General features: G+C 39.1%; 2 protein-coding genes across 9 annotated transcripts; one reads left to right on the top strand and one right to left on the bottom strand.

Moving 5' to 3' along the window:
* Nucleotides 1–25,743: 25,743 nt before the first annotated feature.
* On the top strand, nucleotides 25,744–30,835 carry LOC132357854 (small integral membrane protein 20-like). The gene is made up of 2 exons (XM_059911694.1): nucleotides 25,744–25,852; nucleotides 30,720–30,835. Exons 1-2 carry the CDS (start codon nucleotides 25,744–25,746, stop codon nucleotides 30,833–30,835), a joined length of 225 nt encoding a protein of 74 aa, XP_059767677.1.
* A 19,585-nt stretch (nucleotides 30,836–50,420) lies between these two features.
* Nucleotides 50,421–118,597, bottom strand: GK (glycerol kinase). Of its 8 annotated transcripts, XM_059910756.1 has the most exons (23): nucleotides 118,341–118,597; nucleotides 110,296–110,369; nucleotides 108,032–108,138; nucleotides 100,840–100,917; nucleotides 93,655–93,738; nucleotides 90,229–90,305; nucleotides 87,989–88,126; nucleotides 85,790–85,899; nucleotides 85,260–85,326; nucleotides 84,107–84,124; nucleotides 82,374–82,409; nucleotides 81,934–82,001; nucleotides 77,497–77,539; nucleotides 76,939–77,019; nucleotides 64,349–64,427; nucleotides 63,462–63,558; nucleotides 62,700–62,784; nucleotides 62,041–62,161; nucleotides 61,787–61,930; nucleotides 60,360–60,440; nucleotides 57,442–57,528; nucleotides 55,580–55,618; nucleotides 50,421–53,149 (listed from the first exon to the last, which is right to left on the bottom strand). In XM_059910756.1, exons 1-22 carry the CDS (start codon nucleotides 118,416–118,418, stop codon nucleotides 55,608–55,610), a joined length of 1,764 nt encoding a protein of 587 aa, XP_059766739.1. In that variant the 5' UTR covers nucleotides 118,419–118,597; the 3' UTR covers nucleotides 50,421–53,149; nucleotides 55,580–55,607. The 8 variants fall into 8 exon arrangements, with proteins under 8 accessions (XP_059766739.1, XP_059766740.1, XP_059766745.1 ...); XM_059910757.1 differs by lacking the exon at nucleotides 55,580–55,618; XM_059910762.1 differs by lacking the exon at nucleotides 57,442–57,528.
* Between the last annotated feature and the right edge of the window lie 25,582 nt (nucleotides 118,598–144,179).

The following is a 144,179-nucleotide window of genomic DNA, read 5'->3' as shown; positions in this document are numbered from 1 at the left end:
TAGTGATGTTTTATGTATACATATGAAGTGTGTACATTGCCTGGTAAGTAATAAACGCTTAATAAAGACTTAGTTGAAGGAATGTTTGGGATACTTGGGTCAATGAGCAGGGGGCGCTGCCGGGAGTGGGGATGAGCAACTGACAAGAGTCATATTTTATGAACGAACAATGGGACCACTGAGAGAGATTTTGTCATAAGGGAAAGAGAAGCTTGGTACAGCAAGCCAATCTCAGCTGAGGGTTGAAAGGAAGTGATAATTTTGACCTCCAAGGAGGTGTGCTATGCCCTGAGAACAAAGCCTGCAGGCATGAGCTGAACTAACCGCAATGTTCCCAGGCCCCGGCACCCTTCTCTTACTGAGAAAAACACAGAGGGAACGAGGGTCCTGTGCCGTTTCTTTTTAGGAGCATAACTGGTGGAAAAATTTTTACATTATCAGGAATGAACAAGAAGGCACAGCTGAGAACTTCAGCTCCAGTGGCGTGGAGGTTCAGCACTGAAGCCCCAGCTGCTCTAGCCAAAACGGCCTTCTCCACCAGAACTGTGGACACATGTAAAGGGTTTGGGATCCCCAGAAACACTTGGTCTCTACAGCCTCCTAATTGTCCTGCAGGATTCATTTTCCACATCTTCCTCTTAGTTCTAGAACCCCCTGAGTTCTAGTTTATGGCATATAAGTATATGGCTTCTGTTTGTGGTATATATGAGGGTTTCTGTTATTTAATGAAAAATTTTAATTCTCCACATTATTCCAGTCTACTCCAGAATCCCTACCACACTACCATACCAGGGATTTTACTAATGTTCTATGATGCAAAGCTAAAGAAAGAGCTGAATATACAGGAGATTTGAAAATACACATACATGTGTAAATAAACATGAGGAGATTAAGTGGAAAAGAGAGACACCAATGTCTTTTTTTTCATACCACCATTCCATTTTCAGTGGACAATGACCAGGTGTCCTACAATTCAACTCAATTCTGACACTATCTACCCGAAGACAGCATCAGATGCCACAGGTTAAGGGCTCCGTCCCACAAGACTGTCCCCCCCCCCCGCCAACATACACACACACACACACACACACACACATTTTAGATGCCAATCACCAGTCCGGGTTGTCACTTGTTCTTCTGACCCACCAGTCACAGATCAGAGGTTCCCACAACCCCCTCTCCTCAGGTTCGATTAATTTGCTAGAGCAGCCCAGAGAACTCAGAGAAACATTTTACTTACTAGATCATGGGTATATGATAGAAGGATATAATCAGCAACAGCCAGAGGGATGAGATGCGTAGGGCAAGGCATGGGGAAAGGGTGCAGAGCTTCCATGCCCTCTCCAGGCACACCATTCTCCCAAATCTCCATGTGTTCACCAACCCGGAAGCTCTATGAACTCTGTCCTTTTGAGTGCTTATGGAGACTTCATTACATAGGCAAGACTGATTAAATCATTGGCCATTGGCGATTGAACTAAATCTCCAGCCCCTCTCCCCTCCTGGAGATCTGGGGGTGGGACTGAAAGTTCCAACCCTCTCAGCACTGGGTTGGTTCCCCTGGCAACCAGCTCCCATTTTCGGAGAAAAAGGGGCTTTCCAAAAGTTACCATTAACATAACAAAGACACCTTTATCACTCTCATTACTTAGGAAGTTCCAAGGGTTTTAGGAGCTCTGTGCCAGCAAAGGGACAAAGACTAAATATATATTTCTCATTGTAAATCATAATATCACAGATAGCAAGAAAAGAATTATTGGGACTTCCCTGGTGGGTCCAGTGGGTAAGACGTCGCACTCCCAACGCAGGGGGCCCGGGTTCAATCCCTGGTCAGGGAACTCGATCCCGCATGCATGCCACAACTAAGAGTCCTCATGCCACAACTAAAAGGGCCCGCATGCTACAACTAAAGACCCCACATGCTGCAACTAAGACCTGGAGCAGCCAAAATAAATAATACATATTTTTTTTAAAAAAGAAAAGAATTATTTTAATGAGAGAGAATAAGGGACTGTTTCCTTAACTTATTAATGGTACATAAAAGTACATAAGTTTTAAGTGTACAGCCTGAAAAACTTTATATATGTAGACTCTCTTGTAACCATCAACCACATCATGGTATGGAATATTAGAAGACTTCTTTGTGTCCTCTGCATGTTGGTTGTCCCCAAAGGTAACCATTATTTTAATTTATCATCACAGACTAGTTTTGCCAATTTTAAACTTTATATAAAGGAATCATACAATCTGTGGAATGGTTGTTTGTTTTCTGTGGAGAGGACAGTTTTTTTTTTTTTTTTTTTTTTGATAGGGAAGGCAGGGAGGAGGAGAGGACAGTTTTTAACAAAGGTTGCTATAGCCCAGATGACATTTAATGGTGGGATTCAGAAGCAAACAAATGTAGAAAACAAAACAAACAAATGTAGAGTATAAGGAGTCCCTTTCCAAGTCTAACTCACTCTGGGAGTGTTCTCCTCCTACCAAAAAAGCCAGGGTGAGCTATAAAACCCTTCTCATAGCAGTTGCAAAGGGAAACACTGTTTCTATGACAAGAGGGATTTAGTCATGAGTATAGTCCCATTGGAGGAGACTGACTATTTAATATTTCAGTCCAACATAGATCTATCTGCAGAGGCAAGTGGGATCAATAAAAGCTAGAAAGATTAAGACAGTTGCTGTGATGTGTGAGTGGAGACCGAGAACCCTTTATAATCAGGATGTCCACTCTGTACCGATGAGTCCCAAGGGTTTAAAATGGTACTGGGCATACTGCAGGTAAAAAATGGAATATTTCCTGCCATTATCAGTAAACAAAGGACTTCACACTCATCAGCGATTGCAGCCCTCCAACGTGAGCTGGTGAGCCCTGAGGAAACTCAGGCTGTGAAAACACAGGATACTGGCTGCAGATAGCTGAGGTGCAGATCAAAGGAATGATTTCAGTGAGCCCAGATTCTTGCATCTTCCCATACATAGAAAAGCACTAAATTCCTTAACTTGGGATATCTGCTTTTCTTTAATTAACAATATTTTAACGTTCCCAACTACCTGCCCCTTTGTTGCAAAACGTCTGTATAACCTTCCCGCCCCCGCCTCGGAGTAGTTCTCCCAGGGTTACTTGAGATGCTGCCTCCCGGGCTTGAAGTGCTAAAAATTCCCACCGAATAAAACATAACTTTCAACTTTTAGGTTGTGAATATTTTCTAAGTTGACATGGGCATTCAACAAATATCTGATGGGGGCTTCCCTGGTGGCACAGTGGTTGAGAATCTGCCTGCCAATGCAGGGGACACGGGTTTGAGCCCTGGTCTGGGAAGATCCCACATGCCGCAGAGCAACTGGGCCCGTGAGCCACAACTACTGAGCCTGCGCGCCTGGAGCCTGTGCTCCGCAACAAGAGAGGCCGCGACAGTGAGAGGCCCGCGCACCGCGATGAAGAGTGGCCCCCGCTCGCCGCAACTAGAGAAAGCCCTCGCAGAGAAACGAAGACCCAACACAGCCAAAAATAAAAATAAAGTAATTAATTTTAAAAAAACCCACAAGTATCTGATGAAAGAGTGTTGAACTAAATGAATAATGAATAAGGTTGAAGGAAGACTTCTAAAATAATTATATTATATACCCATCACCCAGAAAGTGGGAATAAGCCTACAGACAATGGTACTTGTTTCTGTGAACCTTCAAACTTTCTTTTTAAAAATATTCCAAAAAATATATATATATATTCCAGTTCTAATTCTCTCTCAAGCAAATAACTACGAAATATTATGAACACAATTCCTTAAGTACTTCGAAATACCTAAGAGCCCATCAGTTTACTCGCTCAATTTTTTTCTCTGGGTACTAGGGCAGATCTTCCTAGAAAATTGTTAAACCAGTATTATTTATTAAATGTATGGATTTGGATATCATCTTAACATGCAAGTATTTTAACATCAAAAAGAGAATTGTTCTACAATTTTTTAATCGTCTAACATGATGAATTCCTGTAATTTAAATAATGTCATAAATAAATACACTATGGTATCATGGATTGGATTCTGGAACAGAAAAAGGACATTAGTGAAAAAATGGGTGGAATCCAAGTAAATTCTACAGTTTTAGTAAGTAGTAATGTACCAGTATTCATTCACCTCTTAGGTTTGACAAAGGTATCATGGTTATGTAAGATGTTAACATTAAGAGAAACCAGGTGAAGGGTATATGAGAACTCTGTACTATATCTACAACTTTTCTATAAATCTAAATTATTCCAAAATTAAAAGTTTATTAAAAAAATAAAGCAGTAAGTCCCACTAGCCTGTGCTGTAGAAGATCATGAATGTTTGCTATTTACTTGACTTTGTTAGGCAGAATTAGACTTACCAGCCAATTTACTAATATTAAGGGAGGGGGAAGAAAAGGATCCCTTATGCTTCTTTTCTTATACCAAAGGAGCACACGCGGTGGCACAGTAGTTAAGAATCCGCCTGCCGATGCAGGGGACACGGGTTCGAGCCCTGGTCCGGGAAGATCCCACATGCCGCGGAGCAGCTAAGCCCGTGCGCCACAACTACTGAGCCTGCACTCTAGAGCCTGCGAGCCACAACTACTGAGCCCACGCACCTAGAGCCCGTGCTCCACAACAAGAGAAGCCACTGCAATGAGAAGTCCGCGCACTGCAATGAAGAGTAGTCCCCGCTCACCGCAACTAGAGAAAGCCTGCGTGCAGCAATGAGGACCCAACACAGCCAAAAATAAATAAATAAATAAATTTATTTAAAAAAAAAAAAGTTTACTAAAAAAATAAAGCAGTAAGTCCCACTAGCCTGTGCTGTAGAAGATCATGAATGTTTGCTATTTACTTGACTTTGTTAGGCAGAATTAGACTTACCAGCCAATTTACTAATATTAAGGGAGGGGGAAGAAAAGGATCCCTTATGCTTCTTTTCTTATACCAAAGGAGCACACGCGGTGGCACAGTAGTTAAGAATCCGCCTGCCGATGCAGGGGACACGGGTTCGAGCCCTGGTCCGGGAAGATCCCACATGCCGCGGAGCAGCTAAGCCCGTGCGCCACAACTACTGAGCCTGCGCTCTAGAGCCAGTGAGCCACAGCTACTGAAGCCCGCGCACCTCAACGAAGAGTAGCTCCTGCTCGCCACAACTAGAGAAAGCCCGTGCGCAGCAACACAGCCAAAAATAAATTAATTTTTTTAAAAAGTGTTAAAAAAAAAAAAGAAACTACTATGAACAATTATATGCCAACAAATTACATAACCTAGAAGAAATGGATAAATTCCTAAAAACATATAACCTAGCAAGATTAAATAATGAAGAAATAGACAATGTGAATAGACCAATTACTAGTAAGGAGATTGACTCAATAATCAAAAACCTCCTAACAAACAATCGACCAGGACTAGACAACTTCACTGGTGAATTCTACCAAACATTCAAAGAATACCAATCCTTTTCAAACTTCCAAAAATAGAAAAGGAAAGAACACTTTCATATTCATTTTATGAAGCCAGCATTACCCTGATACCAAAGCCAGACAAGGACACAAGAAAATAAAATTATAGGCCAATTTCCCTGATGAACATAGATGCAAAAATTCTCAACAGAATAGCAAACTGAATTGAACAGTACATTAAAAGGATCACACACCATGATCAAGAGGAATTTATCCTTGTGACGCAAGGATGGTTCAACATATGCAAAACAATACATGTGATACACCGCATTAACAAAATGAAGGATAAAATCATATGATCATCTCAAGAGATTTAGAAAAAGCATTTGGCAAAATTCAACATCCTTTCATGATAAAAACTCACAACAAATTGAGTATAGAGGGAATGTATCTCAACATAATAAAGGGCATATATGACAAGTCCACAGCTAACACCATACTCAAGGATGAAAAGCTGAAAACTTTTCCTCTAAGATCAGGAATAAGACAATGATACCCACTTTCACCACTTTATTCAACATAGTACTGAAGATCTTAGAGCAATTAGGCAAGAAAGGGAAATAAAAGACATCCAACTCAGAAAGAAAGCAGTAAAAATCTCTACTTGCAGATGACATAATCTTATATATGGAAAACCCTAAAGACTCCACCAAAAACTGTTTGAACTATCAATGAATTCAGTAAGTTTCAAGACACAAAAATCAATATACAAAAATCAGTTGTGTTTCTATACACTAACAATGAACTACTGGAAAGAGAAATTTTGAAAACAATCCCATTTACATAGCATCACAAAGAATAAAATATTTAGGAATAAATTTAACCAAGGTGGTAAAAGATCTATACACAGAAAACCATAAAACATTAATGTAATTAAAACAAACACAAATAAATGGAAGGATGTCTGTGTTCATTCTTTGGAAGAATATGGTTAAAACGTCCACACTATACAAAGCAATCTACAGATTCAGTGCAATCCCTATTATAATTCCAATGGCATTTTTCACAGAAATAGAAAAAACAATCCTAAAGTTTGTATGGAACCACAAAAGATAAAGAAAATTTGAAGCAATCTTGAGAACAAAGCAGAAGGCATGACACTTCTTGATTTTAGACTATTTTATAAAGCTATAGTAATCAAACGAACAACCCAATCCAAAAATGGGCAGAAGACCTAAATAGACATTTCTCCAAAGAATATATACAGATTGCCAACAGACACAAGAAAGAATGCTCAACATCATTAATCATTAGAGAAATGCAAATCAAAACTACAATGAGATATCATCTCACACAGGTCAGAATGGCCATCATCAAAAAATCTAGAAACAATAAATGCTGGAGAGGGTGTGGAGGAAAGGGAACACTCTTGCACTGTTGGTGGGAATGTAAATTGATACAGCCACTATGGAGAACAGTATGGAGGTTCCTTAAAAAACTACAAATAGAACTACCATACGACCCAGCAATCCCACTACTGGGCATATACCCAGAGAAAACCATAATTCAAAAAGAGTCATGTACCAAAATGTTCATTGCAGCTCTATTTACAATAGCCAGGACATGGAAGCAACCTAAGTGTCCATCATCGGATGAATGGATAAAGAAGATGTGGCACATATATACAATGGAATATTACTCAGCCATAAAAAGAAACGAAATTGAGTTATTTGTAGTGAGGTGGATGGAGTTAGAGTCTGTCATACAGAGTGAAGTAAGTCAGAAAGAGAAAAACAAATACAGTATGCTAACACATATATATGGAATCTAAGGAAAAAAAAAAAAGGTCATGAAGAACCTAGTGGCAAGACGGGAATAAAGACACAGACCTACTAGAGAATGGACTTGAGCATATGGGGAGGGGGAAGGGTAAGCTGTGACAAAGTGAGAGAGTGGCATGGACATATACACACTACCAAACATAAAATAGATAGCTAGTGGGAAGCAGCTGCATAGCACAGGGAGATCAACTCGGTGCTTTGTGACCACCTCGAGGGGTGGGATGGGGAGGATGGGGAGGATGGGGAGGATGGGGAGGATGGGGAGGGTGGGGAGGGTGGGAGGGACGGAGATGCAAGAGGGAAGAGATATGGGAACATATATATATGTATAACTGATTCACTTTGTTATAAAGCAGAAACTAACACACCATTGTAAAGCAATTATACTTCAATAAAGATGTTTAAAAAAAAAGCTATAGTAATCAAAACAGTATGGTATTGGCACAAGAAACAGACACACAGATCAATGGAACATAAGAGAAAGCCCAGAAATAAATCCATGCATATATGGTCAGTTAATTTATGACAAAGGAGCCAAGAATATACAATGGGGAAAGGATAGTCTCTTCAATAAATGGTGTTAGCAAAATTGGATATCCACATGCAAAAGAATAAAACTGCATCCCTGTCTTACACCATACACAATATCAACTCAAAGTGGATTAAAGACTTGAACATAAGACCTTTAACCATAAAACTCATAAAAGAAAACACAGGAGTAAACTCCTTGACATTGGTCTTGGTGCTGATTTTTTGGATTTGACACCAAAAGCAAAGGCAACAAAAGAAACATTAATAAGCAGGACTACATCAAACTACATACATCAAAGACATACAAATGGCCAACAAGTACATGAAAAGGTTCTCATTAATTATCAGGGAAATGCAAATCAAAACCACAATGAGGGACTTCCCTGGTGGTCCAGTGGGTAAGACTGTGCTCCCAATGCAGGGGGCCCAGGTTCAATCCCTAGTCGGGGAACTAGATCCCACATGCGTGCCACAACTAAGAAGTCTGCATGCTGCAACTAAGAGTCCACATGCCGCAACTAAGACCCAGTGTGGCCAGAATAAATAAATAAATAAATATTAAAACAAAAACAAAACAAAACCACAATGACATATCACCTCATACCTGTTAGGATGTCTGTTATCAAAAAAACAAGACATAACAAATATTGGTAAGGATGTAGAGAAAAGGGAACCCTTGTACACTGTTGATAGGAATGTAAGTTGGTATAGCCACTATGGAAAATCGTATGGAGGTTCCTCAAAAAAATTAAAAATAGTACTGCCATGTGATCCAGCAATCCCACTTCCAAGTATACATCCGAAATAAATAAAATCACAACATTTTATATTCCCATCAGAAACATATGAGGCTTCCAATTTCTCCTCTTCCTTGCCAACATTTGTTATCTGTCTTTCAAAATATACTTCTTACTCTTGGATGGAAACAGTCCAAAAGAGATTCCAACCCTATTCCATCTTGTCTATTGTGGGGCCATTTTTAGGCTATCTGTGCCTCATTATACCCATCTGTAAAAAGGGGATAACAAGAATACCTATATCATAGGGTTATATGAGAATGAAATACTTTCATGAGAACACTTCTGGCTATAGCAAATGCTCAAAAACCATTTGCTGTTATCATTACTATTATTATTATCATCATCTATGACAAAATGGTTTTTTGCCTTTTCTCAATATACTTATTTTATTTATTTTTAAAATAAATTTATTTATTTATTTTTGGCTGCATTGGGTCTTCATTGCTGTGTGCAGGCCTTTCTCTAGTTGTGGCGAGCGGGGGCTACTCTTCATTGCGGTGTGCGGACTTCTCAATGCAGTGGCTTCTCTTGTTGTGGAGCACGGGCTCTAGGTGCACAGGCTTCAGTAGTTGTGGCACACGGGCTCAGCAGTTGTGGTTTGTGGGCTCTAGAGCACAGGCTCAGTAGTTGTGGTGTACGGGCCTAGCTGCTCCGCAGCATGTGGGATCTTCATGGGCCAGGGCTCGAACCCGCATCCCCTGCATTGGCAGGCGTATTCTTAACCACTGAGCCACGATGGAAGTCCCTACTTCTTATTTTAAATCTTGTAAGTAATGTTCAGGTTACCCATATCATTTTCAGTTTGTGACAGTGTTAGCACCTATTTTTTACTCCTGATATAGCTGTACATTGGGAGAAACAGTTCATTAAAGTGGTATCCCTGGCCTTTCTGTGCTCCTTTGCTGAGGATGGTGACTTATCTCTTGGTGAATCTGGGAAAAGAAACTTGCCCATCTTGACACAATTTTTCCTCCATGTCCTCAGGCACTTCCTGCCTACAGAGGACATATAATCTAATTTGTTCCCCCCTGCTTTAAGTTTCACAAGGGCTGGCTCCCCACCAGAGAGTGGCTGGAAACTCATTCAAGCAGGGGCTGTGAGTGGGTTATGTAATTCTCAGTCTGTAAACTCAGTAGCATCAAGCTCATAATCTAGGCCACCTCCTCCAGGCCAGGACTAACCAGTGATTTCAGTGACAGTTTATTCTCCTTCTGCCTTACTCCTGGGCCTGTCACTTAATTGGTTCTAAACTTGAGGGGGAGTTTGAGGGGAAGGTGTTTATTATTGATCCCCCTCAAAGTCCAGCACACATCTATTTTTGTCATACCCAAGACTATAATTTAAATGACTTAAAAAAATCACCAAATTACAAAAGAATAAACTTGTGGAAATGGAAATATGAAAGTGGAAAAATGCACTAATGTCCCTTAGAGGCAGGTTACACCAGTTAGCTATTTCTGTGTAACAAACTACCCCAAAATTGATTATCTTTAAAGAACAATCATTCATTTAGCTTAGTATTCTATGGATCAGCAATTTAGGCTGGGCTCAACAGGGAATTTCTCCTGCTGGTCTTGGCTGGGTTCACTCTTGTTTCTGTGGTTGGCTGGGGGCTACTTGGTTTTGGGGGCCCTCAGCTAGGATAACTTATCTCTACTCCATTTTGTCTCTTATTCTTTAGCAAGCTAGCTCTGGCTAGCTTACATGGTGGTGAAAAGGTCCCAAGAGCCACAAGAAAGCAAAAACTGGAAGGACTCTTTAGTCCTAGGCTCAGAATTTTGGACATTTCTTACACTGCATTCTATTCATCAAAGCAGGCCACTTGGCCAGCCCAGATTCAAGGGAGGAGAAAATAGATTTCACTTCTCGGTGGGAAGAACTGAAAAATATTGTAGCCATATTTGTAATCTACCACATATGCACAATAGAATTAAAGGAAATTTGCAGAAATATCGAACTTTACTTGTGTAATATAAAATTATCTGGACTAAAATTTAGCTAGACTAAACAGTATTTGCTTAGTACTGTTAAAGTTTATAAGCCAAGAATGAAAAGTTACTCTTACACTGTGGTAAACAATGTGAAGTGAAAAATTTTAAATTATAGAAGTCATTTTGAAATAGAAACCTCCTATGTAAATCCAGGGACCAAGAAGTATAAGACAATATCAGAGTCAATGAAAATGTTAGTCCATCATATAACTTTTGGTTAGTTACATGGTTTGAAAGTGAGATGTTCTATAATACAAATGACATGGGAGATGAATGTCCAAACTAATATTTTGGTATATAATATAAAATTAAGACATTAAAAACAGGTAACAATTTATTATTGTAATCATAAAATTGAGTCACCATTGAAAGAGACTGGGTAGGATATTTTCTCCACCAAAAAAATCATTCTCTACTCAAAAAGTCTAAATAATTTATTCTTTACAAAGAACATACATTATTTAACTTGTTACTCCTACTTATATCATGAATTTGTTACTTTCCTTTTTCCTCATTTTTTTGGGTCTCTATTTTGTAAACTTTTTATAATTAAATATTATAAAAATTATTCCAAGATGCCATATTGTCATTAATTCAATAGTAAGCAGTAGCTTAGTACTATTTTTATATTCTGATTTCCTGCCATTCCCCATCTGCCCCATTAACGACCTAGATTATCAGATTTTGATTAATTTTCCCCCGCGCTCTTATGTTTATCTCTAGTTTTCTAAAATCCTCTCTGGTCCATTGGCTGCATAAAATGAATCTTCCCTAAATATTTGGTCTCAAATACTTCACTATTACAAGGGTAGTCTTGACTTCATCATGAAAAGAAAATAAATAAAACACCCAATGAAAAATAGTTATTCTGAATTGGGGGCGATTGAATAAACTGATTAACATATAGCTTCTAAATGTTTCTAGTGTGATCTGAGAGTATTTTTTTGTTTTGAAATTGTCACAGCAACTTTTTTTTTCTTCCCCCAGCCCAACTAGAATTGTTCTACGTGGCCTAATTAGAACTGAACTGCTTGGTTTTCATCAAAAATCAAACGACACTGCTCAGTATTTTCTGGCTTTAAGTTTTTAAAAATCATTTATGATTTTGTATTATTGGATCACGTATCTGGGGAAAAAAAGAAACCAAACCCTCAGCTTTAATCAAAGCATATCTCAGTTGATTGCACGTCGTTTTTGAGTTCATTCATGCAAAATACCATCTATGAACTATGGGTATCAATGTCTACTTAAGGGAATGACTACATTGCAGAAGTAGTCCCAATAAATTTAGTTAAATAAATGAATGGATGAAATATAAAATGGAACATTAAATAAAGAAGGAGATTCATATACGAGTAAAAGCACATGAATTAGGTGACTGACTTCAAGGCTTTGTTCCTTGATTAACTGACTATGTGACTTTAGTCACAGATCGAAAACATACCGTAAAGTTCACCACATTGGTTGAAATGAATCTGGCTGCAAAATAACAGCACCAAACTAGAGGTGTCTATGGCTTCATAAAGGCTTATGGCCTTATGGTTGTGATATGGATGCCACAGCTCATGCATGACAGGGTGTACAAGTGGGAAAGGAAAAGTTCTCCTTACATGCCCTGCACCTTTCATGGTGGGGGTGGGTGGGAGGGAATCTTTCCCAGAAGTCTCCTATAATTTCCCTTCTATCTCACTGGCCACAACTGAGTCATATGGCCAATTCTGACTGCAAAATTGGCTGGATAGTGAAGATTTGGCATTTTCAACCTCTGTACAGAGATTGGCAAGGAAGAAGACTGGGAATGGCAGTCAACTAGGCAGTCAAAGAGTCTGCCACAAGCCAGCTCCCTGGTTTAAATGATGATGAAGATTAGTCCAGAGAAAAGAAGTGACTTGTAGCAACTTACTGCTATGGCCAGAATCAGAACTAGAACTTACACCTTCTCATTGTGCAGTTCTGAGCATCCCCTAGTAGCCACAGTGCTTCTTCAAATGTACCATATCCTCACCTCTGAGACAAGGGGGTTGACTAGATGCAATTAATTCATCAATGTATAAATGGGCATTAACTGAGCACTTAATATATTCCATATCCTGAGTGAAGTGCAGGAGATCAAAAGAAATAGTTTCTTCCCTCAAAATCTGAATGATCTTAGTATTCTAGTTTCATAGATAACATAATTATAATTTTTAAAACAATAAAATGAATCAAGTATCCATTCCAAGAAAAGGTTTAGAAGGTACATGTAAATCAGAAAATAACACTACTAGCTTACATAATTATCTAAGGCAAGGGTTAGCAAACTGTACCCTGTGGACCAAATCTAGCCCAGTGTTTGGATATAAATAAAGTTTTATTGGAACCAAATCTAGCCCACTGTTTGGATATAAATAAAGTTTTATTGGAACACAGCCATACTCATTTGTATACATATATTCTAAGACTGCTTTCCTACTACAATGGCAGAGCTGAGTAGTCGCAACAGAATTGAATAGTTGTGATGGAATCTGTAGCTTGCAAAGTCTAAAATATTTACTATCTGGCCCTTTACAGAAAAAGTTTGCCAACCTCGTATTTAAGGGGGAAAGGAAGAATGTTTATATAAAATATAGATGGTTGCCATGTATCTCATCATATCCTCCAAATGTTTTACTGACAATCTGGTTTTTGGCTTCCTGCAAATTCAGCAGACAGTACATCAACATCAGTAATATAAGACCTTGATTACTTGTGCCACTGTTGACTTGAAAACATTAAAAGAATGCTTCAATTACCAGATGAGTTATTTTTGTTTCAGAGATCATTTATTCACTCTGTTCAAGATGACAAAGATTTGACTTGGTTGGCTTAGATGACATTTTTGGATAACTTGAATTTATCAGTGTATACATAAAGTATATTGTGTGAGGGAAGTCAAATTCAGCTGACCCCCATTTGCTTCCTGGCGTCTCCCAAGACCCTTGGGAGTTTCCCTTCCTCTGGTGGCTGAATATCCACACCTAAATGCTCGTCAGTGTCTCAGATGCAGGTTTCAAGTTCAACTCAACTCTTCCCTCCACATTGTCCCATGTTTGTTTATGATATGTTACACAGGCTTGGTTTCAAATTCTGACTTCACCACCCTTGAATTTGGGCACATTTTTCAAACTGTCTAAAGCTTCAGTTTTCTCTTTCGTACAATGGGAAGAATAATATTCACCTTATTTAGGATTGGTATAAAAATTAAAGGAGACATTGAGTGTAAACTGCTTGGCACAGAGCAGATATAAAAAATTACTTCTCCTTCCATGCACTTCTCAAAATGTTAGGCATTAAGTCGCGAGAATTCAGCTTCTGTAGCAGGCTTTGAGTCTGGTGCATCGTTTCCAAAAATGTGGCCATCACCTTGCTTCTTCCCTAAATGGCTGCGATTATCGCCCATCTCTTCTTCCTTGTTCTGACTGCATGTTTTTTTGAGCCATCTTACTACAATTTTGCTTAGCAATCTACACTTAAAATAAAATTCCATTCTTAGTTTGTTACACTTGTTGATCAAGGCTATTATTCAGTCATGATCTGCAAGGCTCTGCCTTCCTCTCCAAGCCCATCTCTGCTCCACATGGTGTCTCATCTTCCAATAGGCTAGCCCAAGCTTCTTCGTATGGTAGACTCAGGGTCCCAAAGAACAGTAGGAGAAGACAAGCCCCAGTGAGCAAGTATTTTTCAAGGCTCTGTTTGTGTCTTTTTCTTACTGAGGTATAATTAACATATAACATTGTATCTACTTGTATCTTCTTTGTTAATGTCTGATAGGACATAACAAGTCACATGGCCTAGAGTCAGTGTGGATAAAAGGGTATGTATATAAGGAGATGTCCTTCTTTGGGGGTCATTACTGCCACAGTCTAGCCCAGCCACTTCCTGCTTATGTGACACTGGGCAAGTCACTTACCTCACTGACACTTTCTTTAATCTGTAAAATGCAGATACCATTTATATTGTATGGTCCCTGTAAAGATGAATAATTTTTAATTCTTTACATGTAAATTCTGTATATCTCTTGCAATGCTCAGTATTGTGCCTTACACATAGACCTATTGTTATATTACTTTGCTACGAACTAAGAAGGACCATAAAGATAAACAAACGGTGTCAGTAAATATCTGCTGTTTATAGAAATAAAATGACTGCCCTGAGAAATGGACTGGTTGTAATATGGCCTTTGTCAGAGATGTTTTCCATTTTAATGACTTTTTTCTCCTGATTTAGAAATATATCTTCAGGGTAGAAAGATATAGGAAAGTACAAAGGAAAGTAAAATTAACTAAAATCCCATTCTTAAGAGAGAACCACTCTTAACATCCCATCAGATTCCTCTTCAACCTTGTTCTCTATGGATTTTTTTTCCTAGAGATTTCACTCTTGTTAATAGCTTACAAGCAAAGTTAAAACATCTTCTGAAAAGAGAAAATGGATTATTCCCACTTTGAAAACTTACTAAAAGCATTTGTGTGTTGAAATAAAACCCAACTTACTGACATACCATATAATTTTTGTTAATAGGGCATCAGGCATTGTGACTGAGAGATTGCCAGGAGACAGAAAAACATTCAATTTGCTTGTTTGGCAGCTAACAAGAAGTCACAGCCATAAAACTCAAAATAACTGACAAGTTATAAATATACCCTATTTTCTTTCTTAAAAGAATTCCTCATATAATCAAAAACATTTCCTTTACTTGACTCATTACAGGTGCCTTTTGCTAAGAGTATCTCCTCCATGCAAGAGTGGAAAAAGCAGCTCCACCTTTTTAAAGAGGTTTTTTTCCTGTGTGTTTTTGTTTGTTTGTCTTTTATGTAGACTATATTCTAATCTTTCAGCAGTTTCTGCTTTTTCTTTTTCTTTTTTTTTTTTTAACATCTTTATTGGCGTATAATTGCTTCACAATGGTGTGTTAGTTTCTGCTTTGCTTTTTCATGTGCTCCTTATTCAGCTCTTGGTTGCCATGATCAATTTCCAGTTAACTTTCTCATTGAACTTTTAGCAAGTGTATTGGTGTATCCTTGGGGTCTTTACCATTCAAAATTGTTGCAAATACACATGAGCCACATGAATGTAGCTTAGATTGTCTCTATTTACCAGATTTCTCCTTCATTAGTGAGACTTTACACATGGTTAAAAAAGTAATATGGGCAACTAGAAAGAACTTTACTCTAATTACAAACCCTTTTTTTTTAAAAAAATTAATCTATTTTTGGCTACGTTGGGTCTTCGTTGCTGCACAGGGGCTTTCTCTAGTTGCGGCGAGCAGGGGCTACTCTTCGTTGCGGTGCATGGGCTTCTCATTGTGGTGGCTTCTCTTGCTGCAGAGCACGGGCTCTAGGTGCACGGGCTTCAGTAGTTGTGGCACACTGGCTCAGTAGTTGTGGCACACCAGCTCAGTAGTTGTGGCACAACGGCTCAGTAGTTGTGGAGCACGGGCTTAGTTGCTACGTGGCATGTGGGATCTTCCTGGACCAGGGATCAAACCCGTGTCCCCTGCATTGGCAGGCGGATTCTTAACCACTGCACCACCAGGGAAGTCCCACAAACCCATCATTGAATTAGTGACATGCTACTAATCTAACAAAGATGATTTCAGAGGCATTACATTTATTTCTAACTTACTGGAAGGAAAGAAGGGAGGAAGGGAGGAGAAAAGGAAGGACTAGTGAGTGATTTCTAATTTCCCTATCATGAAGGATTAAGTCATCTTTCTATGTCTGTGTAAATACACATCCTTTTGGAATGAATTTTCAAAGGTAACCAAGTGAGCTAGGACTACTCAGTTTCAGAATCAGTCATGATGGAATGGGCTGAGGGAGTCCACATAGCCTAAAGGGTAAAGTCAAAGAATTGATTTTAGGGGGAAATGGAAAAAATTTTTTTTGGCCAACCATTAGATTATTTGGCTGGGATGAGGTTAGGCATATACATTCACAATCAAAAGACATCTGTTTAGTAGTTACCAAATCTCTACTTCAAGTTAATCAATCTCCCCCATCAAGCAATCTGTGAATAAGTGGGGAGCACTGCCAAAAGTTGTTGTGCATTGTTTACCTTTTTTTTAAAAAGTAGTTTCATAAAAATGGTGAAATCACTCTAGGCTAATCCTTTTCTCCAAATTTTACTCCCATCCAAAATGTGCCTGCTTTGGTTCACTCTCTGGAGCCTTTAGACAGTTTTTTATATTTTGTTCAGAGTTTTCAGTTCTCTGTTGCAGAGTCACTTTATTAGGAGCCTACTTGGCCACACAGGAAGTGGAACTCCTGCTGAATCACATTTAGCTCAGAGAACATGACCTTTATGGTACTGATTCTTTGAGCTATGTTGATACTTGTTTTATGGACCAATTTTTATAAATTGTGTGTTTGAAAAGAGTACGTGATTTTGCCTCTACTGGGTGCAGTATTTCTCTCAGGTCAAATGTGATTGTGTAGTTCAAATTGTCTATAGCCTTAATGATTTTTATCTTTTTGATATATTAAACCAGAAGAGTGTTAATATTTCCCACTATGATTGTGGATTTGTCTATTTATCCTTGCATTTCTATCAATTTTGACTCTATATATTTGCAGTCTTGTACTAAGCATATAAAATTTTTAGTTGTTCTGACTTCTTGGCATACTGAAACTTTTATCATAATAATCATTAAAAAAAATCTTTGGAGAGGCTTTTTGCATGGTATTCTGTTCTCTGTTGAGATCTCTTGGCTCACAACTGGATTATAGACTTGTTTTGGAGAACTTCTATCAATTATCTCATCAGAACAATAATCTTCTTTAAGGAGATGCTCCTCTCTCACTTCATCCAGGCGTTTCTGGAATTGTCAACCACAGTCTCTATCCCCTTGTCCACAGTAAGTAGTCTGAGAAGAAGTCCAATGGCCCCAGCTGGGCCAAAGTTCTTCCCCAGACTTTTCTGGATTGTAGCTAGAGAAGAAGTTTCCCTTCCTCATTGGTCAGAAAACTGTCGAGATGGGTACCCAGGGTTCCCATGTGAGGTACTCTCTCTGTGGAAAATTCTCTCTGCTGTGGAAGAGAATGAGACCAGTAGGGAGAGAGCAGCAGAGATAATGTAGTGTGCTTGTGTGTGTGTGCGTATGTGTGTGTGCCTGTGTGTGCTGGCAAGAGTGGGAGTGGGAGCAGACATCACTGATGCCTATCTAGCTCCACTGCTGGTGGGTTACATGAGACGATAAATTTCTGCTCCACCCTTTTCCCATAAGGTAGTTTGATCTGTCTGTTGCAATCAGTTAACACATCATGAAGTACTTTAAAGGGTGTTATGGAATTCTGGCCAAAGAAGACAGTGTACCAACCAATAGCCATCCCCACCATTATTTTGTTCTAAAGCTTTATTGGAAAGAAAGGAGTGCTTTTCTGTTTAATAATGAAAGTGTTCATGCTTACAGGAATGCAGTGATAAAAATCTTTAAAATATTTAATATACCTGAATGTGTGAGTACACATAATTTGTACTTTTGGGATATACCAGGCAATGACTTGAAGAAAAACACTGATTTAATCAAGAAGACATAAGCTAATTTTAAAAATAATAATTACGACTTTATGTAGGTGGTAAAACAATGATGTCATTTGTAAACACAAAAGCCACACAAAAAATAGAAAACCGCAGTCTGGAAGCAATGACGTCTAGATGATATGAAACAGGTTTCTGCATAAGTAAACGCTAATCAACAAAAAGGCCAAAGTTTAATTTACTGGTAGCATAAATTATTTTTAGCATATGCAAAAAATAATCATGAAAATGCTCTTTGAAGCCAAATTGCCTGTTTCAAAAAGGTCAAATCTACTGAGTGAAATCAGAATCATTAATTTTAAACTATATTCAATAGTAGCAGATACAGATACTTTTCACATGATCAATAATGAATAATCAAATACTACTTTATGCAAAACCTATTCAGCACATTAAACTTCGTAGTATGTTATGCTTTTTAGTAATTATATTTATGTCTTTAGTACACAATATTTAATTCAAGAATAATTTACTAAAGGAAATAAACAAAGAAGAATTCTAGGTAAATATGTGATAAAAAAGACATCATTCTATTCTCTCGTTCTTGTCTGTGGTCATGATGCATGACCAAATATTTATGAACTCAGTTTTGATAACTTAATGATTCTTGCTTATAATCACATTTTCCCTGCCCTTTATTTTTGGCCTTCTATTTTATCTCAAAGAAAGAGAAATGAGATAAAGAGAAGCAAGTTGCTAGACTAGAGCTATATTGCAGTATTGCTTTGAACTTAGTCAAATGCATGACCTGGAGTGCTTCAAAATGTGGTCACTTTCATCCATTCAGTTTTTTCTGCACGAGTAATGTTAGGTAAACAGAAACAGCTGATATATATCTATAATTTGCTATTTATGATCTATTTAAAGCAATACCCGAAATATATTATTCAAACCTTGGTTGTGTGAAATGAATCAAACTTTTGACAGTGATTTTTGTGTGTGTGTGTACAGCTTTCAAATACTGTATTTTATACTAGTGGGTAAGAATATGCCCTAAAAGGAATATTCTGTAACTAACAAGCAAGCTAATTTCCTAGGAGAGATGAGTTAGCAGTTTCTAGCTAACGCTACTTGTGGTTTGCTATTCATAACATTGAGATCACTATGAAAGCAAGCTTTCGTATAGAGGACACCAATTATTTTTCGGCCTAAGCTGCATGGGGCTGAACTATCAGGGGTTGTCAACCTCTCCCAACCTCTCTAGTAGTGAAGAACAAGAGCAGGAAATGAGTGCTGACTACCCTAGTTGTATAGGATGCAGGTGAAGAAACCCATTTTCCTCCACCAGCACCCAGAGTACAGAGACAGGACCTCCATGACTGTGAGGAGGGCAGAGAACAAGAAAAAGGCAGAAAAGAATATCCTATCAAAGGGCATTAAAGGGACATGGTTCCTGCTGAATACACTCAGCAGGAAGTCAAGCCTCTGGGTGGGTACCACACCTGGGGACCTACCTACCAGGTCCGTGGGCACCTTCAATTCCCTGAATGCTAAATACACACCTCCCGCCACACTGCAGCTGGTTGCTTGTGCACACTCCCAAGTACAGCAGTGAGAGCTAGCTCTGTAGATAGTGAGTGAGCTCAGAAAACAGGCCAGGGTTTACGGGCAAGGGAAAAATCATAACGTGAGCTATAGTGCCACCTTCTGGAACGTGAGCTATAGTGCCACCTTCTGGAAAGCAAGAAAGGTTTCCAGTAGCCACCCTGACGAGTTGTAAGAAGAGAAGACATAAAAGCTCAAGAATCCTGCCACAAGAGGGAGCAGGAAGAGCGGAGCAGGTGTACCCATACAGAAATGGAGAAAACCCTAGATAGTAACAGCAGTGACAAACTGAATACTCTACCTGAAAGCAACTAGCAAAGATTTAAAGAAGTATCTGCTTGCCTTCACATGTGAAGTAGTAATGCAAAACTACAAGTAATATGAAAAAAAAATCAAGGAATCATGTCATCAACAAAAGATACTTCTTCAATAACCAAGATGTAAGGCACAAAGTTTTGTGATCTAGTGGTAAGGAATTCAAAAGAGCTGTTTTGAAGAAACTCAACAAGGTACAAAAAAACCAGAAAGACAATTCAATGAAATCACACACACATACAAACACAAAAAAAATCGTGATTATCATAGCAAAGGAAACCATCAACAAAACGAAAAGGCAATCTATTGAATGGGAGAGAACATTTACAAATTATATATCCAAAAACGGGTTAATAACCAAAATATATAAAGAACTCAAAGAACTCAAGAGCAAAAAAGCAAACAACCGGATTTAAAAAATGGGCAGAGGATCTAAACGCAGTTGACCCTTGAATAACACAAGTTTGAACTGTGCAGGTCCACTAGTATGTGAGCTGCTTTCAGTAAATATGTACTATAGTATCATTACACAATCCACGATTGGTTGAATCCACAGATGCAGAACCAGGGACACAGAGGGCTGACTATACGGCTACTTGCAAATTTGACTGTGTTAGAGGGTTGGTACCCCAAACTCCTGCTTTGTTCAAGAGTCAACTGTAGGTATTTTTCAGAAGAAGACATACATATATCTACAGAAAGATGTTCAACATCACTAATTATCAGGTAAATGCAAATCAAAACCACAATGAGATATCACCTCACAACTTGTTAGAATAGCTATTATCTAAAAAACAAGAAATAAGTGTTGGCAAGAATGTGGAGAAAAGGGAAACCTTGTCCACTGTTGGTGGGAATGTAAATTGGTGCAGCCACTATGGAGAACAGTATGGAGGTTCCTCAACAAATTAAAAATAGAACTACCATACAACCCAGCTCTTCCATTTCTGGATATTTATCTGAAGAATATGAAAACACTTATTCAAAAAGATATATGTACCCCTATATTCATTGCAGTATTATTTACAATAGCCAGGATATGGAAAAACCTAAGTGTTCATCATTGGATGAATGGATAAAGAAGATGTGGTGTGCGCGTGTGTGTGTATAGTGGAATACTACTCATTCATAAAAAGATGAAATTGTGCCTGTTGTGACAGTATAGATGGACCTTGATGGTATTATACTAAGTGAAATAAGTCAGACAGAGAAAAACAAATACTGTATGATTTCATTTTATGTGGAATCTAAAAATCAAAAGAAAAAACAAAAACTCACAGATACTGAGAACAGATTGGTAGTTACCAGAGTAGAAGAGGGTTGGGGTTGGGCAAAATGGGTGAAGGGGGTCAACTGTATGGTGACGGATGGTAACTAGACTTTTGGTGGTGATCCCTTTGCAGTGTATACAAATATTGAATTATGTTATAGACCTGAAACTAATGTTATGTACTAACTTTAGGTCAATTAAAAAATAAACGTTCGGGACTTCCCTGGTGGCACAGTGGGTGAGAATCTGCCTGCCAATGCAGGGGACACGGGTTCGATCTCTGGTCTGGGAAGATCCCACATGCTGCAGAGCAACTAAGCCCGTGCACCACAACTACTGAGCCTGCGCTCTAGAGCCCGCGAGCTACAACCACTGAAGCCTGCATGCCTAGAGCCCGTGCTCTGCAACAAGAGAAGCCACCACAACGGGAAGCCCCTGCACCACAACGAAGAGTAGCCACTACTCGCTGCAACTAGAGAAAGCCCGCGCACAGCAACGAAGACCCAATGCAGCCAAAAAATAAATTAAAAAAATAAATGTTCAAAATGAGGTATTTGCCAAAGAGAAAAATCATTTAAAAGAACCAAGCAAAAATTCTGCAGCTAAAGAACTCAATGAATGGAGTGAAAAATGGAATAGAGAGCATCTGCAATAAAGTAGAACAAATGGAAGACAGAATAAACAAGTGAGAGGATAGGAATTTTGAAATAATCCAGTTAGAAAAGAACAAAGAATGAAAAACAGATAAGAAAGCCTATGTGACTTGTAGGATTCCACCAAAGGAGTAAATATTAGAATATTCAGGGTTCTAGAAAGAGAAGAGAGGGAGAAGGGGTCAGATAGCTTATTTAAAAAAATAATAGCTGAGAACTTCTCAAACCTGGGAAGAGAACTGGACATCCAAATTCATGAAGCTAACAGATCAACTTGTTATCTCAATGCAAAAAGATCTTCTCCAAGACATTATAATAAAACTGTCAAAACTCAAAAATAAAGAGAATCCTAAAAGCAGCCATAGAAAAGAAATGATAACCTACAAAAGGAATCCCCATTAGGCTATCAATGGGTTTCTCAGCAGATACTCTACAGGCCAGGACTGAGTGAAATGACACATCCCAAGAGTTGAAAGAAAAAAATCACCAGCCAAGAATACTCCATCCTGCACATATGAAGGAGAAATAAAGACTTTCCAAGACAAACAAAAGCCGAGGGAGTTCATCACCACTAGCTCTATCTTGTAAGAAATACTGAAAGTAGTTCTTTAAGTGGAAACAAAAAGACACTAATCAGTAACATGAAAACATATGAAAGTATACAGCACACTGGTGAAGAAAAATAAGCAGTCAGATTTAAAAACTCTAATTATGTAATGCAGTGGTGTGTTAACCACTTAACTACAGTATAAAGATCAAAGGAAAACTTAAAAATAATTATAGCTACTATCATTTGTTAATGAATATACAATATAAAAAGCAGTAAATAAAGGCATCAAAAATAGAAAAGGGGGGAGTAAAAGGATGAAGTTTTTGTGGACAATTGAAGTTAAGTTGCTATCAGCTTAAAATGGACTGTTTTATTTATGAGATGCCTTACATAAGCCTCATGGTAACCACAAAGCAAAAAACCTAGAACAGATGCACAAAAGATAATAAGAAATAGAGCTTACACTACAGAAAAATCACCTATTTACAAAGATAGGAAAAAGAATCAATGGAAACACAAAACAACCAGAAAACAGTAAGATGGCATTAGTAAATTCTTACCTACAAACAATGACTCTAAATGTAAGTGGACTGAATTCACCAATCAAAAGGCATAGAGTGACTGGATGGAATTTTTTTAAAAAAATCAAGACCCAACCAAATGCTGCCTACAAGAAACTCACTTCAACTTTAAGGACACACATAGACTCAAAGTGAAGGGATAGAAAAATATATTTCATAAGTGGAAAACAAAAGAAAGCAGAGGTAGTTACACTCCTATCAAACAATGTACACTTGAAGCCAAAAATGGTAACAAGAGACAAAGAAAGTCATTATATAATGATAAAGGGGTCAATCATCAAGAAAATATAAGTCATAAATATCTATGTACACAACATCACAGCACATAAATGTATTAAGCAAATACTAACAGATCTGAATAGAGAAATAGACAATACAATAATAGTAAGGGACTTCAATATCCCACTTTCAGCAATGGATAGGTCATCCAGAAAGGAACCCAAGAAGGACACATTGGACTTGAAACACACATTAGACCAAATGGACTTAACAGACATTTGTAAAATATTCCATCCAACAGCAGCAAAATACACATTTTTTTTTTCAAGTGCACATGAAACATTTTCCAGAAGAGATCAACTGATAGTACTCAAAACAAGTCTAGCAAATTTAAGAAGATCGAAATCATATCTGCAATGGTCCAGCCACCGCAGGGGGTCTTCCAGGTCCCAACAGAGAGGGGTAAGGGACTGAATAGCACCGTGAGTATGGGGTCAGAAGGACCAAGACAACTGATGGTTGCAAGGTACTTTATTTAGAATTTACTGAATCTTATATAGACAGAAGAGGAACTCATTATTAGACAATAATCCCATGGAATTGCTTATCGTCTCAGTTCAGTCACTACCACGGATGTCAACAAGTTTACAACAACTATCCTTGAACATTATCTTCCCTTAACCAGGCTCACACACAGCCCCCAGCCATAAGGAACAACCAGGACTCTCAGCTCCCTGAGGTCTCCTGGCTTGAGATAGTTTTGCTAATCTCTTTTACATTCCTCAGGCCTGGGAAAAAGAGTGCATTCCAAGTCAAGGGTAAGGGCTTTGCTTTCTGTGAGAAACATACTGTCTCCTCCAGGAGTTGCCTCTGGCTAAGACTGTATGCCTCCCACAATACCAAGTATCTTTTCCAACCACACTTGTATGAAACTAGACATCACAAGAAGAAAGCTGGAAAATCTATGAATATGTGGAAATTAAACAATGACTCCTGAACAACCTTGGGTCAAAAAAGCAATTTAAAAAAATCTCTCAAAATAAATGAAAATAGAAATACAACATACCAAAACCTATGGGATGCTAAAAAGGCAGTTCTGAGAGGAAAGTTTAAAGTGATAAATGCATATATTAAGAAAACAGATCTCAAATAAACAACTTTACACTTCAAGGAACTAGAAAAAGAACAAACTAAGCCCAAAATTAGCAGAAGGAAAAAAATAACAAAGATCAGAATGGAAATAAATAGAGACCAGAAAAACAATAGAAAAAAAATGAAACTAAGAACTGACTGTTTGAAAAGATAAACAAAACTGACAAACCTTTAAGTAGACTAAGAAAAGAAGACTCAACATCAGAAATCAAAGAGAAGACATCCCAACTGATACTATAGAAATACAAAGAATTATAAGAGACTACTATGAATAATTATATGCTGGAAAATTAGCTAACCTAGAAGAAGAAATGGATGAATTCCTGCAAATATACAACCTTGTACCAAGACTGAATCATGAAGAAATAGGTAATTTGAACAGACCAAGTAAGGAGATTGAATGACTAATGAAAAATTTCCCAACACAGGGACTTCCCTGGTGGCACAGTGGTTAAGAACCCGCCTGCCAGTGCAGGGGACACGGGTTCAAGCCCTGATCCAGGAAGATCCCACATGCTGCAGAGCAACTAAGCCCGTGCGCCACAACTACTGAGCCTGCACTCTAAAGCCCGTGAGCCACAACTACTGAGCCCGTGTGCTGCAACTACTGAAGCCCACGCGCCTAGAGCCCATGGTCCACAACAGGAGAAGCCACCAAATGAGAAGCCCATGCACCACAACAAAGAGTAGCCCCCGCTTGCCGCAACTAGAGAAAGCCCACACACAGCAACAAAAACCCAATGCAGCCAAACATAATAAATAAATTTATAAAAAAAAAATTTTTCCCAACACAGAAAACCTCAGGATCAAATGGCTTTACTGGCGAATTCTATCAAAATTTTAAAGAAGAATTAATACCAATCTTTCTCAAACTCTTCCAAAAACAAAAACAAAAATCCCCCCAAAATAAAAAAATAAATAAGAGGGAATACTTCCAAAATTATTTTATCAGACCAGCATTATCCTGATATCAAAGTCAAGTAAAGACACTACAATAAAACTATAGATCAATATTCCGATATAGATGCAAAAATTCTGACAAAATAATAGCAAACCAAATTTATAACACTTAAATAGGATTATATACCACAACCAAGTGGAATTTACCCCTGGGATGCAAGGCTAGTTCAACATATGTAAATCAATAAATATCATATACCACTTTAATAGAATGAAAGGTAAAAATCATATGATCATTTCATTAGATGCAGAAAAAGTATTTGACAAGATATAACATCCTTTCATGATTAAAAAAAAAAAAAAAAAACCTCAAGAAATTGGGTATATAAAGAACATATCTCGGAGGGCTGCTCCGCAGGGTCAGGGAGGCCACCGGCTGGAGCCATGACCCTGAACCTGCGCACCACGCTCATTTTCGGCGGCTTCATCTCCCTGATCGGCGCCGCCTTCTACCCCATCTACTTCCGGCCCCTAATGCGGCTGGAGGAATACCATGGGGAAACTGAGGCTCAGCGAGGTTGTTCAACATGCCCAAGGACACACAGCTAAGAAGGAACAAGCCATAAATCGAGCTGGTATTGTCCAAGAAGAAGATGTGCAGTAATTTAAACAGTATGGTAAACAGTATGGTCCTGGCATAAAAATAAACACTTTGAGCAATGGAACAAAATAAACCCCAGAAATAAAGTCCCGCATTTATAGTCAACTAATATTTGACAAAGGAGCCAAAAACACTCCATGGGGAAAGGATAGTTTATTTAACAATGGGTTTGGGAAAACTGGATAACCATGTGCAGAAAAATCAAATAAAAATACTGTATATCATTTATGTTGAAAATCTAAAAAAGCCAAACTTGTAAAATCAGAGAGTAAAACGGTGGTTACCAGGGGCTGGGGAGCAGGAGAATTAGGGAGATGTTAAGGGTACAAACTTCTGAAGAGTAGATAAATAAGTCTTGGAGATCCAATGCACAGCATAGTGATTACAGTCAACAGTATTGTATTATAAACTTCAAAGTTGCTAAGAGGTAAGTTCTTAACTGTTCCCACCACAAAAAAGAATCATCATGTGATGTAATAGAGGTGTTCGCTAACACTATGGTGTTAATCATAATACTATATGTAAATGTATTAAATCAACACATACATCTTAAACTTATATAATGTTATGCCAATTATATCTCAATAATAAATTTTTAAAAATTAAGAAATTATAGAAGCCTACACTCTTTGAAATATTCACATTTATTCATTAGTATACATTACTAATGCAAATTTTATTTTTGCATTCTGAGGCAGTCCTTGAAAGCATAATACATTTTTTAAAAAGTCCATGTGGGGCTTCCCTGGTGGCGCAGTGGTTGAGAATCTGCCTGCCAATGCAGGGGACACGGGTTCGAGCCCTGGTCTGGGAAGATCCCACATGCCGCGGAGCAACTGGGCCCGTGAGCCACAACTACTGAGCCTGTGCATCTGGAGCCTGTGCTCCGCAACAAGAGAGGCCACGATAGTGAGAGGCCCGCGCACCACGATGAAGAGTGGCCCCCGCTTGCCGCAACTAGAGGAAGCCCTCGCACAGAAACGAAGACCCAACACAGCCCAAAAAAAAAAAAAAAAAAAAAAAAAAAGTCTATGTGGCCCAGGGACTTCCCTGGTGGTCCAGTGGTTAAGACTCTGAGCTCCCAATGCAGGGGGCCCAGGTTTGATCCACTGGTCAGGGAACTAGATCCCACATGCATGCCGCAAGGAAGATTCTGCACGCAGCAAGGAAAATCCCACGTGCCGCAACTAAGACCCGGTGCAGCCAAATAAATAAATAAATATTAAAAAAAAAAAAAAGTCTATGTGGCCCATGCAGTGACTTGTGTTACTAACGGAGAAGATCCAAAGGAAACATTCTGATGGGCAATAGCTTCTGCAGCTAGTATGTATTTGCCTTTCATGAAAAACCAAACCAGTGTCAGGACCCCAGATGAAGGTTGGAATTTCTTGCTTAGTATTCTCAGGCAGTACTTGCATCGGTGAATATGGGCAGGGAAAATTTGAAGGGCCCATCAAAGCAGATTGTTTCTTTTGCTCTAGTCATGCAGGGAATATTTTCAAAGTGGATATGGAGTTCTATTGGGGTCAACGTTGGAGTTTTTATTGTTTACCAGCTATATGTGCCTTTAAAAATATCTTCACCCCAGATAATGGTGAGTCTTACTTTGTGCTGATATTCAAGTACCTGGTACTGGTTGTTCTGAGGCTCAAGTTTATCCCATCCTTTACTCCACTTGGTTCAGCCTCAAAACACACAGGGGTCTTCCAATGACTCTTTTTTGGCTGAAGCTATATAGTAGTTAGCTTTTACTATGTAACATACTATTGCAAAACTCTGGCTTAGAGCCAACATTTATTGAGCTCATGATACGGTGACTCGGCTGAATGATTCTGGGCTGGGCTGCCTTGGTCCATCCTGCCTGAGTTCACCCATGCACCACTCATGCTGGCAGATGGATGATCTAGAAGATGACCTTACTTTTACATCTGGCAGGTGGATGGGGGTTGGCTGGGGTGCTATGGAAGTGACTGGGCTCTAATGTGATTTATTGATTTAACAATCAATTTATTTATTTGACAGTAAATCACAATGTGATTTATTGTCCTCAGCAGGCCAGCTCGGGCTTCTCCACAGGGCAATCACAGGGTTCTATGAGGTACAAGAGGGGGCAATCCCCAATGTGCAAGCACTCTTCAAACCTTTGATTGCCTCAGATGTTTTCAGGTCCCCTTGGCCAAAGCAAGTCACATGGTCAACCCAGATTCAAGGGGCAGATAAGACTACCCCTTGTGAAGGGAGGAAAATAATTATGGCCATGTTTGCAATCCACCACAGCTAGTTTAAACTGGTTTCCTATAGTTTGTGATCAACTACTGATAAAAACTGTTTTTAATTTTAACTTTAATTAATTAATTTTTTTGGCCACGCCACACGGCTCATGGGATCTTAGTTCCCCGACCAGGGATTGAACCCGGGCCCTCGGCAGTGAGAGTACGGAGTCCTAACCACTGGACCGCCAGGGAAGTCCTTATTTTTAATTTTTAAAGTGTTAATGTGGAATGTTTTTATAATCATGTCTGGGCACAACGATCACATAACTAATCAGGCAAACTTTACAAGAAACACATTTGAAATTGATAAACCAACAGTGGCTTCAAACCAATCTCCTACCAGCATTTTAACAGGGTAATCCCATTTTCCAGAACTTTACATAGGATATTTAATGATCTTGGAAACTCATATTGTGTGTGTGTGTGTGTGTGTGTGTGTGTGTGTGTGTGTGTATACACACACACACACACACACATTTTGTGTGCTGAAACTACTTCCTTTGTAAATTTAGTCAGTAATGCTCCCAAGTGCTTTTCTGCTAGTAGGCAAAGAGGGACAGTTCTAGAAACTGCTGTTTGTGAAGACAATAACAAGTCACACATCCTGCTGCAAAAGAGAGCAGTTTTGATTACTTTGTCACACTTGGTGTATGTTTTACCAGAAATGCTGGAGGCTTAAATTTGAAACCCCTCCCAAAGTGGTAGCAGTGGCTCAGCACATATTATTTAATCTTCCAGCTCAATAAAACATTCCTATTTCCTCAAGCAGTGATGAGGCCATCTGGAGCCCAGAATGACCAGACAAATGGGCAGTATCGGTTACTATTGCTTCTCAAGGAACATTAACCAAAATGTCCTTTTAAAGTAAAGCATCTGGACCTATTTATCACTGTTTAACAACTTGAAGGGGGTTGCATCTTAACCAGAGGACTGCATTAAGATGCTGAGGATGCATGGAAAAGAAATTCAACAAGGAGAGAAATGACTGTCAGCATCTCTCCTTCTCCAAGACTTAGAACTCTCAGTCAGTGTCATGGGTGGCAAAAAATCCCCAATCCATGTTTCTGTGTTTTAGAGTCTTTTTGAATTTTCAAAATAAGGTGAAAAGTTGCCCCTAGATTAGATTCTTCAGAAACTCATGTAATTTCATGGACACTGAGCCTTTCCCTGACCCACTCAAACACACACACTCACACAGATCTGACCCAACTCCTGAATGAACCCTGACTTCTAACAGGCCTCCTCATCCAGCCCCTGACCCCCCAGAATTGACGGTTCCTTCCTGAGGACCACTACTGAATCCTGAAGGCTCTTAAGCAGTGGCGTGACATCTCAGGTTCACGTTTAGAAAACCATTAGAGCAGCAGGATTGGGACAGTTTTTGCTGTGTAAAACCATGAACCCCACAGAGGCTTAAAGAAACAATCATTTCATTGCTCATGATTCTGTGGGCAAAGCAAAGCACATGGCCAAACCCTGAGCCCGTGCACATAGGGACCAGTTAAAGGTGTGGATACAAACCAGGGACCATCGCTGCAGCCATCTACTGCAGAGGGGTTCATTATTTCATCTGTGAGTTCCTTCAAAACTTGTGGATGGATTTTCTATGGCCCTGGTGATTTTTTTTTTAATGTGAGAGATGATGAGGCTTTAAACAAGGTTCATGAGAAGGGTAATCAGGGGACAGGAAAGTATGTATGTTCTGTTTTGATTTCTATTTAAGTCTAAATTGACTTCAATGTATGCTCATTTTTCCACTGGGAAGAGTTTCGTGTTTTACAAACCAAGAGAATTCATCCTGTAGACTTAATATTTCTATAAAGTAATCATGATCACAATGTATGATCCCCTAGAACCTCACGCTGTTTATAGATCTACAACCAGAGAAGTACCCATTTAAATTTATTTTTTAGTTTACAAGTTAGTTCTCTATTTACATTAAGGAGGCCACTTAATCAATTATTTCAAGTATAAAAGAAACAAATTCTTGTTCTTTTGGTCAATATTTTTATCTCTTCAAAGTGCTCTAATTAGATTACTCGTTCATTCCAAAAATAGTTACTTAGCTTATTATGTGCAAGGAACACAGTGCCATGTAAGATATGGTTTTCCCATTTGCTATCCCCTCCCTATCCCAGGCTTATTCATTCATTCCTTATTCATTCAGCAAATATCTGAGTATATTTTATATGCCAAACGCAATTATAACTCTACATATCAAACTCATACATTCAATCAACAAATATGTACTGAGCGTCAGTTTTGTGCCAGGCACTATGCTAGACAGAGCTCCAAGGGTGAGCAAAGCTCAGCACTCTTTACTTTCTGTAGTTTACAGTGGACTTGGGAATACAGACATTAATCTGAAAAATCACACAAACATGAGTATATTCAATCACAAAATGACATAAGAAAAGCACAATAAAGGAAAAGAATAGCCTGCACTAGGGAGCCACAAAAGCTTTCCTAAGTGATGCCTGAGCTGGGATTAGAGGTCTGGGAAGAGCCAGTGGGGGAACAAGAGAAGAAGAATCCATGGCAAAAGCCACAGCACACAAAAACGCTCAGCGGCTGGAGAAGCACAGCCCGTGACCAGTACTGAAGGAAGGGAGGGGTAGAGAGACGGAGGTGAGAAGTTGTGGAGATGAGACTGGAGGTGGGAGATGGGAGATGGCTCATGCTGTTGAAACTGAGAAGGATCCTGTGGGACCCTCTTGGGTACAAAAAGCTTTTCTGTGTCCCCCATTTCTTATTTGCAGGAAAAGGGCTTCAGCCCCCTAGACCTTCCCTGCGTTTCAAAGGGCAGGTGCAAACAGTTGCTAATCAGGGAAGGGAGGGAACGCAGAAACAAAGGAGGAGCAGCTAAGAAACAATAATGACAAATGCAAGACATGCAGCCACCATTATGGTGTCATACAGAATAGTTTCATCACCCCCACGATTTCCTGTGCTTCATCTTTTCATCCTCCTCTACCCTCCCCCCAAACCTCACTCACCCCATATAAGGAACCAACTTACCACCCCCCAACCCGGGAGCAAGCAAGGGCACCTGTTACTTGTTTTCCCTCCCTCCTTGAGTCCCAATTAAGCCTTGCCTGAAAAAAAGAAAGAAACAATAGTGCAGAGATGGGGCAGTGTCCTTGGTTCCTCCTCAAGGAATACACTTAACAGTATATCTTTCAGTTCTTCTACCGTAACTAAGGCCCCCCTTCCACGTGGAGGATGGTAACCTCAGGCTGAGCACAAGAGTCCTGAAACACCACACTGTTACCTCACCACCAACCAATCAGAAGAAAGTCACACACTCTGCAGCTCTCACCCCAAATACTGCCTATAAAAACTTCTCCCCCAAAACCATCGGCTAGTTCGTGCATTTTTGAGGATGAGCCCCCCGTTCTCCTTGCAGAGCCCTGCAGTAAACCTTTCTCTGCTCCCAACTTCGACAGTTTGGTTTGTTTGGCCTCACTGTGCGTTGGGCACACAAACTTGCGTTCGGTAACACCGTGAAGGGATGTGGGTCACGGTAACTACATGGGCTTTTATCTTAAGATAAATGAGAGAAGCTGAAGGACTTTAAGTGGGAGGGGGACACTGTCAGATTTGTTTTTAAAGTGACTGCTCTGAGTGTCATGTTGGAGCAGAGATTGGTGTGGGGCTGGGTGGGAGCAGGAAAATGAGGAGAAGGAATCCCTGTTTCGTAGTCCAGGTGGGAGCCTTGACGAGGGTGGTGCCAGTGTAAATGGAGAAAAGGAGATGGATTTCTGAATTATAGTTGGTAAAAACAACAGACTCTGGTGATGGGTGTGGTCGGGCTGAAGGAGAGGGAGGTATCAAAGCTGACTCCAAGGTCCCCAAACGGTTCAATAATACCTTTAGTAAGGTTTCTGCCTATATCTATACCCAATTCCAATCTGTGTCTTTTGCCCGCACCAGAAATCATTCTCTGACACCAGCTGGGTACCCTATAAGTCAACTCAATTCTGACACTATCTACCCGGAGACAGCGTTAAGATGCCACAGGTTAAGGGCTCAGTCCCACAAAACTGCTCCCCTTCAGACACCAATCACAAGTCCAGGTTGTTACCTGTGCTTCTGACCCCACTGGCTATAGATCAGATCATGACCCCCTCCTCAGGTTTGATTAACTTGCTAGAGCAGCTCACAGCACTCAGAGAAACATTTTACTTACTTGGTCACGGGTATACGACAGAAGAACATAACTCAGGAAGAGCCGGAGAGAAGAGGGTTGTAGGGCATGTGGAAAGGGGTGCAGAGCGTCCATGCCTTCTCCAGGTGCGCCACTCTACTCAATCTTCACCAACCTGAAGCCTGTCCGAACCCAGTCCCTTTGGATTTTTCTGCAGGCTTCATTACATTGGCCACTAGTGATAGAACTCAACCTCCAGCGCCCCTCTCCCCCAGCAATCTGGGGATGGGACTGAAAGTTCCAACCCTCTAATCACGTGGTTGGTTCCCCTGGCAACCAGCCCCCCTGCTTAGGTGCTTTCCAAATGAATTCATTAACATAACAAAAGACACCTTGATTACTCTCCTCACAGGAAATTCCAAGGGCTTTAGGAGCTCTGTGCCAGAAATAGGGACAAAGACCAAACATATATATACTGTATTTCTTATTATAAATCACAGTATCACATTACCAACTTGTTAGAGATGGAAACAACACACTTTCTTTTGCGTAAGAATTGCAGAGGCAATCCATGAGGTCGTCCACAAGATATATCAGTTTCTACTGTGTCATAAACCACTCCCAAAATGTAATGGCTTAAAACAACAATCATTTACTTACAATTTTGAGGTTTGGCAATTCGAGCTGTGCTCATGAGTGGTTCCTTTACTGCTGGCCTCTGGGCTCAGGCTGGTGAATGCAGTCAGCTGGAAGTTTAGCTGACTAAGAGCTCTCAGCTGAGATGACCTATTGGCTGTTCCACCTGATCTCATCTTCCAGAAGGCAAGCCTGGCTTCTTTACATGGTGGTCTCTGGGCTCCAAAGAATAACAAGAGAAGCTATTCCCAAAGGGCTATCACTTTTCAAGCTTTTGCTTGCACTTCATTTACTTTTGACCCACTGGATAATACAAGTCACATAGTGAAGCCCAGAGTCATTGTACAAGAGGATCACTAAGGGGCATGGATATAGGGAGATGTGACCAAATGGGGGAAAATTACTGAAACAATCTGCCACACATGGTTTCATTGTTTTAACGATGAATGACTTGAAAACTGGGAGGATTTTCTATGATCTCAGGGATTTATTTACATTTATGTAGAACCAATACAATGTTACTGCCAACTGAAGAATGTCACTCGTGTGGTGCTCCAAGGACAATGGTGCTTCAAGGACAAAGGACGACCCTGCCTCAAAAAGTTTCAGCGTTACACCCCCTACAGGACTCTTAATCGCCCTCCCTGCCATGTTGCGATGGTTAAGAAATTCCTAAGCCCACCTGGGCTATGGGACCTGTCCCAAATGAGGAAAGGCATCTGGCCTGTCGCACTCCCACCCTACAGAAGGAAGGTGTATGTGCCTCGACCAATCAGTAAACGAAATTTTCACCTCAGACCATTCCTTTGTTTTCTGGCTATAAAAACTGATCAATAGCATATGTTCGGGGTCGACTCTCCCAGACTACTAGGAAGTCGGCCCGCTGTTCTGGCAGCGACCCTTCCCTCTAATAAATTCTATCTTCTTTACATTCTGCCTTGTGTCTGGAAATTCTTTTCCAACCCGCGCTCGGACCACGACAACTCGCCATCTGGCTCTGCAAGGATTCAGTCATTCGCCACTACAGTCGCTGACCTTCAACACACCCTGAAAGGAGTTCAGGGCGGAGATCAGGAATGAGGCACTCTGTGCTCTGGGAAAACTGGCAGAAAAGGACTTCAAACAGATATTTTCAGGAGAAATTTTTATGAAACCAATTTCTTGCATCTTCCCATACTTAGAAAAGCACTAAAATCATTAACTCAGGTGCCTGTTCTTCAGGACTAGCAGTTACTTTCTACCAAGATGTGTGCGTGATTGCACGTAGCCCTTCTCCAAAATCAACATAATCACAAAATCCTGCTCCTTGGAGCAATTCCCCAGAGCTATCTGAACGGCTGTCTCCTGGGCTACAGTCCTCAGTAAGTCCCCAAATAAAACTGAAGCTCACAGCTCCCATGTTGTATGTTTTTATTTCATTCAACATTATCTAGGTACAACTACTACTTGACCCGGTGTTCTTGATCTAGCATCACATACACAGGTGTATCAAGTAAATAGTTTGCTTAGTCAAACACCCCTTATCCCCTGCTAAATCTCATACTTTGCATGTCTATTATTGCCCTGCTATACCCTCAAAGCAAGGCAAAATATATAAAATATACAAGATTCAACTAAATCACCTAACAAACATTACCCTTATTTCACCAGACCAAAGTTGGTATTATCAAAAACTAGCCTCCTAACTGTATCAATGCATTACTTAGATATGTAAAGCTCATATAGACAGACATCCCCCTAGATCTGCCATTTACCTCCAACAAAATCAAGATTAAAGTACATTTTAATAATCTCCAAAAGAAAAAAAAATTTCCATACTAATTTTAACACACAATCCAAACTACCATACCGAATACCAATATATCATTTAAATACTTAATTCTTATATATATAAAATCCAACTCAACCTGTTAATGTAGCTTAATAATTAAAGCAAGGCACTGAAAAATGCCTAGATGAGTTTACTAACTCCGAAAACACATAGGTATGGTCCCAGCCTTTCTATTAATTTCTAATAAAATTACACATCCAAGTAGCTGCATCCCAGTGAGAATGCCCTCTAAATCATAAAAGATTAAAAGGATCAGGTATCAAGCACACTAAAAAGTAGCTCACAACATCTTGCTTAATCATACCCCCATGCGAAACAGCAGTGATAAAAAGTAAGCTGTAAGCGAAAGTTTGACTAAGTTACATTAACTAAACAGGGTTGGTAAATTCACGCCAGCCACGGCAGTCATACAAGTAAACCAAATTAATAGAAATCCAGTGTAAAGCGTGTCAAAGAGTACCCCAAAATAAAGTCCTAGCTAAGCTGCCATAAGCCATAGCTAAAATAAAAATAAACTACAAAAGTGACTTTAACATTTTTGATTACACAACAGCTAAGATCCAAACTGGGGTTAGATATCCCACTATGTTTAGCCCTAAACCCAAATAATTCTAAAAACAAAATTATTCACCAGAGTACTACTGGCAATGGGCTAAAACTCAAAGGACTTAGCAGTGTTTCACACCCCTCTAGACGATCCTGTTCTATAATCAATAAACCCTGATAAACCTCACCAACCTTTGTTAATGCAGTCTATATGCTGCCGTCTTCAACAAACCCTAAAAAGGAATAATAGTAAGCATAATGATCAGTCATAAAAATATTAGGTCAAGCTGTAACCTATAGGGTGGGAAGAAATGGGCCACACCTTCTACCTCAAGAACATAAAATATTTTATAAGAAAGTTTTTATGAAATTAAAAGCCAAAGGAGGATTTAGTAGTAAATTAAGAATCAAATGCTTAATTGAATCAGGCCTGGAAGCACACAGGCACCGCCCTTCACCCTCCCCAAATATCGAAAACTTCTTATAACCTATTAACAAGTACCAAACATGTGTTTGGATGAATCAAAAAGTGTGGCTTAAACAAAAGCACCTAGTTTACACCCAGGAGATCTCAGACTGTATGAACATTTGGAACTAAAACTAGCCCAAACTTCCCACCAAGCTCAACTATTAAAAGTAAATTAAATGAAGCATTGAAAGCAGCAAAAAGCAAAGCTTACCCCTTTTACCTTTTGTATAATGATTTAACTAGAAAACTTTAACAAAGAGAACTTAAGTTAAACACCCCGAAACCAGACGAGCTACTTATGAACAGTTTATAAGAACAAATTCACCTAATGGGCAAAATAGTGAGACGATACATAAGTACAGGTGGCAAGCCTAAAAACCTGGTGCTAGCTGTGGTGACATAATGTGTGTTCTCAGTAGTCAAGATCAGAGCATAGAATTAATTGACGCTCATCCCAGGGATGTTCTCCTCCTGGATCACCACAGCTCTAATGCACTGATTCCCAGCAAGCTCTCCAGCCCCTGCAGTATCAGCCCCTGTTGGTTTTGTGCTTCTAATGAGGAAACTTGGAATTATTTTTTGGTCTCCATTCTCTTGTATTTGACTTAAAGTGTTTCTGGGATCGCTATACATTTGCTTATGTTAGCTTTCCATTTCCTAACAGACATAATGATTGTATCAGTCAGCTATTAGGATGTAATTGACAAAACAAAATCTGTTGCATACAATAAACACTGATTTTGCTCACATGTCTGTGGACCAGCTGCGGAGTCTGCTGATCTCAGCTCATCTGAGTCAGCTCCACGTATATCTTATTGTCCTTAATCCGCAGGGTTAGCTAATAAGGATTTTTCAGTAATGACTTATCTTTTAAATCTACTGGCCACACTGAGTTCCCCAGTTGGTTGGTTTGCTTATTTTCTAATTTGCCTCTCTCTCCCCTTCTGTCTCCCTCTCCCTCTCCCCTCACCCCACTCATCCGTGTTTAAAATGTGGTTTTTAAAAGGTTTTAAGACACAGTAGCTTGTTTCTTTGACTTTTTATTTCCAATTTTTTTTCCAGTTTTTAAAGTGATTTTTTAAAAGATGCCTTTTCTTTGATCCACTTTATTTATGAAATTTATAGAGACATTTTAGTTTGTCTATTGTTTCTACACCTGTCAATTGCCAGAACAGGAGGGTAAGAAATTTGTTCACTAAACTAAGATATCAAATGTATCACTCACTGTGCCCTTTTTATTCCAACTATATCAAGACATTCTTTCCTTTTCTGGTATTATTCACAGAGGAAGGATCATTTTCTGTCCTTAACTTTAAATGAAAGTTCTAGCTAGACATTTATCAAACACCTAGCACTTTCAGAGGCTTCTCAGGCTATTTTGCCAGTTATCGGAGAAGCAATGGCCATGAAAAGAAGCTCTGAAATCTCCCTCAGAGAATCAGTGATGAAAAAATAAATTACTCCTAGAATGGATAAATCTTCTGTGGTTGATGGGATAGGAATTTGCTAATTTAGGGTCACCTACTTAGGTACGATTACGTATGCTTTATGGATTAATCATAAATATTAATGGCAGAAGTTACGGAAGTAGAAAATAAAGGCTTGCAAGTAAATACAGCTGCAAATATTCATCATGGTAACTTTACTGAATGACAGTGAGCCACATTTCTAGGAAGCAAGCCCGTGTCAGACTAGAATATGGAATCAAAGCTCACCTAGTAGGATTTCAGGGCATGTGGCTGAATTGCACATGACCATCTACTCTCCCACCATCATTTCTTGGTAACACTTCTGAATGTGTACATCACCCAGATTTTGGCCCCAGAAATGCATATGGCAGGACAACAGTCAATCATGATCAGAAGAGAGTCAGTAGTGCTAAGAAATCTGGTAGTGTGGTTAAGAGCATTGGCTCTGGAGTCTGACATACTTGGGCCTGAATCTCAGTTCTGTTACTCACTTGCTCTTTGACCTTGGGCAAATCACTCAACATCCCTGAGCCACCGCTAGGGATTCAGGGAGCTTGTCTGTCCTGGGGAAGATTCTAGTCCTAAGATCAGCCTCCTTGAGCACCACTCCACCATCTGCCCCTCCCCACCCCTGCCCACCCACGAGGCCTCTAAATTTCCCTCCTGGGGTTTCTGTAGGAAGAAGAACCTGAGTCTCCCCTCTGGTGGAGACATGGGGCTCTGTGTCCTTTCTTTCCTCACTCACTGCCCTTAGAAGCATTTATCTTTGTACCGCCCTACGCCCAGCCAAGCATAAAACCCTCCAATCGCTAAAAGGGAAAAAAAAAGTACAGCAGAAACAAAACACATTCTAATAGCTCAATAAATTATCTAGTCAGAGTGAAATAGTACTAAGTAATTTTAAGGGTATTGATGAGAATTCAATGTGATAATATATGATAAAGTATATAAAGCACTTAATGTGGATATATAATAACATCTCAATAAATATTATTACTATTGTCTACCTCACAGGAGCAACATTTCATAAACCAGAGGGTCAACGCTTGATATTGAACTTCTTGGGCATTTCGCCTTGAAGACAGACAGGTCTAAACTCAAATTCTGGCTCCCCCTTTTTAAGGACATGCAATATTTTTCAGGCTTTGGTAACCTCTTCTATCTTCCAAAAGCTTCCGAATTTGAGGTTGTCTACTCTTACTTCCCAAATGTCTACTTTATATGAGTAGCATTATGCTAACTAAGATATGCAACAGGGGCCTGAATTCCCCGATAGCAACAACACAGGGTGTGTGGCCTCTGTTTCTAGAGCTCTGTCTCTCCCTGTTTTCTTTACTTCCTCTCTTCCCTTTTTAAGTTTCCTGTCTGGCCTCTGGGGGCACTTGACATTTTAACATGGGCACAAGGCATAAAGGCACCAGAAGGAAGCAAAAGGAAGGAGAAAAAACCCAGCAGACCCTCTTCCTTTTGTAACACCTTATCATTACCATTTTTCCTATTAAAAGATAATAATAGTTAACATTTATTGAGCAGTTGCTCTGTGACACCCCTGTTCTAAGCAATTTGTATGTATTATTTCTTTTAACCCTGACAACTCTGAGAGTTGGGGATTGTTACTGTCCTTATTTTCTAGACAAGCGAATGATGCAAACAAACTGAACAACGAGACAAAGGCCACACAACTAATTATTGTGTGTCAAACCCAGGCAGAGAGCCCAAGATCTTAACCACTACATTCTTTTTCCCCTTAGTTTTCCTCTGTTTTAAAAACATATTTTCTTTTCCTTCAGGATTCTTACAAGTTGTGATTTGCTTTCAGTTTGTTATCTATACAATTGCAATTCTTATTAAACCTTTTAAAAAGTCAAACAATACAGATGTCCATACAGTAAAAGGGAAAGTCCCCTTCCCCATACCCCACTAGGAAAGCACCATTAATTGTTCAGTGTAGACCTTTCTTATGAATCTCAATAGCATTCTCTACTGACTTCACAATGGCCATAGTAGGAGAAAACCAGTACCATGGCGTTTCTAATAGCATGACGATAATATGCAGGAACTATGTCCAGAACTGCTTTCTGAGTTCTGATCATTTCTGTTAAACTTTCTTCACTTTACCTCAACCTTTAAGGAGAATTTAGAAGTAGAAAAGTGACTCCAGAGGCAGCTCCTAGGAGATAAAATGGCCCATGAGCCCTCCTTCAGACCAAACTCTGTGGGAAGCTGAACACTCCAGTGACCAATCACCATATACATGATGAAAATCATTATCCAAGCCACCAGGAGTTCCATCATTCATAAAGTGGCATCCTAAAACGGCCATTCCCAAACCACCAGAACAATCTCTTTTGCAGCTAAAGGTAAATTCTTAGAATGCAATTCATTCATTCATTCATTCTACACATATATATTCAGCACCTACCACGTGCTACACACTCCCAGGTACTTAGGATTAAGAAATAGACAAATCAGAAAAAAACTCCCTGTCTTCATGGAGCATACATTCCAGAGGAGGGTAAGACAAAAAGACAACAGAGCAAAGTCATTTAATAAAATACATAATGTGTCAGAAGGTGGTAAGTATTATGGAGGAAAAATATCAGAGTAAAGAGTGTTGGATAGGCCTGAGATTTTACTCATGTTGCTTATTTCTCATTTAAGATATTTTCTTCTATGGTCTCAGCTGTTTTAAATATTTTGTGAGATGGAATTTACATAGAGAAAAGTACATAAGATGTAAACATGCAATTAAATAAATTATGTATTATTATAAGGTGAACACCCATGTACCCACCACTCCACTCATGAGCTACAATGGCTGTCATCCTACATGTTTCCCACATGTTACTGTCTGCTATACACTGAAGGTTGTGTCCCCCCAAAATTCATATTGTTGAAGCCTAATCCCCAAGGTGACGGTGTTTGGAGTTGAGTCTTTGGATATGATTAGGTCATGAGGGTGAAGCCCTCATGAATGCCATTACTGGCCTTATAAGAGAGACCCCAAAGAGCTCCCTTGTCCCTTCTACTTTGTGAGGACGGAGTGAGAAGATGGCTGTCTATGTACCAGGAAGCAGGCCCTCTCCTGACACTGAATCTGCTGGTGCCTTGCTCTTGGACTTCCCAGTCTCCAGAACTGTGAAAAATAAATATTTGTTGTTTAAGCCACTAGTCGATGGTATTTTTGTTATCGCAACCTGAATGGACTAAGACATGGCCCAACCCCAATACCCTCCACAGACTTCCAGAGGTAACCACGATTCTGACTTGCACATTAATCACTCCCTTGCACTTTAAATAGTTTTACTACCTACATATGCCTCTCTAAAAAAGATAGTATAGCCTTTGGGATTTCCTCTTTGGTGAGGTGCTTGCTCCATTCCTCTAGCCATTTTTCTAAATTGGGCTGTCTCCCATTTTCTTATTGATTTAGAGAAGTTCTTTTCGATTCTGGATACAAGTTCTTGGTCATATATGATGCAAATATTTGTCCCCTGACTAGCGTTTTCACTTCTTACGATGTCTGTGACAGGCATGGAAGGGGCTCTGCTCACCTGCGAGGAGTGCGGTTAGCAGCTGTTGGCTCCTTTGGGTTCCTTCTCAGTTTCTGAACTGGGCTCATGCTTTTTGGGGTGGCTGCTGGCCAACGACTGAGCAGGTGGTGGTACTCAGGTCTGGCCATTTCTGCCCAATGCGGGGCTCCTTTAACAGTCAATCTTCCCTCCAGAACTCCCTGTTGGGCTGGCAGAGGTTTTCCACTTTTTCTTTCTGTGCTCGTTGCTGGATACTTTGTCCTGAACTATCTTCCAGTTTACTCATTCTCTCTTCCGAGGTGTCCAATCCTCAATACATTCATGGCATTCTTAATTTTGGTTATTGAATTTTTCTTTCCTAGAAGTTCAGACGGATTCTTTTTCAAACCTGCTTTGCGGATGTTTTCGAGTTTGTCATTGATTTCTTTAAACCTGTTTGATAATATCTGAAATTATAAAAATCTCTTTCTGCTGTTATTTCAGCAGGTTCTTTTTCATGATGTCTTCTAGTGGCACCGTGGACTCCATGCTGCTTGATGCCTTAGGAAAATTATTTCTGGTGGCCTCCAAAGGCCTAGGATGGAGAGGCTTTGTGGTTCGATTAGGTCAGACACCTTGCAGCACTTCCTGTTCAGATTGCATCAGCTAAGTTCAGGGCTTGAGGGACCCAGCTCATTGAAGCTATGAGTTCTGTGGGTACAAATCTGCATGAGACAGGCATGTGCCAACTTCTCAGGGACTCTTTTCCTTCTCTTTCTTCTTCTCTAGTTGTGCTCAGAGCCAAGGCAGCCTTCTCTGTAGTCTCCTGGGATAGGGAGTAAGGGTTAGGGTGAGGGTTAGTCCTTATCCTGGAGGTGCAATCTTCCCGGGTCCTTCCATAATGCTGCAGAATCACCTGTAAGACTCCCTTTATTTTGAAGTGTCCTGGTCCTGGACATCTGGATCCCAAGTGTAAAGCCAATTCATCTTTGGTGTTCTGATAGCTTATACCTCGGATTACAGGCTATCATCCCAAAATTAAACATTAACCTGGGAGTTCACTATTGTTTTCTTAGCTCTTTAATACATTTAAGGTATTATTTCAACATTTTCAATGAGGAGGTTGATCCAAATAACCTAGTGTGATAGATAAATATGGCCACAAACTATCTGCAGCTCTTTCTATCAAGAGATGGAAACTATTTTCCCTTCCCTTGAATTCAGGCTGGCCTTATGATTTGCTTTGACCAACAGAAAGCAGTGGAAGTGACATTGTAGGACTTCCAAGCCAAGGCCTCAAGAAGCCCTACAACTTCCACTCCTGTCCTCTTGGAACCCAGCCACCACGAGAAGAATTAAGAGCAACTTAGGTGCTCTGGCTGACAGTCTTAGCTAACTGTCAGATGTGTGACTAGGGTCAACTGGGGCCAGCCAGCTCCCAGCCACCTTGTCACCTGACTGCAGGCCCATGAATGATCCAAGCAAGATCAACAGAACTGCCCCTAATGAGCCCAGGCCAAACTGATGGTCCACAGAATTGTGATCAATAAAATTGCCGTTGTTTCAAACCACAAAGTTTTGGGGCAGTCTCTTATGCAGCAATAGATAACTGACACACCCAGCTCACAAGTTATTAAAAACTACAACTACCCTAAACTGAAATTTTGATGCTAACAACGTCACTAACTTAATTTTATTTATTATTTTGAGATGATATTTATGCAAGATTTGTTAATAATCTAAGTATATTCTACTTTAGTAACCAAATATTTGATGGCAGAATTGGATTTTAATCTTTTTCCTTTTGATTCCAGAAAATCTTTAAGCATACATGATTAGAATGGCCAAGTCCATTTGGATATACTAAAGCCAGTTGATCAATAAAACATGATAAGAAGAACTCTACCTTCCTTTCTCCAATCCCTTCCCCAAGTGGACTAAAATTAGCTCCACTAAAAGCAATTTTATAAACAAAACTCACTGGACCTAGAGATTATCATACTAAGCAAAGTCAGTCAGAAAGAGACAGATAAATACCATATGGTATCACTTATATGTGGAATCTAAAATACGACACAAACGAACCTATCTATGAAACAGAAACAGAATCACAGACATAGAGAACAGACTGGTGGTTGCCAAGGGGGAGGTGGGGGAGGGAAGGATTGGGAGTTTGGGATTAGCAGATGCAAACTAATATATATATAGGATGGATAAACAACAAGGTCCTACTGTATAGCACAGGGAACTATATTCAATATCCTGTAACAGACCATAATGGAAAAGAATATGAAAAAGAATATATATATATATACATATATATATATATATATATATATATATATATATATAACTGAATCACTTTGCTGTACAGCAGAAATTAACACATTGTAAATCAACTATACTTCAATAAAATAAAATAAAGAAACAAAACTCATTCTTTAACCTAGAAACCTGAGTGTAGAGAAGGGAATAATATAACTCTAAGGCCATTCACTTTGTTTCAAGTTAACATCCTACTCACGTGTTTTGGATAAAAGCCTTTTTAATGTCTTTCTACAGCAAAGCTCCGAAAAGAATTTTCGGAGCAAAAGAATCTTTCACTACATCTTCCTGCTTATGTATTTTTAGCATCTATACATCTACAACTAAATTTCTTACTCATAGTACAATGCAAAGCAGAATAGCATTACCTCTCTTAGATAAAAATTAATTTGGATTACTCAGTTCCAAAGTTGTTTATGATTCTTTTCAGAGTGGTGTATTCAACAAAATTTCTTTGAAAAAATGTTTTATTTTATAGAAAAAGAATTCCATTTAAAATACAGTTTACCCAAAAGATACCTAAGGAATAAATTGTTCAAATTGTTGGTTCAACAACTGTTTTATGATGAAAGGAACTTAATCCTATTTGTAGCTTACTAACATTGATGTGAGTGATCGTTTTTTTCAAAGTATACCTTTTATCTCATACAATTGTATGTGGAAAATGTTTACAAATTATTATGTAAATTAGATTCACCATTTTCCAGATTAGTTGCGTTTTGTTATATATATATATATTTTTTTAAATTAGTTAATTTTTGTCTGCGTTGGGTCTTTGTTGCTGCACGTGAGCTTTCTCTAGGTGCGGTGAGCCGGGGTTACTCTTCATTGCGGTGCACGGGCTTCTCATTGCAGTGGCTTCTCTTGTTGCGGAGCACGGGCTCTAGAGCGCAGGCTCAGTAGTTGTGGCACACGGGCTTAGTTGCTCTGCGGCATGTGGGATCTTCCCGGACCAGGGCTCGAACCCATGTCTCCTGCATTGGCAGGCGGCTTCTTACCCACTGGGCCACCAGGGAAGTCCCGTGTTTTGTTATATTTGGATGCTAAAGTGCTTACAGTGGATATATGATCAACATGCTGAAGGACTGTAGCAATAAAGAATATTTTCTTAATAACTGTAAAACTCAATATGTAAGAAGCTAATGACAATGATAATAGAGTTTTAAGAAACTTGCTTGGTATTGAGACAATAATGATGGTATCAACATAAGGTACAATTAACACGATTTTGCCTTGATTTGGTCATATTTGTGGATTGTTATAAAGAGATTATTTCTTTATAATTTTCTAGAACTGCATAGGTGAAGCAGAAACAATAAAATAAGGAAGAACGAAAAATAATTTGGTTGGTATCAGGGAAAATAATGGATGCACAATATTGCCTTGGAATTGGTTGATTCTACTATGTCATCCCAAGAGTCAACTATGAAGAGAGGTATTTTAAAAAGGCTTTTTTAAGAAAATAGGCTAACTATGAAGATCTTTATGACTGAATAAATTTAGGAGAGTATATAATGTGTAATTAGCAGAGATATTTCAGTTTTTAAATTGTTAAATGTTAAATTATAGACGATGAAAAAAATTATCTATAAATCTGAGTTTTTTCATGAGCTGAAAAGTCTAAGAAAAATCAGAGCTGCAGGAAAGTGTAAATGGATTGGTGGCTTCACTTAAGCCTTTGGTTTTTATGATCCTAGCATGAAGGCATCCTGGACATCTCCTATTATCACTACAATGCTTTCATGTAATTATGATTACGCAAAACAAGTACCCCAGCCACTTCTGCAGTACACGCTGATGGAAAGGAAGGCTACTTGAGAAGACAGAAAAGCCTGAGTGTTGAAAACAGCACCACCTAGGAGGTGAATTTGTTTATAACAAGCCAGCTTTTCAAAAGGTAATCAGTCCCTAGATTCTATTCCACATGACCTCTAGGAAGCCGATAAAAGATTTTAGACTACAAGTGATGGACTTTGGAAACATAGGGGAATCTTGTATGGTACGCATTGTGATTGGATATCTGAGACTTTTCAGCAGAAATGGCTCAGCATCCATCCATGTTATAATCACTTAATATTGGCATTACAGTGTCCAAAGTATAACTCAATGAAAAAAAAAACCATTACATTTGAAATCCTGTCTACTATGACCAGATTAAAGAAACCCACGTTAACACTTGTACCTTCACCAGTTCTTCTACCAGTTGTGGGACACAAATCCTTGGCTTGAACTACACAGTTGTTTGGCGCAAGCCAAGAACCTGGGAATGGGGATTTTCTTGCCTTAGTCTTGAAAGGCAACCTTCTTTCTGGGAGGCCCATGCAATTACCAGTGAGTGCAGTTCAATTAGCCAAACACAGTGATCAAAGTTAATTAGGAAACAGTAATAAGCAGCAACAGGCTTCAGAGCATACTAAGCCCTGTGTGTTAGAGGCATGGTCCCAGGCAGGCCTGGCATACATGGGCGCCTCTTTCTGAGAAGGAGGGAAGGGGCACCTGGTGGCTCTCGTGAACACATATACACACTAGACACATGGCAAAAATTCCCCTCCAATAATTCTTATTATCTATAACCCATAGAAGTCTATAACCCATAGGATGGCTCTGGTTTTGTGGATTATACCTACTTAACAGAAAATCTTAAGAAATTCTCTTATATTCACATGTGATGATGATACTGAAAATATGTACTCTGTGCGTGTGTGTGTGTGTGTGTGTGTTTGTGTGTTTGTGTTGGGAGAGATGAATGTGTATCCCTGCAGGATACACATATACACACATATTTAACAAAGAGAATGAGAGAATTACCCCAACCTGCAGGATGGATATGTAAACATAACACTGAAAAGTCAAGGAAAAATCTAAACAATTTAGTTTTATTCATTAGTCATGGCTCTTCCTTTACAAGTCTATTAGACAAAGCAACTAACTAGCAGTCACATCTCCCCGACTGTGAGTAAAGAGAAGTGAAATATCCAGCCATAATGGGGAAAAAGAAATGCAGCACAGGTGAACAGCTCCCACCAACCCACCCTCTCTGCTTTTCTGGGCACCCCATCCCTCAGTGTGCCACCTCCCTGGTTCCTACTGTGTATGGTTTACTTCTCCAGACAGACACCAGGGTCCTTGAAGGCAGGTTAAGCCCTCTTCTCTTGGGTGCCCTTGAGCTGCTGGCATAGGGCTGGGCACCTGGTAGTAGCTTATCGGTTGACTGATGTCATGGGGCAGGAGGGATGGGCCTGAAGGGAGGGCGACTGATTCCAGCTGAGGAACAAGGGAGGCAGGCGCAGGCCGAGGGCAATGAATGCCGGGAGGGTGGGGGCAGGAGGGTCAGTAGCTCCAAAGGAGTCTGCCCCCCGCCCCGCCCTAGTGGCTCTGACCTAGGAGCTTGGGCTAAAAAGAATAGTTTACAGAAGTAATTCCTTAGAGGGATAAACTCTTAGAGGAAAACATAGGAAGAACACTCTTTGACATAAATCACAGCAAGATCTTTTTTGGCCCACCTCCTAGAGAAATGGAAATAAAAACAAAAATAAACAAATGGGACCTAATGAAACTTAAAAGCTTTTGCACAGCAAAGGAAACCATAAACAAGACCAAAAGACAACCCTCAGAATGGGAGAAAATATTTGCAAATGAAGCAACTGACAAAGGATTAATCTCCAAAATATATAAACAGCTCATGCAGCTCAATATTAAAGAAACAAACAACCCAATCCAAAAATGGGCAGAAGACCTAAAGAGACATTTCTCCAAAGAAGATATACAGATTGCCAACAAACACATGAAAGGATGCTCAACATCCCTAATCATTAGACAAATGCAAATGAAAACTACAATGAGGTATCACCTCACACTGGTCAGAATGGGCATCATCAGAAAATCTACAAACAACATATGCCGGAGAGGGTGTGGAGAAAAGGGAACCCTCTTGCACTGTTGGTGGGAACGTAAATTGATACAGCCACTATGGAGAACAGTATGGAGGTTCCTTAAAAAACGAAATATATAACTACCATATGACCCAGCGATCCCACTACTGGGCATATACCCAGGGAAAACTATGATTCAAAAAGACACATGCACCCCAATGTTCAATGCAGCACTATTTACAATAGCCGGGTCACGGAAGCAACCTAAATGCCCATCGACAGACAAATGGATAAAGAAGATGTGGTACATATATACAATGGAATATTACTCAGCCATAAAAAGGAATGAAATTGGGTCATTTGTTGAGACGTGGATGGATCTAGAGACTGTCATACAGAGTGAAGTACGTCAGAAAGAGAAAAACAAATATCGTATATTAACCCATATATGTGGAACCTAGAAAAATGGTACAGATGAACCGGTTTGCAGGGCAGAGAGAGAGACACAGATGTAGAGAACAAACGTATGGACACCAAGGGGGGAAAGTGGCGGGGGGGTGGTGGTGGTGGTGTGATGAATTGGGCGATTGGGATTGACATGTATACACTGATGTGTATAAAATGGATGACTAATAAGAACCTGTATAAAAAAAATAAATAAAATTAAATTAAAAAATAAAAAAAAAAGTTTACGGAAGTAATCCCTCTGAGAGTGATTAAATAAATTACCATAACTCCTGAGACGAAATATGACAGCCATTAAGAGTTCTTTGAAAATTATGGGGATAATTTTTCAGTTTCAGAGCCCAATTTTCCCTTCCACAGAAGGTGCTAAACATTTTGATTGCCACCCTACCATTTTATTTTACCCATGTCTTTGTGGTCTTTTAAACACGTTTGGAAGGAAACAAATTTCATCCAATTTTATTATTTAGTGCTTTCTTTCAACCGTAATGAACTAGAACCTGGAATAGAATAAAACAGGTCTTGTGCCTGATTTGAAATCCAATATAATGGCAATGATCTTTTCCCCTTGATATTAAACTTAAATCTAGAATTGAGACTTTTCGGCCCAGAAATTTTCTAGCCTTAATATGTAATTATAAATGTGGTGGGCTGTCAGCAGTGCAATTATCTGTTAAAATTTGTGGAAGGTTCTATATTGGAAATAAGACAAGTATTGAGTCATGGAATTCATAACAGATGTATGGCTAAACAAGGATATAATTTCTAATACACCTTATTTATTCTGAATATTGATGCTTTATATGAGGTGCTTGAAATAATTGTGCCAGAAGATCAATAAGATTTCAGCCCTTTTAATTGGGAAGGGTGTCAGGATAAACAAAATTACAATAATGGACAGTGAGTGGTGGACTTAGATACATACAATTAGGAGGACGATACACCTTATATTTTTACTATGAAATATTTCAAGCATACAGAAAAGTAGAGAATATAGTAAATACATCCGTACCCCACCGCTCAGTCAAATCTTAAGATTTTGCTATATTTGCTTTAGCTTTTAATTTTTTAAGGAACACAACTTTTCAGGTTCCAGTGAAGTCTCTTGCCCTGATTCCATGCTCTGCCTTCCAGAAGTAACCACCATCCTAAACTTGGTATCTATCATCCCTATGCAAGTTTCATACTTCTAGTTCAACTGTATGTGTCCATACACATGATACGTTGTATTGTTGTGCAGGTTAAAATTTTTATATAAAGTTTATGAACATTCAAGATCTATGAAAATACCACCTTAAAGTTTGGGGAAAAAATAAATGATTTTCTACTCTTCTTTGTAACCTCTTATCTTCTAATTTTTCTAAGAGCAGTATTACTCTGATTTCCAAACAAACAATTTGATCAAAAGAATTAAATGGACAGGAATGCTCATTTTACAAAGCGCTCCCTCGGCTGTTGAGAAACCAGTGATGTAGAGTGTGAACTTGCAAACATTCACTGCCATTTGAAGTAGATTTACAATTATTTGAAGAGGTAGATGACAAACAGACCTATTGTTTCCTCCTATAAACAGTAGTAAAGAAAAGGAGGTGGTGGTAAATTAATGAAAGGTTAAAGGTTTAAAATGAGTTTGAGGAGAAAGAAGATGATAAACAGATGAGGCTAAACCTTCAAGAAAATTAGGAAACAGCATAGTTTCGTAACTAGAAGTCAAGTTACTGGTAATTATAGTGATATGATTTGCTTAATACGTTCAGAAGACTGCCTCCTCATTTATCAAGTCTTTGGGGAAAACGAGTTAGCTGCATCCTTTTTATCACTATATTCTCTTGGACAGACCATGAAAACGCCTGGGAAACTGAATGGGAGCCCAGATCTTCTACTTCATCATAATCTTTTATGTATCCGTGACTAAAGCATTTTTCTTATTTCCAGTATTAGATACTTAAAAAATAGTTAATGAAAGTGAAATAAAAAGGAGATAAATTTATTAACCTCCATTTTTCAAGGAGCAAATAAAATTTATTTCCTTCAGAGGGCTCATTTCAGGGACTACAAGTTCACATGCCATCAGGGACTTGTCATGTATATTTATTTTACATAAATGCAAATTAAAGTTACATTTTTATTGAAATATAATTCTTATACCATAAATGCACTCCTTTAAAGTGTATAATTCAGTTTTTAGTATAGTCACAAAGTTGTGCAATCATCACCCCAAAAGAAACCCTTGTCCATTAGCAGTCATGTCCCCTTTCCCCTCCCCCCAGACTCTGGCAGCCACTAATCCACTTTCTGTCTCTATGGATTTGTCTATTTTGGACATTTCATACAACTGGAATCATACAATATGTGGCTTTTTGTATATGACTTCTTTCACTTTGTGCAGTTTTCAAGGTTCATTTATGTTGTAGCATGTATCCGGTACTTTATTCATTTTTATAACTGAATAATATTCCATTGTATGGATATACCAACTTCCACTTATCCATTCATCAGCTGATAGACATGTGCGTTATTTCCTTTTTGGTTGTTATGGATAATGATGTCATGAACATTCATGTACAATGGCCTCTGAATTTAAGTTCAAAAATTTAAAATTAGTTTTGCAAATAGTTAATATATTAACATGGTTCAATATTACACATACTAGCAATTAACACGGTTCAAATATATAACTTTTATGTTTTTCCCTATTCCTGTCTCCCACATGCCTGATCACTGCGTTCTGTTCCAGTACTATTTAACAGCTTCTTTTTTTTTCCCCCCCCACATCTTTAATGGAGTATAACTGCTTTACAATGGTGTGTTAGTTTCTGCTGCATAGCAAAGTGAATCTGCTATACGTATACATATATCCCGATATCCCCTTCCTCTTGCGTCTCCCTCCCACCCTCCCTATCCCACCCCTCTAGGTGGGCACAAAGCACCGAGCTGATCTCCCTGTGCTATGCAGCAGCTTCCCAGTTTCTTTATGTGTCCGTCCGGCATAGGCAAACAGCCTAGTTTTTTCTTTTTTTCTTTTTTTTTTTTTTAAATGGAAAGGTAGCACACTTATGCACTCCTCTGCACCTTGCTTTTTCACTGATCTTGGATGTTTCCATGTTTCTAGACAGCGTCCCCATGCTTTTCTAAAGCTACATGTTCTATATTGTGTGGCTGTAGCACAGTTAATTTAACCAGCCTCCTTTTGATGAATGTTTTGGAGATGATTTAAATGATCTGATATTTATGAAATCCACTTGTAAACTAGTCATATCATAATAAGCAACCAATGACATAAATAATATCAGGTTTAATAATGGGGAATAAAAGAAGCTACTTAATTTTAATACTACACAGGAAAACTGAAAAAGGCCTGAGGCTGCTTTTTAAAATAAAATATTGTTATCCTCAACTATTATGCTGTCAGGTAGAACTAGTTACCTGAAATAGGATGAAAACTGGTAAATAGAGATATTGGTCTAGTTGAGCAACTTGTTTTTAAACTATCTTATGCTTCTCAGAATATTTATCTTTATAGTCCCCAAATGTAATTTAATAGGTCATTTCCACTAAATCTGATGACAGGGAAACCTTTGGAAACACTTGCGAGAGTTTTCTGTCTATGATACTTAACACAATTTATACTTTATCATAAGACCAGAACTAAGATATGTACCTATAAAGTATAGACCAAGTAGCAACCAAGTTGGTTTTAAAAAAGCCACTCAGTTTTCCACTAATTGCCTGTTATGTGACCTTACAAATTGTTAGGTTGCTAGAACGGATCAAGTAAACGTCATTATTTAAATATTATTAGTTAAAACAAGTTATTACAAAGTTCTAGTTAAAAAATAATTTTTGGAACACTTGTAACATTGTTGGTGGGAGTGTAAAATGGTACAGCCACTGTGGAAAACAGTATGAGGACTCCTCAAAAAAATTAAAAATAGAACTACCATATGATCCAGCAGTCCCACTTTTGAGTATATATCCAAAAGCATTGGAATCAGGATCTTGAAGAAATATCTACACTCCCATGTTCATTGCAGCATTATTCACAATAGCCAAGATATAGAAATGACCCAAATGTCCATTGACAGATGAATGGTTAAAGAAAATGTGGTATATGCATGCAGTGGAATCTTGATCAGCCTTAAAAAAAGAAGGAAATTCTACTATTGTTAACAACATCGATGGACCTGGAAGATATTATGCTAAGTGAAATAAACCAGACACAGAAAGAAATACTGCATGATCTTACTTCATGTGTGGAATCTTAAAAAGTCAAACTCATAGAAACAGAAAAGAGATTGGTGCCTAGCAGGGGCTGGGGTGAGGGGGAAATGGGGAGTTGTTCAATGGATATGAAGTTAATTACACAAGATGAATAAGTTCTAGAGATCTGTTGTACAACATAGTGCCTAGAGTTAACAATACGGTATTGTGCACTTAAAAATTTAAGAGGGTAGGGCTTCCCTGGTGGCACAGTGGTTAAGAATCCACCTGCCAATGCAGGAGACACAGGTTCGAGCCCTGGTCCAGGAAGATCCCACATGCTGTGGAGCAACTAAGCCCGTGCGCCACAACTACTGAGTCTGCGCTCTAGAGCCCGAGAGACACAACTACTGAGCCTGTGCGCCGCAAGTACTGAAGCCTGCGTGCCTAGAGCCCATGCTCCGCAACAAGATAAGCCACCGCAATGAGAGGCCCGCGCACCGCAATGAAGAGTAGCCCCCGCTCACCACAACTAGAGAAAGCTCGCACGCAGCAACAAAGACCCAATGCAGCCAAAAATAAATAAATAAATATTTTAAAAAATTTAAGAGGGTAGATCTCATGTTAAGCATTCTTAACACACAAACACAACAAGCAAAGGGACATAAGAAAAATTTTGGAGGTGATGGATATGTTTATAACCTTGATTGTGGTAATGGGATAATGGGTGTATGCATATGTCTGAACTCATCAAAGTATATACATTAAATATGTACAGTTTTCTGTATATCAATTATACCTCATTAAAGCTATAAAAATAGTAATTTTTGAACTTCTATTTGCGATTAGGTAGACACTGTGAGGTAAATACTACCTACTAGACTTGCCAATACTGTTACAGTTTCTGTGCTATGACATATTTTGATTGGTGGTTCCTCCTAAATAGCTATCATTCTTCATTCCCACATGATACAAAATACCCATAAGCCAAAGAACTGACCTTTAGGCATTTCAAAAGAAACACACTAAAAAATTCTAAGATATTATTACAGAAGCAAAAATGCATTACTTATATTACTGATTACCTGGAGAACAAAAGGTTGAGGTGTTGGCTATTGAGTTCAGAGAACAATGGCGTACTTCACTCCACCAAATCACCCAGGTAGAGAGACACTGAAGCAGAGAGTGGAACCAGTAGGTCATGGTTAGGCATGACCACAAGACCCTATTGATAATGGCTGCTGACCTCAGCAGGGTATTTTCTGGATGCTGAGATGGGACACTGTAGTCTTTTCTAACAGAACGAGTAAGGTGCTCATCATTCCAGAAACTACTTCTTCGGCTGTAGGTTAATTCTTCAGAGTGTGCCTGATCAAGTGCTAACAGCTGAGCTTCACGTTTCCTGCAATTTCTTTCTCAATTTAACTTTGATCTAAGTTCTAGTCTGTAAATGAGAAATGCAAGTAAGAATGAGGGTTGATTTATTTTAAGTAAATTTATCATTAAATATCAACGTATATAATTTCAAACATTTATAAATATTGCAATTTATAGAAAATTAATGTAATCTTAAAATTATTTGAACAATGATTTTCACAACTATTTACATTAACTCAACCTACCTTTGTAGAAACATAATTATGTTTAAAAGTATCCTTGCTACAAAGTAATAATTTCATAGTACCTTTCTATAATATTTATGTCACTAAAGTGGCAGCTGTATCAATAAAACCCAGCAGATTCAATAATTTAGAAACAGCATAATCAGAACTGCAAATGAAAGCTACCATTAATTCCAAACAAAACAAAACCTTTTATATTAATATATAAATACTTTCCCATTTTCATCGCTGATTGAAGAAAATAATTAGAAGGCAGTATCTTCTTGTTTGTAGTAAACAGAAATTAATTTTAAGATATTTTAAAATTGACATTAAGAAGCTAGATTAGGTAAGTTTTTACAACACATAACATTAAATTTTTTGAGAAATTCTTGGTTTTGGGTGGGGGGAGAAAGAAATTCTTGGTTTTACTGGAAGCCATTTCTATCAATAAAACCTTTTTCTTTTTTCAGTTGTAATATGACAATAAGCAGAGATAACTATCTGTCATCTCAAATAGAAATTTTAATTGCTTCAGCAATTGATAACATACTTGGGTGGAAAGAGATTCTTGGCTTTTTTTTCCCACTTAAGTATTTTAACCTTTTTTGACATCCCCTCAAAAGGATCCTAAATATGTGTAAAATTACGTCAAAGGAAAAATAACTTTACATGAACTAGTGCTTGTATTTGAAAACAATATTTGCTGTAGTATTCCAGTTTTTTCTTTTTTAGCATATAAAAGTATGGTATAAGAAATTATAGTCACAATAAAGTACATTTTCTTTTATTGACATAGAACATATACTTAAATTTTAAATGTTGGCTCCTTAAGAAAAAGTTTCTCCTGGTAAATAATATGCATAACCATTGCCCAAAAATGTATACAGCTGTTTTCTCCAAAATATTTATACACATAGAGGTCCACTTAAGACCAGCCCCATTATAACCTACCGAATACAATGTGCTCTTAATTTATAAATGGGCTACCCTCAGTATATAAAATATAAAGGCATGTATGTTACACATACAAAGTAAGAAATATACAAAGGAGAGACAAAAAGAAAAAAAAGAAAGTGTTCTTCCCTACAAGATTCAGACAGAAATTCAGTGTAATTAGTGAGAACACGTACTCTTTTTATAAATGGGCTACCCTCGGTATATAAAATATATAGGCATGTATGTTAGACATACAAAGTAAAAAAATATATAAAAAGGAGAGATGAAAGAAAGAAAAAGGAAAGTGTCCTTCCCTATAAGATCCAGATAGCAATTCAGTGTAATTAGTGAGACCACGTTAAATACAATATATGAAGAATTTTCAGTTTTGGCAAATACTTTTCAGAGAAATACCTAAGCAATGAGGGTACTAAATTTCCATTTTAAGAATTTAGTAGAGGGCTTCCCTGGTGGCGCAGTGGTTGAGAATCTGCCTGCCAATGCAGGGGACACGGGTTCGAGCCCTGGTCTGGGAAGATCCCACATGCCGCGGAGCAACTAGGCCCGTGAGTCACAACTACTGAGCCTGCGCGTCTGGAGCTTGTGCTCCGCAACAAGAGAGGCCGCGATAGTGAGAGGCCCGCGCACCGCGATGAAGAGTGGCAAGTGAGGCCGCGATAGTGAGAGGCCCGCGCACCGCGATGAAGAGTGGCCCCCACTTGCCGCAACTAGAGAAAGCCCTCGCACAGAAACGAAGACCCAACACAGCCATAAATAAAATAAATAAATAAATAAATAAACCCAAAGTTTTAAAAAAAAAAAAAAAAAAAAAAAAAAAAAGAATTTAGTAGAGGCTTCCATTTAAACATTCAGTGAAGATGCTGTGGTCTCCCTAATATGCAGAAAAGAGGACTTTGGGTAGGGGGGTCTGTTAAAAAGAAGCAAACAAAAGGTCACAAATTTTTAGCCCGTTAGTAACAGCCCCTTAATCAAGCATGTGTAGTGCAGGAATCAAATCCTGGCCCATCAGAGTTTGAATATATGTGATAAAGATTCCAATGGACAGGATCTGAATTCTTCCTAGATCTTAGAGGGAATGAGGCAGGAAATGATGGCAAAGGAGCGGGTCAGCCCCAAAGGTGGCTGGTCCAATCTTAACTACCGATGTTAAAAAACACACCATATGTTTCTATAGCATTCTTTCTGCTGCATTTTCTTTATTTCAAGCCACAGGTCTACTTGGAGGGTCATGCAGCTAGTGGCTTATAAATAAAATCAGAGTCTATGAGTAGTGTCATCACATTAAGAGACAGAATCACTGGTAAAGAGCTCACATCTTTGGAATCCATGAGTTGGTAGTATTTACGGCATACCTAAAATGGGGGACAAAAATCATATATGTCAATAATAATATACATGCAATTCAGGAGTTAAAACAATGAAGATAATTAAATAATTTATTGAGCTAGAAATTCCATATGATTCCTAAATATTGCTTCACAGGTAAAAATGCAACAAATATAACTGAGTCAATTCCAAAATTAGCAAATAAACACTATTGCTAACTGTTTACCAAGGCAAGCCATCCCCATTCTTCTCAAATCTCAGCATATGTTACCAAGAGAGATCCTAAAGATGGCAATCATATCTATTTTGGAAGCCTAGGAATTTGGACACTTACTGTATCCTTTAGCTTAGAGATATGCTACATATCCTAATTTTCATAGACCAAGCCTTTTCATTCTGTACTGGTATCAAAGGGGAAACAGAAGGGGAAAAAAAAAAATCAATGAAAACATTCAGCTGCAATGTTATTTTCTTTCCTTTTCCAGACCATCATTATGCAGCCAAAAAAACTCATGGTAAAGAAAAAAGATAGAACTTTTCCTCAAACAGCATTTAAAAAACAATAAATTTAAACTACAGTTCTTCTGGGGAATATTTGGACTGTTCCACCAAACATTCCCAAGAAGCAGAAAGAAAATAAGCATCTGCTAATTCTGTATAGATTTATGTATACAGAAGCCCTTTGTAAGGTGTAAAGCACTAATACCAACATAAGGTATGATTATTATGGAAGCAGAAGATGTGAACAAATTTATCGTGAACATGAAGAATATAGAAAAAGGCAATCTAATTTTAAATTCTCATGCAAGTAACCCAAATTGTATCATTAATTAAAAGATAATTTAATGTTCTGCTAATGTAAATAATTTTCATCCCATTTCTGCTGATGTAAATAACTTTTCATTCCATATTTGTATATAGCACTTTGGTGATGATGTCAAGCTGATTAATGCTTGTCAGATTTCTATAAACAGATATTCTCCCATATTAATAAAAAATTTTATATTTTACACCCAGGTCATCTTCTAATTAATTAAGAAAAATAATTTAACCCTTTCCTTAATTAGGAAGATTGTTAAAACGTTTCACTTTCTTGGCAACATATGAAATACGTCATTTCCATTTAGGCCATTAATTTGAAGAAAAACTGAGAGCTATCATCAGCAACATCTTCCAAAAATGATTATTATATTTAAATTAATACAGGTTATGCAATGTGTTTTATAAAATACTGAGCAATTTTACTCTTATAAGAATATTCAGAAGTTAATATGCAAAATAATAATTCAGTTTGAATTTCGACCCCAATTTATTTCAATAATTTTTTAAAAAGCTTCATTTCACCAAATGTATTCTCTTAACTAAAAATAAAAGTGATGGTAAATTTTCCCTAGCTGTAGAGTTTTACAGAAACTCTGCTAACATACTCTGGCTGAAATTCTTACCAGAATTGAAATATTAAGACTTGTGTAGCAGATTTTCATTAAGTATGAAAAACAACTTATGTACATTTGCAAGCCAATTTAATTGATTTCAAATACTATAAATTTCATCTATCACTCTGAACGTCCTTTCATTTAAGCATTGACAGTAGTACTTTCACTTGTGCTTATTGTTGCAGCTGACAGCAGAATGTAGCCCCTCAAAGAAAATCATCATCTACTAAAAAGAGAATAAAAGCAGAGTCACTGCCCCCAAAGATCAATTGGTCTAACTAATTAGACCTTTAATAGATTTTCCAGGTTCCTAAGAATAGGAAGAAGGAAAAACACCGAAAGCTTTCTGCTGAGTCATACACAAATACATTAATGCTAACTAATACAATTGTCTAATGTAAAGAGGAACTGACCTGAGCGGTACCTTGCTCCGATTAACATTACCATGCTACTCACTATAAAAAAGCCCAAGGGTAGACTACAGAAGATACTAGGGTCACCTGTGGTCATCCAAGTAGGAGGGAATTCCAGTCAAGCAAACCAAAAGAGAGACACATAATTACAATATTTGCGTTAAGAATCACATGATAGCAAAAAAAAGTTATAAAAATAGTATATTCATAAAAGCTAGCAAAGAGTTATTACTTCAAATCAAAAACAGAATCAATACTGGAGGCTTATGACAGTCAACAAACAATACAGATAGCATGCCACAAGTAGCCAAGAACATAGAACATACAGACCAACATAAACCTTCCACTGGCAAAGCCAAAGCTGATGGAGAACTTTTTGGGAGGCTGTTGATTTTAGCTTTCTTGATTCTTCCCCAAAAGATACTAAATGAGCAATCCAATTCCCCTCAAATTCAAATTATAGATCCTTTGGCTATCAGAGAAGAGTTATATTCGTCTACTGAAAATGAATTTCAAACCCTACTGGTTTCATTTTCTTTTTTAAATAGACTTGGTGTATAAGGAAATGCACCCTGAATATTAATGTTAGTATAATTTAAAAACCAAACTGTATTAATCTACATTTTAAAATATTGCCTGAGAATACGATTGTTTTGATATTTTCCAACCTGAATTCTCTTGGAAGCCCTTCCAAGAATAGATAGATAGATAGATGCTTTTCTTGAATATAAAAATTATATATCTAGAATATTTAACACTCTTTGAAAAAATATTTTGCTGGGTTTGGAGTACAAAGCCAAGAAGTCATCATTTATGATAAGCTCTCTCCAAAAAATATCAAACCCCCAATCACTTCTACAACATTTTAAACATATTGAATGTATGTTAAAAATTCTTTACAATCCATTCAAATATAGTTATAAACAAGAAAATAAATATGAATGCTTCAAAACTGGCAAAATGCTTTGGAAATTAAGCTAACATAATATTCTTCCCATAAATTAAACCTACTTAAAGAGGATAAGAGACCAGGTAGCCAATTCCAATATCCTTTCAAGATCATCAAAATAGGATTCTGTCTGTACTGCTATTATCAGATAGCTTATTGATAAATCATACAGTTATATAGCTTATATTGCTTAAGGAATACAATCAGCATTTCACTAATTGAATATTATTAGCCTGTTTATTATACAGTTTAGAGACTCTCAAAATATTATACATGAGTGCTTTTCATAAATCTACTCAAAAGTTTTTTCAAACTTTGCCTTAAATCCACTACAGCCTAACTGAAACAAAAACAAAGTTTGAAAAATCGAAAGCTCTCAAAAAATCAAATTACTTTATCATCAATGCTGATGGCAGAAACAATAGAATCATGTAATTTTCTTTTATCAACTTTTTCTTGGCATTTTAAATTCACTGACAGGTAAGGTAAGCAAACAGAGAGAAAACGATCAATTGGTTTTGTGGGAACTTTGCAATTAAAATTATATCTTCAACTGCAAGGAAGGAGAAGGATGTGTGGCATTGACGTGGAGGCAGCTGGGGCAGTGGAGTGCGGGAACAGGTAGGATTGTGCCATCTTATTTTATTTGGCCATGCCACGTGGCATATGGGATCTTAGCTCCCTGACCAGGGATCGAACCCCAGGCCCCTTGCATTGGAAGTACGTAGTCTTAACCACTGGACCATCAGGGAAGTCCCTGTGCCGCTTAAAAAAAATCTAACTTGTCAAAGAAATCATATAACTCATTTTCATTAGCCATTAATTAAGGGCAACCAGAAAATAAATCGAGTGCATGTCTATCTTTCAAAGCAACTAGCACTGTGCTACAAAAATACCTATGATTGAGAAGTTTAGCTATAAAGGGTCTCAAAACTGCAAACAGTCTTAGCAAGAAAGGCTTTGCCACTATCTTAGAAAGAAAGGTGAGTCTCAGGACAAAAGAGTTAAAGAAAATGGATGTTAAGCTTAAAGCTTATTTAGGAGAATAAACAAAAGCTTCAAGTAGGAACATCCAGGACTGAAAATACAGATCACAGTGATCTGCGGTACTAGATGATCCCAGAAGCTTCTCCTAAAAGCCAGATACATTACAAGTGGTTCTATACTCGCTTTGGGGTTGGAAGGCAGGCTATATTTCATTTATATTCTCTTCTCCATTAAACTATACGCTTCAATATATTATTGACCATTGTTTCATTCATTACGTTCGAAATCTTGCATTTAGCAAAGAATTAAAATATTATGCCATATTAAAGGCATGTTTAAGGCTGTTTCTATATTAAAGGCAGCTCAGGGCTGTTTACAATTAAATGGTTTACTTAAGGCAAATACTTTCCCACCTAAGAGACTGAAAAAAAACAGTCCTCTATGTTCTGCCAAGAGCATTTGCCAATTATGACATTTCTAATTTACTATGTTTGGTACTTTTCTTCCTCTGATTCCAATGAGTTCTCATAACATACACTCACTAAGGGCTTGGAAGCAGTCTAGGAAGTAGTGAAATATATTCTGAAATTAATACAGCTTTCGGTTGGTTCAGGTCATGAAGACAGCCCCCCAGAAAGGCAAAGTCAGACACTAAGAAGAAGAAAAAAAAAGTCTAGTTGATTTTTTTGCATTAAGAAGAGACTAGAAATAATTTTACTTTTAGAAAACTAAGTTATCAATTGAAGTACCAGGAATAAACTAATAAGGAAAGATATGGCAGGACAGAGTTAAGTATGTATATCAACATGATAATTTACATTTTATGTTTAGAACTTTAAAGTGTTTTCAAAACATTAGAAACTATAAGCTTATAATAATGCTTTTCTTCAGAGCAGCCTTGCTAAGTATAAATGGCCAGATACTTAAAGAAGCGATTTAACATACTAGGGCAAAGTGGCAATAATAATAAAAACATTTTTACCACTTTCTGAAGACTGAGTTGTAACCCAACCCATTGACTTCATCACAGCTTTCTTCCACGTAGAATAACGAATTTCACTTTCTAGACATAGAAGGTAGGAAAACCACACATAAGAAAGGCAGTTTACTGAGATGTTCTAAGTACCACACTTATGTTCACTCAGCGTTCTTTTTTTTTTTTTTTTTTTTTTTGCTGCACCGTTCAGCATGTGGGATCCGACCAGGGATCGAACCTGCGCCCCCTGCATTGGAAGCATGGAGTCTTAACCACTGGACCGCCAGGGAAGTCCCTCACTCAGCATTCTTGACAAATTGTTACACATATTAAACTGATGTTTGTTACATTGTATTAAGCTGACATGGAGTTTTACCAGGACTCAGATTCCGGAGACTATGGTTGCTAGTGACTACCAGTGACTGGGAGAGAAGCTTGCTTGGAAGTTGAAGGGAAATTCAGCCTGGTCTGCACGATGAAGGGAGATGGCGAAACAGGCTACCTGCTAACACCAGGCCATTCACAAGCAAGTGGTGATGAATCAGAAAGGGGAATCCTACTTGACCTATTTTCTCTTTTTTGGGAGGGTGGAGGAGCTTGGGATATCATACAAAATCCACGTTGACGTTATTTTATACATAGGTTTTTAAAAAGGTTTAAAACCAAATTCAATATATAAAACCTTATTTTCATACACAAATTTAATACAGGTATTGGTCAGAGCTTGTGGCTTAGCTTTGTTTATTACGACAGTAAGACAAATATTTAATGCTCATTTATTTAAATTGTTGCTGCTTTTGTTAGGCTAGCCCTGCTGTGTTTAAAAGTTATCAGAATATCCCTTACCCCACATAATCCTGTCCTAAAACTGGCCACTGGCACCAAAGATGATCCGATGCAGACATGAGGGGTCGGTGGCCGATATATCTCCCCTGTCACTGTCAGGAAAGGCTACACTAACAAGCTAGAACTGATAGTGTGGCAGTGTTATCCCCCTACATGAAAGGACTGTAAACGCTAGAAGTGAATGGTAGAAAGGTGATTATAGAAGTTTTTTTTTTTAAATAGGGAACTATTCCTCTCATTCACATTCATTCAGTGTATCCAAATATGCTTAGTAGCCAAACCTGAAACAGTAGCATTTGCTATCTTATTTACTTTCTCAACTTATGAATAAACAGAAAAGCAAACTCTCTCTCACTTTCCACAGTATACCAATCTTCAATCTTTACAAGTACCCTCACCAAAAGGGAACTACTGTATAGCACAGGGAACTATGCTCAATATTTTATAATAACCTGTAAGGGAAAAGAATCTGAAAAAAAAAAGATATATATGTATGTATAACTGAATCACTTTGCTGAACATCTGAAACTAACACAACATTGTAAATCAACTATACTTCAATTAAAAAAATGTAAAAAAACAAGTACCCTCAGCGTTGATCTGAGGTTCAAACCGCTCCATTGTGACAGCTGACAAGTCCTCAGGTTCCAGACTCCAAACGCCAACCCCTTCTGCAGCCCCTGCTGCCATGGCAGCTCCCAGGGCAGTTGTTTCGGGCATCGAGGGCTTCACTGAGGGGAGAGAGCTACATCAGAATCTTTGCAGTTACATATGCCTAAAAAAACCAGTTCTTCCAAAGAAACATTAGTCTTGGAGTTTAAAGGAATGAAGGCTTACTAACCTACTGGGATATACAGAATGTCTGCTTGTAGCTGCATCAGAATTTTGTTGTTGGTCATTCCTCCGTCTACCTGCAAATGGCTGAGCGGAATTCCACAGTCGCGGTTCATGGCGTCCAAAATCTTAAATAAACCAATGCAATGAACATAACTAAAGTACTCCATAGTAACATCTCTGAAAATAGTCATCTTCTACTCAAAAACACTCAAAAGCTCCCCAAAGCCTGCAGAATAAAAATTTAGATTTCTTAGGCTGGTCTTCTAGGCCCTCCTTGATCTGGTTACAACCAACCTTTTCTCTCACCACACCTCTGCACTCACCCCTATATCCAGTCAAGCCAAACAGTTCTATTTTGCACCCTGATTTCCTGCCATGGTGCCTATGTTTGTGCTACTATCCCCTTTGCCTAATATGCACCACTCAGCATCCCCTCAACTGTAAAATGCCCAGCGCCTGGCAGCTAACAGGAACTTAGAAAGTAATGACAGATGGGAAAAGAACAAAAACTTGCAGTTATTACATTAATGTTTAGGCAGGCTTAATTTTTGATTAAATATTTAGTAAGCTTATAAATTTTAATAAATTTCTGGCATGAATATATAATTTGTTTAGGAATAATAAAGGTGGATTAAGTACAAGAAAAGGGCCCATATTTCTTACCTCTCGAGTTTGGAAACAAACAGCTTCTAATGCAGCAAAAGCAATATGGCATTTATTGGTGAACTGAGTGAGCCCACAGATGATCCTAAAAATACAAAGCTTTTTAAGATTAGAGTGGAATAAATGAGTCATCAACTACAAATGTCCTAAATATGGAAAGACTGAATTTGGTAGGTAGAAATGTACGGGGGGGGGGGGGGGGAAATAGGACATTAGAAAAAACAAAACTGGACATAAACATTAAGTAGCTTGGAAAGTCCTTATAGTCTACAATGCTGCATCCACATACGAAAAAGTTCAAGATCTATCCGAATAGATGACAGTAATATAAAACCAAATCAATATTCATCTAGATGATGTCCCTTTGAGACATAACTTGCAGGTGCCTTGAAGATAAAAGATAATAACACTAACATGAATATGGATATGGTGGGGGCTTATTTGTCAGGTGATTTATAACTTCTTGGAGGTTTTGTTTTTTTTTTTTGGCCATGCCGCATGGCATGCAGGATCTTAGTTCCGCAACCAGGGATCGAACCCGTGCTCCCTGCAGTGGAAGCTCGGAGTCATAACCACCAGACCACCAGGGAATTCCCAACTTCTTGGAGTTTAAAGGTTCTGAAATTATACTTGCCAAGTGTAAAAGGTTTCCTCAATACTTTAAAATCGTTTGAAAATAGAAAACTATTAACTAATAAGTTATTAGCTAATATAGTAAATAAATCAAGACTGACAAAAGCATACCTTATTTTCAATTCTTACCCTCTTGCACTGGGCTCCCAATAAGGTGCATATAGCCCTGAAAATGCTGGGACGAAATAGCAGCCATAAGAAGTACCTACTTCTTTAGCAAGTTTTTCTAACGTTAAAAACAAACAAACAAACAATCAAACAAAAATCACTCTACTATATGCTACTTATTTTCGTCAATAAACACACGTGTTTAAAAAATTAGGACAGAGCTTTTGGTTTCCTGTTATTTAGTACAGCAAAATGTTCCTAATTACAGCAGAATGTGAGGAACAACAAAAGCAAATTTCTCCACACTGAATACCCCCCAGTAAAATGTAACCCAGCCCAAGAAATAAAGGAACTGGATTAGTTTCGTTAAGGTATTTTAGCTTATTTCCACTATTTTTAAGGTTGCTGACTAGCAGACGAAGAAGTGGCCTTCAGTGTGTCCCTAATCAGAAATGTGTTCCTGATTGTCTCACCTTCAGGCAAAATTAAACAAGTAGATGGAGAGTGGGTGGGGGGTTCAAAATAATTATCCATTGTCTGAAAATAGCCATATTAATACGTAAATTACAGGTACTGGAGAGTTTTAGTTCTCACTCTAATAAGACTTAAAGCTTTTTCTCATCAGATAAATTTAGCTGCAGATTCTGGCAATCTTTGGTGTTCAGTTTTACACTTGGGTGATTTTTATGCCCTACCGTGCCAGTATATTAATAGCCACCACTAAGGATGTCAATTTGTTTTCTAAATCTTCCCAAAATAGTCTTTTATATGTAAATCAAACTCATAATAGGGGTTCATATAATTTAATGTCACATACGGGGCAAAGCACATGTATTAACAGATTGCAAGGGGAAAATATTGAAAATTCTTATTATTTAGATTCTAGCCCTTCGTTAGAGCATACTCACCAATTTCCTCAGAGGTCTTTATAATTCCAAGATTGTCCCTGAGCCAGCGAATAACAGCACCGGCTATAGCTACGGAACCCTACGGGAAAAAAGGAATCCGAGACAGAATATACGTTATCACAATAAAAAGTTTTGATTGAGCATATTCTCTGTGTATGACACTACCAGATGGATAAAATTCAAAAATTTCAACATTGGGACTTCTACAAATATCATAAACTAGGTCTTTTACTACACACATTGTTTATCTAGGGCATTAACAGAAGTTTTTCACGGGACAGAGAAGAGAGCCCTCCAGTACACCCTTGCGCCTGTGCCCGTAGGTGGACACCAGTGTGTTGAGCAGTTTGCTTCTTGTACAGTTGTTCTATCTGTTGCTAAACTACTGAGGTATATTATCACCCAGAGTACATTCCCATCTTATCCACAAAGTTACTGGGAAAGGCCACCCTGAGAGTTTTTTCAAGCCCATTTCCCATAGCTAACATTATATTAAATCTAGCAACCACAATAAAAAAGTTAGCAAAGAAGCTAACTACAAAGTAATTGTTCTTTCCAACAAAATCACCAAGGGATGGGGTGGAGGAGGTTGTATGGCTACGACAATAAGGAAGAAAACACACAGTTTGGAGTCAGATGAACTAGTTTGAGTCCGAGTTCTAGTTCTTAACTGCTATGTGATCTTAGGCAAATTAGTTAGGCTTTCTGAGACTCCATTTATTCACCTATATAATGGTGGTGACTATAACAACAGTTACCTAAAGAAATTACGACGAGGCTCAATACAGGAAGTATACAGGAGTACACAGGAAGGTTCTTACTGAATGTAAATATTAGCTTCTTTAATTCTTTAAGTGTTAAAAAAGTATCAGCCAAATTCCATTGACTGATGTATGGGTAAATAAAATGTAGTATATCCACACAATGGAAAATTATTTGGCCATGAAAAGACATGAAATTCTGCTACAACATGGATGAATCTTGAAAACGTTATGCTAAGTGAAAGACCATATATTGTATGACTCCATTTATATGAAATGTCCAGAATAAGCAAATCCAGAGAGACAAAGAGTTGGTTAGTGCTTGCCTAGGGTTGAGGTGATGGAGTTATTCTTTGGGGTGATAAAAATGTTCTAAAGTTAGACTGTGGTGATGGCTGCACAACTTCGTGAATATACTAAAGAACGCTGAATTACACACCTTAAAAGAGTGAATCATGTGATATGGGAATTACATCTCAATAAAGATGTTTATAAAAAGATTCTGGGGGCAAAAGAAGTATCAGCACAAACCATTAGGAATTCCAAAAAAAAAAAGTTTTTTGGTTCTGATGCTTCATTCATATAGATTATTTTTTTCCTTCTGTTTTTCTTCATATAGATTATTAATGTAAATTACTTCCACAGAGTCACCCCAAACCAAAACATCAGGTAATATTAAGTGTAGGAAGCAGAATGTTTTTTATATGTCGCCTGCCTCCCTGTCCCCAATTAAATTAATTGAATTACAAATGGTTACCCTTTCTTGCCATCAGTTTTCAGGATGTAAACAAACTAGATGCTGAACATGTTGATACACCCTATCATTCATAGCTGCTGTGAGAACAGGTCACTATATGCTACTGCAAAGCTGCCAAAACATCACAGCTGCTCTTTTTATACAGTGAATTTTCAGCTATAAAAAATTATTTGAGGAATAGATTTGACATCCCTGTGCAAATATAACCAGACTTTAAAAATAGGACAAAGACAATTCAGCAAACACCTGACAAGGGACTCTAACCCAATGTCTCTCCCGCCCCAAAAAAGAAAGTTCTTAATACACTTCCTAATTTTGATATATTATATATTTAGGTACAGAGTGGGACCATCAAGGAGAACTAAGTAAATTGTTTGCTTTTGGAGACAATAGTTCAACTCTCACACATCCTCTGGAAGCAAACAATTCAGAGATAGTAGCTGCCAAAGGCTAGAAAATATATAAGATTTTCTAGAACAGTGCTGTTTAATAGAAATATAATGTGAGCCACGCATGTAATTTAAATTTTCTAGTTACCATATTTAAAAAGGTTAGATTAATTGTAATATATTTTGCTTAACCCAATATATTAAAAATATTATCATTGTAACATGTAATCAATATAAAACTTGAGATCTTTTATTTGTATATATTTCACTAAGTCTTTGATATCAGGTATATCGTTTATGCTTACGGCACATCTCAATTTGGACTAGCCACATTTCAAGTGCTCAGTAGTCAGGTGTGGCTAGTGGCTACCATATTGGACAGCACAGTTCTAGATCTAAATGGAAACACAGATGTTCTATACTCTCAAAAAGACACTGGTCCTACATGGCATCTAACCACGAAATGTGTATATTTCCAATTGCTTTAGGTGAGTAAGCAACGAATTTTAAAAAGCCACTGGGCTAGAAGTCTAGTGGAGTGGTCTTGCAGCTACCAGCTAGTGGAACTTTATATTTTGGGAAATCAAATGCCGATGTACCTCACTTCCACTGAAAAGGGCAGGATGTTACATGCTCAATTTTTTTTGAGAGGAAGCAATGTGGTTGCAGTAAAAGGAAAATCAAGGTTTTCATTAAAGGTAACTGGTTGAGGACCAGAGGGCATTATTTTAGATTAAAACAATAGAAAAAAAAATACAAAGCCACTGTCAAGGCTCCAAAAGAAAATTATTCTAAATTTGGTCATCAGGAGTACACAGGAGTGTTTTGTTACTGAACGAAGAAGTAGGTTCAATATAAAAAAACACTTATCTGAAAGAAGTATATAATTTTGGTATCAGGATATAATACTTGGTATAGCTTTTTAAAAATTAATAAAAATAAGGGAAATCTCCAAATTCACAAAAGATGTAGTCTTCTGAATCCAGAGGCAGGAGATAAAGTGGAAGATGGTATAATGCTTTGAAGATGGGCAGAAAAAAGAGTACAGGAATGGAAACCTAAAACGATAGATAGAAGGTGACTGTCTACTTGCTATCAAATAAGTTACTGTCAATTATATCATAAATATAAACATTCAATACTTCAGCTCATCAACTATAAATATGAATCAACCCTTATTCTAAGTCACGATCCACTGGGAAAGCTGCACACAAACCTAATAGTGGCTCTCTAAGAAAAACATAATAGAAATGAGAGGGTAAAAAGAAGAAGTTCTATGATAACCGGACAAGAGAAATAAATTACTCAAAAACTAGACACATAGCCTGGAAAGTGAGAGGCTAAGGAACAGGCTATGCAAAGATTAGATTAAAAATAATCAAGTAGACCTGATATAATGTCATAGTAGGCAAACATACTTTCCCTCAAAAGCTCCTTGACATGAATGCCACTGCCATGAACAGTATCTGTATAAAGTAGATATTTCAGGATGCAGGATGTATATTACAATGCAGTTATGGTTAAAATCAGTAAGTGTGGAGAAAAATTATGTAAAATTAAGATTATCCGTAAATTGCTTAAAATCAACCATTAGGCACAGTAAACATAGTTTTGCGTATGCTACAGTCATATGTAACACTACATATATAACTTATATTGTACTTAACTTCTGTATGATTACAAATGCAAAATCTAACTCTATAGCATTTTTAATTGCAAAGAAAAGAGAACAGGAGCACAGAGTTGAATTGGGGAAGCATTTAGGAAATGTAATCTGTATCATTAATACTTCGATAACCAGTTAGGGAATTACACTTATTGCTCAGAAAGTACACTTTCCAAGAAAGTACCTTAGAAAAGTCCATAAACAATGTTTATAGGCCCCCATGATCCTCGCCTCCTGCTGTTCATGGCCTTCCATGATCCTTTCCCTTTGAGTGAGGTGGGACTATGACTTGCTTCTAACCAACAGGACATGTCTAAGGTGATGGGACATATGTGATGATATGCATGTGATTACGTTGCATAAGATTATCACACCTGTTTTCTGGACTCTCTCCCTCCCTTGCTGGCGTTAAGTCCTCACATGGGAAGGAACTTCAGGCGGCCTCTAGGAGCTGAGGGCAGCCTCTGGCTGACTGCTAGCAAGAAACTGAAACCCCCAGTCCTACAACCACAAGGAACTAAATCTGGCCAATAATCTGCATGAACCTAGAAGCAGATGGAGCCTCAGATGAGACTGTAGCCTCAGCCTACACCTTGACTGCAGCCTGGTGAGACCCTGAGCAGAGGATCCAGCTAAGCTTTGCCTGGACTCCTGACCCATGGAAACTATAAGATAATAAATGGGTATGGTTTTAAGCCACTTACATCAGTGGTAATATTGTTATGCAGCAACAGTTAACTAATATATGAGACTTATACCTGAAATGGAATATCTGGCTGAAGAGGGATGAAAAACTCCAAAAACAAAAACTTAACAATATAATCACAAATCATACCAAAGAGAGGAGAAAAAGGACATTCAAAGAAAACAATGGGGGGATCTAAGGAATCCTCTTTGAAGCTCACGTTTAAATAGACAAAAATGGCATAACATAGGATTTGGTATATAAACAATATTTATTAAGTGTCTGCTATATGCCAGCCTCTGGGATAGAGTGGTGAACAAGACAGATAAATATTCTGACCTCAGGGAACTTATATCCTAGTGACAGAATACAGAACGTGGAAGTCTCAAATCCAAAGTAAGCTCAAGTTCATAATCAGATTAAAGGCCCCCAAAAGAATCTTGTTTTGTGAAATAACATTAAGAAAAAGAAGATGAACAAGGAAGGGAAAAGCACAGCTTAGGGAAGATAGTGCACAGATGGCAGAGGGAAGGCAGAACTACTCGTTCTGTTTTGGTAATTCTTGCTCTATTTTGCTTCAGTATCTTCCACCACTAAGAAAATTTTCCAACTATTAAGAGTGGGACAAATTTTAGCAGTTTAATACGAGTTTAAAGTCTCAAAACAACTGAAGCATCATGTGTCCCAATTCCTTTTTACTAATAATGAAATAAGGACCCAGAGATGTTAATATTCTTGGTGATAAAAAAGAGGTAAACATCCCTATCAACAGAGATGGATGAGTTTGCACTTTAAAAATCACCTGTCCTGGGTGTCCCTGGTGGCGCAGTGGTTAAGAATCCGCCTGCCAATGCAGGGGACACGGGTTCGAACCCTGGTCCGGGAAGATCCCACATGCCTGCCGTGGAGCAACTAAGCCCGTGAGCCACAACTACTGAGCCTGCACTCTAGAGCCCGCGAGCCACAACTACTGAAGCCTGCGCGCCTAGAGCCCGTGCTCCGCAACAAGAGAAGCCACTGTAGTGAGAAGCCCGCGCACCGCAATGAAGAGTAGCCCCCGCTTGCGGCAACTAGAGAAAGCCCGCGCGCAGCAACAAAGACCCAATGCAGCCATAAATATAAACAAACAAACAAACTACACTGTTAAAAAAAAAAAATCACCTCTGTCCCTAACAGAGGATAACAGGCAAAACGTAAAAAGAAAAAACCAGAACAACACATGCTAACTCAAATAGAGACCAGCATCGATGTGGACAGAAACAGAAATGCATGGCTAAGCAGGATTTGAGGCCACAGGCATGATGGATTCCAATTCATTTTTCTGTATGTGTCAGGGAGCAGGAGTGGTGGCCAGAGCTGACTCCTGCAGAGGAAAGGGATTCGAAGTGCTTTGTGTAAGATCAGGAATAGTGTCAGTGCTTGAAGCCAGGGGCTAGGTAGTGCTTTCCTGCTTGTGTAGCGGTACTGGAAAACAAGCAATTGTCTACGTGCTGACTAAGGCTATTGGCTTAATGGAAAATGAGGCTGGAAGGGAAAATTTCAAAATACATGAAGAAATCTATTATTAAAACATCAGCCATGGTGTTGGGAAAATAGAACAGCTACATGCAAGAGAATCAAACTGGACTACTTTCTCACACCATATATAAAAATAAACTCCAAATAGATTAAAAACTTAAACACAAGACCTGGAACCATAAAACTCGTAGAAGAAAACACAGACAGTATGCTCTCTGACCTCGGGTCTTAGCAATATTTTTTTGGATCTGTCTCCTCAGGCAAGGGAAACAAAAGCGAAAATAAACTAAAAAGCTTTTGCACAGTGAAGGAAGGTATTGACAAAACGAAAAGGGCAGCCCACTGAATGGGAGAAGATATTTGCAAATGATATATCTCATAAGGGGTTAATATACAAAATATACAAAGAACTCAACATCAAAAACAAACAAACAATTTGATTAAAAAATTGACAGAGGACCTGAGTAGATATTTTTCCAAAGAAGACATATAGATAGTCAATTAACACATGAAAAGGTGCTCAACATCATTAATCAACAGGGAAATGCAAATCAAAACCACAATGAGATCTCTTCATACCTGTCATAATGGCTATTATCAAAAATACTACAAACAACAAGTTTTGGCGAGGATGTGGAGAAAAGGGAACTCTTGGACGCTGTTGGTGGGAATGTAAGTTGGTGCAGCCACTGTGGAGAACAGTGTGGAGGTTCCTCAAAAAATCAAAAACAGAGCTACCACACGATACAGCAAATCCACTTCTGGGTATTTTTCCAAAGAAAACAAAAACACTAGTTAGAAAAGATATATGCACCCTTACGTTCATTGCAGCACTATTTACAATAGCCAAGATATGAAAGCAACCTAAGCATCTATTAATAGATGGATAAAATGGATAGCTTTATAATATATATAAAATGGAATATTATGACATCTTGCCATTTGTGAAAATATGGATGGATTTGGAGGGTATTGTGCTAAGTGAAATAAATCAGAGAAAGAAAATATAGCATGCGTTCACTTACATGTGGAATCTAAAAAATAAAACAAACGAATAAACATAATAAAACAGAAATAGACTCATAGAAACAGAGAACAAAATGCTGGTTGCCAGGGGGTAAGGGGGTAGCAGAATGAGTGAAATAGATGAGGGAGATTAAGAGGTACAAACTTCCAGTTATAAAATAAACAAGGCATGGGGATGTAATATACAGCATTGGGAATAGAGTCAATAATATTGTAATAACTTTGTATGGTGACAGGTGCTAACTAGACTTACTGTGGTGATCATTTTGTAATGTACAAAAATACTGAATCACTATGTTACACACCTAAAACTAATGTAATATTGTAAGTCAATTATACTTCTATTAAAAATTGATTAAATTAAAAATATATATATACTTTGTATATACACTATATAAATTAGACATTACAGCATATCATATGATAGCTTGCAAGCATCACTTCTAATGAAAATGTATGGAAGGGGAAAAAATGACATCAGTCAACAAAACGTAACATCTGGAATAGAATTCATTCCAATCCAGTGGTTAGGACTCTGCGCTTGTACCGCAGGGGGCACAGGTTCAATCCCTGGTCGGCGAACTAAGACACTGCGTGTCCGCAGAACCGCCAAAAAGAGAAAAAAACAACAACAATACAAAACAGTAACAACAAAAAAACACAAAGAGGTAGATTAAGGTATGATTTCCATGGAAAAAAACCCCATGAGTTACAAATCAAAAGAAAAGAGAAATAAAACAAAATCAGGTGGACATGAAAAATAACCAGTTAAAGATTCTAGAAATGAAATTACTGAGTGAGATTAAAAAATGTAACAGATGAGATAAACTGTAGAATAGACAGAGAAAATAGGCAAAGTCGTGTTCCCATATACTGCTGGTGGTATTTACACATGGTAATGAAAAAGAATGAAACAATAGCTATATCTAACAACACAGATGAATCTCCCAAATAAAATGTTGAGTGAAAGAGGCCAGATCAAAGATTGCATACTGTATTACTCAGTCTCTCTCTTATATTTTTAATATATAAAGTATTAAAAACACGCAAAACTAACTTCCGTGTTTGGGGTTGCACATTTAAGAGTTAGAATTGTAAAGAAAAGTAAGAAAGGGATCATAATAAAAGTCAGGGCAGGGTTAACTTAGGGGAAAGGGAAGAGGATGTGATTGGGAGGGGCACATAGAAGGTTCCTGGTAGTTTTCTGTTTCCTGACCTGGGTGAGGTTACATGGGTCTTCTTCTTATAATAATTTGTTAAGCTGTACATTGATGTTTTATGCATTTTTTTCTATACATGTGTTACATTTCACAATTAAAACATTTTTGTTTTGTTTGTTTTAAAGAGAGAATTTGGAAATGTAAGGTAGATACTGAGAAACTCACCAGGGATGCAGCACAGAGAAACAAAGAGATTAAAAATATATAAAAGGGCAGTTAAGAGACATGGAGGGTGGGTTGGAAGGTTCCAATATCCGTATAATAGCAATTCCAGAAGAGGATGGAGGTAATGGTAGAGAAGCAATATTTGAAGAGATAATTGCTGAGAATGTTCCAGAACTGAAGACAAACTTGTATCCAAGTACCTAACAGAATAAGTAAAAATAAATCCAAACTCAGGCACATCATAGTAAAACTATGGAACATCAATGATAAGGATATAACATTTAAAACTTCCAGATTATCTATCTACAAAGGAACCACTTTTAAATCAGAGCAGCGAAGGTCTCATCAGCATCAAAAAATGGCCAGAAGGGATGCAGATAAAACAACTGAGTTTTATATCCACCCCAGAGAGAGAGCAAAATAAAGACAAACCTAAAAAAGAATAGGCTCACCGCCCCAGACTCTATGAACTATGAAAGGCTATCCCTCAGCAAGAAAAAACTGGGGGTGGGGGGGACGATATAAAAGGTCTGGGACCAAAGAAACGATACTGGACACAGAAATTGACAAAATATGTCAATTGATATGATTTATGATTGACTGAAAAGAAAACAGTATGAATTATTGAATATTTAAGAAAAAGGGGAAATGAAAATTTTAAACTCAATAACATGATTACGGATGGAGGTTGCAGGGGTAAAGCATTCAAGGTCCTCATCATGGTTGGGTGGTTATTAAAAATACTAAACAATTATAAGCACTCTTAGAAAAATATATAGTTATTATTTTGAAGGTACTACCAAAAAACCCCAAAACAACAACAAAAAATGAGAAATGCGTTATGTTGCTTCCAAATCAGCAGAGGGAGAATGAAAGAAGACTAAAAACTAAGAGGGGTAGTTATAGTTTCAGTTTTCAAAAAGGGTAGAAAGTTACTTTTTGAACACCTCAGATTGCCAAGCCTAACAACAATCTGTCAAATGAAAGAAATGGGTATTAAATATCCGCTCTGTAAGCACTTTACCCAAAAAGGAAGCAGTGTGACCAGGTGGAATTTGCATGAATTCACTGAGAATAAGTTTTTCCCACCTAGCTTTATTCTCTGCACTCTTTTTTGATTTTCTTAATTTTACAAAATGTTTGTTAACTGAAAAGAATTCGGAAAAGAAAAAAGATTCTATCTATTGTTGTTAACATACTAGTGTGTGTGTGTTGTGGCCAAGTTGCTAGGTTAGTAGAAGGGTGTGACATATGGGAGATGCAGTGAAAAGAACACTGGACTTGGTAGACTGGAGCCCTGAATACTCAGATTTACAAGGAAGGAGATGGCACAGTGGAGCGGCCTAGGCATCTAGACTTTGATGCCCAGTAACCGGGATTTGCGTCGAGGATTGGCTACTTACTAGCTGTCAAGCTACCTTGGCCAAATGACTCCAATTTCACTTGTCTTCTTCATGTATAAAACAAGGGGATAGCAGGGTGCAGCAAAGCCTGTTGTCATCTAATCTACTGCCCCTCTCTGCTTTAAAATTCTATGAAACTAAAAAAAAAAAATTACATGAATCAAAACGAAATCATAAAGCGTATGTGTTAAGTCTCCAGATGAGACAAAACTGGAAGAGGAACAGTGTGAAGAGTGAAAAAGCATTCAGACTGTGTCAGAACAGGCTGAAATTACTATCCTGAAATTTAACAGGAAGAAACAAAGACCTCAATTTAGATTAACAAAAGATCATCTGTGCAAATACAAAATGGCATCGACTTGACTTGATAATAATTCATTTGAAAAAGAGCTAGATATTTTAATATATGCTCCTGGAGCCAGTGATATGATGGGGTTATTAGACTAAATTAATGAACACTCAGGCTAGAGTAGCAGAAACAGTGTTTATGGTCACGGAGGCACAAATCCCACAGTGGGGAATACCTCATTTTATTGTGCTTCACAGGTACTGTGTTTTTTACAAATTGAAGGTTTGTGGTAACCCTGCACAGAGCAAGTCTACTGGTGCCGTTTTTCTAACAGCAACTGGTCACTTTGTGTTTCTGTGGCACATTTTGGTAATTCTCACATTTTTTCAAACTTTTATTATTACAGTTGTTTAAGGTGATCTGTGATCAGTGATTTTTAGTGTTGCTATTGTAATTGTTTTGGGGTGCTATAAACTGTGCCTATATAAGACAGCGAACTTAATGATAAATGTGTATGTTCTGACTGCTCCACCAAGTGGCCGTTCCCCATCTCTCTCCCTCTCCTCAGGCCTCCCTATTCCCTGAGACAGAACAATAATGAAATTAGGCCAGGCTTCCCTGGTGGTGCAGTGGTTGAGAGTCCGCCTGCCAATGCAGGGGACGCGGGTTCGAGCCCTGGCCTGGGAGGATCCCACATGCCGCAGAGCAACTGGGCCCGTGAGCCACAACTACTGAGCCTGTGCGTCTGGAGCCCGTGCTCCGCAGCAAGAGAGGCCGCGATAGTTAGAGGCCCGCGCACCGCGATGAAGAGTGGCCCCCGCTCGCCGCAACTAGAGAAAGCCCTGGCGCAGAAGCGAAGACCCAACACAGCCAAAAATAAATAAAGTAATTAATTAATAAAAAAAAATTAGGCCAATTAATAACCCTGCACTGGCCTCTAAGTGTTCAAGTGAAAGGAAGAATCACATGTCTCTCACTTTAAATCAAAAGCTAGATAGAAATAATTAAACTTAGTGAGGAAGGAATGTCTAAAGCTGAGATAGGCTGAAAGCTAGGCCTCTTGCCCCAGATGGTTAGCCAAGTTGTGAATGCAAAGGAAAAGCTCCTGAAGTAAATTAAAAGTGCTACTCCAGTGAACACACAAATGATAAAGAAGTGAAATAGCCTTGTTGCTGATATGGAGGAAGTTTGAGTGGTCTGGATAGAAGATCAAACCAGCTACAACATTCCCTTAAGCCAAAGCCTGATCCAGAGCAAGGCCCTAACTCTCTTTAATTCTATGAAGGCTGAGAGACATTAGGAAGCTTCAGAAAAAATGTTTGGAACTAGCAGAGGTTGGGTCATGAAGTTTAAGGAAAGAAACTGTCTCTGTAACATAAAAGTACAAGGTAAAGCAGCAAGTGCTGATGTAGAGGCCACAGGAAGTAATTCAGAAGATCTAGCTAAGACCATTAATGAAGGTGGCCACACTAAACAACAGATTTTCAATGTAGATGAAACAGCCTTATACTGGAAGAAGATATATCTGAAACTTTCATAGCTAGAGAAGGTAAGTCAATGCCTGGCTTCAAAGCTTCAGAGGACAGGCTGACTCTCTTGTTAGGGTTTAACACAACTGGTGACTTTAAGTTGAAGCCAGTGCTCATCTACCATTCTGAAAATCCTAGGGTCCTTAAGAATTATGCTAAATCTACTCTGCCTGTGCTCTATAAATGGAACAAGAAAGCCTGGATGACAGCACATCTGTTCACAACATGATTTATTGAATATTTAAAACTCCCTGTGGAGACCTAATGCTCAGAAGAGGATTCCCTCCAAAATATGACCACTCATTGACAATGCACCTGGTCACACAAGAGCTCTGATGGAGACATACAATGAGACTCGTGTTGTTTTCCTGCCTGCTAATGCAACATACATTCTGTAGCCCATAGATCAAGGAGTAATTTTGAATTTCAAGTCTTATTGTTTAAGAAATACATCTTGTATGGCTAGAGCTGCCATAGACAGTGATTCCTTTGATGGATCTATTCTGGGCAAAGTATACTGAAAACCTACTAGAAAGGATTCACCATTCTAGATGCCATTAAGAACATTTGTGATTCATGGGAAGAGGTCAAAATTACAACATTAACAGGAGTTTAGAAGAAGTTCATTCCAACCCTCATGGATGACTTTGAGAGGTTCAACACTATTTCTAGGAAGTAACTAGAAATAGCAAGAGAACTAGAATTGGAAGTGGAGCCTAAAGATGTGACTGGGGACTTCCCTGGTGGTGCAGTGGCTGAGAATTCACCTGCCAGTGCAGGGGACACGGGTTTGATCCCTGGTCCGGGAAGATCCCACATGCCACGGAGCAACTAAGCCCGTGCGCCACAACTACTGAGCCCGTGTGCCACAACTACTGAAGCCTGCGCGCCTAGAGCCCATGCTCCGCAACAAGAGAAGCTACTGCAATGAGAAGCCCGCACACCACAACAAAGAGTAGCCCCCGCTCACTGCAACCAGAGAAAGCCTGCGTGCAGCAAAGAAGACCTGATGCAGCCAAAAATAAATAAATAAATAATAAAAATAAAGATGTGACTGAATTGTTGCAATGTCATTATAAAATTGTAACAGATGGGTTGCTTCTCATTCTTACAGACAACACTGTGGTTTTCATTAGCTTTGAATGTTTGTCACATTATCTATACTGAATGAAATGTACTTACTTCTAACGCATAATACACTGGTTTGTCTCTGCCGAGTTTGTAAGCCACTGTGGTCAGAAGGCCATGTTCAGAAAATACACACTATAGGAAAGAGAAAAAGATTTCGTTAGTCAGGAAAACAAAAAGATAGCATTAGAATATTTTTAAAGCAAAAATGATCTAGTTACAACATAATTCAATAAATATAACAATTTAGAAAATAGATCTTAAAAGTCAAAATTACCAGTATTAAAAACAGTACACTTAAACAGTACAAAAGTTTATCCCTCGTTCCAAATTAGATTTGCATTAAGAATCTGACAAGGTCCTAGTGTAGATATCCCACTAACACAATTAAAAACACACATATAAAATTCAAAGAACCTAAAATGGTTCTTACAAGAACCATTCAAATGTAGTGATTTTCATCATTTTTTACTGAGCTCTAAATTAAACCCTGATAAAAATTAAATAAAAGCTCCTGACTCAAAAGTAACTTAATAGCAAATTATGCTCAAGTATTATTTATATGAAGTTAAAGAAGACTTTCACTAATCTTTTAATTTGAAAAAAACCAACCTTACGGCCTGTATTACATAGTAAGAAACAGCCTGTTCCATACCTATAGTTGGGGGAAGAATGAACAGTAGGACAATTTTATTAAAAGTAAATGATGAAACATTAATAATACAAAACTAACATTTAACTTAGAACAATAAAAGTAATTTATATTAAAGTTTTAGAAAAGTTCTAAAAGCTAACAAACATCACAGACTCTTTGGAATAATGTTTTAAAGAACAGTCTAGAAGAAAATGTACTTAGTGCAATCCTAATGGAAAAATGCAAGTATAGTATTTGGCACTTAGTCATAGCCCAGGGCTGTGTTTATAAAATAGCACTGAGTTACAATAAATCCTAAATTCTGTCACACTCACATTGCTACTAATCCCCATGGAGTGAAGCATCATGACTAACAGGCATTCAGCAATGGGGCGGGCCAGCCTAGCTCCATCATTAGCACAGTCATAAACTTCTGGCATGGAGAGGGGGTAGGTCCAGGGTATAGGAAAGTGTAGGTGGACTTTGGGAAAAGGAGGGGCCCAGAGGGAAAAGCTATTGCTGGTCTACTTTCCCCATTCTCTGCGCAGGACAGGGCGTTCTACCAACACTGGTGGGAGAGTCATAGCCAGCACCTAACACAGCTGCCGTGGAAGAACTGAATTTATTTTGTGACAGCCTTATCAGCAAAAGCTTCGGACTCTGCAACAAATCTGGCGCTTGGACATGAGTGAGTGATTTTGACTTGTGCCAGGCAGATAAGCAGCCCAAACTGATATCAGTAAGGGTCACATGGCAACGGTTTTCAAATGAGTTGGCTGTGACTATCATCCTTGGCTCTCCACAGCTATCCTGCCCTGTTTGGGATTCCCTCCCCACGGGCCTTGCTGCTGTGCTCTGCAACATTCATTAGGGTAGGTGGGAGGAGGGGGAGCGCTCAGCCTAGGGGTGGGCAGCGGGATCTCAGCAGATGCTGCTACCAGTCAGTGCTAAGCCAACAGACCCCCTCAGCTGTGTTTGTCCTGTGGAGCAAACAGAAAGCCGGGGCAATTTTTTCTGATAAACATTTTTCCAGGCACCACTGTTGTGAATAAGAATTAGCCCAAGATCGTCTATCTCTTCTGCTTGATTGTCGGCCTGCATGGGATTCATGAATATCTAAGTTTTCAAAGACACCAGTCAAATAACACTAGGTATGGGTAATAATATATTTACGAATTCAAACACATAAATCGCTACGCCTTTTTACTTCTGTGACGCTGAAAAAGCTATATATTTTAAGTCAATCTCCTTTAATAAATATTCGTAAAAATGGAAGTTAATTTTCTGTTCCACACTATTTAAAGGAGAAATCTGTACTGATTTAGTCCCCATATAAACACTCTGTATACTGAATGGTAGTGTACAAGTCTTAAAGTATGAAATTGATGCAGAGGCTCAAGGTACTTAATAAAAGTGAATTCTTAAGTTTGTATATACTTGATAAGTAATTAATGAGCATTATCAACATATGAAGAGACCTCCTTGCTACATTTAGGCCACAGCTTTCAAAACAGTGTACAGGCAATTATTTTCCTCTTAAATTTTATTATTTTTTTCTTCCCAGTCATCAAACGTATATGGGGTTTTCAGCATTTACATGGTCTACCAATCCTTCCTCAAACATCCCAGAAAGACGTCTGACTTTTCTAAGCTCTGGAAAGGTAAAGGTTGTTTGCTATTCTCCACGGAGAAGTGGGCCAAACAAAGATGGCACACAGGGGGAGCGTGAGTGGCCCTGGCCGAAGCTGTGAAAGAGGCAGAAGGACTCCTCTATGACACTTAGGGCCTCTGCGGGGAGGAGGCACTTAAAACACAAACTTAACTTAAAAACACAAACAAAATTCCCCAAACTTGGCATGATCCTGTTAACCTCACAAACTACGTACTTCACTTCCCGTTCCTGAATAGTTGCCTTTTTGCAAAGCACATTCTGTCTTGCTGTCTCTATTCTCTACCTACCCGCATCTCTTTTGGCCACTTGCAACCTGGCTTCCATCTTGAGCATTCTACTAAAACTTCATTCTTGGAGGTCACCACTGAAGACCTGATTTCTATGTACAATGGCCTGTTCTCATTCTCAACCTCCATGACTTATTTGTACTATTTTGCACTGCTGACCAAGCCCCTCTCTTAAACAGCTCTACACTGGATCTCCACTTTAATGACTGACTACATTCTATTTGTCTGAATTCTACATCCCTTCATCTCTTCCTTCTTCTAAATATCTCTTCTACCTATATACTTTTTCTTGGTAATTTTATCTATTCTTATTGCTTCAAAAATCACCTCTAAATATGGGCAATTCAAAATCCCTTACTTTTATGCTGAATTCATTCCCCATTACCGTATGTGTGTAATGTACAGTCTACCAGTACTGCCAACGTGTCCCAAACAGAAATTCTTCTACTTGGACCCATTCCCTACTTTGGCTGAATCTAACCACTGGGCCCAGGGGACTAGACTCCACACCCGCTTCCTGTCTCTTGTCCCTCTGTAGCGCCATGGACATCCACCCACGCCTCCCTCAGCCCTCATCCTTCTTAGTCCTTGTCCTTGTTACTGAGATGCCACGGTGGCCTCCTCCGTGTCCTCTTTGCCTCTAGTCTCTCCCCACTTTAACCCAGGACTGCCATATCATTAATGAACAGCTCCAGTCATCTCTGAACACCAGCCCACAAACCTTCAGAAGTGTCCCAATGCCTTCAAGAAAAAAATCCTCTGTCTCAAGTTTAGGGTTTCACACCGCCACCCTAGCCTTATTTTCCCACAACCACTTCCCTACCCAAATGTTCTCCACATTCTCTAAATAAAGTCTTCCATTTCCCTGTTTGCATCTTGGTTCAGTGTTCCATGCATTCACCAATATTGCTCAGTCTTCAAAACGTCTCATTACTAACAATCTTTTGTGATTTTTCTCCCCTCCCTTTGAAACCCAACAGCAGTACTTCCAAGTTTTTTACTTTCCAAGTTTTTTACTTCCAAGTTCTGATTTATAATATGATGAACTGTATATTTGTGTCCTTTCCCCTCAGGGAGAGAAACATGAGCCCAAAGATCTTACAATTTGCTATTATTCCCCTCTGCCAACCTGCAATGGCTGCAGACGTACTCAGCAAGCCCCCCCTAACTTAAATTCATCACTTCGGGACTTGGCTGATAATGCTTAAGGGGGAGGGGAGTATAAACAGAGGGAAAATCTGGCAACTTTATTGGGTGCCTCCCATGTGCTCTGTAGTGTTAGGTACTTGACAAAGAGAGATAGCATCTGATTTACTAGCATTAGGGTGTCTGACAGAGGACGAAAGAAGGGGGCGGAGGGGACAGCTTACTTTTCTATCATTTCTATCGTTTCTCTGACCCCTGACTCAGCTACCTGGGACCCAGAATTCAAAGAATATGTTTCCAGAGGCACGCTGACTCAAACACTCCTTGATGGTAACCTCAGGATACCATGACCTGCAAAGAATTTTCCCATCTTCCCTCCCAAAAAAACTGTCACACAAATAATGTCACACTTTTGCATGAGGACTTCTGACCCTACCAGAGTACAAGAACACTGAATCTAAAGCGTAAAGACATTCTATTATTGACAAAAGAAGAACGTAACCACTGAAGTTAACATTAATGAGAGAATTAGAAAATCCTCAAGAGAAAAACACTTAAACGTAGATAGTCTCCTGCCAGGTCTATGGAACGCTTCCACATGGAGGACAGTACAGTACAGAGGTAAAGCACCCCGGCTAAACTGAATCAGCTGGATCTGGGTGCAAAGACTGCTGCGCTCACTTACTAGCTTAACCTCTCTGAGAATCTTTCTCATCTTAAAGTGGGAGTAATCTTATCATTCTTAAATATGGGGCTTGTCACGGACTGCATGTATGAGTAGTAAGAAGATGAGATTAGGAGAAAAATGCACCAAATCTCTGCTTCCGTCATTCCTTCTGCTTCTTGTCGAAGGAGAAACTCCAGATGACGGGGAGAAAGCACAGTGCCAGGGAAATAACATTGAAAATCCCACAAAAATATGACTTTATAATTAGTGAGAAAGTCTAGGGCAGGAACACCCTGTTGAAAATTGGAAGTGGAAGCCAGGAGTCTTAACCGCTGGACCGCCAGGGAAGTCCTGAGGCAAGAATACTTTAAACCAACATTTAGTTTCTGGATGGAAAAGGTACTGAATTTTATAAATTAAGGTGTTCACAAGCCTCATCAGTTTGTTTACATACGGCATAGTGAATTCTATGCGAAGGAGATGAAGAAAAACAAATGGCGAAAAGTATATATATCTGTACTGGAACTCTTAAGCTATTAATTTTCAGCCTGGATGAACTTCAAAAGCATTTCCTCATTCAAAACACCAAAGGGAAAAACAAACAAAACACCACTGGTTCTCAGGTCTGTTTCTTAAAACTCACGTGTTTTTGGCTTGTCCATCCTGGAAGCACATTTGTCCCACCAGTGCGGCAGATTGGTCCCCCAAACACTGAAAGTATACATGACAATAAAGAACACTGACTAAGACGATATTGTTCATTTACTTTCTAGGAGAGCCATAAGATTTATTTTCCCCTCTTTATTTATGAAGGAATGAATTGTCTTATGTTCTTTGCATTGCCTCCATTTGGCCATTTTCCCATGTGTTAACACTCCAAACAGGTACAGGAAAGGAGAGTTAGAATTAATTTATTCAAAAAAAAATCTCAATAGCCTACACTGTGTCACAGTGAAACAAGAATTAGCCAATTCTGCTGCTCTTACTCATTTTCCATAGTTAAGGAAGGAGGAAGATTGATTAAGGAAAGCCATAACATGGGAGGGGCCGGGTAGCAGGGAGATGTTTGGTGATGAAACTTACCCCAGATATTGGTACACCTTCCAAGGCCCCAGCTTTCTAATAAAATTTTAAAAAAGGATTATGAATAATCACAAATTTGGCTCTACTAACATAACTGCAACAGGAATGAACACGAATAGCAACATGCCAGAGCATGTGGGCAGACAAGACAAAGCAAGTGTTTCAACTACATGAGTGGTTCAGAGAGAGAGATACTAGAAATATTCCTAGAATGACAAGAAGAGACACGGACGTGAAACACTGGACTGAGAGTCAGGAGACGCGGGTTCTACTCCTGGTTAGTTAGTTAGTCACTCAGCAGGCCGCTGAAACTTCTCTATGCCTCAATTTATTTATCTACAAAATGGGCCTGGGCTTATACGCATGCCAAAGGCCATTAGCTCTTTGCTATTATTGTTGTTACTAAGAAAAGACTAACACAGCCTTTAAAATGAACATATAAATAGCTATTAAACCAGCATGGAACATGTTTGCTTTGGAAGGCTGTATTTTACCAACTGTTCTTCCTACCCAAACTGCTCTGAAGATAAGTAAGAAACAAGAGAGGGTTCAGGTATTGGGTATTATTTGTTCATAGCCAACATCGTTCTTCAAGTTTTGACAAGCAAGAGTTAATTTATGCCATGAATAGTGGTTTTGACTTTGATCAAGTATGGCCAGCATTCTAGGGAAAAAAATGAGATTTAAGTGACTGTCTGTGGACTTTACCAAACTTAATTGTGAAAAAAAAAAACACAAACAACTTACACTAATACAAAGCAATTTGTACTGATATTAAGGAATTAGGGGAAAGGAATATGATCCCTGAAGTACCTGTGATGTGTTAGGAAGAGCACCAAACTAAAGCTTTTGCCCTACCCCTCAGTCTGCCATTTGTAAGCCCATCTCCTGGCCTCTGGGAGCTCCTGGTTCCCTATCTGTGACAGTGAGGGTAAGAACAGAAGCCACCTCACATGGCTATGATAAGGAAATAATAGCATGTGTGTGGAAACCCTTTACAAAATAAAAAATCCCCTCTAGCTAGTGGATAACATTTTATTTCTTTCATGCTTCTGGGTTAATCCAAGACCTGTCTTTTATTTACTGTATATATTCTTAGAAAATCTGAACCTGGATAATAAGTGAAGGGCTGAAAGTGAATCAGGAAACCTATAGACTAGATATCTTAATGTATTTAAATACTAAAAGAAGTCTTTGCTTATACTATTGAAGTTATTATCAAACTACCAGCAGAATCTACTATGTGCAGTCAGGCACAGAAAGCGCTCTTTTTTCTTCACAGGGAGGGGGGTCTCTGGAGGATTCCTGGGAATATCCTCTGGTGAAGCATGCAGAAAAAGTGACAGTGCATTTCCAACTAACTGGTCTGAAAGGTTGGGCAAGATATCATTTAAGATAGATGTTTAGGACATCTAAAAACTACACCTAATTTCCCTATTGTGCTAAAGCCCAAAGCACATCACAACTGTACTTTGTAATAGGGACCATCAGAATTTCTCATTCCAGAAAACTACCTTAGTCTTCCTCAGCCTTATGGAAGACTTAAAAATAAATAAGATTACATTTTAAAAATACCTAAAGCTTGACTAGAGCTTATAATAATTTGGAGGGTCATGGAAGGTTCTAGATTAATCTGCTTAGTAAATGGACTTCCGCTTATCTAAAACTAAATGGAAATGCACTGTATCTTTTCCAAATGAATGGGTAGCATAATTGGTGGGCAACCTACTCACCAGACTATGAGAGATTTTCTATAGTCAGCAAGGGGAGAGAGGGGGACAGAAGCATAATATTTTAAATGCAAGAGAAAACTAGGCCAGTTAAATGTTTTTTTAACCATCCTCTGAAACTGTTTCTCAAGAATAGTTTTTTTTTTCCTCTGACCCAAGTCAATTTATAGGTAGCTATGAAATTATCAAAGCACTTTTAAATTGTAGATAAGCAACGACTATGCTTCCCTTAAAAAATTCCATTTTGCCTTAAAGGGCTTTATTATAAATGAAACATTTAAGAATTCTTGCTTAAGGTTTATCCAGAACACTTAGTGTTCTACTCTATTATTATTATTATTAAGTCTATAAGTAGAGTTTCTAATGTTTTTCATGAAATGTCAAAACATTATTTTTTGGCAATTAATCTAAGACTTCTCTTAATCTTTACCATAAATTCTAGTTTTTTGAGCTTAAACACCAGTTCAAATGCTCCTAGAGGTTTTCATCCCTGATGTGCAATCAGAGATACTCAGTGATGCTAAGTGTACTTTTCGCTTAGACTACTTTTTCTGTGGGTTTCAATGAAAGCAATAGTAAAAATGTCCATGATGAAAACCAGTTTAATCAGCAATCACAAATCAGAACAGACTCTTTGCTTTCAGTTTCTTTGCTAAAGTTTTGCTCAGGCTGACAAAGAATCTAATATGCGACATGGTTTGGCCACTAAAGGAGATTCAACAGGAAAAAGAACACCACTAAAATGTGAAGAGACCTTCCCATAAATTAAAAGCAGGCATCACAACTACTAAACAGTTATTTGGATTAAAAGAATAAACTGGCTCAAACATTCCCTTACCACCCTCTGTAGTTAGATTATCTCATTAATACTTTAAAATACTCAAAGAAAAGCCAATAAAGTTTATAATAGATAAAGTTTTTATATACAGTTTTATATAAAGTTTATATAAAATATAAACTGGTAAGAAGGACTCAAGAATTTTAAGTTATAAAACTATTTAAACAATACTAAATTCTTATTTTACATACTGCCAACATTCACAAAATGTACAGGTCTCAAAATATAAAACGTAACACAATTGACTTTTGAATTCTGAATAGTAAAGCCTTTTTTAAGATAAAAATTATTATTATTATCATCATTATTATTTTTTACCATTAGGCCGTAGATCTCAGAAGAACTCCGGACATTTGGAAGAATTTTCATTGGAATTTCAAAAAATCTAAAAAACAATAAGATTGTATATATAAAACTATTTTAAATAAACATCTAGAAACATTTATATGAATTTAAAGGCATGTAAACAACAATTAAAAATGAATGTATTTGAGTGTACAATTAAATAGTAACAAATAAATAAGCCAGCAGTATGCTTGGGTATTTAACACTCTAACTTGATACAAACAAATCAATACAAAATAAAAAGCACACAAAAACCAAAGTACTTTTATAGAGGAACCTAATTTTCCTTGAAAAATAATCAAGACAATTACTTAATTTGGCCTACTTATTATATATGCAATAATAGTCTGCTTTAAAAGACTATACAACATGCACTTGTATATTGTAGTTGAAATATCAACAGTTAAAGTTTGGTGCTCCACTGACATCTGAAAATAGTAAGATTTAGGTTATAAATAGGCAACACACTTGGAAAACTATTCTTAGGGCAAAACACAACTCACTCGCAGAGCTCTTTATCCCATTCCAAAGAATGGATGTTGAAAAGCATCGTCCTGCTTGCATTTGTTACATCTGTACAATGGACACCTCCACTGGCTCCTCCTGTCAAGCTCTGGAAAGAATGAAAAGGACATGTTAAATCTGTACTTATTTGCAATTTAATTTACACTTTGTCAAGAGCCATAATCAGTTGCAGAGCACATAAGGCAGGAGAATGGAACACTTCAATTACTTAATTTTTTAGTTTTCAGCAGTGTCCAATAGAAATATAATGTAATTGAACCACACTGAGCCACATATGTACTTGAATATTTTCTAGTACCTACATTTAAAAAATATAAAGAAGCAGGTGAAATTAATAATATTATATATTTTATTTAATCCAATATATCCAAAATATCCTTTCAATATAAAAAATTATTACTGAGACATTTTACCTTCTACTTTTTGTACTAACTCTTTGAAATACAGTGCATATTTTACACTCATGCACATCTCAATTCAGACCCGCCACATTTCAAGTGCTCAATAGCCATATGTGGCGAAGTGGTTACCATACTGGACAGCAGTTCTAGCTAACTGATGGTTAAAGAAAAAATTCAGTTTTTGTTTTCATCCTCTTATCTTTGGAAGATGCAGAGTCTTATTAAATTTGGCAAAGTAAAATACATTGAAATGCCTGCCTCTTAGGATCTTACTGAACCCTGTGCTGCTGTTGCTGTTCTTGTCGCGTGCGTGTGTGTGTGTGTGTGTGTGTGTGCACGCGTCCATGTTTTGGAATAACAATTCTCATTGGGCTGTGCCTGCAGTGACCCAAGCACATATCCTGAAAGCAGAGTTTTAAACTCTCTAATGTTAATACCCTTGTACCTGAACTGCAAGGACTGCTGCTTCCTTTTATGTAGAAGCAATGAGAAGTAAGAAAGGAACAAAAGTGGAGAAACGGCATCATGCAGGGGCTGCAGCCAAATGTGCTCCCTCAAGTCTCCTGCAGCTCACAGTTCCACATCTTGTCCTAGTCTGGCTCCAGGCAATTGTGAGAATTATTGTCAGAATTATTTCGACTGTGACCGACACGTACGAAAACTGCTGGCCATGAGCACAACGCACAGCATGCCCCGGCCAAGCACAGGGAGGGCTGGAGAAGGCGCCACTTCCTGATAGGGGGTTCGAAAGGTCTGCTCTGTGGATCGGGCAAGTGAGAATAGGGGCAGTGTTCCCTTGAAGCTCCCCTGAATGTTGGAAAAGATAATCACATAACTTAGAGAAGTGTTTACAAATGAAATTATATGTCTGGCATTTGCTTTAAAATTATCCATGGGGAGAAAGAGTGAGCACAGTTGAAACAAGTTTGGCCACAACTGATTACTGTAGCTGACTCATTGTTCTAGAGGTTCATGACACTATTCCCTCCGCTTTTTGGGTGTATTTGAAAATGCCCTTCATAAAAATAACAGAGAAAGAGAGAGAGAGAGAGGAGAGAGAACGAACATGTACTTTTAAGATATATAGATATCTGGGAAATGTCTGTTTCTACTCATCCATGTTCAGCTTAGGCAAAAAGATTATATGTTAGAAATTTCCACTATGATTTTTCATATTGTGACTTAAGTAAAAGTCGGCTGTGTGATGTTGAAAGCAAATGTTCAAACGTAGCCTAGGTGTTTTATCATGTTAAATAGTAGAAAATAGAAGAAATAAATAAATTTCTTCTAAGAAATGGCTAGTGGAAAAGAAGTACAGTTGACCCTTGAGCAACACAGATTTGAATTGTGCAGGTGCACTTATACGTGGATTTTAAAAATAAATAATACAGGACTACATGATCCGCAGATACAGACAGCTAACTCTCCATGGCGGGTCCTAAGAACCACGCCCCTGCACATAGCAAGGGACTGTATGATAGGCAGCAGATAAAGGCTACTTAAATTTACTAATTGCTAACTACCTAAATTAGTTATTCTAAAGGTAATAGACATGAGATGTGGTTTTGGTAATCATCCTCCATTTTTGCTGAAATAAGGCAAGAAAAAATCAAGAAGAAGCAGGCAAAAATGCCTCTCAAATGGAGGCTGAACTGTTCTGCTGTTTCTTGAATGGCTTTTCTTAATGATACTGCCAACTAAAAAGTTTGAAACTCTCTGTAGAAAAAAGATAGGCATTTAAAAAATTTTCTCCACACACACGATATTTAAACATACCCAAATAAGCCATGAATCAACGGTCCCAAAAAGAGCTCTATCTTCTTCAACTGCCTTTTGAACTTTTCTCACATTGTCAAGGAGCCAACGAAGTTTCACCGCACTGAAATAAGTGCTAAGTGGAAGGCCTGTCTTGGACTAAAAACAGTTATGAAATTCAGCCAGGAAATTAAATTCATAACAGCTTAAAATAAAACACCAAATCAAAAAACTCAACAAATCACAAAATATTCAATGGCCCTAAAGGCAATCCTACAGTATTATGGATAAAAATACTTTTCCTATCTCATGGCACAGGAAAGCATGTTCATGAACAAAGATCAGAGTGGTATGTTTGCAGTTCAAAGAGCATCCACGTACCAAGATTAAGAGAAAATTAAATGACACATGCCCTGAAATCTACATAGTTGAGACATAGATGTTAACTTTTGTGATGAGTCAGGATTATATACAGAAGCTAGCCCAAAACTCTGCTTTTTATTTTATATTCCATGAAAGTGATATTTAAACTATTGAAAATCAGAGAGTATATCAATTCATAAACTAATGACCACAACCAGAAGATTGTTTTAAAACATATAAGCCTTAACAATATATTTATGCGTGTAAAAAATCTAATAAATACATATTCAACACACATATTCAAATAACATAAAATTGGTGGAGAATAAAGTAGAGCTCAAAGACACGCCAGATTAAAGCAACACAAAGTTGTTCTATTTAAGAAAGTAGTTGCCAGTCGAAATATAATGTTGTATACATGAAACTTACATGATGTTACAAACCAGCGTTACCTCAATAAACTAAAAAAAAGTAGTATATATATATAAAAGAAAGTAGTTGCCTAAATTCAGCAAATAGATTGAACAAAGGGAGCGTGAACTGAATAAAGGTTAAAGGGTAAAAACGAAACATGGGCTTATCAATCTTCCTTGAGAATGGATCAGGTCCAATTCATTTTTGTTAGTATATTAAACACTCTATAAGGGCTGGTGAAAGTGGTTAAGAAAATACATACATCAAAATAATGCAACTATCTTCCCCTTCTTGATCCCTATTCTCATTTATCACCCAACTACAGAAAGTGATCCCTTTTCCTTCTCATCTCCCATGGATATGTTTAGTAAAAAAAGCTCAAACCAAAGGATTTAACACTTTAATGCAACCTTGTAAGTTAAGAATCTTAACTCACAGTTTTCTAGCTTTCCTAGAAAAAAAAGATCAATGCTCAAAAATAATAAAAGGAAATAATATATGGGAATATGCTTCTTTGATTTGAAAGACCAAGGGTCATCCCACAAACCAAATAGTGAGGTAGCATATAAATATCTCATTTTCATGATTTAAGTAGAAGGTATAGAAGTTGCCTAAAATGGCTTTGGAGAGAAAACCATGCACCCCTTGAAGCAAAGTGCAGCTGGAGGTAGGCGTGAAGGCTGGGCAGGTTGACCAAGAGAACAGAATAGGAAATGGGTGAGGGTATATTCAGGACAAGACTGAGGTTATTTGGGTGGGTAAGTGTAGGGGATGGTTTGTTAGACTGCTGCAATTAATGGGATTTGAGCACTAGCTTCAGAACCAAGAACCACAAGAAACTGCCATTTATGAGTCCCACTGACAAATATAAAGGGAATAAACCAAAAAAAAAGAAAGAAAAAAAGATGGAATTTCCTTTTGGACAGTAGGAGAAATTGGCCTTGACCTTGCTAAGAAAAGTACCTCGCCTGTTTCAAAAATTTTCTCTCCCTTCATTTGTCTGAAGAGAGATCTATATAAGGACTTAAAATTAGGCATTTTTTATTGGCATCTTCATATGAAGAAAGTGGAAGAGGAGTTCAAGTAAAGGCTGGAGTGTCTTCTAGTTTCTCTCCCTGAATCCAGATGCCTAAAAACTCAAAAGCACGCAGAACTTTCTTTGATGGACAGTAAAGAAAAAAAAAAAAAAAAAGAGACAGAGAAGGATTTGGAAAGCACGGTTGAATTATAGGAAGCACTCCGTGAGGAGTATGGTTTAAGCCACTGGGACACCTTATTATCCCCTCCAGCCTATTTACCTTGGAATATTATTCCTCCAATCCACCACAGGGCAAGGAAGATAGAAAGGTAATTATCTGTGGAGAAATATTCTATCAATTGTATCAAATAACTATTGTGCAATAAGATGTAAGGCCTGGTGAAATCTCCATACTTTTTTTGTTAAACAAGCATTTTTATAGTATACTTTTGAAGAGATCTCTTACCTTGACAAAGTTATTATTTCCTGGAATTCTTTTACTAAGACTCTCAACGGTAGACTGGGTTCTTAGGTCAAGCCACACTATAGACCAAAATACAATAATATATATGAAAAACTTCATTTAAAAAAATCAGATCTTAATGAAATCACTGTCAAGGATAGGAGACTGATTAGTTTCCATAAGCAATTAAAATGCTATGGCTTTCAAAAGACAGAAATTAGAAAATTAGAAATGAATGGGCATATTGTTAGAAGAGAGAATAAATTTATGAGGGAGAATTTGAAGCTTTTATGCAAAATTATAGGTCAAGTTAGGAGAACAATACATACCTTAGGGTGCTGATTTTGTATCCTTTTTTATAGAAAAAAATGAAAAAATTGTTTTGGATATGGATTTTCTATGCATAGATGAGTGCAGAGAAAATCTAAATGCTAGGCAGGCTAGTTGCCAGGGCAAATGCACAGCCCAGGATCACTGTACCATGTATAAAGCATGTACCTTAGAAAAACTTGGTAGCAGTTTGTGACAAAGTAGAGAACCTGATACTATTATAGAGGGGGAAGAAAATAAGATTCAGTTGCTTATGTACAAAATGCTTATTTACATTAAACTCTTTCAAAGCAGGCTAGAATCCAGAATCGCTACAAGAATTATTTAAAGGTCACCATTCTTTCTCCATGCTAGATTGTAAAAAACTCTCCATTTTAACAGATCAATGTTGTTTTCACTAAATAACTATCATCCACTTTCTGATCCCCCTAGTAGAAAGTTCTGTTCTGCTTTACGACAGAAGGCTTGAGAAAGAGAATGCATTAAGTAGTATATAGAGCAATTGCAAAAGGTAAACAATAGGATCAGCTGAGCTTTATTTGTCAGATTTCAGGTTTGTACTTAACTTTTATAACTTTTAATCTGTGAGTGGTCACTCGATATTTTTAGGCACTGACTGTGCTCAGATGCCTCCTAAAAACACAGTTTATTTAAAGGGCACCAGGAAGATTATGCATGCTTGCCCACTACACGTGTGAGGGCTGGCAGCTACTGTCTAGTTTGGCTCATCCTTGCCTATACTATTCCTTTCTCTTCATTCAAAAACCAGTTATTTCCTGTCCTGAATTTTAACCAATTCTTTTTAATTACTTAAAGCATCATTTCCCTTGAGGGCTTGCCTGTGCTTGATTTTGACAGTGGCTACTTTGCATAAGAATTAAATCAGGGGCTTCAGGACACTATACTGCTTTCCAAAGGTGGGGAAAACTTTAAGAAAACAAGGCTCATCATAACCAAGGAAACAGGACACAAAGAGGAAGACCAGGGACATACAAGCCTAGCAATGACATCTGCATTTGCTGCCCAGCATCCACTCCTCTTGCTGCTGGGAGCTGTATCTTTAATTCTCTTTAGGAAGTCAACTCTCCCTCATCCTGCGCCTGAGAGTCAACCCTACCCCCAAGGTCTGGTATCGTGTCCCCAGTGAGCGGCTCAGGAGAGGAGCAAATCAGCCTCTGATGTGCTCTGATGTGGTCAAATCAGCCCAACTGAGATCTGTGCTCAGTCTGCAAGAGTCCCTGTTCTCAGCTCAGCTTGGGAGTGTGTAGCTGGGCCTGCTGCCCTCTTGAATAGAGAGCTGAATCGGCCACATCTGGAGCCAACGCAGAAGAGACAGATTTGCAGGGGATCCAGGCGATACTGTCTGACCTGAGAATCAAACAGCACCTGAACTAAGCTACTTGTAGAATTCCTTTTTTTCCCCTTATAACTTCACTTACTTGGGGTTGAGTTTCCTATTACTTGCCCTGTGATCGATACAGCCATTAGCAGCAGCATTGTGGAGTTGGCAAGGTCTCCCATGTCCAGGGAACAAGGGAAATCTGCTTTGTACACAGTGGCAGTGTTGTGCGACTGTGACAAAGGTGGACCTTCCTCATAGGCAAGCAACCCTAGCAGGTGTTAAAAGCTTAACCAGAGGAGTTGGGAAAAGTAGAGGAGGTTGAGAGAAAAGTTTTAAACCTATGACAGGCAGAATTAACAGCACATCTCAGTCCTCAAGTGTTTGAAACTACAGTGGGCTAGGGGTTTAAAAATCAGTGTATTAATAGTTTCTATTACCTACTTTACAAAAATGAAATAAGATGCATTAGGATGGAAAATGTCAGCATTCACTGAACTCTGTAGGATAAATATTGACCTGTGAAACTTTGTTTTAGTTATGCTGGCTTGTTGAATCATGAGGTAAAATCTACTTCTTACCAAGGGACACGAAAACCACTGCTGTAGGCTTTTTGTTTACTGACTCAAAACCTTCCAGATCAGCATTTTTCGATATTTAAATGGACATAAAAATCACTAGGGAGCTTAAAGATAAACCCCACTCCCAGAAATTCTTGGATAGTAGGTCTGGGGAGGGGGCCCAGAAATATACCTTTTAAATAGATGCCCTTCCCCTTTAAGAAACACTGCAGTGGTTTAAGACTCAACATCAGTGGTTCTGATCCAGAAAGCACACCAGAACCAACCGGAAAACTTTGAAATCACACATCCCGGTCCCTACATTGTAGGATTCTGGTTGCAAGTCCAGGCAAGGAAGGCCTGAGTCTTTCTACCTGTGTTATTCAGTGTTATACTAAAGCTTGAGAACCTCTTTTTTAGGGCATGTTCTTTAGGATACTGAATTTGTTCCAATCATTAATTTAAAAACAAAACTAAAGACAAACTGATGATCAAGTGGCTCTCTGAGTCCCAGGGCCTCTGTGATTCTACTGCTCCTTGACAAGGACTACTTAAGTAATTGGGCACTACACTCCTCACTTGAAAGCTTCCAAGTAGCCACAGTGGTATTTGAAGAATGAACCCTTCACCAAAAAGAGTCAAAACACTGGAGGTGAAATCTACATCTTCTGGCTTTGCCACCAACAAGCTATGTGACCCAAGCCAAGTCGTGTTACCCTTCGTGGCCTGGGTTTCCAGAATATAAAATAAGACAGTTTGGACTAGATGGTCTCAAAAGTCCCTCTCCTTCCATTATTCCATGATCACAGAAGGCTGGCATAATTTTTACTTTGTTTTTATAACCCAACAGTTTAAAGTAATTAGAATACATGGAATGAATTAGTAAAACTGCCAAAGAGAAAAATGTCAGTGGTCGGTATACTACTAAGCAATTCACAAATGCTCAAAACTAACTGAATTAAGAACAAAAAAAATTAGACAACTCATTAAAGAAGCTAAGATGGCAGAATTACATTTGCAGAATAAGAGACCAAAAGCCAAAGAGAAGACCCCAGGCTGGAGGACTAAGCCCCTCGTGGAGATAATTTCTGAGAACAATCAAAAGAAGTGCCAGATCCAGATCCAGCAGCAGCAGTCAATTTCCCCCAATGTGTCTGAGTCGGAAGGCCGGGAAGTGAGCAAGGGCCAGAGCACCAATACCTGAGGAAGGGCCAGCAGCTGGAACTGAAGAGCCAGAGGGAACAACAGCAGCTGGATCTGAAGGGCCAGGAGAAACTGGAGCAGCTGGAGCATTAGGAGAGATAATGGCAATTCATGCTGAGATGGCCAGGTTCAAGGTTTGCGTTTTCTTCCTGACCACTTAGGAAATGGTAGATCACATGGGCAAGTTCATCAGGATGAACGTTTTCCTACACATTTGAGCGTAGAAAAAGAGAAGGAAGAGACATGGAGTAGAAGGGGAACAGAGGCAGTCCAGTCAAGGTCTCTGGTTCAACAGCATTTCCGTTTGGACAAAGACCAGGTAAGTAACTGCTTCTTGTTCAGGATGACTCTTCCCTACCTTGTCACAAATCTGCGTCCTAGTTAGGAAAGTGGCTCAGTTGACTTTCACCCAACCACTGAATTGAAAGGCTATGTGAAGCAGTGAGAGAGTGCATCCCTAAGGGACTTCTGAAAGGAATGCTAAGGAGCATTAGCATTGTAGCAGTGCTACAATCTCTGCTGGGGCCACCTGCAGAAAGACACAAATGGGTGGCTTTGGGAGGGCACGGCTCCAGGAAAGCACTTCCCTGGTAGGGTGGCAGGAGATGAAGTTCATCTCCACAAAAAGCAACAGCATATCTAAAGGGAACAGGGAATTGCTAAGTTCCAAAGTGATTCGGAAAAACATCAGAAAAAGGAAAATAGAGTCCAGAATACCATACAGCCTGTTTCTACAACGCATGTCCCTTACTTAGACCAAATAAATTGGATTTAAATGGTTCAGACCACCAAGTGAATAGGTTCAAAAAACCCAACTTGGGTGATCTGAAATTTTTATTTGTATTAAATAAAGTCACATCCAATATATGTCTGGTGGATTTAGTTTGTTCTGAAAACAAAGTTTTAAGAGTGAAGAAAAATGCAGTTGCCTCAAAGCCCACGGACCAAGGTTAGTTTAGTGATGTAGTGACAGCGTAGAGGAAGAAATCATTTTTAGAATATTTAGAAATTTGCATCAGTTTTGGTTAGTCATAACAATAGAAGGGAAATATACCTAAGGAAAAAAAAATAAGCAAACACACTAAAGATAAACTAAATTATTTTCAGTTGACTAGAAGCAAAGGCAAATAATACATCTCCTCTGGATGGTTTGCTACGAGGCGCTACTGGCCTGACAGAAAGGGAGATGAAGGTAAGGCTCCAGGTTTTGGAACACACCCTAAGCAAGGACTGCTGACAGTTATACAAAGTGTTATCGGGTCGTTTTGCCCACAGTAGACATTACATCTAGTAAACCAGATTTAATTGCTATGAGGTCATTTGCAACGGGAAAGACGCTGTCCCTCACCTGATGACATTTCCAGAAATCAGGTGGGGCCGAAAGAAACGTGGAGAGTTGGGGAGGGGGGGTGAATTAAAACATGCATGTCAAACTTTGGGGGCTGAAACCTATTTCAGCTCTTAGGTGTATAAATGCCAAAATGCCAATGGCTGACATGAGTGTGTGTGACCCCAGGTAAGCTCTGCATTTTCCCTAAGAACACCTGTTGTATATAAATCAGCCATTTCATCTGGCATTCCTGGACTGAAAAGGCTATCATCTAATTCAGAACAGTGCCCATGTTCTGAACACTTACTGAAGGCTTATAGTCTGCTAGGCACTGTTTTAAGTGTCCTCCATGTATTAACTCATTAATCTTCACCTCAAGCTTATGAGATCCATACTTTTAGTTTCTCCAGCTTAACTGTTGAGGCAACAGGCACAGAATGGTAGTAAATGGAAAAGGCAGAGTCTGAATTCAGAATGAAATCTCTGTGATATAGGTACAGTCAGGATGAAGTCATAGTCTTAAACAGAACATGAAAAAATACCTCAGAGTTGAACTCTAATTTAGTTTCTTTTTATTTAAACTGGCCAGAGTTGAGGAATTCAGTCACTGCAAAATACGGCAGTATTTCTTCATCCAGGATTGAAGGAGATGTAAGGCATTCAAAGAACCATGTAATAAGAGACTTGACAAAATGAAAAATAAGTGGATCGTGATAGGGCTGAATACTCTAGATTTTACAAAAGTAAAAAATCTGCTCCCTTCCATAGCAAAACAATAAAAAACAAAACCACACCTTTGTTGTTTAAGGCCAAGCATGCTTAGGAGGTTTAGCTGGTTTGCCTTCTATGGTTTTCTTTCATGCTGATACTCTGAAACAGAACCCAGTTCCAGAAAAGATAGAAGAATTGAGCTCAATGTTCCTTCAGATCTCAACAGATGACTAACCAGGTTTAATCATTGGCCCAGGGTTAACTAGCATGTAAAAATAAAAAAAGGCAAAGAGGATAACCAATGTTTAAAACTGCCATGCTCTGTAGAAAGAGTTATGTGTCATAGGGAACTTTAAATCCAGTATCTTAAAAAAAATGTTTGCAATCCCGTCTAAATAAGGAATAATGACTCAGAGACACATGATTTTGTTGGTGGTTTTCTTTAGTATACTAAACTTCTCTTTAGTATATAGTAAAGTATACTGTACTAAGGTATACTAAGTATACCATAGTCACTCAAAATTAGTGACTCTTGCCTTCCTGGATATTAGTCCCTACTACGAATAATATTTTTATATTAAATCATGAATTGTGCTCTACAGAAAGCTACCGAGATGAGGGTCATATTGCACTAGGCTTGCCGTGTACACCAATCAACTTCAATAGTGAGTGACGAAACCTGGACAAGAAGAGGGGAAAGAGCTGGGCCATCCTAGTTAGGCCAGAACGTTTCACCAGTAACATCAGCGAAATGTGGATATGAACACACTAAATATCAATTGATTCAAGCCTTCCCCCACTCAACATCTGAACCACCTGTGTAGTTTTGTGCTTCTTTATCAATTTAGTCTATGGTGCATTTGTAAACCCAAACCTTCTTTTCAATACTACTTAGAAGACAGCAAGGCCTGTAGGCCACTAAAAAAGAGTTGGTTTTGGAAGGAAAAGGCTTAGAAAAAGGTGGAGAGTGGGGTGGAGGGAATTCTTTGGAAAACAGTGATGAAGATAATGCTAAGAGGGAGAGAAAAAAGTGCCAGAGGGATGAGGAAAACTAAAGGTAGGGGAGAGAAGTCAAAGGCCTGCTTCATTCAGATCCAGGGCCACAAAGCTGCTGCAATCCACCTGTGAGGCCATCATGGTAAATGGCTGCAGTGTTCACCTCGTCTATCACAGAACTAACACATGAATTCTAAAACAATATGAAACTTCTAAAACAGGCCACCTCTACTCTCATAAGCATACCATTATAAAAGATGTCAGTAAACAAATACACCTTTATTGCGAGGAAGAACAAATAGCCTTTCTCAGTCTTCAACTTCTTCACCTAGCCTATTTCATGTCCACTAATAGGCCCCTGAAATTCTCCTCTCTGTTACTGTACTGGGGGTGAGTGAGTGGATTGCTTATCGAGGACTCTGAGCCATAAATATGGCGACACAAAAGGCAATTAAAAAAATGTAGACTGCCCCTCTCATTTGCTTGTCTATAACAAATACTGCTCATCAGTTATATAATTTACTAAGTAAAGAGAGAGAAGAATGAAGAGGAGCAGGATAGGCCTTCAGTGACAGAGATTTACAAGAGAGAGGGACAAGGAAGGAAGAAAACATACAGAGAGAGAGAGAGAGGGGAAAAGTAGAAAACCCACAGGCTCTGATATAAACAAAGAAGCTCAAAGACAAAGATATGTAAAAATCTGATTCTGTTTCCATCAATCCCACCTTGTGTTGTTTTAAGATAAAGCTGCTAAAGATTTAATATTGTGTTGATATTCTCAACTGAAAACTTGCACGGAGATATGACACCTTAGTGTTTTCCTAGATGGAATAAAACTGGAGGTAGAATCTACCCTTGTCATTACTTAGTGGCTTCTTTCCCAGCTAATTACTCTTCTGTCCTCCTTTTCTATGCCCCTTCCTCGTCTATCCTCCAAATTCCTATCCCTAGCCTCTGTGTCACAAAGGCAAGCATGGTGATTGCCTGGTTTGTCACTATATGCCTAGGGGTCATCACAGAACCTGTCTACAGAAAGGTATCTAAACTTCTGTTGAACCAATTAATTTTACCTTCATTCCTATGGTGAATTCTTCTGTAATAAACTGAGACTATCTAAGTTAGCAACTTCTAAGTCTACATTTTGAACAATCTCTTTACAACAGAGCTACAAATTCTAACTGTCCAGAAATAAGCTTTGATTGCAAGTCCAATATTAACCTTGTCCAAGAAAGAAAGCCATTTTTCTCCCACGTTGGTACTCTTTAAATATTACTTAATTTCCTTCTGTTCTCTCAGGCTAAAAATCTTGCAGCCCTGTTTTCTTTTTGCCTCATCTTTATGCCCTATTCAATTGCCAAACATACCAGCTGTATCTTTCCTCTGAAAGGTCTGGCAAAGTTGTCTCTCCATTCTTACCGCTCTAATCCCATTAGCTCATTAGCAGTCTCAATTAAGTCCTTTGCTAGATTTTACTGAAAAAAGTAATCTTGTCCTTTTTAATATAATTACTTACATGTCTGGATATAAATGCTTTCTATTTGTCCTTCCTTCCTGTTTCTACTCCTTTTTCTTTCCTTTCTTGCCTTCTTTTTTTACAGTCATTCCATTTTCCCCCTTTATAAGCTTGTGACTTATACATTATTCACTCTTTTACTGCTTACCCTAGAGATTACAACATGCATCCTTGACAATACTGGGACCACAAGACACTTTAACCTCATCTACCCCATACTCCTTTCATGTACTACTGTTGCCATGTAGTACTTAAAATTTTAATATATTTTGAATATCACAATACATTATTTCTTTATACAGTCAAAATTCATTTAGATTGACCTACATATTTACCCTTTCTAGGCCTCTGCATTCCTTCCTGCATTGCCAAATTTCCACCTGAGAACATTTTTTTCCTTCTACCAGAAAAACATTATTTAGTTTTTTTTTTAGTAGGGGTTTGCTTGTAATGATTCCTATAAGTCTCTGTTTGTCTTTGCCTTTATATTTCACCTTCATTTCTTAAGGATATTTTCACTAAATATAGAATTCTAGGTTCACGTTATTGTCTTTTAGCACTTTAAAGATTTCATTCCATTGTACTCTGTTTCTTTGAGAAATCAGCTGAAAGTTTTAGTGTTGGTCTCTTGAAGGTCATATCCTCTGGCTACTTTAAAATCCTTCATTTTATCTTCAGGTCTCAGCATATGTTTGCGTATGGCTTTATGTGTATTTATCTTGCCTGGGGAATCATAGTGCTTCTTGAATTTGTGGCATGATATCTTTCAACAGTTTTGAAAAACTTTTATCATCTATCTCTCTTTCCTTTTCTTTTGGGTCTCCAATTACAAATATGTTGGACCTTCTTACCTTACCCCATATTCCTCTTAGATTCTTTTCTGTATTTTCTAAACCTTTGTCTCTCTGTGCTTCAGTCTAGATATTTACTTCTGATCTCCCTTCCAGTTCACTAACTCAGCTGTGTCTAATACGATGTAAAACTCAACAACTGAGTTTAATACAGTTCTAGAATTTCGATCTTTAAATTTCCATTTCTTTGCTAAGATTATCACTCATCTCAATGAATTCCTTGAACATGTAGATGATGGTTATTTTAAAGTCTGATAACTCTAATATCAGGATTTCTTATTGGTCTGCTTCTAATGTCAGTTGTTTCTTTTGGTTTTCAGTCATTCTGTTTTGAATGCCTGATATTTTTTAAATAGAAAACTAAAAATTGTAGAAGAAAAAGGAATGAGTAAATAAGCACATCTCAAAAAGTTTTTCTGGTAAAATATTTACTGAAATCCTTCACTTATGCATAACTTCAACTAACCTAGTTGCATTATTTTAAAATGACAACTCAAAGTCCAAAGCTGCATTTTTACAATTCAAAGTTTAGAGTTTAACAGGAACTTTCTGGTTCCTGTGAGTAGGCCCTTCCTTTCACGAGGGGGAAAACAAAAAGTAAAACCTTAACTAGTATAAGAAGTTGGCTAACATTGGTCTGTGAAAGAATACTCTCCTAGATACTAGTCATTAAAATTGTAATATCCTGCTTATATTCAAAATGGGCTGCTCATGAGAATGAGAACAAAATAAAGCTTTAAAAGAGGTACTTCTGTGTAAGAGAACCTTTGGTTGCAATTCTTTGACCTTTTTTGCATCTTGAATTTTTTATCACAGATACAGAAGACATACTAAATGCTTTCTTATAACACAACAACATTAAAGACCTTCATTTTTTATAAAGATTATTTCCAAAGGAATTCACACTACTCTTACAAGGCACCTTGTTAGTATATTTTCTGCTTGAATATCACTTTTTTCCAATCAATACTAAAGTAACTAAATATATTACTAAAGTAACTGTAAAGTAAAAAGAGCTCACTCTATAAATCATCCCATCTCTAACAACTTCTGCCTCCACTGTCCAACCCACAACCTGTTACTTTATTGACAAAAAAATTGTGCTTTGCTATTTGTGACAGAATAATGCCTTTTAGCGATTGTATATTTAGAACAAAACTTTCCTTTTAGCAAATGACAGTGTCATTCAGTGCTCAACTGTCATGTGCTACTAAGAGTGAGGCTAAAATATACCCATGGTTATTCACATTTAATAAGATGTGATATCTATTGGTGGTATATTTGAGATTGAGCTTTTGAATCCCTGCTGAAATAGCCAAGTTTGTAGCAGAAGGAGCTCAACTTTTGACATTTCATTTTCATAAGCTCAGCAGAGTCGATTCAAATTTCTAGATGGGAAGAACAAGTATACAAGTACTTTATGTAAAGGTAGAGAAGGGACTGGGGACATCTGTAATCTTGATTTTTGAGGGGAGGAGGAGGTGAGATCTCTTTCAGGTGTCAGAAACAGCAGGGATTATAAAAAGTTCTGGCAACACTGACTCATTTGTATAATACAAATTATCAGGAAGGGGCAAGCATAGGAAAGAGTTAATTCAAATTGGGAATAACTATCTGAAAATGGTAAATATATAACAACTCATTTCTTAGAGGACTCTTCAGCCCAACCCATGAGATTATAGGGAACATGACTACATGCTTTGTTAGCCAGATGTTTTAGTATGGCAACACCTGCAAGTGGAGAAAGGCCTTGAGTTTGACATCCATGCACAACAGCTTACCCACAGCATTGTAGAGAGGCTCTCCAGTTAACTTGTCCCAGACTACAGTGGTTTCCCTCTGGTTACTGACACCAATAGCTTTAAAGAGAAAGTTAAACAGAAAGGATTAAAAAAACAAGCAGAAATCTGAGGATAGTTCTCACTTTTTTTTTTTTTTACAGGCACAACTAAACATAAAAATTTGAAAAAAAACATTTGGAACGTCTGTAGTGGTATTGAGTTGATTTTCTTTGACTGGCCCAGGAAAAGCGAACCACCAATGTCAACTACTTCTTTTTCTTTCTACAGACTTCTTCCTGCTTCACTACCAGCACACCATGACATGGACCCAGATCAATAGCCAAATGAAAGACTCGCAGGTTGCCTTATAAACAGGGAATGCAATAACTTCCCAAATTTACGATACCCAATTTATCATGCTGAGGAGACCAACAATAACCTCATTCATTTATTTACTAACTGCCACAAGAAATTTCCCTCCATGTGTGTGTGTGCACACATGCCTGTATTTTAAGAAAATAGTCACAGATAAAATCCTTCATGCTGGGCAAACTCATATTATGCTTAGTTAGAAATTCAGTTTTCTACATGTATTTTAATAATATGTTACAAGACATAGAGTTTGAGGGACTCCCCTGGTGGCAGAGTGGCTAAGACTCCACTCTCCCAATGCTGGGGATCTGGGTTCGATCCCTGGTCAGGGAACTAGATCCCACATGCATGCCGCAACTAAGAGTTCGCATGCCACAACTAAGGAGCCCATGTGCCACAACTAAGGAGCCTGTGAGCCGCAACTAAGACCCAGTGCAACCAAAAAAACAAACAAACAAACAAAAGACAAAGAGTTTGAATCAGGCATAAGTACAGTATGTGATGGCAATTACATTATACTAACCTATATACAACTCAAGGACTATAGTTACAGTAAGTTACTATAAGTAAAATACCATTCCATACCATCTTATTCAATTCGGCTTGATTTGGCTAAATTGGAGGTTCTCAGACTTGGTTGTACATTAGAATCAACTGCAGAGCTTTTAAAAAATACTGGTGCCCAGGCCCTGACCCAAATCTTCTGATTTAACTAACCTGGGGTAGCATCTGAGCATTGCTATTTTTTCTTAATACTCCCCAGGTGATTCTACTGTGCAGAGTTGCACAACTGGGCTAAAGGATGGAGCTTTTCCACAATTTAAGATTAGGACAGACCTTAAAGGCTACATAATCAACCCATCTTATGCTCAAATCTCTGGAATTGCCTGTTATGTGACCATTCAGACAGCACTTCTAGTGCAAGATACTCACTACCTCTCTCCAGGCAAACAAATCTCTACTTTACAGCTTTGCTATTTAAAAAGAATTCGTTTCCTCATTGCTTCCACCTATAGATCTTTGCTACATTCTTTGGAGATACAAAGAATAAGGTGAATCCTTCTTCCACATGTCAGTCTTTCACACTTGAAGCAGCTATTCTGTCCCTCCAGGCTTCTCTTCCCCTGTCTAGACTAAACAGCTCAATTTCCTTCCACTGCCCCACCTCCATAGGGCATGGTTTAAAGTCCCTTCACCACCTCTCCTAGGAACATGCAACTATCTGTCCAAATTACTCAAGCTGTACACCCAGAATAAGACATACTAGGAATGTTCTGACCAACAGAGAGCTGAAGGGGACCAGCAGCTCCCTTGTTCTAAATAATCTTTATCCAACGCAAATATACTTACTTTATTTAACACCTTTTCTAGAGGTATAAAGATGAATGAGATTCTACTACCAGGAAACCTAGAGGCATAGGGTAAAAGGAAGAGATTTGGGGGTGTTTTTTAAAAAGTAGAAGGCCAAAAGGTCTGTAGGAATAAAGGAAGAGAAAGGAGAATGTGGGGGGAAAGGGGTCTGGAAATGAATGGGACACGGTCCTGATTCTTGTAGTGACAGGAGGGGATGGGATTAATACACAGGTGGAGGGAGGAGCCTCAGTAGGGCGGAAGGCTACTGCTTCCCTTGTGATGGAGGGAAGGGGGCAAGAGAGCGAGACATTAAGTACTGGGACAGGAAGTTGAGGAATTTAGACCCCAGAGCCTCAACTTTCTCTGTGAAGTAGGGCGCAAGGTTATCTGTTAAAACAGGGACTGTGAAGCTTGGGCGCTATTCAGTAGAGCTCAGGCTCTGAAGCCAGACTGCTGGGGTTCAAATTCCAACTCCTCTGCTTCCTAGCAGCATGATCCTGGGTCTCAGTTTTATCTTCTGTAAAATGGAGATGATAAAAGTTCCCATCTTACAGGGTTACAAAAAGGAAAACCTAAGTTAATGCATATTAAAACAGTGCCTGGGACATAGTACCCACTCCATAAATGTCACTTATTGCTGCCATTCATTGTCATCATTGTTACACAGAGACTGGAGTACCAGTTGCAAAGAATGGGACTGAGCTAAGTGGGACACATAAAGGAATTCCCCAGCAGCACTGTGGGCACAGCAGAGGCCAGAGACCTCGGCAGGACCTTGGCAATGGCTGTTAAGGTGGAGTATTGTGAACGTGATATGTGACAACTTTACAATGAGGGCTCACAATGAATTCATGGTCTACTAAACTCTCCTATTCTTCCCCACTGCATTAATTTCCCATTAACTAGCTGGCTGCTTCCTTAGTTGCAATCCTGGAGTTTCTTTTTTTTTTTTTATAAATTTATTTATTTTATTTATTTATTTTTCGCTGCGTTGGGTCTTCGCTGCTGCCCGCGGGCTTTCTCTAGTTGCGGCGAGCGGGGGCTACTCTTCATGGCGGTGCATGGACTTCTCATTGCAGTGGCTTCTCTTGTTGTGGAGCATGGGCTCTAGGCGCGTGGGCTTCAGTAGTTGTGGCACGTGAGCTCAGTAGTTGTGGCTCGTGGGCTCTAGAGCGCAGGCTCAGTAGCTGTAGGCGCACGGGCTTAGTTGCTCCACGGCATGTGGGATCTTCCCGGACCAGGGCTCGAACCCGTGTCCCCTGCATTGGCAGGCGGATTCTTAACCACTGCGCCACCAGGGAAGTCCCAATCCTGGAGTTTCTATTCTATGTCCTTCACGCTACCTTTCTTTATTGGCTCATTCTAACTGGTATTCAGAACATTATCTAGAGCTATTTCGATCTGATTCATTAGTCACAGGTTTCACTCTAACCACTTCTTCTTTCCCCTCTATCTTAATTTGGTTCCTTCGTGCCAAGCAAAATTGCTTTTCTTGCAGACAATCAAAGTCCAGTGAACCAGCTTCTCAGGATTCTCTTCCAGCCACAAACAAGTCTAGTACCGGTTTCTCCCGACACAGGCCTTATGCATTGCCTCTGAACTTCTGAACTTCTAATTGTGCTAATTTCTTGTCATTTTTACCCTAAAATCCTCTATGTTTTTCTATGTTTCTTAAAGAAAACTTTCCTGACTGCTAATCCCAGCACATGTGCTTCTCTTAATAGTTCCTAATTTTAATTCCTTCTTTTTCAGAATAACATGTTTAGGCTTTATAATCCTCCACCCTAGTTCACCTACCACAAGAGCAAATGAATGTGACATGCAAGTCTTTTAGCTACAGATACTAAAATCACTGGACAATATAAAACCCAACACGTTACTCTCGTATCTAGTAGGTCCATTCTTCATCCATATATTCGTTTTCAGGGGATTTTTTTCCTCAAAACTGAGTGTCACTAGTACAATTAACTAGTTAAATGCTATATTCAAAATCTGGTTAAATTTTCCTTAATATTGCCTGTGAAAAGTTATAATCACAGTTAAGAAAATATACTTAGAAAAAAGCCTTTGGAAATACTCCAGAATGTTATCATTGTTGTCTTGGTAGAATTATAGATGACATGCACCCTTATTTAAAAATGAAATTATAATTTCTAATTGGAACACATTTCTGGAGAAAACAACAACAACAACCCAATAAACGCACATAGCAAAACAATATGAGCCCCAGAGGAAGGCTCTGGGACTACTAAAGGCGCCACTGGGAAGAGGTGGAAAGCTTCCATGTCTGGCAGACGTGTGCTTGTGGCAAGTTATACCACTTGCAAGGGAGATGTGGCCATTGCTGGGAGGCCCTTTAGGACAAAGAGTGCCTTTCTGAGAGGCCGAGTCTCAGAGGCGAAGGAACGGTGGGTGGATGTGTTGGCTAGGGCGAGGCAGTGGGTGTGTGGGCTTCGCTGTCCTCTAAGGGTGTGAGAACTACTGTCTAACCTAATCGCTGAGGACTTGATGCCCTCAACTTTGTAACAGTGTATGTTGTATTTTGCTTGTATCTCATGAGGCAGGATGAATGAGACTATCTGGTACTGTAACTCTTTAGAGTTTGTATTTCCTTCAGTCCAGTGACAGGCAAACAGAGCGGCCCAGCTCTCTAAGCCAAGATGGAAAGAAGCAGCCTATTTACTTGTCTTGGGCTCACGTGAGCTGTTAAACTGGAAAGTGAACTTTAATTTTGGAGACACTGTTCATAGGGACCTGAAATCGACAAATTTTGGCAGATGAGGACAACTAAAACCAATGAAACAGGAGTTTGCCAGAGAAATACAACCAGCTATGATGAACTCAATGATTACCAGGTAAGATGATAAATGAATCACTCTTTAGCTGGAAAAAACTCATTTCTTTGCCACTTTGGAACCAAAAACTCAAGTGGTTTTTGAGGTTATTATATCAGTGTGGCTCAGGAAAGAGAGCACTGGACCAGGAGACAGGGCAGTTGTGCTTTCATGTTATACCACCACTAAATAGCTACATGACCTGCAAAGGGTCCCTGTTCTCTCATTTGCAGCTAGGTCTAAGTGATGGAAGATCCTTTACAGCATTAGGGTTCTGTGACCTAGAGCTCTATATAGGCAAGCAAAAGCTTGGCCCTTGACAGTGCCAATTCAATAAATTATCTGGGAAAAAAAATTTTTAACACAACTGGCCTGGTATGGAGGGGCTTGTGGAACGTTCTCTTCCTTGGCCATAGGCTGGTAGTTGTTGAGAAGGAAGTGCTGGGTCACTTTGGTTCAGGTATGGGTTTCACACTGGCCAGACACAGAGGAGCGTAGAGCAGAGAGCTGTGTGCTCAGTATTCTTACAGACAGTGCAAGTGGAAGACAAGTGACCTGGACTGGAGTTATGTGTCATCTTCACGAACACCACAAAAACAAGAGAAAAAAGAATGCCACCTGAGTGGGTCCAGAGGGCCAACATGCCGCAGCCTATCTTACCTGAAAGGGAGGTAGAGTGAAGTCAAAATCATGGCCAGTGGCTCTGGAATCTACATCCTGAACATGGCATTCCGCCACCTAGATTATTTACATCACTGGTAATGGATATTTCGACAACAGAGTATGCTACTGAATGCCTCTTACATGTTTACACTGTTTAGACCATGAAAGCTGTGAGGACAGTTCAAGGAAATTGACCAACAATCACTTTGACACAGGACTCATCTAAACCTTGGTGAATGCAACTCTAAAAGAAGTTTGAGGTACTTCACTTAGATGTAGGGATAAAATGAAGGTAGGATATTAGAAAATTGTTAACAAAATATCAAATCGTACATGGGTATTTCTTTTAAAAATCTGCAGTAACAGAAATATCACTGTTACAATTTTCCATTAGTCTGTGATTGGATTAACATGTTTCCCCCATTGGACACTGGCACGACCCTATTTGTGCTCCACTGTTCCCCTAGCACACCTAGCACATCGTAGGCACTCTGAGTTTGCTGAATGACTGGTTTTGATTATACTTAGCCTTTTTTTAAGTGAGTCTTATTTATACAAATAAGGGAAAGACTGAAAAAAAATCAATGTTTCAACACAGGAGTGCTGGTAAATTTCAGAGCCAAGATGACGTGAGTTAAGGAACCACCACCACCACCAACTGATGGTTCCCCCTATCTATAGTCAAATTACCTAAGAAAGAAAAAAAAAGTAGCCCTTGAATGATGAACTTGAAAAATTTAAACTCTAAGGAGATGGCAATTACCACATTATGCTTCCACCCTTTACACTAGTAGCATATCAATTTTAGATGACTGGGTTATTTTTTTCTCCCTTATGAATGATGCAAAGCCAAATTCAGGTAGATATTCTATTTAAACTACTAGGAATTAAAGGGAGATACTTGTAATAACCTAACACTCTCAGACAATTATTTAAGGGAGATTTCAAAAGTGAAGTGCTCTGATTTCTAACAACCTCCCGCCTCCCCAAGCTGTTCCTTATTCTAGTCTTTCTCTCCCCAGTAAAGGGCATCCCTGTCCATCCAGGAGCTCCAGCAAAAACCCCAAGCCTCATCTGTGACCCACCCCTTCCCCCACCCTACTACTCTCTCTGCTACCCTGACATCCAATCCATCAGCAAGTTCTGGCCCTTTCTCCCCACCTCCACTGCTACCACTGTCAATCAAGTCATCGTCCTCTCTCTCAGGACTTCCACGGCGGCCTCCACACTGGTCTCCTTGTGTCCATACTTATGCCTTTACTGTTCACTCTCCACACTGTTCCACACAGCAGGCAGGAAGTTGTTTTTAAACTGCAAGTCAGATCCTGTCACCCCCTATGGCCTTGCTTAAAGTCTTCTCATGGTTCCCTGTGATACTAAGAATAACATCCAAACTCCTAACTGTGGCCGACAAGGCCCCATCCACTTCTCAGATTTCAGTTCCTTCTGAAACCCCTTACCCACCCACCCTCACCTGTCACCCTTCTTCCACTGTATTTTTGACATGCTGGCCTTCTTTCTGATCCAGGAATGGGCCAAAATTATTCCCACCTCAGGCCCTTTGCATGTGCTGCTTTCTTTTCCTGAAACATTTTCCCCCCAGATATTTGCATGGCTGGCCCCTTTTGGCCTTTGACACTGCAGCAAAAGTGTCACCTCCTCAGAGAGGACTTCTCTGGCCTTCCAATCTAAAGGAAGCCTCTCTATGCACACTGTAGCATATCACTGGGTTTTACTTTCTGTATGGAACTTTATCTGCATCTGAAATTAGCTGGTACTTATCTGCTCTTATTGTTGGTCTCACCCCCACCAAAATAAAAGCTTCATGAGAACAGGGACCTAATCTTCCTGTTTATTGTTGTATCCTCAGTTCTCAAAGAAATGCTTGCCACTGCATGGGCACTCAAGTATGTGCTGAATGAATGAATTTAATTGAGATAATCATATATAGAGTAAAATAGTAAAAATACCTTTTATGTTGGAAATATCAATATTGAGCTGGCCAAGTTTCTCACACGTTTTCTCTATACACTCATAGACAGAATGCAGAATTTCCTTAGGGTCCTGCTCCACCCATCTTCAAACAAAAGAATGTATTTCGTTAGTCCACAAGAGAGCAAGACAGATATAATTTATTTCTCTAGAGATGTTCACTTATGAGGGAGTGGCTGCATAAATTGAAGAAAATCAGATAAGCAAAGCATACCCAATATTCTAAAGAAATGATTTAAAGAAGAGCCTATTTACTTTACATTTTTTATTATTCTTCATACAGTAATTAATCATTTGAAAGGAGGTAAGTAATACCAGGCCGCAAATAGCAAATATTCTACGTATTTTTAAATTATTTTTCAAATCCAATAAGCAACTGGTTCCCCAATTCTTTATATTCTGTGGGTGTGATGAATTCTGATGTACTATCTTTATGTTTCACTAGTCATTAGTCATTTTTAAACAGACTAGATATAGATATTATTCTTTTGATACATTGATTTCATTTACTTACTTATATATTTGTGTATTTATTTATTTATGAAGTAAAACAAATTCTAAAAAGTCAAATAAGTATACTAATCTCTTTTGTCATTTTATTTCCTAAAATGTTTTGTTAGAATTTAGGGAAAAAATTTACATTCCTTCCAATAACTATTTCATGTAGACAAGTGATTGGTCCCAGTTTTCAGACCCAATCCCAGTGCAATTGTGGTTAAGGTACAAGGATCTCAGAAGGATGAATGGCTCATAATAAATGAAAAGGAAGAATACCTGGGAGAAACAAATGGCATACTTTTTCTACGCAAAAGTAGAAATGACACAAGTTAAAAGAATCCTATGCTAGAATCTGGAAGTAGCAAGGGAATTCCAAATGCCTTTCTTCTCTGCCTTCCTCAGGCCTGCCTGGCTTTCCTGAGCTTTGAGTTCTGTCTCTAAATTCTCTTTTTCCAAAACCCAATCTCCTTCCACATATTTCTAATTTTTGTCCCTCCAAGTCTAGCTGTTCTCTCTCTAAATTGCACTGGGATCAGGCCTGTGGACGGTCATTCTAATGCTGCTAACATATCAATAGCTTTTATTATTAAACAAAGGAATTCTCTAAAACCTAGGAGAAAATTTTTAATGGAAAATTTGGTAAGACACTGGTTTCCCTCTCTTTCTTAAATTGAAGTAAATTTTACGATGAAATGAACAGATTGAAAGCACACAATTTGTTGAGTTTTAACAAATGTATATACCAATCTAACTAACACCCCAGTCAAGATATAGAATACTTCCATTGCTCCAGAAAAGTTCTTTCATGCCTCTTTCAAGTCAATCCCACACTCCACAGGCAACCACTTTCCGGATTTCCATCATCCTAATTAGTTTAGCCTCTTCTTGAATTTCAGATAGAGCCACGCAGGATGTATTCTTTTGTGGCCAGCTTTTTTCACTCTCCAGGATATCAAAGAGATTCAACCATGTCATTGCATGTATCAGGTCACTTTTGAAAAACTGTCAAACAGTATTTCATTGCTATCGTTCTACTGATGACAGACATTTGAGGGGTTTCCAGTTTGGGCTAGTATGAACAAAGCTACTATAAACATTCATGTAGATAAGTCTTTCTATAGGCATATGCTTTCATTTCTCTTGGATAAATTCCTAAGAGTGGAATGTTGCAGATGTATGACTAATTTTATAAGAAACTGCCACACAGTTTTTCAAAGTGGTTGTATTATAAATATCAAATTTTAAATAAAATACTGTATAATATATGTATATGTACTATATAATACATATATATAAGTAGTAATATCACAATTACTATATATGAACATTATTCCCCAAAAGGATGATTTTAGTATTAGATAAGATATATGAATGTTTTTTTAAAAACATATCTTTATTTAAGGAAAAAACCCTTACATGCAAATCAGCAAAGCAGCAGTTTGGCAATGATGGAGACACAGAACTAAATGATTTCAAAGTCAACGTGGAATTTCTGATATCTAATACTCCTTTGCTTTATTACTTCATTATCGCTTCCTTTTGTCACTGAATTCCTAAGCCATCAATCATCCACATGTTTTTGCTGAGCTACCAAGTTACTGCTTCTTTTTTTGACTAATACCTATCCCTCACGTCTTCTCAGGAGGGTGTTTGGTTAAGTTTACTTTACAAAAGCACAGGGCAGGCGGGGTGAGATGGACTAATAAACATGATGTACCTTTACATATGAAATTGGGAAACATACCCTTCTCTTGGAAACTCTTGTTTTATTTCCACTTGATGATGACTAAGTAGTTCGGCTGTTTTTGAATTGAAAACCTGAAAAATATATTGCAATATTAGGGTAAAAATGCAGGTAGAGAGCAGAGATGTTTAAAAGTTATTCAGCAACTGAAGTTCTTATTCACTGATAGAAAAATCATTTCAGATGAAATGCCTTACAAGATGTTCTACTTTCTCTTCAGATAGAATCATGTAAGTTATAATGTAGCTTCAGAAATAATAACTTCTCTTTAGATAAATGAAAATCTATTAAAGATAAAGCTAAAGAGGCAATTCCTCATTCTTTAAAACAAATGGTTCCAGGTGTAGGAAATTTAATACATCAACCAATTAATAGTATGGATTTCTTTTAGAGAATAGGAAAACCAAAAATAAAAGAGAGCTGGCCAGGGCTTCCCTGGTGGTGCAGTGGTTGAGAATCCGCCTGCCAATGCAGGGGACACGGGTTCGAGCCCTGGTCTGGGAAGATCCCACATGCCGCAGAACAACTGGGCCCGTGAACCACAATTACTGAGCCTGCGCGTCTGTAGCCTATGCTCCGCAACAAGAGAGGCTGCGATAGTGAGAGGCCCGCGCACCGCGATGAAGAGTGGCCCCCGCTCGCCGCAACTAGAGAAAGCCCTGGCACAGAAACGAAGACCCAACACAGCCAAAAATAAATAAATAAATAAATAAATTAAAAAAAAAAAAAAAAAAGATAACTTCTTTAAAAAAAAAAAAAAAAAAAGAGAGCTGGCCAAATGCTGATAGTGATAGTATAAGGTTCCATTCTGCATCCACCTTGGATGTGGAGACAGGAGTCATAGATGCCCAGGCAGGAAAGTATACTGTGTAAATTCCTTTGAAGGGAAGTGTAACAATGCGTCTAGCTCTTAGGAGAGGTAAGTAGAGCCATATCAGCAGGGGGAGAAGAGTACCGTGGCATCAAGCTGAGTGCTCTCTGTGACATGCTTGTCATGAATTGCTGACCCTTGATGATAAAACATTAAAACCAATGAATGAAAGCTACCAAAGAAGAAGTGCAGTACAAGCCTCCACAAATTTAAAACCACTAAAACAACACTTCTTAAAAACTTAGCAACCTTTTTTTCAGATATATTTATTTCTCACCTGGGTGTACCTATATTTAAGTATCAAATTACTTAGTCTTTCAGAGTAAGGATTCATATTTTAATTAAAACTAACTTCCAAAATCACTATAATTGCAGCAGTAAAGTCACATTCAATTAAGAAAGTGTTTCCAGGCCTAGGTTTCCTGTGGGAGAAAATTACTTGCTGAATGCAGACTAACAAAGAAAGTAATAAGGGAAAACACACAGTGGGTGGGGTTGCTGCTCCCCTCCCTCCCCACCACACACATCATTTTTGGGGGAGGAAGTAATAAACATAATGAAAGCAAGAAGGCAAATCCTCAAGTCCTTTGAGGAGATAAAATATCTTGCAGGGCAAAGGTTAACTTGATACATCATAAATAAAAGGCACTTGGCTGACGCCCATGTAATAGCCCAGTAATTTACAACTTAGCATTGGGTAGGTCTCTAGGATGTCCATTCCAATTGTCCCATTTTATTTGCTGAAGCATCTCTAGGGCCTAGAATAGTGCCTGGCATAGGGTTTGATAATCAATAAATATTTGTTGAATATCTAAAAAACTGTGGTCTATCAGGTACTTATTAGAAAAAATTACTAAATAAAATGGGAAATGGGGACTTCCCTGGTGGTGCAGTGGTTAAGAATCCACCTGCCAATGCAGGAGACACGGGTTTGAGCCCTGGTCCGGGAAGATCCCACATGCCGCGGAGCAACTAAGCCCGTGAGCCACAACTACTGAGCCTGCGCTCTAGAGCCCGCGAGCCACAACTACTGAGGCCGCGTGCCACAATTACTGAAGCCCGCACACCTAGAGCCGGTGCTCCCAACAAGAGAAGGCACCGCAATGAGAAGCCCGTGCACCGCAACGAAGAGTAGCCCCCGCTCGCCGCAACTAGAGAAAGCCCGCGCAGCAATGAAGACCCAACAGAGCCAAAAATAAAATAAATAAAATAAATAAATTTTTAAAAAAAATCACCAGTTCTGTATTCATCTCTAAGCCCAAATCCTGTCTCAGTTCCAGATTTTGTTTTTGGTGGGGGAGGGCAATTAAAAACTGAAGAAACAACTTCACATAGGAAAGGAATTCATCACAGTGCAGGCGCATAGCATAAACCCAAAAGATGTTACCACTACTGCTGCTACTACTACTACTGCTACTTATTATTATTATTATTACTACTACTGCTACTATTACTACTTCTATTATAAGAGGAGAATTAGAATTAGAAGTCATTAGCTCTATATTTACCATTGTGCTTAAATCATGGTCAATTGCAGATTTGGAGGAGGGGGACAGTTAAAAAGCTGAAGAAACAAAGAAAATTACTTCTATAAAAATTGTTTCAAAAGGACTTTCTGAAACAACACATGCCTTCTGTCTCAGCAGAAGGGGAGTAGTGGAGAGACGAAGACAAAATGCAGTCCTTACTAAGTAACTGTCTTTCACGCTTGCCTCACTCACCCTATGACTAACTCAGCCATCCCATCATAAACATGCATTCACTTCCCTCCCCACGTGGTTTCCCCATTAGCCTACTCATGCCATACTCAACTTTACTGTGTGATAAGTAAGATATTCTTCAGGAATATAAACTCTGTCTCTAAAACACTATGTAAATTTGCAGGACCTAAAATAAAAATACTAGCTACAAACATGTTACATTGCAAACTTGACCACAGAAGGCATAATGGCATCTTCCAACAAGCCACAGAAGTAAACACAGCAAATGGCATTATATTTTTCCTAAAAAAGGAAATTATATTAAATAGCATATTCATACATCTAACATAGCTATAGTTGCCAAATTCAACTTTTTCCAAGACCCCGCAAGTTCTCCCTTTCTAGTCTTTCAGTCCAAGAGTTGTAGTCAACACATCAAGCCCTGGAGGCCTCTCTCTGCTGATGTCTATTCATGTAATGAGCACCGACCAGACGCCAGATGCTGTATTAGGCTTTGGAGAGGGGAAAAAAAGACACCATTCTGCCCCTCAAGGAACTCAAAACTGAAGGCTCTGAACATTTACGCTTATGAGACAAGAGGACAAGAGAGTGTGGCAGCTCTCTGATGAGAACATGTTCTTGTCAAGGAACTCAAAACTGAAGGCTCTGAACATTTACGCTTATGAGACAAGAGGACAAGAGAGTGTGGCAGCTCTCTGATGAGAACATGTTCTTGCCATGTCTGTAATGTGATGGGCAAGAAAACTAACCAACTTAGTGGGGGCGGGGAACACAAAAGAATCACGGTTACATTTATTATAAGAGGGGCCTCATTTGAGCTATGAGCCAAATTAGTTTTACCAAATTTACTGTTCATTAGTTCCTGGCCCTTAATGGGTGCCTAATACTTATGTGCTGGATACATAAATGAAAGAAAGAAAGCGGAAATCTATCCCTTAACCTTGAGATCTCTAAGTATGATGAGACAACCGGGGTCAAGGCAATGTTTCCTGCCAAAATAAGCACGGAGCTACAATTCAAGTCATTCTTCATAGATGCTGGCTATTGGAACAAAATGGTTACGCAACCATTAGCCATGGTGACTACACCTAAGCCCTGCCCAGGCCCTGCTTAATCTGAGTCACAAGATGATCCAAACCAGCAGTACTTTTTCAAAGGCAACAATTTTTTACATATTGTGAAACCTGTGTCTAAGTACGTTTTTCTTGGTGAAGATTCATCTGTGACCATAATCAGAACTGGTAAATGGCCTTCCCCAGCCTCCCATCTTCCCTTCACAGTGCAGTCAGCCCTCCATATCCACGGTTCCGTTTCTGTAGATTCGACCAGCCGCAGATCAAAAATATTTTTTAAAAAATTCCAGAAAGTTCCAAAAAGCCAAACTTGAATTTGCCCTGTGCCTAGCAACTATTTACATGGCATCTACGTTGTATTTACAACTACTTACATAGTATTTACATTGTGTTAGGTTTAAATAATCTAGAGATGATTTGAAGTATATGGAAGGATGTGCATGGGTTTTATGCAAATAATGCACCATTTTATTATATAAGGGACATGAGCATCCTAGGATTTTAGTATCCAGGGGGGTCCTGGAACCAGTCTCCTAGATACCGAGGTTTGACTGTACTCAGGTTTAGCTCGGGAGCCTAAGGCAGGAGGTGTTAGGAGGATAGTCTTCTGACTGTGACAGACCTGGACTTGAATCCCAGTTCCACGTTCCTCTGTAACCTTGGGCACACTCTTCAGCACGGTCTAATCATCTGGGTAAAGGAGCTTAATAATACTACCTACATCATATTTATTATGAGGATTAAATGAGATAATGCTGGAAAAGTCCTCAATGCAGTGCCTGACACATTTCAAGTCACAACACATTCTAAGCCTTTGTTTTTTGGGGTTTTTTTAACAGTCAACTTAATGGGGAAAAAATAAAGTTACCAAATTAAAGAAGGAAGTTGACTGTTCAAGCTGAAGCTTTTGTCTTATGAAGAAATGGCTCCTCCTTTAAACCTGTTACACTAATTCTCTTTCCAAGAAGTTCCTACTCTGCAATCTGGGTAAACACATGCCAAGCCCAGTTCACTTTCCTATCAGACAAGTTGGAAATTTTCCTTTGGTACAAAACACATGCATAGGGTCCCAAGATTTAAGTCTTTGACAACTAGAGGAAGAAACGAACATGTTCTAAAATTGCAGGTCCAAACGTAAAATAGATAGCTACTGGGAAGCAGCCGCATAGCACAAGGAGATCAGCTCGGTGCTTTGTGACCACCTAGAGGGGTGGGATAGGGAGGGTGGGAGGGAGGGAGATGCAAGAGGGAAGAGATATGGGAACATATGTATATGTATAACTGATTCACTTTGTTATAAAGCAGAAACTAACACACCATTTAAAAAAAAAAAGAAAAAAAAAGAAATTAAGTAATCAAACATACCTAAATCAGAGAGTTTTAACATTTTTTGACAAGATAAAAAAGAAAACCAGATTTAAAACTCAGTTGACCTATAAAAATCTATTCAACAAATATGTATAAAGTGCTCCCTGTAGATACAACAGGTGTTCATTTGTCATGTTGACCAAGATATTTTAAGGAATACAAAGATGAACAAGTCTTAAAAAGGAGGTTCCTGCTTTCAAGTACAGCAGATATACAATAACACGAAGTAGGTGCTAAGAGCTATTAACAGATAAAAAAGAATGCTATAGGAAGGGGGGGAAATTCTGACTAAGGGTTTGAGGAAGACTTCTACCAAGAGATGGCAGTTGAGTACAATTTGGAGGTAGAGTACAATTTGGAGGTAAAATTTGGAGTAAAATTTGGAGGTAGAGCACAATTTCAAGAAGCAGATATGGGAAATTTTCACAGGGAGGAGGCATTTCCCTTGGATGAAAGAACATGGATAAAGAAATCTTGTGTCCCTTATGGGAGAAAGCCAATATAGCTAGCATAGAAAAAGGGAAAAGAAAGCTTAGCAAGGTTATTGGTCTTGTGAATGTTGAATGAGATATGACAATTTAATGAATAATGGTCAGGAAATTATTTTAATACCTTTCACTCTATAAGCTTCCTTATGACAGTTCTTATCTGCTGTATTCTTTCCTGAGAAGGTAAGCAAATATTTTTGAGTCATAATTACAACGTGGAACAATATGACTAGAACAACTCCTTGGGAATCACCTTGTGACTGAAGCACTTATTCAGCAAATCTATTATCTGTATTTTGTAGGGAGTGCTTTAGCAAACCTCTTTCCTTATAACCAAGGGAAAAAAAAAAAACCCTTTCTAAACCATTCCCAAGTTTTTCTCTACTTCACACAGGTAGCCTTTTATCTACCTCTGAAGCTTTCTTGCATAGTTGTTTCTCAAGCAGCAGGAAACTTTATTGATCAACTTTTAAACATCATTGTATAAGCAGGATGGGAACCTTCTGAATGTGTACCTTAGCTTACTCACTGAGATCAAGCCACAGTAAACAGCACCCAACTTTTTTAAAGGCTCATGACACTGAACAACTGATTGTGATGATACGAAGTTTTCATTCCTTCCCCACCAATGCAGAAAGATGCCTCTTGGGAAACAAGATCTGAGGGACCAGGAACAACCTGCAGTAGATAAAGAAGATTGCTGGGCTATAGGGACAGCAACAGTGAAAAGTCAAAAGGAAGAAAGGCACAGTCAGGCTGGCAACTAAAAAGGCAGCCTACAGAGTTATGAAATATTTTACCCACTTTCATAGAGGGCAAAGGCTGCATAAACTTGAGAACAACTGCCATGTTTGGTTTGGCCCCTACAATCCATTAGGAACTAGGTGCCAACATTTAAGAACAGGAAGATTTTACTGAAAACTCTAGACTACCAGCTTTTCTTAAAGAATTTGAAGATCTGGCAGCACGGGGCTAGTGTTCCTGCCTGGCAGCTATAGGTTTCCCCTTAGCCTGAGTCTGCTCTCCAGTCTGCCCTCCTCCCTCTACCTGCCTGGCCCCTGCAGGCATTTGTGTGGGCAATTCTTGAATACGGCTTCAAAACTCAACCCACAGTTAGCTCACTGTCTTAATGGTCTTTCTTAATTTGGGAAGATGGCAGTGATGATTGTGTATTTTATTAATCAAATCCAGTTAGGCTAAGTTTCTTACTTATGATTCAGGATTACTTTATAGACACTTATATGAAAATAAGACATAGTGAAACCTGCCCTGGGTGATCAGAAGGTAAACAATGTAAGAGACGGTAGAATTATGTCTTGGCAGCTCAAACCAGGGTAAGTCATTAAATAAGAACCAAGCTAAAACTGGACTGAAGGCTTTTGACTTTAGACAAGAGAGATGAGTATCAACATGAAGGTACAAATGCAGGTTTTGGTCAAGTGGTCAACTAAACAGAGCTCTGAAAAATATACATATACTGTATGTACAATGTATACATACAGTATATATACATACTAAATAATGCATGAAAACATGATTTGAGACAAAGAAGTGAAGAGGGAGCTAAGTAGTCATTAAATATTTACATCAACTTGCCAGATTAGTCAAATGTCCACTGAAAGCATGGGCTCTTAAACAACAATAGTTTTTTAAAATTACTTTTAAATTATCTTACTGAAGTCAGTGCTAGATCACTTTAAGAGCAAGTTTCCTAATTGCCCAAAACAAATTAATTAGCAGAAAGTCACTTAAATAGCACTCCATTATGGCAAAACTCTGCTGTCAGACATGGTAAATAAAAAGAGAAGTAGAATTTCCCTGTCGCTTTATGCTGTGAAGCGCAGAGAGGACAGTCATCTTTGCAATGGGCAAAGTATCAGAACTGAAATTTACGAATCTTCGAAATTAAATAAAGATTCTGGTAAAAGCAGTGTAGTGTGACTTTTTCCTAATGTGCTCTGCCACTCGCCGCCCCGCCCCCCACCTTAGCATTCTACCTTCTGCAATGTCTGTGGGAGAGAATGACAAGGCATCATCACGCTAATACTATATTCGTTCCACCGCTCCAAAGGACGCTGTTAGGCTACCACAGCCGTGACACAGCTTCCCCCATCCAAGGACGTCCTGCTCCCGGCAGGCCAAATGCTTCTGGGGAAGACTGCAGCAGCGGTCAATGTGGCCACCTGTCCCTGGCTGCAGGCGGGCTGCTCTGCACGGACGCTCGACGAGTCCTAGCTCCCTTCGGGGGAGGAGTCCCCCCATTAGAAGGCGGCCTGGTTCCTCCTTCAAGGCCAGGGCTGCTCAGCTCAGCCGCGGGGGGTCTCGAGAGGCCGCGTTCCCCCAGGCCCGGGCGGGGCAGCTCCAGCGTGGCAAGTCCCGCTCCGGGGCTCTTGGCCTCCTTCTCTTGCCTGGCGGCCGGGGCCCCGGGCCGTGGGAAGAACGGGATGGGGACGCGACACCCAGCCCCGGCGTTCCAAGGCTCCCGCCCCGGTTCATCACCTCCTCAGGGGCACCCCGGGCTCACCAAAAAGCGCGTCGAGCTGGTGCCCTGGTCCACTGCTCCCACCAATGGCCCCAAAACTGCTTTCTTCGCGGCTGCCATGAAACCAGCTTGGGGTCGGCGGGCGGTCGCGGCCCGTTTCCCTGGTGACGGCGGCGGGCGGGGAAGGGGCGGGATGCGAGTCGGGAGGTCCGGGTGGCCGGCAGCAGTAGATGGCTCGGATCGCGCTCGGGCGGCCCCTTTACCGGCGCGGAGCCTTCTCACCCCGCCCCTCCAGCCCAGGTCCCGCCCCCACCAGCATTCCCCAGGACTCCGGGGGTGGGGCGGAGGGGGGGCCGCTGTCTGCCTGGCCGACCAATTACCGAAAGCGGAAAGAGAAGGAACATTCAGACAATCTGAGGTAGCTAGACGTCACGGGGGCGGGGCCTGGGCGCGGCGGAGGCGGTGGCCCGCGCGGCAGGTCACGTGGGCACGGCGACCAGGCGGCCAAGCCGGCCAGGCCGGCCTGCCGCAGGTCCGGGGCTGAGGCAGGTGGTGCCCACGGTCAGGAAGCGTCTCTGGCCCGCGGAAAGGGCACAACCCTACCAGCGCCCTGGGGCTTCCGCTCGAGGATGGGTCCCAAAGTGCAGAACTGCTTGTTCCTCTGGTGGGCTGTGCAGAGCAAGACGTGAGTCACTCTTTGGACCGACCCTACCGGGCCTTCCCGCGCTTCCCACGCCCCGCCCACTTCCTGGTTCCTCGTCCAAGAAAAGAATAATCCCCTCTACTGGGACTGACCCTATGTAGTGTCACCTTCAGGAGCAGCGCAAATCCTTCGCCTTTGGAGGCTTTTCAGGGATAATGAACGAGGAAGTTCTTTCGGATTAGCGTTTAAGGGAAGCGTTCAAAATCAACCTTCTGGGGCTTCCCTGGTGGCGCAGTGGTTGAGAATCCGCCTGCCAATGCAGGGGACACGGGTTCGAGCCCTGGTCTGGGAAGATCCCACATGCCGCGGAGCAACTAGGCCCGTGAGCCACAATTACTGAGCCTGCGCGTCTGGAGCCTGTGCTCCACAACAAGAGAGGCCGCGATAATGAGAGGCCCGCGCACCGCGATGAGGAGTGGCCCCCACTTGCCGCAACTAGAGAAAGCCCTCACACAGAAATGAAGACCCAACACAGCCATAAATAAATAAATAAATAAATAAATAAATAAAATAAAATAAAAATCAACCTTCTGGGGTCATCAGTAGACTATCCGGAAAGAAGTCGCCGGGTTCCTCCCTGTCCTGATGCGCCCTTGCTCCTCGCTTGACCTCAGTCTGATGTCCCCTCCCTCACACGCCCTTTTCCTCTCCCTCCGGTAAATGATGTGGACAGCAAAAGGAGAAAAGAGTCCTGCTTATTTGACCTTGAATTTACCTTGCTGGATTCTCTTAGATCCTATGTTCCAGGAGTTTTCAAACTCTGGACCGAGACCCAATGTGAGAAATAGCTTACAAAACAACCCCGGGCCTGTGTGCTGGTGTGTGTGTGGTGGTGGTGGGGCGTGTGCGTGCGCGCGCGGGCGCGCATTTATTTATAATTTATATAGTTACATATATATAAATACATTTTATACATTTTTACATATATTTTAAACGTTTCCAAAACAATATCCTTCAATGCTATGCATTCTGTATCTTTTTTATTCTATTGCATATCATTTTTTTAAAAATGCTGGTTGAAAAATCACTAAATTGATTTTGTAAACCAGCATGCTCAATCAATTTCAAAAGCATTGTACTATTCCCACTCTCGCATTTTTTTCCACCCCATTTCCCCAATCTCTCACGGTTCTGGAACATCATTTCTATTTTTCCCCCCTCTCGCCTTCCTCTACACCACCTCACTTACTCATCTCTGTGTTTATAGTTTTACAACTCTTGCTCTGGAAGCAAATTTTCCTATACTCTGTCTAGAAATCGAATTCTAGTGTTCCAGATGAGGCCTACTTGTAGAGATGCTGGACTTGGTAACTACTGATAAACTGGCTTGCTTTAGGATAGGAGTGCAGATGAATCAGTATTCCTGAATTTCCTGGAAGAGGAAGAGACACAGACAGGCATACAGGCACATGTAAAGGCACTAGGCTAACTTGCCCCTAAACACTCTGAAAAACTTAATTGACTGAAATAGATAAGGATTTCCTTGACGCTAACAGGCAGTAAAAAGAAAGCCACCAGGCTTCCCTGGTGGCGCAGTGGTTAAGAATCTGCCTGCCAAGGGGACTTCCCTGGTGGCGCAGTGGATAAGAATCCGCCTGCCAAGGGGACTTCCCTGGTGGCGCAGTGGTTGAGAATCCGCCTGCCAATGCAGGGCACACGGGTTCGAGCCCTGGTCTGGGAGGATCCCACATGCCGCGGAGCAACTAGGCCCGTGAGCCACAATGACTGAGCCTGCGCGTCTGGAGCCTCTGCTCCACAACAAGAGAGGCCGCAATAGTGAGAGGCCCGCGCACCGCGATGAAGAGTAGTGTCCGCTCGCCGCAACTAGAGAAAGCCCTCGCACAGAAACAAAGACCCAACACAGCCATGAATAGATAAATAAATAAATTTAAAAAAAAAAAAAAGAATCCACCTGCCAATGCAGGGGACACGGGTTCGAGCCCTGGTCCGGGAAGATCCCACATGCTGCGGAGCAACAAAGCCCGTGCACCACAACTACTGAGCCTGCACTCTACAGCCCGCGAGCCACCACTACTGAGCCCGCGTACCACAACTACTGAAGCCCGTGCGCCTAGAGCCTGTGCTCCACAACAAGAGAAGCCACTGCAATAAGAAGCCCATGCGCCACAACTAGAGAAAGCCCGCACGCAGCAACAAAGACCCAATGCAGCCAAAAATTTAAAAAATAAATAAAATAAATAAATTTATTTTTTAAAAAGTTAAAAAAAAAGCCACCAAACCTACCACTTTGATCCATTAAAAAAAAAAAAAAAAATCCCTGACCATGTTTGAACTTTCACACACTTTTGACTCTCAGATTCTAACAGGACAGCAAACTATTTGTTCAGCAGCATCATGTGATCAGAATTCAGACATTTCAGAAAAAGTGGGGCTAGACGTACACGAGAGATTCTGAAACTTATTGATCCTGTGGTTCCCACAATAGTCTGTGTTCCACATCCTTATTCCTTTCACCAAAACAGAACTTAGGCCACTGAGGAAATGTGACTTATGCACGTCTCATCCCAGATGGAATCTGAACTATGATCCCTTCTTGTCTTAACATAGGCATTCAGAACATCTGCCCAATGTTCCAGAAACTCAAGATACTTATCGGACCCCTACCCTAAAATAACTCACGATTCCTTAAAGACAAATATTTCCTTTCTTGTGTTGGGTCAACTGTAATTCTTGAACAACCTTATGGCTTTTGACTATATAAGCCCCTGACTCTTTCTCTTCCCCAGAACAGAACCTGAATCTGTGTCTCCAGAATTGCAATTCCTAAGACTCCCACAAAGCTCTTTGTTTTGCAGCCTTGATACTGATTATTGATACCAAGGGAAGGGTCTTAAATGGCAGAATCCAGCTCAGCCTTATCTCAACTCCACACCCTAAATATTTACTCTGACTGTCATAAACCTATTTGCTTTTATCCTTTTGGAATCTCCCCGTTTGCCTGCCCTCTCTCATCTCTTTAAACCCCAGCTACACTCTGTAAACTTAAATCTATATAAATGTAAAAGTCAACCAATATATCTTCTGATTCCATTTTTCATACTATGATTGAGAAAAAGTAAGAAATAACTGTTGATGACAAATTAATCAAGGGACTTCCCTGGCAGTCCAGTGGTTAAGACTCCGGGCTTCCACTGCAGGGGGCACTGGTTCAATCCCTCATCGGGGAACTAAGATCCCATGTGCTGTGTGGCATGGCCAAAAACAAAACAAAAAAATAATCAATAATCAATCTAAGAAAGAAATGGAAAATTTTATTCGAGCCAACCTGAGGATTATAACCCAGGAGAGAGTTTTTTAGAAAGCTCTGAGGACTGTTAGAAGACACAGCACAGTTATGTTTTTGAGACAAAGGGTGATATGTCCAATGACATATTGACAGTTTGCACAATGCAGATCTGCACGTAGAAAGCTAGTAGTGGGTCACTCTGTCTCTTTACAAAATTAAGAAGGAATGTTATCTCCTAAGGAGGTCTGGTTAATGCAGATGCACAATACACACTAAAGAGGAGGGAGGAAGCCCAAACAGGCAGAGAATAATTTTATGTTTAAATTTTTCTTGTCTTGCCATAAAATATGAATTTAATTTCATCATAACAATGGTCCATGTGAAGCCCAGAGTGCATAAGTGACTCGTCTGAGTCCTTCTGTGGTAGAACCAAGACTAGAATTTCCATCTCCTTGACACAAGCCTAGTGCTCTTTGATAGCAACCCGAGGAAACCTAGGAAGAGAAATGGATAAAAAGGAAGAAGGTAGGATGGTCCGCCTTGATCTCCCCAACGCCCATTGAGATTTGAAGGCAAAGCGGTAGAAGAAACACTGGATTGGAAAACTAAGCACCTTGGTCTTGTGTTGGCCCTGGCATTCAACACTTAATCTTCCTAAACTTGAGTAACTCATTGCCTCCCATGTCTTTCTTTTGCTTGTTTGTAAAATTGGGAAAATCACTGACGTGGGTGGGTTAATGTGAGACTGAAGTGACATAGTGTCTGTGAAAGCACTCTACAAGCAGCACAGTTCATCATGAAAGGCAAGATGTAGTCTCACTGGCAAGTGTGTTTCTATCAAAGAAATCCAGAGGTAAAGACCAAGGTCCTTCATGCAAATGATTTAAGTAGGCTGAGTCATCAAAAGCTCACTGTGAAATATTCCTGACTGGTAGAGCAAGAAATCAGTGTTAACTCCCCACCCACCCCTTGGAGAGTCTCTGGCTGTTTCACTTATTCCTCCTCTAGTTTTTCTTGTTCTTTAATTTACACAGAATTTATATAAGCAGAAAGGCTACATTTCCTTAGGGAATTTTTTTTTTTGTCCAGTAGTGCTTCTTGGTCTTTCCATATTGGCCTGTCTTGTTTTTTCTAGTCTAGTCTATTTGAAAAGCTAGCCTTTCCTTAATCTCTCCCTGCTATTCTAATGATTACTTGGATATGGATTGATATAGATACGAAAAAAAAAAAACCATAACATGGAAAGTTAGTGCTGGAAAGCATGACAATAAATGGGAGCAGCACTCCTTTATTTTACGGAACTGGGATGATTTAGGCAGATATACGAAGTGCTTTGCCCAAGGTAGCAGAGGAAGTTAAAGACAGATCCAAAATTTAAATATACTTGATAAAAACAGCCAAATTGGGCGCCTTCCCCTCTCCCCATGCGAACTGGACAATCCACTCACATGCATGTTAATAATCTAAGTATAACAACTTAATATTATGTATCACTTCATGCAATGTTACAGCTGTAATAGAGTTAGGATATGGCAGTGATTCTCAAACTTTACCTACATTAGAACCACCTAGAGGACTTGTTAAAACCTGGGCCCACAACCCCAGAATTTCTGGTTTAGTAGATGAGTTCTGAAAATTTGCATTTCTAACAAGCTCCCAGGTGGTGCTGATACTGCTGGTACAAGGACCACACTTTGAGAACCACTGTGCTATGGGTATGCTGGAATTTCTATTTTTCTAGGATTTGGCAGAACTGTGAGGTATGAGAAATTTGTCTTATGACTTGTGTAGACCTTTTTGTCCCAAATGTTAGCTTTCTGCTAACAATCGAATAATCCACTTAGAATATTGGTAGTAAAGGTTCAAGGCAGAGATTCTCAAACATTAGTCTGTGTCAGAATCACCTAGGGCACTTGTTAAGGATTCAGATTCCTGCCACCTTCTCCCTACCCCGACCCCTCAAATGCAATGTGCGAGGCTCCTTGGTGCCAGGGATTTTGTCCTGATCATTATTATATCCCTAGGGTCTGGGTGTTCTATAAGTGATGGTTGAATGAATGAATGAATGAATCAATCAATCAATGTGATAGACTGTTACATAGGTGGTTCCTAATGAATCATGCCTTTTGATAATAATGTCCTTGTGTTGTAACTTCCCACATTTGTTGGGGGGGGGATTATTTTAAAGTTTTAATATAGGCTTTGCTGCTGGATACAAAATAAAGGCAGACAACTGTCACAGGTATCATGGGCAGTACATACAAAGTCTAAGCTGTAAAAAACCATTTCAAAATATAAACTTGTTTTTTGGAATACATTGTGTCAAAGCCTGTCCATATTAATGCCTTTGGTATAAAGCGGTAACATTTCCCTTGATAAGCAGACAAAACCCATCCATTACCTTATAAACATTTCCATCTCCTGTAACTACTCTACTCTCACTCATCCAAACTAGTCACAACTCACTTCTGTCCCTTCACAGGTGCAGAGGAGATTTGCCTTGGGCCACGTGACTTTCATGGTCAATGGGATGTTAGCAAACATGATGCAGACAGAGACTTGATAAGTACTTGTACAAGAAACATATGCCCTCTTGAAACTGAGCCGCCATGCTGTTAAGAAAGCCAAACTAACCAATGAGAAAGCCAAACTAGCTAATGAGAAGCCAAGTGGAGGAGAACTATGGCATTCTAGCTGACCAACACCAACTTCCAGATATGTGAATGAAACCATCTTGGATATTTCAGCCCCAGCAGAGCTCCCAGCTGATTGCAGCTGTTAAATGAATGGCCTAGTTGAATGAATGACCTTAGCCAATATCACCTAAGGCAGGAAAACCAGATACGCTCAGCTGGTTCACAGAGTTATGAGAGATAATAAATGGTTGCTGTTTTTAGCCACTTGGTTTTGGAGCAACAGAGAAATGACACAATGAGTACATTTTGGTGTGATCTCTATTCCTCACAGAATTTAATTCTTAGTCATATTTGGTGACAACCAAGACACTGGCTCTTTTGGAAAAATCAAAGTATGAGCATCCAGAAGCTTTCTTGTTTTCCAAAAACTTTCAAGTGATGCAAGTTGAGAAGCCTTCAATTTGAAAACCTGTTCCTGATAAGGTTCTGGGGCAGGGATGATACCTGGAATGCCTTTGAAGTCTTGCTTGGGTCTGTTAAGGGCAGTGGTGCTTAAGGTGGGACCACTGTCACTTTGGTTGTTTTTATTTCCTTCCCCCAGCATCTGTTTGGCCCTCTAGTCTCACATTCCTCTTAAATCCCTCACGCTTTCTCTTTTGTGTGCTTGTTTGTCTTTCCCTTTTTATATGCTCACCTCCAAGCCTCCAGTGGCTAATAGAAGACAAAGATGTATGTTCCTTTTTATTTTCTGCCTTTTGCCACTATAAAGATGTAAAAAGTATGAATAATGACCAAAATGCAGTCAAAGTAACCACAATTATGTTCAATATTGTGTTCAATTATGTTTGTGATTAGAAATTATGCATTACATTCATAATCATGGGGCAATGACTTTTCCAGCGCTCCATTCACACATTCATATCAAACAGAGAAAAGAAAATTGATTTAGTGCCTTTCTGACAAGTCTTATAGTAGGCACAAAATACATGTTGACTGGATTAAGGGAATTCACTAATCTCAGTGAGATTACAATAATTGATTTGCTGATTCTTTGAAAAAAAATGTGTGCTCTTGAAAAGAAAAGGTAACTTTACAGTTTATTTGTTTAAGCTCCCTATTTAAACTTGACCAGGAAAAAAATTGGAGGAAAATCTATCATTTATCACTCAGTAATGGCATGTAAGGAAAGAGGAACAGTGATCTTAGTTGAAGTATATTCACTGTTCTTTTAATGGGAGACTATTCATTTTTGAAACATTCCACTGAAATCATCTGTGTCTTTGGGGAAACTTCTTACGTGTGAAGAAACATATGGATTTATTTTTTTAATTAAAGGATTGGAAATAATTTTTCAGATTACCTAGCTCAGCTGAACTTATCAGAGTAGGAGAAAATAAAGGCAAGAATCTAAGTTGCTTGTCCAAGGTCACTCAAATGTATGAAGTTGGTCACGAAGTGGTGAGATGCACATGTGTGTCTTATGAATTTGCTACTATTCATGAAAAAAGAACTCAAGAGTATATGCCAACCTACAATGAATCAACAGTACTACTTTCCAAAGATACTATAAACATATAAACATTATATATATTAATTATTGAGCCATCAGTGAAAAAAACCCGTGGCTTCTTTATTTATTTATTTATTTTTGGTCACACTGTGGCTTGTGGGATCTTAGTTCCCTGACCAGGGATTGAACCCGTGCCCTTGACAGTGAAAGCACAGAGTCCTAACCACTGGACCACCAGGGAATTCCCTGTGGCCTTTTTTCAGAGTTTTTCTACCATACTTTTTGTACTCCATTCTCCCAAGGCCCATATCTCACCACTGTACACAAAACCTAGGTCTTCATCTCTATCACCAATCTATGTTACAGAATGAGGAATTAAAAACCATAGAGAAACACCAGATGCTGGCAAGGATGTGGGGCAGCAGGAACTCTGATTCACTGCTGGTGGGAACGCAAAATGGTACAGCCACTTTGGAAGACACCATGGCAGTTTCTTACAAAACTAAACGAACTCTTACCATAGGATCCAGCGACTGTGCTCTTCGGTGTTTACCCAGAAGAGCTGAAGACTTATATCTACACAAGAACCCGCAGCAGATGTTTATAGCAGCTTTATTCATAACTGCCAAAACTTGGAAGCCACCAAGATGTCCTTCAGTAGGTGAACAGATAAATAAACTGTGGTACATGCGGACAATAGAATATTATTCAGCGCTAAAAAGAAATGAGCTATCAAGGCCATGAAAACACATGGAGGGATCTTAAGTGGACATTGCTAAGTGAAAGAAGGCAATATGAAAAGGCTACACACTATAGGATTCCAACTATGTGACAATCTGGAAAAAGCAAAACTATGGAGACAGTAAAAAGATCAGTGCTTGCCTGGGGTTGTGGGGTGGGGATGTGTGGGGATGAATAGGTAGAGCACAGAAGATTTTCAGGTCTGTATCGTTACTATAATGATGCACACGTGTCATTAGACATTTGTCTAAACCCACAGAATATAACTACTAAGAGCAAACCCTAATGTAAACTATGGACAGTCGGGGATAATGATGTGTCAACGTAGGTTCATTAGTTGTAACAAATGTACCACTGTGGTAGGGGATGCTGGTAACGGGGGAGGCTGTGGTATGGGGGCAGTGGCCATATGGGAATTCTCTATCCTTCCTGCTCAATTCTGTTGTGAACCAAAAACTGCTCTAAAAAAATCTATTTTAAAAAAAAACTGTAGAAATAGTTCTGATAGATATGAATGGTTCTGTCCCCTACTTATCCTCCTCAGCTGGCTGTATGTTACTGAGCATTCATTACTTTGGTTGAGAAATCACCACTCTTTCCCTCCCATTGCCATTTCGATTCTCTGGTCTCGACCTCCTTTACTTACTTACTTACTTATTTATTTATGTATTTATTTATTTATGGCCAGCGCCTCGAGGCATGCACGATTTTAGTTGCCCGACCAGGGTTCAAACTCAAACCCATGCCTCTGCAGTGGAAACGCGGAGTCCTAACCACTGGACCACCAGGGAATTCCCTCAACCTCCTTTACTTTTGACCACATTGCTTGCATTGGGATATTTCCTTGCTTATGATAAAGTAAATTTTATCAGAATTCTTTTTAGTTGTATTTTAATAAGCTTATGAATTTAATAAGTTTTTTAAGCTAAGCCTATTTTAAATATTTTGTGCAAATTGGCACATCATGGAATCACTAACTTCTGGAGAACAGAGGGTTTTTTCTTCCTTTTAAGAACAGTTGGTTCCCAAATCCCTGCTATTCAGGAGAATTTCAAGAACACTTTGTACTTACATTTTCAAACATACCTTAACTTCTCCACTCCCCTTCATGCCCTTTTCCCTAATTGCTGGTTCATGACACTACAGTGCACAAATGGAAAGTTTCTCTTTGTAGTTCATGTCTGGAAATGATGGTGATGTCACAATCATTGGTTAGGCAACACAGCAAGAGGAACCTGGTTAAGGGGAAAATAACTTCTATCTGTAAATTAGTATTTGTACAGTGAAGAAACCATGAGTTTGTATGACTCTCCTCTCATGACCTCCTTTGCTTTTGGATGGGGTGAGAGGACATCTCTGCCCATTAAAGAGGACTTGCTTTGATGTAGTGCCAATGTCTAGATACTTTGAGATGCCTGCATATTCCACAGGTGACAGAGTCCATATTGCTTCATCCTTTAGAGATCTCCAGTCTGCTGGTCTCACAGATATGGACACCCACACTGGCATATGTGTTCAGAAATAGAGGACAGAGTGATGATTCACAGCTATGTGGTTATGAAGCTTAAAGGAACAAGCCCCATTTCAAGTAAGGGTGTGATGCCTTCTGTGGTACCCTCAGTGAAGTGTTTTGCAGCAGAAGAGCTTTTCCCTCTATAATTACATTTATTATTTGGGAGCCTTCTCTGCTAAGAAGTATAAGAGAGCTTGTTATGTGGATTGCATTCAGGAAAGACTATTTTCAATCTTTTGATATTTTCCCCCTGTTAATTCTACTGATATTCTTTTTTTCTAAAGGAGGGAAGGCAGATTATATATTCCAATGAGAGTGAAAATACTACAGATACTTGTATATTTGATAACATTTTTCCTTTCTTTTTTTAAAAAACTGAGGTATGATTGACCTACAACATTATACTACTTTCAGGTGTACAATGTAATCATTCGACCCTGCAGACACTGTAAAATGATCACTACAATAAGTCTAGTCACCATCCAGCACCATAAAAAGTCCCCCCCAAATTTTTTTTCTTGTGATAAGAACTTTCAAGATCCATTCTCCTGGCAACCTTCAAACATGCACGACAATGCCATTGACTATCATCACCATGCTGCTCACCATACCCATGACCTATACTTTTCACAACCAGAAGTCTGTACCTCCAGAACCCCTTCACCCATTTCACCCACCCCTCAACCTTCCTCGCTCCTGGCAACCACCACACTGTTCTCCAAATCCATGAGTTGTGTTTTGTTTGTTTTGTGTTCTAGATTCCACATGTGAGATCATACAGTATTTGTCTCTCTGTCTGACTTATTTCACTTAGGATAATGCCCTCAAGTTCCATCCATGTTGTCACAAATGGCAAGATTTCATTCTGTTTTATAACTATTTAGACCAGTATTTCTATGGCTTTAGAGTCGCACGAGTCTCTGAGTTAAAATCTTGATCTCTTCTAAAGGTATGTAGGACAAGTTGTAGCAAACTGGAGGTTTTCTTAGACTCACTCCTTTAAAAGTACCACTCCCTTGGCCTTTGGCCTTTGCTCACAGGTCCTTCTTTAGCAATATTCCCTCCTCCCTCCCTGCCCATTGTAGTTTGCCCTATGTTGTTGCAATAATGGCTTCCAATGTGTTCACTCCTTCCTGTATCCAAGCCCTTGCTTAGTCTCTATCACCCTGGTTTACACTTGACCAGGTGACTTGCTTTGGCTAAGGGAGCAATAGTAACTATGACACGAGCAGAGACTTAAAACAACCTTCTTCATTTGGGCCAGGGCTCCTTTGTTGCTCCTTTGGTAGTCCTCAAAGTACCACATGGCGAAGACTGGGCTAGCCTGTTGGAGGATGAGAGACCTCATGGAGCAGAGACAAGTCATTGCTACTGAGGCCCTACTAGAAAAACCAGCTTAACAATCACCAGGCATGTGAGTGAGGCTATCCTAGAATGTCTAGCCTCAGCCCAGCTGGCCTCGTCCAGAAGAGCCATCACAAATGTGCCAGTCATCACAGGTAATCCACAGAATTGTGAACTAAATAAAATATTTTGTTATTCTAAGCCCCTAAATTTCAAGATGGTTTGTTATGCAGCAAAAGCTACGTGATACACAGTCTCAATCAGTTTGGTTTTCTATCATGTGAGGGAATACCGATCACACAACTGGTTGCTCATCTTTCCTCTTCTTCCATTAAGGGCAATATCTTAGTCCAGTTCTTTAGTTACAAGGAACAAAACCCATTTAAGTTAGCTAAAAATAAAACTCTGTGTGTATATATGTGCGTATGTGTGTGCAGGTGCACATGTGCATATGCTAAGTGAGGTAAGGGATGGTCTTTTTGTTTTTTGGCTGCGTTGGGTCTTTGTTGCTGTGCGTGGGCTTTCTCTGGTTGCGGCGAGCGGGGGCTACTCTTTGTTGCGGTGCGCGGGCTTCTCATTGCAGTGGCTTCTCTTGTTGTGGAGCACGGGCTCTAGGCATGCGGGCTTCAATAGTTGTGGCTCGTGGGCTCTAGAGCGCAGGCTCAGTAGTTGTCGTGCACGGGCTTAGTTGCTCCGCGGCATGTGGGATCTTCCCGGGCCAGAGCTCGAACCCGTGTCCCCTGCATTGGCAGGAGGATTCTTAACCACTGCGTCACCAGGGAAGCCCCTAAGGGATGATTTTGATGACAAAACAGACAACGCCTTATACACAAGACCTGCGGCTCAACCAGGCTTTATGTTTGCTGGTGCTGGGAAGCCTCTGAGAAATAAGTCTACTCTAATCTTGTTTTTTCTTTTTTTTTTTTTTTTGGTCTCTCTGGGACTCTTCTCTGAAACTCTTTCAGCATCTGTTCTATTTTCCTACTTAATTTTGAAGACTAGCTTTCTCTGTTTATTCATCAAGTTGCACAGGGCTTCAAATGACACCTCAGTCTCCATGTCTAGAAGACTGCACCCCTTATTGATTACAATCTTTTCCAAATACAAACCCTCAAAAATTTAATTGACTCATTTGCCTACTGCTTATGAGTAAGCTTCCCTTTAATCAAGTGATCACCCTGATCGAGTCATCAAGGGTGACATGGGACAGATAGGTTGGGCAAGGACTCTGTGCATCTGCTGGTTGTCTTGAGTTCTGCTGATCTAGGTTGGACTCGGCTGGGTGCCACTGCTTCAAGCTGTGGCAGCTCAGGTGGCCCTTTTTCTCACTGCTAGTTGTGTATTGGATAGGGAGACTCTACTCCATGTGTATTCTTTCCTTCCTTGCTTCAGTGAGATAGCTTGTTCTTAGGCATGTTTATCTCATGGTGATGGCAAAAGTGCAAGAGAACAAATGGAAACGTGCAAGGCCTATTGAGGCCTAGGCTCGAAACTGTCACACTGGCACTTCTATCCAGATATCATTCATCACAGCAAGTTACATGGCCAAGCCCAAGGTCAAGGGGCAGGGAAATCCACTCCACCCATGATGAGACCATGACAAGTGTCTGCCTGCAGGTAGGGCTGAAGAATTGGGGCCAACAACGCAATCTAATACACCTTTCCCTTTTCACATCTTTGATAGGCTCATCTTTGGACCAGCAGAGACGGTCATGGTGGTGATTAATGGTGAAGAGAAGGAAGAGATGGATCCAGGGGCTAGAAGAACTAGTCTGTAGGAATGGCTTCTAAGATTGTCAGCAGCAAAAACGACACAGTTTAAAGGGACCTGGTAGATATGGGCTTGCTCTGGTTCAGCACTGTTATTCCAGGAGATCCAATGTGGTACCACAGTTGCAATCTCTAGGCCATGACAAGACCCTACTGGAGAGGGCCAGCCAGGTTGTTCGGGGCGGAGCCATATTAGTACCCTGGAATGAGAACACTGCTGTGTATATCAGGAAAGCAACACGGACATACGGTCATATATCTGGCTGACACAGAAGAGGTCAGAGTCAAGGTGGCAGCATGACAGCAAGCACTGGGCCAAGGTTAATAGCACAAGACTACTTCAGGCCCCGGAAGGTTTGCTTTGGTCAGGCTTGGCTAGGGCCAGACATGAAAAGTTATTAAAGGTCCTCAGGGCCTGGCAAGAAAAAAAACAAAACAAAACAAAACATGGACTAACTCTGTTAGCTCACAATCTTTTTTCTGTCTCATAAACCCACTGCCTCTAGCCCTTAACCTGCTATACCGCTTGTCTAAATGATTCAGTTGGCAATTATCATGTTCCGCCTTATCTGGTTAATTTGTCAAGTGTGGATCATGTGAAAAATCATATGTGACTATTTAAAATAATAAAAATCAGGGCAGGCCCATGCCCATGTGGTTGGTTCTGATTGTTTAAGGAACAGAAATTAGGGTAACAAAGTCAGAAGACCCAGTATGTGTAAACTGATGGTAGGAAGAAGAGGCAATAAAAGTAAACCATTAGTAGGGGTTTACTCTGATAGTCCCAGAAGAGGCTCCCAATACAAGCTAGTTACTAATGGTGGAAAAGAGGCTGTGCCCTGACTGTAAGCGGAGGAGAAATGGGGGTGGAGCCTGTTCCGAGCACTTAGGGGAAGAAATGGACGTTGGCCAAGCAGCAGTGGGAACTCTTTAAAACTTCCTCATCTCTGAATTCAGAGTAAGCTCCTGTTTATTTTTACAGTCTCATCCTCCACAACTTCCCCATCTGTACTCTACCCACTGCCAACGAGCGTGCTTTCTGTTTCCCAAAGACATCCTGCTCTTTTCCTGTTCTGTGCCTTTGACTGCTCTGTTCTCACCATCTAGGATGCTGTCTTTCCAATTTTTGCTTATCAAATTATTCTCATCCTGCAAGGCCTATCTCCAATTTGACTTCTTCCTTCAAGTGGATTCCTCAAGCAAATATGACCTCTTCTTACTTTAACTCCCATAGAACATCTCACAGCCTGCCCTGTATTATTATTTTACTTGTTTTATCCATCCTTTCTCTCGTCTTCCCTCTGTATGACTTATCTGTTGGACATCCTATATTTTATCTGTACTTCTAAAGATGCTTGTTCTCAAAGTCTCTGCCCTCAGAAGACTCTCGTTGGTCTAGAGGGAGATGTAGACACGTGAATGGGAATTGAAACGTGTGGTAAAGACTAAACAGAAGTAAGCATAAGTACTATGGAGCCTCTAAGAAAGGAACTCTAGCCAGCCTTCTAGAGCCAGAATCCGGAGGGTAAAGGGCAGAAGTCATTCAAGCAGAGTCAGCAGCATGTGCAAAGACCCTGGGATTATTCACAAATTGCTGCAAGGAGCAATACATTAAACATTTATGTTTAGATCTTGGTAAATTAATAACCAGAATGTATATCAATTATATAAAAACTTTCTTATTTGTCATATCTTCTGGCAACCTTCGATAAGCTATCATTCATTGCAATTTATAAATAAGGAAACCAGGCTCAGGGTTTAAATGATTAACCTGGAGTCAATCAAATTCAAAGTAGCAGAGTAAGGGTGACAACATAGGTCTTCTGATGCCAGAGCCATTCTCCTTCCTCTATATTCTGCCTCTCAGATCTGGCTCCTCTTGAAAGGAGAGAACTGGGCAAAAGGTCAAGGAGAGGCTGTAGAAGAAAAGTTAGGAGCTGGAGGATAAATGACATAACCTTCACAGTTTTGGCCCAAGATTAACTCTGCTTAATAAAGTATACAAAATCCAATGTTGGTAGTTGATAGACCAGAGTGCCTTAATCCCTTCCCATGGACTCCTCTGCTTTCAATTGTTGGCACTGCCTTTCACATAGGTAATAAAAAGGGTGGAGGTAAAGGATGACTTCTAACCTACTTAAAGAACTGATGTGGACGCAGTGATGGCAGCCAGCAAGAATATTATAACATTCAAGTGTAAAGAATTATTTTGGAGTTGCACAAATCACCTGACTGAAATTCTAACCTCAGTACAAGTGACATCCCAATGGTGAACTTTTTAAAAAAATAATAGGATATTACTATATTCTAACTCAAAACAGAAAGTTTGACTTCATCTCCACTTAACAAATACACATGTGCATATACATATATGACATTTAAGAGGGGTAATAAGGGTAAAAATCTAGAGATTGCTGTAATTCCAAAAATTCTGGTCTTTACAGAGATCAGCACTGCCACTCTCATTAAAAGGTGGAAATTGCAATTATCTAGTAAGGACACTATATCCTTAAATTAAATGTAAATCGCTTCCCTAATTAACAGCCTTGAATGATGGAATATTTGTGTTGGGTAAAACCCTGGAGATCACGCCTCATTTTCCACATTAAAAATTAGATTCAGAGAAATTTGATGATTCTGCCGGGTAACATTTCTTTAGGATTTTCATATGTGTGATGCCATTTCATCACTGAAATCTCGCAAAGTAGACAAGTGGTATTCCAATTTTACAAATAGGAAGACAAAGCTCAAAGAGTTTAAGCCTTGCTTTTTAGCACAAGAGTAATAAATGACTGTGCCAGGATTTTTGTGCTTTTCCCTGTACCATGTGACCCTTCATGAATTTTTATTGATCTGAAGGAAATGACAGTTAAGGAATAATAATAACAAAGAAAAAATCGGCATTTCACTGTTTTCTGATGCAATACAACAAGGAGGTGGAAAGAGTTCTAGATTGGAGTTTGAGACTTACTTCCAGCAGTTATTGCTGAGTGACCTCTGGGCTAACTTCTTACGTGTGTTCATCTCTGAAGTCACAAATCTGGAACTTGACCTGCCTCCCAAGGTTGGTATGAAGCTCAAATGAGATAATTGATGGGAAAATGCTGTGTAAACTAGAAAACGTTAACTGATTATATGGTGATTCCAACAGACTACTTAACAGAACTTGATTATCTGTAAACTTTTTATGGAAAAACATTCAAGCAAGCAATGTTTTTACAAAAAAAGATTAAAGTGTAGGATTTGCTCTGCCAAACTTTTAAATGACTGTCACAATTTTCTGGAGAGAAAACAGAATGATGAAGTAGAATAGATATAAAAAACAGACTAAAAACATTTTAAGATGGCAATATATAGCAAGTCAAGTGACACAAAGTAATAAAAATGAATCACTAATAAATGTGCTGAAGAAAATGGATAGGAATATGAAGAAAAATTAATTTATAGTAATATCTTATATCCTAAATATATTTCAAATTAGAGTTAAATATTAAAAAGCCATCTATGACCAAGGCCAGAAGAAAATAGAATCATAAACCTTAAATTGGTTGTGAAAGGGAGATAATTTCTTGATAATTAAACTAATAAAAATATCTAAGGTAAAATGGATAAAATAAGAAATGAAATGTTTTCCCACAACAATGAATAATAAAATGAAAACAACTGAGTGAGAAAGATATTTGTACTTGATATGTAGGAATAAAAATTTTGGATCCAAAATATGTAAGTAAGAGAGATACTGGTTTATAAAGGCAATAACTACTTTCTAATGGTAGCAGGGTCAAAGAATATGAATGTACAGTTGCATAAGAAAAAATATATGTAGTAATCAAATGCTTATTTATTTTTAAATTTATTTATTTTATTTGTTTATTTTTGGCTGTGTTGGGTCTTTGTTGCTGTGTGCAGGCTTTCTCTAGTTGTGGCGAGCGGGGGCTACTCTTCGTTGAGGTGCGCAGGCTTCTCATTGCGGTGGCTTCTCTTGTTGCGGAGCACGGGCTCTAGGCGCATGGGCTTCAGTAGTTGCGGCACGTCGGTTCAGTAGTTGTGGCTTGCGGGCTCTAGAGCGCAGGCTCAGTAGTTGTGGCGCACGGGCTTAGTTGCTCTGCGGCATGTGGGATCTTCCCGGACCAGGACTTGAACCCGTGTCCCCTGCATTGGCAGGCAGATTCTTAACCACTGTGCCACCAGGGAAGCCCCAAATGTTATTTAAAAGTTAAGCTCCCAGAAGAACTTAAAATTTTGTGAATTAGAGCAACTATAAGGTATCATTGTAACTATAATTAGTAAAAAATAAATCAATTTAAATAGATCATTGCTTGACAGGGTTGTGGGAAAAAAAGATATTCTTATACAGTGCTGATAGAATGTGCACAATCTTTCCCAAGGAAATACTTCAAAAGAAAAGAAAAAGACCATCTTGTAGAAAGACGTTTACATTTGCATATCATATTCCAGGCAAAACTGGGAAGTATCTGAAATACTGTGGAGAAATTACTAGGCAAACTGTGATCTGTTTGGGTAATGGATTAATAGTCCCATTAGAAATGACAAATGTTTGGACCATATAAATATATGTAAATAAATATATAACATAGTGCTAAGTAAAACAATGTACAGATGTTGATGCCAGCCTTATAAAATTTATAGTATAAGCAGTAGGGTTGGAAGGGACCCTGTTGCTAAATAACAAATTTTATTTATTTAATGTATGTATGTATGTATGTATGTATGCATGTATGTATGTATGTATGTATGTCTGTCTGCATTGGGTCTTCACTGCTGTGCGCGGCGAGTGGGGGATCCTCTTTGTTGCGGTGTGCGGGCTTCTCATTGCGGTGGCTTTTCTTGTTGCAGAACACGGGCTCTAGGTGCGTGGGCTTCAGTAGTTGTGGTTCACGGGCTTAGTTAAGTTCTGCGGCATGTTGGATCTTCCCGGACCAGGGATCGATCCCGTGCCCCCTTCATTGGCAGGTGGATTCCGAACCACTGCGCCACCAGGGAAGTCCCATAACAAATAATTTTAAAATGAAGGTTTCTCCTCTCATTTAATTATTTTGGTTTGACTTTATTTTATACCACGTATAGACATAAAAATATGAAAATACATTAAAAGTCAGAGATAAAATTCTTCTTTGGGGCTGTGGATTATTATTATCTTAAACTTTTTTTTCACATCTACAAATTGTGGTTTATTTACTGCTATAGACTGAATTTTTGTGTCCTCCAAAATTGGTCTGTTGAAACCTAATCCCCAATGTGATAGTGTTTGGAGGTAGGGCCTCTGGGAGATGATAAGGTCATGAGGGCTCAGCCCTTATAAAAGTCCCCAGAGACCTCCCTTGTCCCTTCTGCTGTGTAAGGTTATAGTGAGAAGACGGCTATATAAACTAGGAAGGAGGCTCTCACCAGACACCAAATCTGCTGGTGCTTTGATCTTGGACTTTCCAGCCTCCAGAACTGTGAGAAATAATAAATGTTCGCTGTTTATAAGCCACTCGGTCTATGATATTTTGTTATAGCAGCCCAAATGGACTAAGACATTTATTATTTATAATTGTGATACCCGTTGATCCTTTTTTCTTTTATCAATTCTATTTGTAGACTTGGAACTAGATATACTCTTAGAGATTATCTAGTTAAACCTTCTCATTTTGAGAATAAGGACACTGAGGCCCAGGGAGATTAAGGGATGCCTCAAAGTGACAGAGCTTGTCAGTTGCAAATTAATATTTAGACTATGTACAAGTATTACTTATTTTCTTATAAACAGATTTGTCATACCTCCAAATGAGCACATTATCCATCAGAGTAACTCAATGTCAAAAGTATTATTACCCCAACCTTGTGCATAAAGAAGTGAAAATTGAAATAATAAAATGCTATGTATCTAATATTAGTAATAAATTAAAATATATTATGATATCTAGTGATGGTGAGAGTTTAGAGAAACAGACATTCTCATATTGTGTTGGAGGGAGTGTCACTCGACAGCAGTGACTTCTAGAGGGCAATTTGGCAAGAACTACCAATCATTTAAATGCTCTTTTCATCCAGAAATCCCACTGCTAGGAATTTAACCTAGAAATACACTTGGAAAAGTTCTTCAAAGTGTTTTCAAAAGGATGTTCATTACAACATTATTGTATAGGAAAAAAAGAAATCACTAAAGCATTGATTAATTGGAAACTGGTGAAATAGATTGGGAACATCCTTCAGATGGAGTATGATATAACCACTAAAAATGAGACTTTGTGTGTCAAACTGGGAAAACTCCATAAGATAAATTATTAAGAGAAAAAAAGGTACACAATCATGAATGGTCCCTGATGTGTATGGAACATACATATACACACACACATACAAACATACACACATATGTATGAATTCTAGAAGAGAACACATGAAACTCTGAAGAGTAGTTGCCTTTGGAGAAAGGGATATGGAAGAAGAGAAAAAGGAAATCTTTTACTTAACATCTTGTCCCATCTGTACAGTATGGATTTTCTACTCCTTTACATCTATTACTGATATTTTGAAATTGTCAGCAAAGTTTATGTAGGTTGTGGAGTCATGGGTCAATATTTTTTTCTTTATGTTTCTTGTTTTAACTTTAGACTTTTCTGTATATTTTTCTTTATATTTCCCTGATAAAAAGAATAAATATTTTAACTTTTATATTGAGTTACATCCATGTGAAAGTACCTGGAAAAATGTCCATGGAATTTTATGTGAAAAAAGCAAGTTGCAAAAGTGAAATTTTTCATTTAAGAAAACCTGGGGAAGGATAACTATTACATTATAACCTTGGATGGGCAGGATTAGTGAGGAAAAACAGAAAACTTTTTAAAAAAATAAAAATCCGATAAAGTAAAAAAAATATATATTAAAAATATCACCAAGAAGCCATATGGGACCTGTATTAGTTTCCTATCGCTTCTGTAACAAATTACCATAAACTTAGTGGCTTAAAGCAACATACACTTATTATTTTACAGTTCTGAGGTCAATAGTCCCAAATGGCTCTCACTGAGCTTAAGTCAAGGTGCTGTTAAGGCTGCTCTCTTCCTGGAAGATCCAGGGGACAATCCCTTTTCTTGCCTTTTCCAGCTTCTCGGGGCTGCTTGCATTCCTTGACTCAGGCCATCTTCAAAGTAGGCAATGGCCAGTCTAGTCTTTCTCATATTGCGTCACTCTGACAGTCCCCTTCTTCCATATTTAAGGACCTTATGATTACATTGGACCCACTGAATAATCTAGGAAAATTTCCCTATCATAAGGTTAGCTGATTAGCAACCGTAATTCAATTTGCAACCATAAATCCCCTTTGCCACGAGATTAGAACATGGGATGGCTCAAGGGATTGGAACATGGACATTCTGGGGGGACCATTATTCGGCCTACCACAAGACATGAGGACATTGGCCACTTCCGGGACTACAGAGGGATGCTTCCAACGTGAGCCAGAGGGGTTGGAATGCTAGTAATTTATAGAGGCTGAATGTGCTTTTATAACCTCACACTGACAGTGCCTCTGTCTAGTGTAGCCTAAAGGAAAACTTGTTATGCTAGTTTGGTACTTGAGTTGAACCTGGGAAGCAAATAGGACTCCCAATTGTTTAATTCCTTTACCTTTTCTCCCTTCCTTTTATTTTGAGATGTATTTGTTGGCCCTACGTCTGCATCAGTGCTTTCGCCCTTCTGTGGAGTCCTTCACCCACCAACACAACCACATTCTTAGTGTGAAAATACGTTGCCACAGTACTCTGCCCTTGCCACATTTCCCAAGAAAGTTCCACCACTCGCAAAAGCCCTTGCTAAAACACACTTATCATCATCACTCTTCACTGACAAAAGATATAAGTTAGCAATACTTATTTGAGGTGCACATGCGTGACACACCCAAAGACACACATACACAAAATTTACTCTAGAGGTTTAGGTGGGAAAAGAAAAGGAAAATACAATTTGACTTGAAATAGAAACCCCATGCAAAGTTCAGGAGTAAAAGTTAATTTGTGGATAATAAGAGAAATTGCTTCTGTAATTAAAATCATACTGTTTAGGAACATCAATTCTTTTCTAAGGTCCCAGGTGCACATTTTCATGAACAATTATATATAATCCTGCCCCCCAACCCCCAAGCTTAATCTTCCCTTCTGATTTTGTGGCATTAGTAGTATCCAACTCAGAATTTGAAAACGAGTTTTAAAAAAAAAATCACCATCTGAAATGGAGGTAATATGGATCAAAATGGGGGAGATTAATCATGAACAAGAGTGATCTACCTAGAGAGGTGGTATGGGTTAGGAAGGTTATGAGGGAACTAAGCCAGAACTTAAGTGCAGGTCTTTGAACTTCCAGTTCCAAAAGTTTTACTCTTTAAAGTGGAGATAAAATGCTGACTAGTTTCACTGCGGAAGGATGGGCAAAACTTCAAGGCTGAGATGGCTGTCCAAATAGAATCCCTCATGGGTGGCAAAAGATAGGATTAGAATCTCTTGTTTGGGAGGGCACTTCCTGAATTTGCTCTACCCGGTATTAGGTAAAGGTGTGGGGCTATAGCAGGCTCTCAGCAAATATTCACTTGTACTATTCTTTTTATCCTGGTTTAAAAGTGAGGAATATTAGAAACCAGGTGACAGCCTCCACGGTGGTTGGTTCCCAAGGAAACCATGTCAGGAGAATGGGGGTTGAGGAGGGGTTGGAGTGGGATAAGGTGTGGAAGTTATGCATGGCATTGGGCATGTGAGTCCAGGGAAAGGCATCTGAGAGACACACAATTACTGTGTCATTTTCAAGGTAATACATAAAGAGCTTCTTTCATCTGCATAGGGCTCCTTATGTAATGTGGCCGGGTGCGCTGGGTAGGGGGGATGAATAGGGAGCACATGCTTGCCTTTCTTCAAGCAGGCCTACAGGAACATTCCTGCCACCCCTGCCTCTCTCTCCCGTCTCCTTCCACTCTACCCACCAAGAGGAAAGACGGGAAGCAACAAAGTCCACTTCAAACTACACTTACTAAAAAGCCAAGTACCCTTGTGTATTTAGCATATGTTACTTAAATACGTTGCTGCTGTTGATGACATAACCTGAAAATGTTATGTAATCTGTTTGTAAAAGGCACAGCAAAGAAAGGTAATATCTTCAATGGCAATCGTCTGCAAGTTGTACACCTATCTTTTTCTCCCCTTAACTCAAAGAGTGACTGTATATCAATTTGCCCACTGAGTTTGGAATCCAGAACAAAGGGCACATCAAGTAAAAGACAAAAGAGTTTTCATTTTGCTAAAATCTAAAGAAGGTCAACCATGTGACTTTTATAAAGCTTTATTTCCTGAGTTAATGGAAAACATCTTTAGCATCAGAAATTTAATGGTGCCATGCTTTTCTTTTCTTTTCCAAAAAAGGTTTATGTCATGGCTTATCATTCCTGTCTGCATGTCCTTATGTTATAAATCTTAAGTTTGCACTGTGCTTATCCTGACTATAGGTCCTTTCAGCAAGGAAAAACATATTGAGAAATCACAAATCATTGCTCTGTTTACATTTCTATTATAAGAGTTGAATATTTGTTTTAAATAAAATATTACTTTCAGTCACCTCTTTTAATGAAAGTCATTTAGTGAAGCCACTTCAAAGCTACGAGAACATGAAAATTGTGTCTATTTCTTATTCCATTTTATAGCAGGAATCAAAGTTTAGTCAATGCTCTAACTTGCAAAAAACTCTAACTTAATAACGAACTAAATTTTTTGTGTGTTTAATCTTTGTTGGGCAATATTTAAGTAATTTAATTGTTCTTTGGAAATTAAGAGGTAGTTATAGAAGACCAAGTGGGGGTGGACAAGTCCAAAAACCTCGTTTTAAGGCCATAACTTATTAACTGAATGACCTTGAGCAGTGGATTGATCTGAATCACCTCTTTGATCTGAATGATATGAATTGCACATGAATTGAGGAAGTGGTAGCTGTAAACTCCTAGCATGGAATAATTAGTATACTAATTAGTTCCCGAGAAAGGACTCTAAAATCCTTTCGGCCTGGGTTCAAATCTCAGCTCAGCTGTCTACTGAACTGTGACTTGGAGTAAATTACTTAACCTCTCTGTGCATCACTTTACCATCTATAAAATGTGGATGAAAATAGCACCTACCTCATAGAATTGTCATGATGATCAAATGACCTAGTATATAAAGGACACATAGAAAGTACTATGTAAGAGTTAGTTATTGTGCTAAGACTAGTTTTAATGTATAAATTGGTTAATGATCAATAACAGAATAATTTGCCGCATATCATGCTCGCTCACCAAGAAGAAAAAGAGAAAAAGAAAAAAACTCCTTATGGATGACAACCAAAACCATCTACCCGCACAGCTTACTGTCCGCAATTATTAATGTGACTTTATTCCTCCGTGCTCCACTGTCTTCATCACCATAATTTACTATCTCCGCAGACTCTTGCCCAAGAAGATAATATGTGCAAATAACTTTATCACTCATTCTGGGAACTTTCTGAAAGCCACATTACATGCCCAGACTTTCAATTCCTTGCCCTGAAAATCCTCGCCTTGCTATGTCCACCAATCCTAAAACTGTATTATATATCACAATTCTTACCTAATCCTAACCAAGACTCCTCATTGAAAGGCCTTCCTTAATCCAGACTTCCAAATCTCATAAATATCCTGATTTTCCCCTCCCCACCTAAGATTCTGCCAAGGTTGCCCTTTTTTACTGCGGTAAGAATACACTCAAAGCAGCCGCATAGCACAGGGAGATCAGCTCGGTGCTTTGTGACCACCTAGAGGGGTGGGGTAGGGAGGGTGGGAGGGAGGGAGACGCAAGAGGGAAGAGATGTGGGGATATATGTATATGTATAGATGATTCACTTTGTTATAAAGCAGAAATTAACACACCATTGTAAAGCAATTATACTCCAATAAAGATGTTAAAAAAAAAAAAGAATACACTCAGCTATGTCTTGTCAGCAAGTCATCTCAGTGATATTTATGGGGAGCCAGTATTCCACATGGATTAGTGAACTCTGGAACTGGAGTCAGAAGGTATGAGTTGAAGTCAGAGCTCTGCCACATGGGCAACTCACTAATTTTCAGATGCCTCTTCTGTAAAACGTATGTATATAAATGCACATGTATACATATAATGTAATAAAAGTGCCCACTACGGTATGTGGTAAAGAACACTTCATAAATGTTTCTTACGTTACCCTTCCTTTTCTTTTTGGTTGCCTGTTGGGGAAGGTTAAGCTGGGGAAATGACTATACTGTTAGTCTGTTCAAGCCACCATCTCTGGGTAAATGCTCCTGGGCTCCTAGTAAACCACGTTATAAACATAGCCAGTGCGAGTTGAAGAGCCTGGAGGATAAGGATACTTCTTCCGGCCTGAGATACCATAGTTTTCTGAAGGGAAGGCACACGGGGCCCAGAGCAAATGCTAAACTGTTCTTACCTGCAGAGAGCTAGTAGCTGACTCAAAACCTTACGGGTGGAGGGCTGAGGAGGACCAGTGCATTCAGCTCCCTGTTCCTCAGAACGTGGTGGGTACGTGGGAGGTGTGCTGTGCGGACATTTCCCGAGGCCTTCATCACCTTGCTCACTGACCCCTCCGCTCCTCCTTTCTCACCTCCTGTGCCAGGTATTGATACATTGACTCTAAGCTTCAAATACACCCTTTTCCCCTGCTATGGGAAAATGGGTCTGGACTTTTTAAGATCTTCTTCCTTTGCCAGCTGCACAATGTGAAGCTCTGTCAGTAGAAGGTGCTGGAGGGACATCGCGGGAGGAAAGGATTTTGGGTCATGGTCTGATGTGCTTGCTAAGCAAGCTCCTTCAGGATGCTGGGTGGCCCCAGTGCGGGTAACTTCTCCAGCGCCCAGCTCCCGCGGTGCACGGAATCCAGCAGCACCGACTGTCCAGAAGCTTCCCATCTGCAGTGGTTTTATAGCAGAGTGACTCTTGTGAGACACCTCCCTGTGACCAGCTTCCCAGGAATCCTAGAAGACTCCTAGAGTGGGTTTCCAGCAAGTTCTGCTGACATGACAACACAATGGCTTCTCTGTCATCCAGTGAGTCATGGCCATGACTTCTTAGCAAGCTCTGGATTGGGTCTAGGAGTGGCGGCTGCTTCTACATCTCCTATTCCTAGATTCTGTAGAGTTCTCTTTACCTTTTACTAAGCAATCCCTTATTACCCCAACTTCTTGTGATACTTAATGATTCTTTAAAAAATTTAATTAGGCATTTTTATTTCTTTCTCTGTGAAATGCCTCTTTGTATTCTTTGCTCATTAAAAAAAACCCACTTTATTGAAGTATGACTGACATATAAAAAGCTGTAAATATTTAATGTATACAACTTGATGAGTTTAGAGATAATTATATACCCATGAAAC

Source organism: Balaenoptera ricei, chromosome X (genome assembly GCF_028023285.1).
Source record: "Balaenoptera ricei isolate mBalRic1 chromosome X, mBalRic1.hap2, whole genome shotgun sequence".
Classification (NCBI taxonomy): Eukaryota; Metazoa; Chordata; class Mammalia; order Artiodactyla; family Balaenopteridae; genus Balaenoptera; species Balaenoptera ricei.
This window is presented reverse-complemented; position numbering and strand designations above follow the sequence as displayed.

Coding starts and splice junctions, on each gene's coding strand:
- LOC132357854 (XM_059911694.1), top strand. CDS start 25,744: ATGACCCTGAACCTGCGCACCACGCTCATTTTCGGCGGCTTCATCTCC. Junction 25,853..30,719: donor AATGCGGCTGGAGGAATACC/ATGGGGAAACTG, acceptor TGCCTGAGCTGG/GATTAGAGGTCTGGGAAGAG.
- GK (XM_059910756.1), bottom strand. CDS start 118,418: ATGGCAGCCGCGAAGAAAGCAGTTTTGGGGCCATTGGTGGGAGCAGTG. Junction 108,139..110,295: donor CAAGAGTTTCCAAGAGAAGG/GTATGTTTCCCA, acceptor TTTTGTTTGAAG/ATGGGTGGAGCAGGACCCTA. Junction 90,306..93,654: donor AGCTGCTGGCCCTTCCTCAG/GTATTGGTGCTC, acceptor TTTGGTCTATAG/TGTGGCTTGACCTAAGAACC.